Source organism: Phalacrocorax aristotelis, chromosome 7 (assembly GCF_949628215.1).
Source record: "Phalacrocorax aristotelis chromosome 7, bGulAri2.1, whole genome shotgun sequence".
Lineage (NCBI taxonomy): Eukaryota > Metazoa > Chordata > Aves > Suliformes > Phalacrocoracidae > Phalacrocorax > Phalacrocorax aristotelis.
Window position 1 is genome coordinate 29,720,623 of NC_134282.1, and position 103,256 is coordinate 29,823,878.

Below are 103,256 nucleotides of genomic sequence, written 5' to 3' on the forward strand. Positions count from 1 at the left end.
GCCTGCCTGCCTGCTTCCTGCTTCTTCCTCCTTCCTCCTCCTCCTCCTTCTTCTCCTTCTTCTCCGCCTCCTTCTCCTCCCCCTCCTTGTCCCTCCGGCGCCGGGACAGAGGACACCCACTCCCCGCCGACCCAGACCTCCTGACGCGCCGGCCCGCCGCTCCTCGCGCCGCCGGGGAGGCGGGGCCGCGCCGCCGCGCGTGCGCGGGGCGGGGAGGGGCGGGGCGTGCGGCGCCGCGGAGGAAGCGGCGACGGCGTCGGGCGCGCGCAGCCATGAGCGGCGGGGCGGGGACTGGCGGTCGCGGCGTGTGAGGGGTTCGGCGGGGCGGGGGGTCCCCTCCCTGCCTTCCCCCCCACCCCGTCCCCTCCCTCCCCGCGGAGAGATGGTGCCGGGGCGCCGGGGCGGGGGCCGAGAGCCCGGTGGGGGGCGGCAGCGGCGGGGCCGGCCCCTTTCGGCGCCGGGGGAGGCGGACGCGGGGCGGCGGCGGCCCTCGTCGTCGTCGTCGTGGTGGTGGTGGTGGTGCCGGGTGCGGGGCCCGCGCCGCCATCTCCTCCGCCTCCTACCGCTGCTGCTGCTCCTACCCGCCGGTGCCGAGGGCCAGGCCGGCCCCAGCTCTGGCCCGCACGCCGCGGGGCCCCCGGACTGGCCCCCCGCCGGCCCCGGGCCCAGTCTCAGCCTCTACCTGAGCGAGGAGGAGGTGCGGCGGCTGATCGGTGAGTGCGGGCCGGGGCCGGGGCTGCGGCAGGCCCGGCGGTGGGGCGGGGTCCGTGGGGAGACGGGGGCCTGTGAGGCCGAGGGCTGTGTGGGACTGAGGTGGCACTGGGGGATCCGGGCGCTCAGAAGGGGGTGAGGGGGCGTTCTGTGGCGTTGGGATGGCGGTTTTGGGGGTCTGGAAGCGGATGGCGGGACTCTGGGAGCGGGGCGGGGGTCATTGGGGCTGGAGGACTGGGGTGGTGTTTGTGGGACTGCTGAGAAGGTGGCAGATCTGGGGGTGCGAGGCAGGATGGAGAGGGCTGTGAGCCAGGATGAAGGACCTGGGGCTCGGGAGAGGATGAGGGGCTACGGGACTGGGGTGGGTGAATCTGAGGATTCGTATGGGGTTCTGCAGGTCTGGGGGAGCAGGAGGTCATAGGGAGAGAGGATGAGTCTGAGGACTCAGGAAAGAGTCTCTGTGCTGCCTTGCGCGTGTCTGTGTAGTTGGGTCTTTAAGGTAGGAAGAGGGTCCTGGGCTTTACTCTCATGGTGAGGGGATCCCTAGGTTCAGGTGACTCGGGATGGTTCCCCGTGGGGGTGGGGTAAGCCCTGAAAGAGGTGAGTTCAGGTCCGTGATTTAATTAGGAAGGCGAGTGACATTCAGAGGGCAGAGAGGAGACCTGGCAATAATTGGGTGCGTGTGTGAAAGGAATCTTAATTTCTAGGCAGGCTGACAATTGCTGCGCAAGTACTTGGAGACAGTTCATGAAGTCTCCCATCTGGCCTGCTGCAGAAGGCTTTTGCAGTAGTTTTGTGCTTGGAGAGTCTCTGATTTAAACAAAGATTTGCTTTCTGTAAGCTTTGGCTTGCTTAGCCTCTTGTTTAGAGTTGGTGGCTGGAGTCTCAGAGCAAATATATTTGTATCCCCAGTGATTTGTTTTTCAGCAAGTGTCCTGTATCTCTGTAAGCTGAAAAACGAGCAGTGCAAGAGTTTAGTTGCATCAAATCGACAAAATAAAAATACCTCCAGTTAATTTGGGCTCTGTAAGAATGTAGCTGACCAAAGTCAGGGGACGTGGGGAGTGAATGACACTGTAAACATTTTTTTCCCCTCATGGCTTGCTCTGGCGATTAGCGTTCTGCTGCTGTCATTTTTACATTGCATGTGCTTGCTGCCAGATGCTCTGTTATGGATAGAGGATAAAAATGTCAGGCTTGCTGTTTAGCTGAGTTTCTAAACAAGCAGTTAATCTTGGAAATACTATACAGTAGGGTTTGAGCTATCCCAAGTCTAGTGCCTGAAATCTGTATTAGTTGGATTTGCTCAGACTTCTATGGCCCACTAGCATAATTAGTCGCCATTAAGTAGCAACCAGGGAGGGAAGATCTGCTGCTGCTGTTATGTTTTTAAGTTAAATTGCATCCTGTAGCATCTTTTATGGGTGTCGGTTGCTAACGTGGCCAAAGTCACTTATTACTCAAGCTGTCTGTAGCTGTTTTATATGACTTAAATTATCTGACACTTAATGACCTGTTCTGCTTCTGCATCCCCAAAGGCTTGCATAAACTCGTGTTTAATCCAGAGATAAACTGGCACAGTTTTCAGTTAGTGGGATTCAGATTACTGGAAATCTGTTGTAGATCCTGAAAGTTTATTTTGCCTTGTGTTGTTGTCGTGAGCAGATTTCATTTTAGGGGTATCCCTTACGCATACTAGCTGTTGTAGGTAAGGTGTAATTTAATGAGGCATCTAGACATAGGCAATCCAATCTCCATTAACTTTGTGTTCCTCTGGCAGAAGAAAATCCAAAGGGACAGACAGGTTTGTTCCAGTTCTTCACGCTTCTGAAAACAAAACAAGCTCTTTTAAAATGTTCAGTTTTGTAGTATATGAACTGTGGTTACATACATTCAAGTTTATGTTTAAGTGCTCGTATCGGTCTGCATGACCTTTCAAGGAGCAGGGAGGGATCTTTCAGCTTCTGCAACCTCTTTGAGGAAGACCGTGGTTCAGTGGGTGCTAGCATAGTCATCCCCAGTGGATAGGAAAATGAGGTTGCTTGTGAAGCGAATTGTTAGATTCAGCAAAGCTGCTAATAGAAACACAGAAGCTAGTTTCTTTCACCTTTTGTTTCTAAACAAACTCTGTGTCTGCTACTGCATTGCTGTGGTTGAACAGAAAACTCTTAGACTTCCTGAAGTGCTCGTAAACCCAAATGTTACACAGAGTTGCTACAGCCTGTGGTGTGTTTTCATGCATCTTAATATCATCCCCATGCATCTTTAGATCACAAATTTGGTTTGGAACAAGTGTAAGCATGTGATTGTGAATTGTTGAATCAGCCATAGACGGTGATATAGTGCGTCCTCTGTGCAAGGCTGGAGCATCCGTGGAGTCTGGTGTGAGGTCTGCGGGGCCGTACCCATGCACGGCCTCTCCACTGGTGAGGTTCTACCAGTTCAGTGGCACACTGCAGTGCTTCTGCTCCCTCAAAACCAGAGTTTGCTGTCTCATGGAACCATGGCCTGTGTTTTTAATTAGGTTGTGGCTCTTGTAAATGAAATAGTGACTTGCTTAAGATTATTTGTGGCTGCTGTTCTTTCTGTGGTGTGGAGGCAGGACAAATACTATGGTTTATAGTGACAACTGCCCACTACTTTCCTGTATGCTTATGCCATATTTCCACCATTAGGCTGTGTGATTCTGACCATGTGTCTGCCTTAGGAGGAATTGTTTTGAAATCTTCAGAACCTTACAGAGAGGAAAACTAGAGAAAACTGGCTTGTCTTGTTGTGTGAGATGGATTTTTATTTTGAAAAGCGGCAGCGTTCTCATAGTCTGAAAGCAGGGCTTGCTATATGGCAGGCAGATGGTGTCAGAAATATCTCCTGCCATTGCTGTGGAAAACACTCACAGCCCTCTGAACTGTAAGCCTTTGGAAAAAAAATAATAATGTGGTTTTCACATACTTACATGTGCCAGATTTCACTCACACTAGGCAGGATTCAGCAATAGATAAAGGTAGAAAGAGGAGCTGGTCAAGGGGATGTGGTTGAGACGACTTCAGTGATGGCAGCAGGAGCTGGAGGTGTGTTGAGAGCAGGGGTGAGGTACAGGGTGACAGGGAGTTGGGGAGGAGAAAAAGTGCTGCTTGCTGGGGAGAGGCATCCAGGGCACCACAACCCTTTTTAGGGCTGTCTGTGAACTCTCTCAGCACCGTGATACATAGCTTTATGGAGTTGGTTCGTAGCTTTTTGGATTTGGTTTGTATGGACAATCTTTTTTGGGCCTGCACATAAACCTGAAGAAAGTAGTGGTAGTCTTGCAGAGTGGCTAACTATAGGCACGATAACGCCACCTGATCTAGTCACTGTTTTCCAGTGACCACCCTGTGATACTAAACATGCAGGGCAGATTGTCCTAAATTAGTGACGAGTTATTCAGTAAAGGGTCTGTACTTGATTTAGTGACCTTCATTCAAATTCATCTGTGAAATCAGAATGTGGTGTTTGCCTAATGTTGAAATGTTCCATCAGTCAGCTTTTCACAGGATCCTGTGACATAAAGGCACATGTATCCCTGCTTGGCAGGTAACAAACTAAGGTTTAGAGAATAAGGTAAAAAATATCCATTAATGTTAGGTAGCTAGCTTTAATAATTAAGGATTTGATGTGATCTATTTAAAGTACATAGCATTATTTAGCACTTAATGCATTCATCATATATCTCTTAGACCTTCAGCTGTGAGTTTCCAGCAGTTCTGCAGCCCAGCCTCACAGGAGACCTTGGGTTATACCTCCGAGTACAAGGACCAGAATCAATAGCTGCCTGTGAACTTGGCTTGAGCAGGTTTTTTTTGCATTGCAGGCAGTTCTTTTGCAGCACTCACGAGATAGCACCTAATTGTTCATGGCAGAAACAAGATGCTTAAGCAGTGAGGACAATCCTTTCTGTTCTTGCAGGGTTGTTTTTTGGTTTTGTGGGGGTGCGTGTGGTGGGTTTTTTTTGTAGACTATGTTCCTTTCAGCTGTGAAATTGGCTTGTGGATAGCCCTCCTCATAATATGGCTCTGACTCTTTTTAGAGGCAGGTCTAGCCTAAACGCTAAATGCAACTTAAGTCCCATGGGGAAAAACTACCATGTTATCATGTAACTAAGGGCTATCATAATGCATACATATGGGGGGCGTGGGGTGGGGGCTAAATTAGAATTACAGGAGAATCTTAAAAGTCAGAAGTCCTACAATGTTTGCACTGAGTTTGCAAACTTAGTATTCTCTGGCCTAGTTTCTTCTGACTAATGGTATTGAATGCTGTTTCTGTTGATTTTATATTTGCACTTGCTTAATTACAGAGTTTAAATTAACACTTATGTGACTTTTTCTTATGTGTTCTAGAACTTCATTTGAAGCCAGCATGTAGCTTACTGAAGTTAGATGTCTGGTTGTGAGATGCAAAGTCTGTTACAGCAGAGGGTTGGTTGGTTGTTTTTAAAATCATACTGCTGACTCAGAGCGGCTGGGGTTGGCAGGGACCTCTGGAGGTCATCTGGTCCAACCACCCCTGCTCAAGCAGGGCCACCCTGAGCCAGTTGTCCAGAAGCTTTTGAATATCTCCAAGGATAGAGACTCTACCACATCTGTGGGTAACCTCTGGCAGTGCTTGGTCACCCTCACAGTATGAGTTTTTCCTGATGTTCAGACAGACCCTCCCATGTTTCAGTTTGTGCCTGTGGCCTCTTGTCCTGTCATTGAGCATCACTGAGAAGAGCCTGGCTCAGTTCTCTTTGTGCACGCCTTCAGGTACCTATATACGTTGACAAGATGCCCCTGAGTGTTCTCCAGGCTGAACAGTCCCATCTTTCTCAGCCTTTTCCTATAGGAGAGATGCCCCAGTTCCTTTAATCATCATTGTGGTCCTTTGCTGGATTCTAGTAGCTCCATGTCTCTTGTACTGGGGAGTCCAGCACTGGACCCAGTACTTCAGGTGTGGCTTCACCAGGGCTGAGCAGGGTCCTGGTAAATTATAGGCCAAATGCAGTTATGTGTATTTTAGGCGGAGACTACACATCTGCTTATTGCAGTAGTTGATCTTAATTAAGATGTTTTAATTTTATACTGTGAAACAGCTTTCTTAAAATTGCTGTTTTGGGGAGTTAGCAACAGGGGTTCCTGTCGAAAGTGCTTTATGGTGCTTGTGCTGCATTTGTAGTGACTGGAAATCTTCTTGCTCCTCTGTCTGTTGCCTGGGTATTTGTCCCTGTTATGAAAGGGAGCTGAACATCAGTGTACTTGAATGAGCTGGATGTTTAAATTATTGAAAGGTTGAAGTATGTATTTCTTGTGATTCTTGAAATGCTTCAGGACCTGGTAAAAGCCTACTCACACCTGTCTCTGACAGCATCACAACCTAGAGCAGCACCACTGAGCTAGTGCTGCGTATAGAGTGAATTTTGTTAGTAACACCCTAGAAATCTCCATGTGAGGTGGGTAACTTACAGGTACTTGTACATGGTGCCTCTTCAGGACAGAAAAAATATAGCAGAGAGTCTCTGTGTAGCTGCAGGTGGATGAATGAGATCTCCACCAAAGAGGAGATGTTTGACTACCCTAGGGTTTTGAAGCATGTATGTGGTACGTGACCTACAGTTCAGAATCTGGTTCTGTTGTATACATGTTTGTAGATCTTTGTTTTCTAGCTTTTAATTACTTGACTCTGAAGAATGGTAGCTTTTTCCATGTTGTATGCAAAAATAAGTATTGTGTTGCAATTGTCCATGGGCCTGTCTTTGCAGAAGTGCAGAAACCTGCGTGTTAATCCTTCATTTTATCATTTGAAAAGGACTTAAAGATTACTGTAGGTGAACATAGCTGGATGGAAGGCGAGCTTCTAATCTTGACAGACACCATTCACTGTAACAAAATGGAATTGCTGCTGATGGCCTGAAAATATTCTGATATATTCCACTTAATTGGAAATGCTGTTTTTAGGATAATTATTTTATTACTTTGCCCTGTAAAGCCCTTTGGCCTAATGATAGTCTGTGTTTGGTGCTTACTAGACAGGCTTTTAGTGTTGCAGGTGAATGTCACTCAAGTCGTCTTTGGAGAAATAGGGGGCTTGAGTGTGCATGCAGCAACATCTGGCTGCTAGCAAGCTGCAGCAGGTTGTGACAAGTTACTTGCATTGCAGAGTTGAGCAATCTGTTTTCGTTTTGGAGCCTTTCAGTGTGCTTGGATGCTTGTCCATCTGATTTACTGAGTACCACGGTTTGTGTCAATACTATTTTGAGGTTTATGAGAACAAGCTGTATTTGGGGTTCCTCTGCCCTTTTCTGTTTTGTTGCCTCACTTTTAATTTGCAAAGCTCAAATAGCATGTTTCTTCTGAGATGTGTGTAGTCATATAAACCCACTGCAATATTTGTAATGCTCACAAATGGGCAGAAGAATATTCTCTTATAAGTTTGAAATAGCCTGCAGAAGGCCATCAGAAGTGGTGCCAGTGGAGGCAGCTTCTGGCCTGGGTTAGGATTGCTTTGAAATAATGTATTCCGTGTGACCAGAGGGAAGTCCAGGAAATACGTAAGTCCTCATGTGTATTGATCTACTCAGCATTGCTGAGATGGGTGGTTGACTTCTGCTTTATTTATCACACTAGCTTATGTGTTGAGATTTAAAAAATGCTGGGGTTCCATCTGAATCCTACCTGGAGAAAGCAATTTGCTTCTGCAAATTGGCCATTCAGGAGGGACTGCATGGGCAGCAGGCAGCTTGGCTTCCTCAGTGTGGCTCTTTGCCCTCAGCCCTGGGAGGAAGCAGCCATTTCAGCTCCCGAGAGGCCAAGTTCTGTCTAGTGATAAATGTTTGTGGCTCTTGTAACACTTGTGTGTTAGGGACTTGGAAGAAATCTGACCTCTGAGGCTGAAGGCTAGTCTGATGAGGGGGAGGGGAAGGAATAAAATCGCCAAGCTGCATTCCACACTGCTGTGATTTTACACCTGTGTTCTGTTTGGCAGCATCTTATTTATCACTGTTGATTGTTTGGCCTCTTTGAGTATACACTCTTTCTCCATCCAGTGGGTGGACAGAATGAGAACAAGAGAGAGGAAATTGGGACAAAAAGCTCCCTGCATGCATGAGAAAAGCCAGCAAGAAGGGCTTACGGTACTTCGAGGAAGGCAGGGGCTGAAACTGCTCCTAAATATCACCTGGGCAGAGGGAAATACAAGAGATAAGGATCATGCTCACAAGCATGAAAAATCCCAGGTGGCATCTTCCTGAGATTGGGACCTGTGGAGGCAGCTATATTGTACACTCCGGTGTGCGGGTACCTTAAAAGATTAAGTATTTGGGGAAGGCATTTGTTTTTTCTCCTACCCTTTTGCTATTTAGAGTTGTGTTTGGATACTGAAAAAGCTGAATTAATGGGATAAATAGCAACTCTATCTTGGTTCACAGTTGTTCTGAGCTCTGGCAAAATGGAATTGCTTGATGACTAATTCCTACCTGATATTATCCAGACTGAAATATCACAGAGGCACCTACTTTTCTTGCAGTGGAAGGGTCTTTAGAGGCTATTCCTAACTTAGTGTGCAGTATTAAAATCGTATTTGAGGTCTCAACTGTGAAGCAGGGAGTGCGTAAAGGGTGAAGTGCATTTAATGAGTTGTGCCTGATGAATTAATTTTTTTCTTTTTTCTCCCCCCTTGAATGGCAGCAGCACCAGCAGATCCTGTGTAAGAATGAATGCTAACACTCTGAAAATGCCTTGTGGTGGTACAAAGGGCATGGTGGTAGAGGCTTCAAACACATTATTTCTCTTCCATCTATGCCTTTGTCCTTCTTTCAAGCGGATAACTCACATACTTGCACTGACTGCTTTGGAGATCTGGGAGCAGAAGCAACAGCTTGAAACTAATGTGATGCTTTAGAATTTCACTGCCACTTACTGGGTGTTGAATAGCCATAATTAAATTAACCAGATATTGATTTCACTATGCTGCTTGGGACCGATAAGAACAGTAATGTAAGCGTTGGAACTGCTGCTTGGTAGGCTTGAAAAAGCTGCAGCCACTCAGAATGTGTAATGCCAGTGGTAGCAACGGTGAAGCTGAGCAGGTTGATAAACTGAAGATGGTTATCTTATCAAAACTGTTTTAGCCTTTAAGAAATTAGTGCATGGCCTTGTAGAGAAATGCCCAATAAAAGAAAAAATGCTAAGCTCCATGGCCTTCCTGATGGCAGAGATTGCCACAGAAGCAAATAGACGTGTTTTAGTTTGTGTAAAGCCTGGTTTTGTGTTAAACAATTAGCATCACTGTGATGGAAGCCTTCCAAAGCATCTCAACGGGTGTGAAGGGTGCGTTATCCCTTCAGCAGTCCTGTCGGTCACAGAACTGGAAGCATGAGTTTTGAGGCCAAGAGGTCTGATGCATTGAGGGAGGGGTGTGTGTGGTTATTTTTAAATTTTTTTTTTTATTTGTACTCAGTTGGGTACTTGTTACTGAAATAGTCATGGCCACTGGAAGGGAGACAAGGTGACTTATGCTGTGGTACCTTATGGTCTTGCCTACAGAGATAACTAAATCAACATGTGGGTGTGTTACTGTAACTAAAAAAAAATAAAGGTGGAATAACTTTGGGGTGGGGTTGGTGACACTTACATACTGCAAATCCCCATTATTCACGAGTCCAGATGACATCTGACATACTTTTGTTAGGTGATTGAGTCTTGCCTGGGAAAATTACAGCAGTTCCGTTCAAAAGCTCTTTGATACTAGCAAGCATTTGATCTGAAGTTATTTTGAGGTGTGTGCTCTTGGGCAGCTGCGGTTCATGTGGATGAAGACTTTATTTTTGTTTTCTATTCTCAGTGTTTATTCTCACTCTAATTCAAAAGGAGCATCAAACGTCATGCTACAATAATTGAGACATTAACCATTACTAATAAGTTAAATTTTTGTCATGAATACACCTAACTATTCCATGTGCTAAGAATAAATTTGTTTAATTTGCTCATTAAAGTCAGCTTTATATTTTTATTTTATAGAGCTCCCTTTCAGTTGCTTCCAACCCTGTACCTGCACCATTCCTATTCGCATCTGTTGCATTTTCCCTTGCCCACTGGGTAGGTCGCTGGCACTAATTTCCCTCTGCCTTCAAGTATCTGTCTTGTGCATCTCTACTGCATCTTCCCTTTGGAATCAGTCCTTCAGGTAACTTGTGTGCACTGCTCTGGCTATTAATACAAAGTGACTGCTAGTTTTGTTGGGAGTTTACTGACTTTTTTTTTTTCTTTTAAGTTTAAAACGGGCAAATTTCACTTCAAAGGTGTTCTTAGGAGCAGAGTTTACTTGTGTTCTGCTCTGAGGATACGTGCTGTTGGTTTGTGTGGGATTTTTTTTCTCCCCGTTAAGGAGAGTGTCATCTTCTAACCATTTTCACAGCTGCCTTCATTTTTCTGGTAGATAGAATATAGATTTTGTAGGTGAAGGAGAGAAGAATAAGCAGGCAGGCTGTTGAAATGTAATTGTTGCTGTTGTTCAAACACCAACAAAAGGGTAAGCGGTTGGGTCCTAGGAACAATTAACATCTGCCTCTTGGTATGGATAGAGTTAAATACCACCTTATGCTTTCACTTCAGCAAGTGCCACCTCCTGGGGAAAGCTTCTACCCCTAGAAGGGAACAGATCTACTCTGTGACTTTCACAAAGACCTTTGTGAGAAAAATCCTGTTTGCCTGTGGTGTTGAACTTGCAAATTCTATTTAACACCATCAGCAATGTGAATTGTGGGTGATCTGTCAGCAAAGATTCACGAGAATTTAATGAGCTCTCAGCTAACACTTTTTCCTCCTGTGTGCTAGATGTTGGGAAGTTTTCTACTAAGATTCCCTGCTAGGAAGTCTTGGTTGGTTTTCAAGGATGCAGTCATTGCCTTGAAGTTATGTTGAGTATTTCCTCAACATGGAAAACAGTATGTAAGGCATTCAATCTCCAGCTCATGAAAAGTTAACTGTGCGGTAGCAAAGCCCTTTGTGTAAGTAACCCCAGTCCATATGCTCTCTGCTACCGCTGGGCAGAGTTAGGTGAGCTTGCAAAGCAGCTGTGCTATTTGCAATGAGGCATCAGGCTCTGGTGGGAGAAGTTTTCCATGGAGGTGAGAATGGATTTAATTCTGGAACCTCACCAGTCAGTGTTATGTTAATGACCTAATGGTAGAGCAACTCCACAAAGCCATTGCACATTTCAGTATGCTTTGGTGGTGTCTCCAGCTGTAACTTTATTTGTAGTCTGTTTTCCATGCACTGCATACGGTCAGTTTTTTAAGGTCTGTGGTACTGGATTATGAGACGTTCATTTCTAGCAAAGCTTAGACTGAAGTTGGAAAGCTCTTTTGTGAGATAGATGCACATAGGCAATGAAGAACTTCACATAGAAGTAGGAAGTTGTGTACCAAAATGGGGTGTGATGAGCAGAAGGACATCCCTGTTCAACACTCAGGGAAGAAATGTTTCTCAGCAGAAGGTAGAAAGTGTGTTAGTGAGAACTGATGGATTTGTGCCTGCTGATTTTGTCTTTTAAGCTTGACACTGAAGAATGTCTTTTGATGTTCTCTGGGACCTACATTAGAGGGAAAAGGTGTTTCTTCATAATCTCCATGTTACTTAGATTTAACTTTTTTCTCTGTGGTATTTTTCATCAGTCGTCTTTTCCAGAGACTCATGGTCTGTAAGATGTTTAAAAGCAAGTATTTCAGACCAAATTCCTGACTGACAGCTGTAACTGGCAGACTATAGTATTGTGGAAAACTTAAGTAAAAATGCAAGTGGAAGGCTATAATCTGTTACTTGTTTTATTAAAGGAAAGTTTACTTTCATTGTTGTATATACTGGATATGTACAAATAGGCTATAAGAAGTTTGTGTGTGCATATATTCAGATGCTTAGTATTACATTTCCAATAGTTTGCTGTTTTCTAAATGAAATGGGTCCATGTGGATCAGCTTGTATTTGACTTCCTCATTTGTTAACTCCCAGTTGTAGTTTCAGCCCTGTGTAAGCTGTTTGTTGAAGTGAACTGATTAAATACATTCAAACAAAGAAGGCTTGCTCCTCTGGGAAAGTGTTCTTGCTACCCTGAAAAAAAAAATATGAGTAGTCAAGAGCTGATTTTTAATTCTTCAGCCACATTTGCTTGTGCTTAGGCTGATGGTATGAAAACAGCAGATTTGTTTCCAGTGCACATTTGCAGAACCTGTTGCAAAACCAGAAAGCTTAGGATTTAAAATGAGCATTTCAGACTTATGGTGCATTTCTAATGAAAGGAAAATGGAAGGAGGAAAGGAAAAAAAAAAAGATATCTATCTTCAAGGTAAATTGTCCAGTGCTGGGAGAATCCTGTGTGTTTATGGAGTAGGTTGCACAGACTTGGGAAGTGGCTGGAGGTGAAGGGATGTTGAAGCTTGAGGTTCATACTTTTCCATGTGGATGTTCACCCTGGAGTGGAAGCTTCTGGTCTGGGCAGAGGGCTAACCCAGACGAGCTGCTCGGGAGTGGAGGCATCATTCTCTGGAGCACGCAAACCTCTGAACAAATGGAATATTTATATAAAGATAATAACTTGCTTAAATGTGTAACTCTTCTCAATTTATTTCAGTGGCTGAATCAGGAGCGGGAGTGTTTTGCTCTGTGAGGGCTGTATTGGTTTGACGTCGCACTGCAGAGATTTCCCAGCTGCTTATGAAGAAACTCATACAAATTACAGACTAGTGTATTAAGAAAATGGATACTAATTTCAGTACATAGACAGGAATCTACCAGAGGGTTGGGTAGGCAGCTGGAAAAGCCAATTATGCCAGCTATTGTTAGCAGATTGCTATTAGACTAGGGCTAATCTTCATATTGTAGCAAGCAGTATTTCAGTAAGAGCGATCTCACTGAACTCTTATATTGCTGGCCCGTTCTTGATTTTCAGACGTGCTGGCCCGTTCTTGATTTTCAGACATAATCTTCCAGAATTATGTTATGATAACTTGAAGTCTGTTACCTGGGGTAACAGATGCCTAAATATTGTTGTCATCTTTAAGAAGAATATGTTACTGCTACTGGATGTTGTAGGATAGATTTGTTTCATAAGAATAAAATCTAATTTTTCCCATGCTGATAGTGGTGAGTTTCTTTTGTATATTGTGCTTAAAAAGAAGAAAAAAGTTGCAGCTAGACTGCATTTACACAAGGGCGTTTGAAAAGAAGAGTTTTGTTAGGCTGCTAGACTGACATGATCCAATTTTGTCATGAACACAAGGGCTGCTTAGCATCTTTCACATTTGGGAATGAAAATTGGCCTCTCCCCTTCTCTTCTGAGCTTCTTCAGATGTTTTGTTATGTTAAACAGTGCAAAGAATGACTGACTTTCTCTATGGTGCTGCTCAAATTTACCTTTTTGTTTGTGTTCAACTTTAATTTATTCTCTCAAGTTTGTGCCCAAGGGTAGGAGGTACAACGATGTGGAAGTTAATAATGAGATTTAGGGGTTGCCTGGGTAAAAGGGTGGTGTTTTCCCCTTGAAATTAAAGCAAAGCATTGGTCTTACTGTTTTCATGTGGGCTGGTGTAGGTTAGTCGAGTCCAAGTAATGAGAAACTAGATCCTTTGTGTTGTGTGTTGTCTGCATATGGACTTGTTTAAGAAGGCTTGCCAAAGCAAAACTGCAGCCTATGTTTTAAAACTCCTCATCACTGATCACCAATATGCTACTTAAATCAACAGAAGCATTTCTGAAAAGCTTCTTTCCACCTCTGCAATTTATGTAACCCAACATTTTTTTTAATTTCTTTGTAAGGTTCTCCTCCCCTTTATGTTTTACTGCTTTGCCTAGAAAATTATTGAAGAACTGCCCATTTTCTCTAGCTCTTTGTAATGCATCTGTGTTTTCCTTCTAGAGCCACCTGTTTTTTCTTTTTATCATTCCATATATGATGTAAAACATTACATACCAATTCTGGTTTGTTCCAGGATGCTGGTGTATTTGCCCTACTTGAAGTGCAAGGTGGTGAAAGCACTCAGCACCTTAGGAAGAACCCAACATCTTGCAGAATTCCATTTCCCCCACCCCCAGTCAGTAGGTTTTAGTGTAGTAGTATAGTAGTTTACTAAGCATTCTTGGAATCTGAAACAATTGGGGAAACAAACCTTCCTTCTATCTTCTTTTCCTCAGCAACCTGCTACCGGTAGGCTGATTACAGCTTATGCTGCTTCTGTGTTTGAAAGAGATTTACACATTAAAAAAAAAAGTGAAAAACTGAGGTTGCTGGTTGAGGCTGTGTATTGACAGTGTGGCTTGCTGCATTTGATACCATCTTTTGAAGCTGCCTATTCCCAAAGCATGTTTTGAAAAAAAGCCCAGACTATCTGGGTATGGTAACAGTACTATTTTAGAATAAGGCCCATCTAAGTTAGTGCTGCTGCAGTCTTGGCCTCCAGAAGGGGTGCTTCTGAGCATCCTCACTAATTCAGGAAGTTAAGCTGCCTGAGAAGTGTTCCCCACCTTTTTTTTTCTCCTCCCTGCATATTACCTGCTTGACTTCTTGAACTTGGCTTGCTGAAGGCTTAAGTAGTGAACATTGCAAGGCAGGTGTAAGTAGGTGTCTGAAGAAAAAAAGTGAAATGCAGAATTAAAGCAATTCTGAGTTAGACTTAAACTATCATGGTAATGGAGCCTAAAGTGTTCTCTGCAAACTCCTTAACCATTTTTAAAGTCTACTCCAGAGAAAGTTAATAATAGCACTTAATCAGTCTGGGAATCTAAGCAGTGAGGAGGCACCATTTCATTGTTTGTTAAAAAAAAAAAAAAAGTGTGTAGATAACAAGGAACAAAGTATCTGACTGAGTACAGGTAGCTCCCCACCAATACTCAGTGAATGTAACTGAACCTGTTTGATGTTTCACCAAGGCTGATCATTGTCCTTGTAATCTGACCTTGTGGGAAGAGAGGTGTTGGATGTGGTCTGCCCAGTGTATTGGTAGTGGTATCCTTGTCCTCTGTCTTCAGCAGCACAGGGCTGTTGGAGCCTGGCAGGCTGTGCCATGGTTTTTATTGGTAAGAATTTAACCTGTGCAACCCATGCGGCATTGAGAAGAACATACCTTATCTTGGCTAAAATCTACTAAGTGTAGAAGTCTGGAATCTACCTGACGTGGACCTCTTGAGCATGCATGGTGCCGCAGTATTGCCTGTGCAGTTTCTGTGGGTATGGGGAGGTTTTCTTTTCCTCAGAGTGGAAGACTCATGAAACAGAGGAAGCCCAGGAATGCAGCAAGCGGAGCGATGGCAGCCTGCATTGAGAATACTCATGCAACCGATCAATGAGCTATGGCTCTGGCTTTCATCACCTTTCACTGCAGTACCGTGTGTGATTCCTGGCCTCTATGTACCTTCCCAGTGCCCTCCCTTATGACTGGGATGTGGTGCAGCTCCTGGCATCGCTGGTTATTGGCACCTAGACTCCTTTGTGTTGGGCAGAACACACCTTCCTGCCTGGAGCACAGGCAGGTTGATCTATTTGACTGGCAGGTTCAACTGCAATTTTTGTGTTTTGCTGGCCTGATTGAGATAAATTATATAGGCAAAGTGCTTCAGGAATTCAGGATTGAGGTGTGGGAGGCAGCAAGGGGATGAAAAATTAGGGATGGAAGGATGGTCTGGAAGCAAAACTGCTGTGGCAGATTGGGGGTAGGAAGATGGGCGCTTGCTTGTCTGGTGTGGACACAGGTTCTTAGCTGTGCAAGGCAAATGGAATTTTGTCTGTAGTTCAGTGATGGAAGAAGATGTGCTATAGAGGAAATGTTTTCATTTTTTATAAACTTAAAAGGAAAAAATACCATACAGTATTGAAACATTGACATTTCCTAAGTATGTATCTGTCAGTTTTCAGGGTTTGAGAAAGCTTTTATCCCAATTCATAGAAGATAAAAAATATAGTGAGAAGCTGTTGGAACATACTGCCTATTGGTTTAGGAAGTTACTTTAGGAAGATCCACAAACACTAGAAGCACAGAGGATCTACTGCCAAAGTGTCACTGTGTATTTACTTTGGTTTTATATTCTTCCCTAGGCATTTTCTATAGAAACAGGATATTAAGCCAGGCAAATCTGCCTCTTTTTTATGAGTTAAGAGCTATTCTACAAAACCTCTTAAATTGTTTTTATATGTCAGTCTTTTAGAGCATAAATTTTTTAAGCAATAAAACTTGACATTGATTCTCATGCTGCTCTTACATGATGCTGTTGAAATTTTTATAATGAGCATTGCCTGTTTGTGAAGCTTTTCATGGAAGTACATGCATTAAAACATTAGTGGTCTATATAATCAAATTGCTCGGTGTTGTACCACTAGTAAAGCTAAAAGATTTGATTGATCTTATGTAGGGTAATTTGGTTTTGTACACTTTTAGCTATTATTGCACATCAAGATATTTATGCTTGACAGCTTCAATTAGGATTGCCTTTTACATTACTTTTATAAAGGCCAGTTTTTATAACAGGCTATTTTATTGCTGTATACCCATTTGATTTCTATGACCAGTTTCTCTACAAAGTTTATATTAAATCAAGGATTATCACCTTGAAAATCTCTTGGTGTTACAAATTCTGAAATGTTTTTCTTGTGAACCTCTAATTGCTGGTGTGACCATTTATCAGCAAGAGAAGGTTTTCTTTCTTCCAAAAGTAGTTTCATTGCTCCAGTTTCATAGTTTCACCTGCTAATCCTTTTATCTTCCTGTCTTTTTTTTAATAACTTGTACTTACTGGGTTTGATTTGAATACTTTGTTTAGCAAGTTTACGCCCATAAAGCTTCCCATTGTCTTGATTGGATCTAATGGCAAATGCCTGATATTTGTGAATTGTTCTATATGCTCCTTCCACGTTGTCTAAAACTGAGGTAGATTTCATGAATAAACATGTAGACATGTAAAAATTATCTGGATGAGCTATTTTGGAAGTTTGCTGTTTCTTTTATGTGTTTTAAATGTCTGTCTTTGTTTCAAGGGGTGTGTGTGTGCTTCCCTCTTGTCCCTATTTTACTGGTGGATATGCTTTTACATTTGCTGTTTATTATTGAGTGGAAATATGGACAAATTGGAGAAGAAAGGTTTAACTTTTCCTTTATATACTGTCTTGTGCTGATTACAGTCAGCACTTAAGACATCATCTGCATCTTCTGTTCAGGATCTTGTTTGAGAGCATTTGCATTTCTCCCTGGGATTACTCTGTCTTCTTGATTCCTTTCGTGCATCCAGTCTCTAGAGTTCTCCCCCTCACCAGCCCCTAGTATCTGTGATTATATACTCTTGGGTTTTGATTAAGTTTCAGGACATTAATGAGCCAGCAGGGAGTAAAAGTGGTTAACAGCAGCAAGAATGGAGAGGAACTTCTTGGCTGCATTTCTGTATCTTGTGAAAACAAGGTGGATTAAATCAAGTTCTGGAATAAGAGAATGCTTATCACTTTGCACTGATCTGTGCCCAGTTTTTCCACTAAATAGGAGGAATTAATTATCTTATGCTCATTGTCCCTTTCTTCAAATATAGCTTGTCTACACAGTTCAATAGTTATCTTTGATTTTTTTTCTTTTTGAAAAAAACCCCAAACAAACCCCCAAACCTTTCATGACTCCCTAGATTCTTGGAATAACTTCAGGATGCCTTAAATGCTGTCATCTTGGAGTCACAACCTCTCCAGTTTTCTTGACTTTCTAGCCATAATAAAAATAACTCCATTATTTATGTTCCCAATCGTACTGTGAATACTTTAATTGAACTTGGTCCCCTCTGTGTAGCTCATGCTTGGAGCATGCACCTGTGTCTGATTTGCCCAGTTTTCATAGTATGTCAATGTATTCTTGAGCCTGGATAGCATTTAACTGGGAGCAATGCAGGAATAGCTGTGTGAGACAAGACAAAATGGTACTGATTACAAATACAGTATGGTTTTGTCCTGAGGGTATGGAGCTGGGATTAATTTGACAGCTGCAGGGAAGGGGGTTAATTTGTAGGGCTTGCTTTACCACTAATTGCTAGTGACACCTAGGGCAAGCTGTAGGGTCCTATCCTGTATTCAGTGTGACTTTGGAATGTGTGCTGCAAAAGATAATGGCAGCTTCAGTACTTCTAAATATCAGAGTATGTGCCTTATTTAGGAAAATGCACCTTAGTGCTCTGTACTAAATAGTTCTCTGGGTCTTTCAACTATTGAGGTTTATTTAAAAGTCCAGAAAGCAAATGGCAGACATTAAATACTAGTATTACTTAGTGTACAAATGTCATTCCTCCTTTTGTCATGTGCTTTGTGTTATGATCTATTCCAGGGAGAATTACATGCAATTAATAAGTTAATAATCCAAAGCAGTTTGTTTTGAGCATACATGGCTGTAAGAGCAAAACTGGACCTATGATTCCCAGAAGCAGACAGGAGTATGTTCAGGACAGTCTATAATGGCTCTTTTGGAGGATTGTATGAAAAGTCATGTTTCTTTCCATTACATTCCAACTTTTACCTGTTGTTTAGGCTGCAATTTCTCTGAAATTGTTGCTTTATAAGAGTTTGAAGCACTCTTGTTAATGCTGACATGCATGACTACTGATCTCCAAACCTGCAATTGAATTTATGGACTTGAGGAAGTATTTGCATAAACATTCAAATACAAGTGGAGCTGGTGGTACTGATAGTTGTTTGTTCTGGTGTGTTACTGCTGGTCCTGTTCTTCCCCATCTTACTCTTTTCCTTCCTATTTACAGGTCTTGATGCAGAGTTGTCTTATGTGAGGAACGATGTGGTTAATCACTACGCACTGTCCTTCAATCTCTTAATACCCAGTGAGACCAACAATCTTCACTTCAGCTGGCATGCTAAATCCAAGGTAAGCAAGCATAACGTCTGTGTTTGAGTACTTGACATGTGATCTGTATCGCTTGGTGAATACCCACTATTATAATTTAATGGCTTTTATTCTTTGCAAAAATTAGCATGTGCTAGGTGGAAAAGAATTGTTTATATGGTTGCAGGCAATAAGTTAAGATGATATGTATCCAAACTGTTCTCTTCTTGTTTTAGAAAGGTTAAGCACTTCTTTTGAAGTATTTTATACTTCTTCCTTCTAGCAAGCTACATGTGTATTATGTACAAGCTACTGGCTGTGGAGTCTCTTCTGGTGGTGCACTGAACACACAGAAGGGGCAGCCATGAACTGAAGCCTCTGGAAATTAAATGTAGAGCAATTGTGCTTTAGAGATTTCTAGAAACTTATGTTTGGAGACAAGAAGAACCTATAAAAGTATCATTTAGTGTGTTCCTACCAAGCACCGATTAAATGGAAAGGGGGTTTTATTTCCCTTAATCACCATGGTTGGAGCATGCAGCAACAGCTGTCGAAGATTGCATATGCTCTTACATTTTGAAGGATTTCTAATTACTTAACCATTTACTTTTGTATATGAAAGGATCTGTTCAGTCTCTGCCAGATGTTCGTTCTTTTTTTTAAGCTTTAATGATGGTTGTTATTCTGTCCATAAGTAGAAGAAACTGCAGTAGGAACAGTAATATTTAACAACTGCACTAATGCAATTTCTGAAGATTCCTTCTGCCAGTGTTCTTCCCTTTGAGGTGTAACTTTAAGAGAGGTGAATTTTGGCCTGCAATGATATTGGGTACAGTGCAAGCCAGGCCTTCTACTTGGTTTTGCATTCTACCTTCACAGGCAGTTCAGTCACTTGCCATTTGAATAGGGCCTTTGGAAGAGTTCCCTTGTTGTTACAACTTCGGCTATGAGCATCTACATCACTGTCCCTGCCCTGAGGTTTCTTGGGCCCATCTGTGACTTCTGAAGAGGAATTTTTGAGCTTGTATAGCCCTGCTTCCATTACCGTGATTGCACGTCCTGTGCTTTTTTGAATGAATATTTGCAGAATCAGCTTAAGTGGAAATAAAATCTTGACTATAGTTGAATAAACGGTAAGCTATTTTGGCTATGCAGTTTATAAAACTGACCAGAGGAGGGGGAACCTTTTGAATTCCTATGGTTTTAACAAACTGGCTTTTGAACAAGTAAGTTTAAAAGTAACAGCAAGGGAGGTTTGTGTTGGTTGGTTTTTTTTTTAATACAGCACTTTAAATTCTGCCCCAATTTTCAAGAATCATTTCAAGAGTGGCTTCTCTTTTGTCTTTCTTAATTTGAACTGTCACAAAAATCTGATATTTAGACTTCTTATATGAAACCTTGAATTTGGGCACCTAAAATCACCAGCATTCTTTGAAAATAAGCTACAGTTTCTTAATTTCAAGAAGAACTATGAAAAGATATGTAGCAATTCTTTTTACTACTGTAGAGATTTCTTATGTGTTTTCCATCTCCTAACAATTGTTACAGGTTGGATATAAACTGGGATTTCAGGTAGATAATCCCATGGCTATGTCTATGCCCCAGGCCAACATTTCTCTACAAGGAGGAGTTCCTCGCACCCTTTCAGGTAAACTCTCCACCCCCGAAAGTGCACAGCTGGTGCTGACACTAGTAATGCTTCCTGGTGGTAATTTGTTTTTCCCGAAGTGTGTAGTGTTGCTTAAGAGCGTAATTTTTCTCTATTAAACATAATACATTTACAGTCCTTCTGCAACAGTTATGACATTGCTAAAATGGTATTATAGATTAGAATCATAGAATTGTTTAGACTGGAAAAGACCTTTAAGGTCACCAAGTCCGACTGTTAACCTAGCACTGCCAAGTCCACCACTAAACCATGTCCTTAAGCAACGCATCTGTATGTCTTTTCAATACCTCCAGGGATGGTGACTTAACCATTTTCCCAGGCAGCCTGTTCCAGTGCTTGATAATCCTTTTGGCGAAGAAATTTTTCCCAGTATCCAATCTAAAGCTCCCCTGGTGCAACTTGAGGCCATTTCCTCTTGTCCTATCACTTGTTACTTGGGAGAAGAGACTGACACCAGCTGGATTTCACTCCATTCACCACCACTCCTTAGGCCTGGCCATCCAGCCATTTTTTTTTACCCAGCAAAGAATACACCCATCCAAGCCATGAGCAGCCAGTTTCTCCAAGAGAATGCTGTGGGAAACTGTGTCAAAGGTGTTACTAAAGTCCCCGTAGACAATATCCACAGCCTTTCTTCTCTTACCCTCTAAGCAGGCTACTTTGTCATAGAAGGTGATCAAGTTAGTCAAACAGGACCTGCCTTTCCTAAAGCCATGCTGCCTGGGCCTGATCACCTGGTTGTCCTGTACATGCTGTGTAATGATGCTCAGGATGATCTGCTCATAACCTTCCCTGGCACAGAGGTCAGACTGTCAGGCATGTAGTTCCCTGGATCCTCCTGTCCCTTCTAGTAGATGGATGTCACATTTGCTAACCTCCAGTCATCTGGGACCTCCCTGATTAGCCTGGACTGCTGATAAATGATTGAAAGTGGCTTGGGGAGAACTTCCTCCAGCTCCCTCAGTACTCTTGGGTGGACACCATCCGGCCCCATAGACTTGTGTGTGTCTAAGTGGTGTAGCAGGTCACTAACCATTTCCCCTTGGATTATGGGGGCTTCATTCTGTTCCCCATCCCTGTCTTCCAGATCAGGGGGCTGGATACCAGGAGAACAACTGGTTGTTTATAGACTAGATAATAGAATAGGTTGAGATTATTAGTCTGAGAGTAATATTTTTCCCCTTGTTTAGTGGAGGATAGAGATTTTCCTGAAAAGGAAACATGATGGTTTTTTATGTGTACGCACACACACAAGGTTCCTGTTCCCTTTCAACAAAATTATTAGCAATTGCATGAATTTTAAGATCCACACCTTTTAATTTCTCTAGCCTATAGAGATGACATTTCAAGATGTGTGGGAGCTGTTAATAAATTGAAGTTTATGGTAAGTTTTAAAACTGAGAAAAACTATTTTGAATATTTGAATATTCTCCTCCATAGAATTTATACTGGAAACAATTTTATTTGTTTCTGGAAACGTGCAAGTGATCATCATTCCTTGCTCATTCAACTCTGGTTCCTTGTACTCTGTTATATTTTATTGCCCTTTGAAGATCTAGATTGTGTTTTGGTTTTGTACCACTTTTTTGTGAAAGCAGAGGCTAGGGAATTAGGCTTGTTGTGTCTGCTCTGTTGGTGTAAATAATACTGGTATGTAAGCTAGAAAGTAAACAAAAAAAAAAATGTCATATTAGTTTAACCTTTGATTCCAGTCAGATTTGCAGAGGCCAAAATGTTTAAACTTTACAGTTGTGAAAAAAGCTAGCCTTCACAGCTTTTGAAGAAGCAATGAGGAAAACAGTTTTCTGTGATAACAGAGGTTTCTCTTGTGACAGCACCTTAGCTCCAAAGGTAATGGTAATTTATCCACAGATACAATTTTTAGTAGCCTGTAAACTTTTAATATAACTCACTTAAATTTAAATAGACACTTAATAGTTGTCTGAAATTACAAGGCATGAAGGCTAAAATACCATTTCTTAAAGCAAGTTCTTTAAAAACATACATTATAAACATAATTTAAAAAGACTCATATTTAAATATTCTTTGACGACAATGTCTGAAAAGTGCTTGAACTTAACTGCAATGCCTATTTGTTGTCTTTTTGCAGTGTTTCGTGTCGAACTCTCCTGCACTGGCAGACTTGACTCTGAGGTCACAATACTAATGCAGCTCAACTTGACAATAAATTCATCGAAAAACATCACAGTTCTAAATTTCAAACGAAGGAAAATGTGCTACAGAAGTAAGACATTAAGTTTCAAATATTAAAAGGCTTCTAGTATTAAAGTATGACAGGAAGAAGGAGTGGGAAGGTATATGGTCCAGGACAGGAGTAACAGTTCCTGAGAGGGAATGTTGGAGAGGATGGGAAGAAACCACGTAAAATTTTGCCTTTCAGAGTTGAATGGAGACTTTTGGTAAAAGCAGAAGCTGATGGATGAACAAATTCCCCAAGTGTTCTGCTGCAATGACTGACCATTTTACATATATAGCAAAAACCATTTTCTCTGTAGTGCTTGGAAGGAAGAAACTAGTTCCCTCAAAACTAGTTGAACTAGAACTCTGAATGTTCAGATTGTTTTAAGAATTACCAACAAAATCTACTTAGTTTATAAATTGTGATAAATTGGCTATTTAGTGAATGTAAGCAGGTGTTAGTCTTTCTGACTTGAGTACAGAATGATATTGGCAGATAATACAAGTTTCAGAAATCCCAGACCAACTCTTCTGTGTTTTGAATTGGGAATCAGCAAGCACGGTTTATTTTGGATTGCTACTATCTCCTGTTGCTTTCTAGGTTTCTCCTGTTGTTTCCTAGAAATTTTTTCATAGATATCAGAAGAAAATTGTTTTGGAGAATCCCAAGAACTGTATGCTCCTTAAAAATGGCTGGGATATCCTTTTCTCAGGCAGCGTTTGAGGATAGCCACCTCTCTATTTGCATGCTCCTTCTAGCACTGTTCAGTTTACTTGGAGCCTTTGAGGATGGTAGTTGACTTTTTAGAGTGGAGTTTGTCACTTCTCTTGAGTATGAATGTCTAAGGATGAATTTCTGGAAGGTGTGGGTGAAAAAGCTAGCGTGGCTTTTTAGCATATAATGTTGTGATACTCATATTCCTTGTATTGATGCTATGGGAAGACCATTCCTAATTCGAAGTGTATCTCTTGTTCTAGTGAAAATGGAGGTCTGACTGATAACATTGACATTTTAACCTTTATTTCATGTTTTCCTAGCTACTTTTTCAAATGTTCTAAGTGGGGGAGGTCAGCACTGCTTATGCATTCATAGCTTATTGAGCTGCTGAATGAGCAGAGGATGTTTCTATAGGCACTGCACAGTTATCGGGGTGTGTGAGATAGGACCAATTCCTAAATGATGCAGAAGTGATTTTTACAAAGATCACATTTCGGTGGGTTCAGAAAAATGTCAATAGCTCTTTGTGTGTTGATTGGTATAGAGCATCCAGGGATTTCTGATTTAATTTAGTGTGTAAGTTGAAAATATGCAGGAACTTGCTAGCAGTTTTGTTCAAAGCATTCGTAATAGTTCCTTCTAAAGTTTGGGGGGGGGGGCGGAGAAGAAAAAAAAAATCAGATTTTTCCCTCCCCTGGATTACTTTTTCACAAGTTTATCAGGCTGAACTGGCTTGCCAAGGAGTCAGAAGGGGCTGTGCTGGGGAGGAAGCAGCTCCTCACAACTGAGAGCAGGAAGGGGGATGGGCAAGTGGGGCTGTGCCTTTACAGCCACAGGGGTCCATTATATTGCCTCAACTGTGTGCGAATCCTCAGTGAGGTTCATTTGAAGTCATCTCCACAGCCTGCGTTCCCTCAGTCTGCACTGCTCCTCTTAGTGACCAGACTCATAGTAAGCTTAATGAAAATTTATCCCCTTTCTAAAGGACCACTTTCAAACATGAACCTCAGTGTTGTCCTTCTGCCTTTTGTTCCATATTTATGAGTATTTAAATAGGCATTACCTTTGTCATCCTTCAGTTTTAAAAGACTCATGACTGTAGCATCAGCTGAGAAGGCGCAATGCCCATGGCTACATCTCTGACCTCTTCCTAGGATGAGTAGTGTTAGGCTGGAGCCAGAATTTCTTCCAGAAAGTCAGGGTAGTATTGATTGAACATTCAAGAAGTTATTTTCTATCCTGTAGTAACTGATTCTGTGGGCTCTTTGTTTAGTGTCTGTTTAGTGTCTTAGCATACGCTCACATTCTCTGCACCTCCTCTTTCTATTGTCTGCTGCTTTGGACTTTGGACAAGCTGGAGGGTTTTTTGAGGTAGGTAGATTCAGTGGGTGCAAGCATGGCCTCAATGGACATATGTATCAGTGGTGAAATATCTGACCCATGTGTCTTAAAGAAATGTTGGGTTTTTTTATTATAGAGTGGTTAGGTATTTAAAATGGAAATCTAGAGATAACTATAGTCCTTAAGTCAGCTCACCTGGTTGGAAAAGCAGATTTGTTTTTCCATAAATGAAGCAACTGACACTCTGTGAAGGACTACAATAATAAATCCATACTAAACTTAATGGTTTTCTTTTATCTGTTTAGAGCTTGAACCAGAAGTAAAATCTCCAACATCTGATAAGAACAGCAGCAAGGCTATCTGTAAGTAATTCTGAGTGTACAACTTCCTTTGAGTGTAAAAAATGAAAAACTTGTGATGTTCTTTCTGTTTCCACAGCTTTCATTATGAAAACACTCCCCGGGCAGTCGGTACTATAGCCAGTATTTTAGTGGGGTTTTTTGCAATTAATGATTTTGACTGGAAGTATATACTAGCGAAGAGGAAAAAAAACCTATTCCAAGTCTCCTAACAACTTTTTTATCACATCTTAGGGGCTCTGGTTTCCCTATATGACTGATCTTTTTCTTGACTTTAGGACCTGTCTGGTTTGCCATTTTAACTGGTCAGTATTGAATAAATAGAATGAGGTAGTTTCTCTTACTCATTCCTCTTCTAGCTGGAAATATCATCGACTGACTGTGCTCTGACTCTGTAGTACCCAAAATGTAAACATTTTTGCCAGAGTCATTTTGGAAAGCAGTGGAGTACATTGCTCAGTTTTCTCTTTACCACCTGCTGTCTCTTCCAGGGCAATTGTTCTCTGCTATGCGTGATTTAAAATTGGAGATGGCTAGGGCTACTCCACTCTTCCTGCCTCCAGTCCTCTGCTGGTGTTGCTGCTTAGCACTAGCTGAAGGCCAGCGCAGCAGACAGCCTTCTGTTGCCAAGGTGCAGAATTTTGCTGTAAAACTCACCACAGTTGAGATTCTTCTGAGAAAGAGAATTAACTGCCCTGTAACACTGCTGCCTTAAGATTCAGGACAGGGGCCATAATCCACCCACCATACCCTACAATCAGGAGGAGAAGCTGAAGTTGTGTGCTCTGGCACATTCTGTCAGTGAGTGAGCACCACTATCACAGTGTGCCTAGGTATTAGTCTCATTTGATTTGCTGTATTGCTCTGTGTCCTGGCATGCAGGTGAATCCTGCTCCTTCAGCCCCAGCTAGCAAGTCTTTGCCACTTGCTGTGTTGGGGCTCAGCTGAGCTGGAGGCTGGGTTTGTCCATGCTCCTCCTGTGCTTGCAGCACGGGAGCCATGGAGGAGGGTTGAGGGGTTGTGCAAGGTACAACCAGCAAGACCAATAAGACCATTTTAGGAGGTCCCTGGCAAGCTTTTATCCTTTGGTAGCAGCCCTTCTTTTGTCCCAGTAAATAAATGAAGGCATCAAGCGACTTGCTGGGCCCTGCCCTGCTTTGTTGTAGCAGGAACTGTGGTGCCCACTCTTCTGGAGGTTACCATGGTCTATCTTTGCAGGCTGGCTCCAGCTCCTGCCAGACGTGGGTGACAGGGCACCAGGGGCAAGTCTGGGGACAGCAGTGCCGCCTTCCTGACACGTCAGCTCGCTGGGAACTAACAAAATGTCACTTGTTGCAGGGTTTGCTTGGGGATTTTTTTTGTTGGTTTTGGGTTTTTTTTTTGAGAGGTTCACTAACTTTTCACCTTTCTATTTCAGTTGATCCTGTAAATGCAGCTCCCACCACTTCTACCCGTGTGTTTTATATCAGCGTAGGCGTGTGCTGTGCTGTTATATTCCTGGTGGCAATAATATTAGCCGTCTTGCATCTCCACAGCATGAAAAGGATAGAGTTGGATGACAGGTATACATTCAAGCTTTTCAAGTGCATTTTTGGGACACGTTTACCCAGATCTGTGGGATTTCTGGTCTCAGAATGAGTACTCTGTATAGCTTGCAATTTCTGCTCTTGATGTCAAGCTGTAACAATTACTACCTGTGCAGAGTTGTTCTAAGTGCTATACTACAGAAAGGCAGCAGTTGCAGGCGCTCAGCTGTTCACAGGATGGGAGGGTTGTGGCTGTTGGGTTTTTGCCAGAATAGTTGTGTGGAGGACACGCACTGGGGAAATTAGGACAGAATCAGACCTACACAGATTATTAGGATTGAAGGAAAATCTGATAGATACCTGGGCACGCTGAAAATATTTGGGTTTACTGAGTTCTACAGGAGTTTGAATTTCGGCTTTCTCAGTTTTGATTGATTTACCAGTATTCACTTTGGCCTTAGGGCATAGTCTGGGAATTACAACTGGTTGCTTATAGAGCTGAAAATGGGCTCACTCTCAAATGTATTTTCAATCCAGAAAAATCAAATCGGCACATGCATGTGAAAAGGACTTGTAATGTGAACCCAAGGGCAATACGGTCAGCTGAGTGGGGATTAAAAACCGAGGCAGAAGGGAGGCTGAAGAAGCAGGTGGACTGAGGCTGTGCTGAGGCTGTGTGAACAAGCTGCATCAGATACAACCGTTCAGAAGCAGGCAGTTTTGAAACTGAATACTCTGGAAAACAGTCAGGCCCGTGGGTGGTCACCCCTGTTGAAAGGATATCTCGAATTGTTTCTGTTCCTGCCTGCAGCCTCTCAGAGTAGCTCTACCTTTTCATCTTATCTATCCATTCATCTGCTTCTTTCTGGTTTTCTTTCTGTTATTTACTCCTCTGGTGTCCCCAGATCATTTGGTTTTTGGGGCATGTCAGTAAGTAGTAATGGTTTCTCGAGGCCTGATTATCTAAGCAAATGACTTCTCAGCTTTCCTCTATTCATTTGTGCCTCATTGTCTACTGAGGGTTTTTAATTGATAGAAGATGTTAAAGGATGTGGAGCTTGCTTTAATTTAGAAAGGAAAAGCATTACATTTATAGAGTATGTGAAACGTCATTTATGAGTTTTTGAGAGATTGTCTCAGCCTAGCAGTGTGATCAAATGTCCTTTCACAGAGTCATTGTACTTGATTTCTGTGGAGGTGCAAGCTAAAAATTAATACTCTGTGGCCTGCAGGTATTAAAGAACTTGCTCTAAATCAGTATATGGCCTTCTGATAATTTCTGTGAAGTTTGTGCAGATCGTGGGATTTAGTTCCTCGGAGAGCCATGTGGTGAGTTGTTTTCTGACCCCAAAGGTGCCTGACCTGATGAAACCTTGAGTAAGAGCTGTGGTCAACTAGTGTTGTAAAAAAGGCGTAATAGAGGCAAAATGTGCCTGAAAATCAGGGTCTGAGGAGTTTTGTTGTCCGAACAGGCAGCAGGCACAGGAGCCAGCAAAGAAACTGCGAGGTGATATTTCAGTGTTTGTTTGAGAAACTGGTTCAGTCTTATTATTTAACCTTAGTGTTATGCACTGGCATTACATACGATCAGTGTAGCAACTAGTGTAGCATTACACACGATCATGTAGCAACTAGTCAAGGAACTTGTGAGGGGAGAAACTACTTTTGATTTGGTTTTGAATAACAAGCTCAAAATGTTGCTGTAAAGGGGTTCTGAATGAAAGATGATAATGTCATTAGGGTTAGCAACCTCCCAGGAGCAAGAGGCTGAAAACCCACTGTCCTTGCTCTTAATCTCAAAAACTAGAACTAAATAAAAATGAGGGAGGCTGTTAAATAGAAGCTAAAACCCAACAGCTGAGTTTACAGGCTCTACAGAGATGCTTTAAGAACATTGTATTGAAAGTTCAGAGCAAATGCTTGCATACGTCCTATCAAAGGCACTTGAAAAAGTGCCAAAGAAAGTTGGCGTGGCTTAACAGCAGGGTATTAAAAGCAAGAAGGCACCATTGAAAAAGCTGATGTAGTATACAAGTGAGAAAACTAAGAAGGTTCATAAACACAAAGAAGTTAAACCTAAACACCAGGATGAATCTAATAAAAAAAAGTTGTTTTTCAAACTTGCAACAGGCATTAAAAAAAACAACTCCTTTTTCAAAATTGCCTGCAGCAGGAAGGCAGCCAAAGAAATCTGTAGGGCCGGTAGGTGATCAAGTTACAAAAGGAGTTTCCAGGGGAGATAAAGTCGTGGCAGGAAAACGAAATGCAAGTTCTGCATCACTGTTTAATGCAGTGACCGTGCCAGGACACTTCTTTATGGGAAACTGGCTGGAGAGTGGATTACACTGAAGCAGCATGTAGATGCGATAGTGTGAATAGTTAAAATAAGCAGTAATAAGTTGCCAGCATTGGAGTATATGTATTCAGAAACTCTAAAGGAAGTTAAAGCAGCGTAGCTAGATCACCAACTGTAACTCAACCTCATGCTAAAAACTACGCTGGAACCCTACACCTGGAAGACTGTAAATGTGGGAATAACTTTAAAAAGGGTTTCCAGAGAGAGATTGAGGGCCATCTATAAATAAGTAAGCCTGATGTTTGTATTGTTAGTATTAGTAAATTTTGTTCTAAAGAAAAAATTCAGCAGGTGCATCTGTGATTACGGCATAATGGGGAAGAGTTGACTTGGCTTTTTTGTTTTTTAAAGGAAGCCTTGCTTCAGAGCTAACAGTGGTCCTTGAGGGCATCACCAAGCGTGTCTAAAAATCCTACAAGGATGGCTAGCGCTGCTTTGTCAGTGCTCAGTAGCAGCCCAAGAAGCAAATGGAATGTTGATTATTTGGCAAGGCACAGGGTTATACCCCAAAACACACTCTTCTTTGTTCTCCTGATACAGTCAGCAGAAGTGGATAAGCTTTTAAGTTTCAAAAAAGAGGGGGATGTGTGTTTGGGAGGGAGATCAAAAAAGCTTCTTCTGGCCCTGCCATATGAGCTAGTAACAGGTACTGCCTTTGCCTGCAAACTTTCTCACCTGTTCTTAGGCCATTACAGCTACAACTCTTTGTAGGATTTTGACTGTAAGGATAAGATGGAAAACATTCTGCTATGGTTTAAGATGTGGTTTGCTTGTTGAATACTATGTGCAGCTATGGTCCTTCTACCCAAACAAAATATCTCAAAAGCACATCGTAGGTTGTCCTGGAAGGGGCAACAAGTATGGTTAGAGAAAGGAATGACAAAATAGGCTAGGGCAGTTTGGTCTGTAAAAGAGATGTGAGACACGTTCAGTGGAATAGGGCAAACAACCATTTGCAACAGTGAACTAGGGAATATCTTTCTGATATTTGCTCCAGCACAGGAATTAAAGGGCAGCAGATAGAGCTGGCAGCTGGCGTGCCCAGAGCAAGCAAGAGGAGATCACTCTGGCCGAAAAAGCCAGTTAAGCTTTGCAGGGTGTTATGGGTGCTGCTCTGTTTGTTTCTGACTACTGCTTTTCAAACTTCTGTAGTTGTCGTTGATTCTCAGTGGGATGTTGGTACCATAAAACAAATGCATACAAGTCTTCTCTGGAATATAACAACTTTGTTTCTGGTATGACAGGGTGATTCTTGCATTTTTGTCACCTTGGTTTTTCAAAAGTGGGGAAAAAGTACTGGGAAATAGAGCAAATTCTGCAAAACACATAGGAGGAAGTTGTTGACACTCAAAGGACAGAAGTGCTAAGATTTTTGAGTTACAAATACATTTTAATGTGTTAGAGCTTTAAAAATGCCATTCTTTCAAAATCTGGCCTGGAAAATCTTCTGGTTTTAACTTTATGTTAATTTTGAATTTACTACAGTGGCAAGCAGTGATGTTCCTGTCTGTTTTTGTTTTAAAACAGCATTAGTGACAGCAGTAGCTCACAAGGTTTATCCCAACCTTCCACGCAGACGACACAGTACTTGCGAGCTGACACGCCAAACAATGCAACGCCAGTAACCAGTAAGTGTTAATCTAATTAGACCCTTGCAACAGACCCTCTTGGACACAGCTGGAATATTTGGTGGTAGGGGTCTCACTGATTAGTCTTTTCATCTTTTTGCTGCAAAAGAAATGAATGGGGAAAAGCTTTATAAGGGTGATATATTAATGATTTTTGTTTACAGCTTTGCTTTAAAGAACATTAAATAGTTTAAGAGCAGTGAGTTAAAAGGAAGGGTGGCTGGGTTTTACATACTCTGTGGTAGACTGATATTAGCTATGTTCCATGTTAATTCTGTAATTACTGGAGGTATTTATTATCTGCAGAGTAAACACTCTGCCAGTTATTGTCTGTCTTCTCTAGTCTCCTCTATCCCATATAGCATTACTCCAGGGAAGGGACTGTTCAGACTGTAGGGAAGCTGGACACACTTGGTGTGCAGTTCCCTGGCAGTTCAGTCTCATCTAAGGTTGGACTGACCGTGAGTGTTTGCCTTTTACTCTGTGCTGGCACTTATGCCACTAGGCTGCAAGATGATTCAGGGAGCTGAGTCGGCCAAAACCTGACTTCTTTTGTGGAGTGATGGGTTTTTGGTTGACTAAGTCTCTGAGGTGGCTTGTAGCCTCACTGTGTGAGCACCAAGAGTTGGTACTTAGGGGCTACGGGTCTACATGACTGGACACTGGAGGAAGGCAGGACTTAGCCCAAACTCAGTTGGCTTATGCTACTGCTTGAGACCCTGCTTTAAAAGATCTAAAGTGAGGGAAGGGTTTATATTATGAAATGCGAAAAATGGGGGAGCCTGGCCAGAGGAACAAACTATCTCTCTGTTAAACTCAAATTGCTGTTTTTTCAGTAGACAGGAAACTGCAAAGCTGGCACTCACGACCTTTTCACAAAGTGTAAATTAAATGGCTCCTGTTTTCATCTATTGCCGCTAGTGATTCTTCTCTTCTGTAATGCTCAATAGTTTTGTATTAATTGCCTTAAGAGACTTTTTTCGGCAATCTAACGAGTAGAAATGTCAATGTAGAACTGTTATTTAGAGCTAGGTAAAAATAATGGTTAAGGACTTGATTTTTTTTTTTAAAGCAACCAGTTAAGACCTAAAAGTCTCTCCCATTTCCTTCTGGTTGCATGTAGTAATGATACAGACCATCCCAATTCATGAGGGAGCACTACACAAATGTTGTGATTACTGTTCAGCCCTACTGTGTCGTCTTGTTTCCTCCTCGTGTGGAATGTGGAAGCAGGTGTTTACCAAAGATTGAACTTGAGCAACTCTGGGAAAGTTTTGGCTTTCTTCTAAATTGTATTGTATCTCCTTTGGAAAAAAAAAAAATATTTTGCCATCTGAGTTCATATTTCACTTACAAAAAACTGCCTTTAAAATTTTAGTAGAAAAATTTATTTTAAAATAAAAATAAGTAAATACAAAAAAATATTATCTTTCCACAGAGTTTGGAAGAGATCTTAGCATACAACCAGTTATTGAGCTGGTTTTCCCTCTTGCCCTCTGAAGTCTCTCCCCAGCCTTTTTATTTTCCATCTCTTATCCCAGATCACAATCTGCTGTTGATGTCCTATCAACTTCAGGTTTTTAGGTTGGCCCTCTAAGTGACACTGTTTGGTTAATTTGAATTATGACCCCTGGAAACACATTACTGAGCCTCTGGCAAAAGGAGAGAGGAGAACTTGTCATGAAAGTGGCCTGCAAACTAAGCCCGTGGTGATGATTAAACCCTCCTCGCCTTCATTAGTGTGGTAGCTGCTACGCCTAAACGGGACCTGTTTGCTCTGTTCAGTCTGGATTGTTTCAGAATGTCTCTTACCTGTTTTGGGACACCCCTGGTGGCACAGGGAAAATGAATAAAATGAATAAAAGAAGAAAAAAGGTTGGATGCACGAAATAAACAGGAAGAACATTCTTAGTCCTATCAACCTTGTTTTCACTAATGTTCAAATAAAAAAAAATTCCCATCAAAGTAATTGTCAAGATTTTTTTCTAGTGATTCATAAACTTGTACAAAAAATATTCAGACCTTTCTGACTATATTATTCTAGATGTCTAGAAGTGCCAGAAGAGGGCACTGGTAGTTTTGGTTATGTCCTGCTGGGGTAAGGCATCTTCCTCATGACCATGATCTTTATTTCCTTGTCAGGGAAGTGCAGTGTTGTGTTAATCCTCTTCAGTACGTAAGGAGTAGTTTTATTTACTTGGTGTTAATAATGAGACTTGACTGCATGACACTATATAGAATTCCGATATGGTTTTTCTTTTTTCCTGTGGATTATTATATTCATGTGTCTTTGTGTTTGTATAATACTATAATCTTTTTAAGATTATTTACTAAACTTTTTAAGTACATGCTGCTTGCATATGTTTATACCTGTAGGTGGTGCTGCAGTGAAGCGATGTGTTTGTGTTCTCATTGTAAGGGTATTTATATTAGTTTGTTTGGCTCTGCTGGCTCCTCAGGTTATCCTACATTAAGGATAGAGAAGAATGATCTTAAAAGTGTCACTCTAATGGAAGCAAAAGCTAAAGTGAAGGACATAGCCATCTCCCGGGAGAGGATAACTCTAAAAGATGTGCTTCAAGAAGGTATTTACAGGACTTGGATACTTGTTGGCTACAACATGGTGTATATTTTTTTTTTCTTTTTCAGTAGCTAGATTTTTCTGAAATTAATCATGGATGACGTTTCTGATCTTCGTAACTTTGGTGAATGAGAAGAACGATGAATGATGTTTGCATTTGGGGTGTGACGGGTGGGGAAAGCAGTTTCCAGAATTCATTAGAATGGGGGAGCAACTAATCGTGCTCAGTAAATCATTCATCTTTCTGTCTTAATCTAGTCCTTTAAATAAAGGTAAGGGTTAGATGGCTAAGGAATGAGGTAATCAGTTGGGGCTGTAAGTGGCAAAGTAACTCACTTCTGTAAGTTACTGCAGGAGAGCTTCTCTTAAAAAAAAAAAATCAAAACAAAAAAACCCAAAGCCCACAAAACCTGCAGTCATCTAAACTCATAATCTCAATTTAATGGCTTCTGATCAGGAAATCCAATCAGCAGATGCAACATTTACAGCTCTGATATGAAAACAATTAGAGATTACCTGACTCCATCTTGCTTAACATTTACTTTGGAAGTATTCATGCACAATGTCACTTGGTTCTTGTTGCTGTTGAATTTGGGAAATGGACTTAAATATTTACAGGTTTTTGTTGTAAATCTTTACTGCTGCAACTTCAAGTCTGTGTTCCCTAAGTCCCATGAGAAATCAAACTTTCAAAAGCTAGAGATCTGAGATACTAATGCTTTGGAGGTAGAACTACTAAAATCCCTTGCTTTACTGTCTGGCAAACAATGGGAGGATGCTAACACTCCCCATTTAATTTATGCCTCTAAATCTCTAAGGAGGTAGCTTTTGTGCTCAACTCCAATGTTCGTTGGGCAAAAAGCTTCCTTCGCATGCAGAATGTCCTCTGTGTTCCTTTGTAATGTCTGTTGCCTGTAGTTGCGATGTGAGTAGTCATCCACTGACTAGAAGTGACTCAGTACAGCAGCTATGTGTCACATGTTTAGCACTGAGTGACAGAGCTGCCCTATTCTGCGAGACAGCTTAAATGGCTGTTGAATGCAATGTGTACCCAGTTAATACTGGGATGGATCTTGGTTTCTTGGCCTCCAGTTGGTATTCGAGACTGTCAGAATCTTAAAAAGTTAGTGAGACATCTAAAGACAGATCCTGATATGAAAAATCATCAATTTTAGTTCAGGACTGTAGGAGAGTTGAGCCTCTGTCATCTAAGAACAAATGAGCTTCAGAGGGGAAGAAGCAACTAACAAAAATGCCTGCACAAAATTTTCAAGAATACCTAAGTGCTGCAAATGGAACTTAAAGATATTTTACAAGTCTTCGCTACAGATTTATTATAAACTTTGAGTAGCTTCCGTAACTTAACATACTTTAACATTTTATAAATTTAGGAGGTTATGGCTCTGCTGTGGTGTAACCAGTTGGAAAATGCAAAGCACCAGAGTTTGAGAACATGCAAAGGAAGAGGGATCTGTAGGGGCCTTTTGTATCGCTGGGCTTGCGCAGCACCTGTTTCTGAACCTGCATCAGGGTCATATTGTACTAAGATGTAAGCCAAAAATGTAGGTGTCTCTTTCAAAAGTCTGAAGGACTAAAGGTCCACTTGCTATTAACATCTGTTCCGCTTTAGCAAATGGAGCAGATGTTAACTCTAAGTGGACTGTTACCATTTTCTGCTGAAGTAGAGAAACGGCATAAGATGTTCAGTCTGGAATATAAACAGCATAATCTGCAAAAAGCCCAGGGGAGGGTGAGGCTGAAGTAGTGTGTTCACAGTGTGGTCTCTGAAAGTGATAGCACACTGGTGACACACACAATTCCTGTGAAGATACAAGTCTTTCAAGGTACCATTAAAAAAAAAAAAACAAAACACCAAAACAACAAAACTCCAAAGTGTGGGCCATACAGGCATGCTGTGAGTCTTACTATGTCTAGATATTGGATTGCAGGAAATTTATTTTCTAGTCATAACTGCTTTTATATGCTTCCCCATCCTTTTGATTTCCAGCATTTAAAAATAGATAGCCTGATACCATAACATGTTTCAGTAGAAAATGCTATCTTCCCTTTGACTTTTATGTGTATTTGTGTATCAGAAATATGTATTTAAGGCACTCTTACAATGTCTTCAAGAACCAAGATAGGAGGGTTTTAGTTTACTGTTAAATAACTCATGCTATATATATATGGTTGCCTCTAGTTAAATTGCTTCTTAATAAGGTTACAATTTGAGGATCCCTGTCTTGCAGGGTTTACTTTCAGTCCCAGGGTAGATGATAGAAGTGTTGCACTGTCTCTGTTAAGTATTTAGAAAACAAACGAGAACCACACTTCATGTCAGAAGATGTACAACCAGGCTAAGGCAATCCCTGTCAAAGATTGTTCAACCTATTCACACAGGACAAGTCAATGGGAAAGGGATGCAACATATTAACAGATTGCATGAAGGTGATGCACACAGTGGTGCCATGGTAATAGCGTGACAGAAAAGCGTTGCCAACCTCAGTTGTATAAAATGTTAATTCTGTGTGTGTTACCAAGCTGCAGTTGTTCTTACTCCAGCTGTTCAATGTAGCTCCTCTTCCTCTACTAGCTTTGTTAAATTTTTGTAAATGGAAAAACATTGGAGACGCTGAAAAAATAAACCCCCAAACAAACCCAACACCTTCTAGCTGAGGTGAAATATTTGCTCAGTGTGATACTGTTTTTCAAACTGTTCCATGTGTACTGGTTGATTGAAAGCAGTATTTCCGTGTGAACGTTTCCAAAAACATTTCATCTTTGAGAAATGTTTTGCCTGGAGAATGCCAGACCTGCTGGATGAGAAAGGCGCAGAGCTGGAGTGTTTAGTGTGGACGGTTGGCAAAAACTGAATTGCCACAAATAAACCCATTGTCAGTATTGATAAGTAATTTAACTGGATTCTGTTTCTATCATTAGTTCACTCAGGCTTGTCCGCCTAAGTTTTAGTTATCTAAACTTTCAGCATTTACTGCGTATAGGTCTGAATCAAGAACTGGATTCAGTGCTGGAGAGGTTGTTAGGTTATACATTTTTGACTTACTAGGGCATTCAGGACTTACTGCTTCAGGACCATTGCTCCTAACTTTCTGCTAACTTTCCTACTTTCCTAACGTTCCTAACTTTCATGTTAAGGTAGTGTTTTCTTAATAGATATCGAATTCTGCTAATGTTATCAGTGTATTTTTACCATGTAGTACTTACTAATTGTATGTTCTCTTCACAGGCACATTTGGGCGCATTTTCCATGGGATTCTAATAGAAGAAAAAGACCCCAGTAAAGAGAAACAAGTTTTTGTCAAAACTGTTAAAGGTATGTTTATGTAAAGGAGGGGTTTTTCTTTTGTGTCCAGTTTTTGGGTTGTGGTGCTTGCTAAGTGTACCAAATCTGTCTTTAAAAACAAACCCCTCTTCCCCGAAATATGCAGAAGGCTACTGCTTAAAAAGCAAATGCAATTTGGATGCTGCCTTCAGCCAGAGAGAACTGAAATCTTATATGGAAGAAAAATGTGTGCATTCTCCGACAGTGCGTTCAGTTACTGCGTCTTGAATACTTTTGCTTCTTATTCTTCTAAGTAAAAAAATATTTGTTTTTCCCCCTATCATGTCATTGTTCTTTCAATCCACAGCCTTTTCCCCTGCAAATTGCTGAAAAAGGCACCTGCAATGCATCTTAAAATCTCTTATAAACATGTGTGGCTGTACAAAAGATAAGACATAGTTTCTGCCATCCTTAAACTTTGCTTTTGAAGCACAAGAATTATCATTTAGAACTTGAACAAAGATGCTGTATTTGTATAAATTAAGAAATATGTTGCTGGAGCAGTTTAAGATAAGAATTTTAAAGAGGAAGGTGGGATTTGGTGAAGCTGCTAAATTTTGTTGTTTAATCTTTCTGGTACCCATTTATTCTGTGCTGTTTTTAAGAAAGATATATTGCTTAAAGAAAGCAACATTCTTTTATTCTTGGTATGTTTCTCACACAATCAGATATGTGCGTGTGATCATAATAAAAGAAAAGTTGAGGTGGAAAGCCACTTAGAAAAAGATTCACACGCACTTCAAGGGGAGGAGTTTATTCCAAATCAGGTTTACTTTAAGAAAGGTAGCTGAAAAAGGGGTCCCTACTTTTTGAAATGGTCTGAAGTGGCAGTTTGGGATGGACCCTGTTGCATTCTTTAGCTGCATGTTGTTCATGATGTAAGCCTAGCAGGATGGTGTGCTTTGACAGTGAAGACAAGTCTGCCTGATACCATACCTGCTGCTCTAATAAAACAGGTTGAACTTAGAAAAGGTCCAGCTTGTCAGTACTATGAGACTATGAGGCCCAGCTGTGATTAATCAACACAGGCAGTGTGAAATTAGCCTCCTTTCCTCCCCAACAAACCCTTACCTCCTAATCAGCCTGGTATGCCTGATCTGTAAGGTCCCTCCACCTCAGTGGAAGGGGTACCAACAGTGAAGTAGTGCTTTGTGGGCAGCAGGAGGGTAACCGGTGAGTAAATCTGTTGTAGCATCAAGTCAGCCAGCAGAACTGCTTGTGTTTCTGCTAGTGGGATTCATGGAGCGCCAGTGAGGATTTTGCTGCTGTCACTTTTCCTGCTCTTTTCTCTTGCACGTCCTCATGGGCATCCCTAGATTCAGCGTGACAGCTACTCTCATAGTCACAAGATACTTCCATTATTTCCTCACGAGTGCCTCTGAGGTGGTACTTTCTGTACCTTTCTGTGCTTTCATTCTGTACCCCTTTTCCTCCCTGTTGAGTCTAGAGAGGACTTCTGAAAAGTAGATATGCTGCCCATTCGGAAGGTGTTGGGAGCTACCATTTAGCATGATAGTGGTAGCTAGAACTGTGTCTGCTGAAGTAGTCATAGCCATAACAAAAGTAATGGTCCTCTTGTAAAAAGGAAAGTATTTTCTTGTAGTGACTTCTAGCAAGAAGTAATGGAGTATTCTCAATTAAAAGGTTTCAGTATTTTGGGAACTTTTCCTGAATTCTGGCCTCTTCTATAGCCCCTCCGTGCCAAACAGTTCTGACTATCATTTAGTTTTTATTTGATATGGATAAGTCTTTTGGAAACTATATCACGTGAGCCTTGTGCTCTTCTGTGTATGACGAGGTTGTCTAACTTGGGGCATCATTCACCAGTGTTACCTTAACCTGTGATCCCCTTTGTTGTGTTGTTTGGTGGTTCTCTGCCCTGTTTCAGAGTCAGCAAATGCTATGACTCTTGTGAGCCCCAAAATTGTTGTGAGCTAGGGCAGTTTGACATCTGTACAGCACTACTTAAGCATGCTTACTTTTTATAGCATTGGATTAAATGACAGTGACGTTTGTGAGAACAGATCTTAATTTAGCTGCCTCCCATCACTGCTTGTCTAATTGCTTTACCAAAATGGGCCTTCCAATCTCCTCTTAAAGCTTCGTTTCTCCATTGCAGTGCCTTGTATCTTTGATATAGCATGCATCCTCATTTCTCTATCCCTTCCCTTTGCAGTGAAAGATTTGCTGGCTGCAGTGAACCAGAGCATAGTCTTAAGGGAGTAATGGTATTCACAATAATCATTGTCTGTAGAGAATTTCTCAGCTTTAAAAAGGATCTATATGGACAAAGTTTTTAATAGATTTTGCTGATGATTGTCTGTGAATAATACTGTTTTGGGCAGCAGAATGTTGCTAGGAAAATAACTATAAACATTCTCACTTCTCCATACAGTGGTTCATTTGCAGTGTGAATATTAAGCAGCTTCATCTTTGTACCCTGGCTGTGATATCTGTGTATGCAGCTGGGTCATGTAATAAGCTGGGAATTTGATTTGCCTGGGAAAAAAAACAACCTGCGAAAATTCTCTCTTAAGCAGACTTTTTCCTTGATCTCGTTCATTCTGTGACCACACACACACTGCTGTTTTGGCACAAGCACAGGAGTAGGACAGGAACACAAAAGCGGATGGGTATGAGAACTGTTGAACTGCCTTAAGTATCTCTGTTGCTGAAGGCAAGAAAGGAGCCTGAGGGTCATGGAGGAGAAACAAGGGGAAAAAGGCTTTATGTAGCTGAGCTATCCCCCCTCAAAAGTTATGGGCTGATCCAGAACTACCTTGGTTTACCCAGTGGTGCAGTCTGATAAAATAAAGTCCAGTGGTACACTGAATGACAGAAAATAATGGGCAAGGGGCGTGGGGTATTCCAGATCTTCTGAAAAATGTGAACTGAAATTGTTTCAGCTGGTGCTGTGAGGAAGAATAACCTTCTTAAGAGGAAAATCACCTGTTGTCAGTAGGATCAGAGCTTGAGAAACTTAAGAAACTGCATTGGCTGTTTTGATATCAAGGGTAGTTGCTATGGCTTTACATCTGGAATGTCCGATAGAAAGAACCCTTTGGAAGGAGAACACCTGGACGTGGCAGATACAATTGGTACACTTGTGCCCAAACTATACCATCATATTAGAGAATCATAATCATTTGGATTGGGACCTTTAAAGACCATCTAGTCCAACTCTGGATATCTTCCACCAGATCAGGTTACTCAAAGCCCTGTCCAACCTGACCTTGAGCACTTCCAATGATGAGGCACCCACAACTTCTCTGGATGACCTGTTCCAGTGTCTTAACCACCCTCACTGTAAAAAAAAACAAACCAAAACAACCCTAAAACCAAAGCAAGCAAAAAACCCCAAACCCCAACCAACCAACTAAAAAAATTCTTCCTTATGTCCAATCTAAATCTACTCTCTTTCAGTTTAAGACCATTGTCCCTTGTCCTGTCACTACAGGCCATGATTAAAAAATATCTCAGGCTTTCTTATAACCTCCTTTAAGTACTGAATCTCAGAATCATTAAGGTTGGAAAAGACCTCTAGGACCATCAAGTCCAACCATCAACCCAACACTACCAGGTCTCCTAAACCATGCCCTGAAGTGCCATGTCCATACATCTTTTAAACACCTCCAGGGATGGGGACTCGACCACCTCTCTGGGCAGCCTGTTCCAATGCATGACCACTCTTTCAGTGAAGAAATTTTTCCTAATATCCAATCTAAACCTTCCCTGATGCAGCTTGAGGCCATTTCCTCTTGTCCTATCACTAGTAACTTGGGAGAAGAGACCAACACCCACCTCACTACAACCCAATTTCAGGTAGCTGCAGAGAGCGATAAGGTCTCCCGTCAGCCTCCTCTTCTCCAGGCTAAACAACCCTCAGCTCCCTCAAAGTCTGCTCGTAAGACTTGTTCTCCAGACCCTTCACTAGCTGCTTTGCCCTTCTCTGGATACACTCCAGCACCTCAGTGTCGTTTTTGTAGTGAGGGGCACAAAACTGAACACAGTATTTGAGGTGCGGCCTCACCAGTGCCCAGTACAGGGGCACGATCACTTCCCTACTCCTGCTGGCCACACTATTGCTGATACAAACCAGGATGCTGTTGGCCGCCTTGGCCATCTCGGCACACTGCTGGCTCACGTTCAGGTGGCTGTCAACCAGTACCGCCAAGTCCTTTTCCTCCAGGCAGCTCTCCAGCCACTCTTCCCCAAGCCTGTAGCATTGCATGGGGTTGTTGTGACCAAAGTGCAAGACCCAGCACTTGGCCATGTTAAGCCTCATACAATTGAAAGGCCACAATAAGGTCTCCCTTGAGCATTTTCTTCTCCAGGCTGAACACCACCAACTCTCTCAGCCTTTTTTCACGGGAGAGGTGTTCCAGTCCTGGGATGATTTTTATGGTCCTTCTCTGGACCTGCTCTAACAGGTCCATGTTTTTCTTGTGCTGGGGACCCCAGAGCTGGATGCAGTAATACAGGTGGGGTTTCATGAGAGTAGAAGGGGGCAGTCGCCTCCCTCAACCCAGGAACTTTGTCTAGATATAGCCTAAGTTGGTGCAGTTGTCTACCATGTCACTGTATATAAGCCTTCACCCCTGCGAAGTAACACCATGTACTGGCATACAAGTGGCTTTGTGTTGGCTGCTGCCATTGCAAGCTATATTAATCATAGCAAGTTTGTGTTGTGCAGAGTGGTAAGTGATTATCCACCGGACATGCCTAAGAAATCCCAACAAGTAGTATGCGTGGGCTTGGAAGGCTCTTTGGGCCCTGGGCAGCTTGTGTACGTTGGCTTTTAGGAGGAGATCTCTGCTATACTAGGAAAGGTGTCAAAGAAGGGCTATTGTCCTATTCAAGTAATTTTTTCTAAATACTTCTCATTAAGAAAACTTGTGAAGAAAGGTCATGTCATAGATACAACAGCAGATGCATATCATAACGGATCTCGTCTTTCTTGTGTTCCTTCTTCATATTAGTTTATAAGATACATAACCTTTCAGGATGGGTTAATTACTAATAATGTGGACAGAGGAAAATGTGCTGTCAATTTTCTCATTTCATATCTTGGAGAAGGTGAATGTTGTGGCTGACGTGCTCATCAGACAATAGTTAGGTCTGTATTTCCCGCTCTGAGAGGGGAGTGTTTGCAGCCTTGTCAGTCTGCCTCTTTTTACCTTGCTGTGGGGTTGATCCTTTTCTACAAAGGATCAAAAAGCAAAGAAGTTGACTGGTTATGGCAGTAACTGCAGCAGCCCTTCCCACTTTCCTTCCCTGATGTTTTCTAGCCTTCTGGTAAGGTGTTGAGTATTACTACAAACCAGACGAGTGCTAACTGAAATCAAGAAACCTTGATTTTTCTGAACTTAGCACTTGGTCTCCCTTCTGAAGCGATCTGCTGTTAAAGGAATTGGTTGTACATAAAAACTGAGAAAGTCTGGACCTCCCTACCTTCGTCCTGAGAAAATCTTTAAGTGAAAGAGGCCATTCAGAGAGTGTGAGACTTGTTTCCAGCAATGTATTGTATTCCCAGTTTTCTCAAGCTGGGATTGACCTGCTAGGTCAGACTCTCAAAGGGCAAGTTTGATCCTTATAAAGCAACATCAGTGCAGGAGGCAAATAGACTGGAGTTTCCTTGTTTAGCATTATTTGACTAGCTTCTCCTATGCCACAGAGTTTGCCTTGGGTCTTTCATCTTAGCTGTTCGTTAAGTCTTTGAAGTGCTTTTCAACCGATTCAGTGACAACTCATTCTGTAGCTTGTAAACTGATATGACTGGAAATTTGGAGACACTTCTCTTGAAATCTCAATGCTGTATCTTTTATAAAGATATAATCTGAAGGCACAATTCATCCCTGAGTTCACTTGAGATCCCTTAGAAGAGGTTTTTCTTCCACCTTACTCCAGAGAAAAGTTGTAAAATGCCCTGGGTAGTGACAGAGCTTCTACCTGCATGTTCGTAAAATACATTAATTTGTAATAGGATTTTTAAATGCTATATCATCTAATACTTCAGAGTGTGTCTGGATGCCTGAGTGTGCAGTGCTCTGTGCCAAAAGAGGAGAGCTTAAAATTAAAAGTAGGTATCAGTTGGCAAAAAGAGAGGCAGCTTTTTGGGAGTACAAAGGTCACAAGCCCTGGGCAAAAGGTATCAGTTGTTCATACTTTCTTGAGATCCTTCGTGTTGGCCATCCAGTTGTTCTTTTCTATTTGCAGTTTACGGTTTCACTGTGTATTGATTTGCTAGTCACTGTCATAGAAGTTTTAGCCTCTTTCACATTTAGATTTTTCTATGGATAATTTGCCTTCGTTCATTCTTTTAAACGGACATTTATGAAGATTAAAATGTGCGTCTCATTACCAGTAAGAACAAGAATATGTTATCTGTACTATATTTGGGATATTGGAATCTGTGGATCAATAGAACCTAAATAAGTTAGAAAGATGAGAGGCTTAGCTGGCATATGCTTTCTTAATTTTGTTTCTTACTCTACAGTAGAATTTTTTAATGAGGTTGTAATGCTTCACTTTCCGATAGGAGGTTTGCTACCACTCTCAACTTTGGAAAGTGTCTCGTTTGGCATGTTTCTCACAACTGGCATTGCATCTCTTGCCAGTGGTTGACAAATCTCTTCTGCCTTTATATGGTGTGAAATAGACTTTGTTGTCAATCTTTTAGATCGTCTTAAGTCAGAAGAGGAAGAAAACACAGGGTTTTCACCTTTGATTTAAAGAACACATTGTTTAATGGTGCTTTTCCTGTGAAGGAGAAAATTCTTTGCAGAACAAATGGAATTGTGTTATTCCAGGAACATACGCAGTGAGTTTGACTTGTGCAGAGCCCTGACTCATTTAGTACATTCTGGCCAAGGTAAATTTTTGTTAAAAACAACTGATCGTGCTGTTCAAGATAACCTGACTGCTTCCATTTCATTTTCTAACCACGTAAAATTTTTCTTATGTAAAGAAAGGAGTGTTTGAAAACAAACCACCCGTGAAAAGCACTGGAAACAGAGTCATAGCGTGAATGAAGATTAACTCTTAGGGCTTCATCTTTTTACCAACCTAAGCTCAAAGCTTTGAGTTTATATTCATGTCATCATAGGTCACTAAGGGACTCTCAGCATTCTTGTCTACCTCTATGCTCTTTTTAACAAAAAATTTTTTATCTAGTTAAGAGGGGCTGCTCAAAGTGCACCCATATAGACAATATGAATCATGATGCTGTAATAGAAGCCTTGGAGAAGGACCTTGCCATTAATTCACCTGGTACGTCTCAGATGCAGCTGCCTTCCGAGTGTAGTACACCAGACTTTACTAGTACAAGTCAAAACATGCACTTAGCAGTGCAAGTTTGTGTTGAGTTGTAGATATGAGGAAACCTATTAGACGTTAAATGTTGTATGTTAAAACAAGCGGGAATTAACTGTCCTTAGTGAGGAGACCTGTTACTGCCTTCATTCATGTGATATCTGTATTGATCTGCTTATGACCTAGCCGAGTGCAAGTTGGTGACCCTTCAGGGCTTCTTCGGTACAGTTAGGAACTGTAGGAATAAAGACCCTGAGAACTTAGGCAAACCAGGGAAAGCAATAGGCATACTGATGTGACTTAAGTGTGTATAAGCAGCTTTGTGTTAACCAAGTTGAAGGGTTTCTTGTTCATATTAGACATAGAATACTGCAACCCAGAGTATACACAGTTGTTCCTAAGGTACCATTTTTAAACTGCATTGAATTTACTGTTTTGGGCAGTTCATTCTTAAAAGCACTGCCTCATGAACATATTTATAAGCTTAAGTTCATGCCTTAAATGTATGGTATTTAAGTTAATTGTTAAAAGTTTTAAACTTTCCAAAATCAGAGTACAGGGTCCTGTTTCTGTAGAAGAAAGTTTATGACAAAAAAAAAAAAAATCAGGAAAAGAGCTGCTTCTAGTCTGAGCTAAATTCTTAAGTGTCTTCATAAAGGAAAGATACCTGAATTTGAAGAATTAGGGGACAGTAGCAAATTTCTGAATGTCATCTTAAAAATGCACTATATTTGTCATTCAGTCCTAGTTCATTAAGAAAATATATTCTACTATTTTAGGTCTCAGGATACATTACAAAAAATCTGAGTAGCAGGTCTTAGAGGTTGATTTCTAAAGTACTGTGCTTCCTAATTTAAAGATTTGCTATTCCATATGCTTCTGCAGGGGAAAAAAAATCATGGTCTACAGTACACTTTCATTTACATACAGTTAAAATCACTACTTTTATTTCAGTTTTGTTAGCTGTTGCCCTTTAGCAGTTGATAGACTTTGAAACATTAAATCAGTTTTATGTCTCTCTTCCCCAGTTTCATTTCACATTTACTTATACTTTCAGCTTCACTTTAAGTTAAATGGATTACTGAGCAAAGAGCCTTTTACTTGTTGCTATTTGCTGCGGCTACTTGGATTCTAGTATTATTGTTATGTGGGGAAGTAGCACTACCCCCAAATCATATCTCTCTGCCCTTTTCTGTGGTTTAAAATTGCATGTGCGTGTTTAATGTAGGAAAACCAGAACAGCATTCCCCGTTTTAGCAGTGTCATGTTGAAGCACTTCCAGAATATATTAAAATTAGGCTTGAATTTGAAAATATGAACTGAGTTGTTTTGGAAAATAAACTTGTCTGGTTGTGCTGTGGAAACACACATTTCAATATAAATAGTCTTGATATTAAGATTGGAGGAAAAATCCTGCTCAACTGAAATTTTTACAAGACTAAGCATAGCGCCCTATGTTGTAGCATTACATTGTCATCTGTGTTTGTATGTTTTAACATATCGAAGATTTTAATTCTGTAGGATGCATGGTTGGCTTGTAAAGCAGATAGGCATGGATGTGTGAAAGTGTAGCCATTACCTGAATGCCTCTGTAGCTGTCTAGACATGCACATGCAATAGAGTAGCTAAACAGGAGCCAGGAGCAAGGTGGTTTTCCTTCACTTCTGTGGTAGGCAGAAAGCAGTTAGATGTACTACTGGCTTCCACAGTAGCTTGTCACTGTCTAACTGTTAGGGCCTCTTGAAGTTTTGAAGTGTAAATATTTTTGCGTATGTACTTCCCCTTCTACCTATAACAAAGCAGATTGGATCATGACCACTTGTGTTCCTTGAGAAGTTGATCCTTGTATTGAAGGAAAGTTCTGAAAGTGTCTGCTAGCAGCATTAAAAATGTCATGCACAACAGATGTGAATTCAGGATAGTCTTTGATTTTCTTCCAAGAAACCAAAGACTTGTGTAGGAGGGTTAAAGCATGTATTCAGGCATGTGTTCTCTTTGAACTGGGATTGAATTCTGCCTTGGGAGGAATTTTACATAATGAGTTGTTCTGCAGAAGCAGCAGTAATTAAAAAGGAGCATTTCTTACGTGAAGCTCAACATCTTGGGCAGTTCTAGTACTACTCTCATTTCCTGTGGGCACAGAGTTTGTGACCATTGCGCCTGCCTGTATGCTTTTCACCCTTCAATCACTTGAGCTTTTGGGCTTTGTCACAGTATATTTGGCAAAGGCCACAAGCTTGAAAGATAATAAGGGTAGTGGAAGCTTTGTGAGAACAGGTAGCCATAGAGAGAATGGGTCATGTAAGAGTGTTGATGTTGGAGAATATTAGCTTCCAGTATGAGACAGAAGCAAGTTCACACAGGAGCAAGACATTAAAAATGGTCCAAAGGTGAGAAAAGTTTCAGGTAAAGCATCTTTTTAAATATTCCTGTCAGGACACATGTTTATCAGAAGCCTTAGACTTCCTAGCTATAGTGTTTGTAGAGCTGCTCCTGATGGGAGTGCTGAAAGAAATAGCTGTCTCTTACTACCCACAGAAGGTTATGAAAGGGCTCTGAAATTACTTATTTCAGTTTTGAGAACTGTGGTTATATTGCTTTTAAGATTCTGCTTTGTTTTCAGTCTGAAGAAACAGATTTCAGTGACCGTGCAACAATCTAAAGTCTGTAAGTTGTAATGCTGTGCTTTGCTATTTTGAGATTCTAGGAGGTCTGACTTAAAATGTTATTCTTGAATGCCATCCAGCTAGTTGGGTAAGCCACTGCAATATCCAGGTAATTGCTGCTTTTCATGTCTGGTAAGTAATTTGAGGTGTGGAGTGACTCTTTTCCGACATACAACCACCCAGTAAATGTAGAGCATGATGCTCTGCAGCTGTTATGAGTGCCCAGTCTTGTAGCAAGTAAATTGCTGCAATGCTAATGTCATCGCAAAACTTGCCAGAGATTTTTTTTCATGTGAGTGTCATGATGATTCATGTGACTGATGAATGATGGTAAACAAAGATTTAAAATGCAGTTTTGCAGATGGCCTTTCAGAAGTTGGTAAAAATCAAATAGGTGCTCTTTCTCCCCATGAACCAGGAAGGGCCTCGGCACATATCACACTTGCCAGAATTGTGTGGAGAGATTAGCCTCTTACATAAAAATAGTAGTGCCAAGAAGCCCCATTGTGCCTGGCTATATACAAATAACATAGTAACATTGAGATAAACTTGCAGCTGTATCAAAGCTTCTTGAAATCCTAACTGTTCTTACACTGTGTGCCTTGGGGTAGAATTTCACAGCCAGGCTCTTGGTACAGAAAGGGTAAAACAAGTGCTTTAAAAAGCATCTTCCTGGTTCTGGAATGCATTTACATCTATCTCAAATAGTCTTATTTTTAAGCACCTTCTGAAAGTTGGACCTTCTTGGTCCTAAGTGAACATTTAGAATTACTACTGGGTATTAAATCTTTCTCTTAACTCACATGACCTGAAGTCCTTGCTCTTCAGTTACTCAGCTGTTGTTGTGTGATAGCCTTGTGAAAATAGATGATGCTCTTTCAGGGCACTTGACTAGGCACTGACCTAGCTATGCCTCATGATCATTAGGCTGCAGCTCTGTGAATTGTTGAGCACTGATGTATTCTTAATCACAAATAGTGTTAATATCAGAGGGAAGTTTAGATTTTTTTTTTCTTGAGGGCTTTGACGAAGTTGTGCAGCAAGCCCTTGTTGCCTTGCCTGGGAGTGTTCAGCTTAAACTCAGGGCCATTTCCTGATCCCCAAATTTAATATATGGGAGACTATGGCCTCCTCTGTCATGGCTTTGAGTTGCTATTCTAATTTAAGAGGTGTCTGGCTCTGTGGCAGGCTTTTCCTCCATCCCCTCTTCTTTAGCTGCGTGTGTGGCTGTGTTTGTATCAAATGACTTCATGGATCCGGTACAGAAAAAACGAGCTGCAAAAGCCTGTGGGCATTCTTGTGTGTTTGACAAGATCACTCCCCAGGTCTTATTTTGTGTGGCTGCACAAGCATTTCTGTGAATAAAATGCCCACGTGTGTGTGCTTACATGTAATGCTTAGAGCTTTGATATATGGTTTTGGTACAGGATTACACTTTGGCGCAGGCAGGAGAATGAAATCCGTAGTCTTCACCTTAGTATGTGCTCGTAAAAACATTTCGTCAAGCTGGAATTGCTGGGTCACGGCTGTCGCTGGCTTTGCCCTGGCACTGTGTATTTCTCTTATCAAAGCCAGAAATGCTGTAGATTTTCTGGATTGCTTTAAGGGTTTGCAGTTGCAGGATGGTCAGATTCATTAAGTCCTCTACAGCAAAATTATTATTACCAAAATCACCTTCTTCCTATCTATGAAGACCTGTCCGTTGGATGCTTGAAAGTGCTTATAATCCACTAAATGTGACAGAGTTTGTTTAAATGTACTTTTTGTTGGGTAACTAAAGAAAATGGCCTTAAAAGGAAGCCTGATTGCAATGGGGACTGTTGCAGTAGCACTATTTTGGTATTTTTTTACCCCCTTTTGACAAGAATCACTCGAAGAAGTGGAGATTTGTGTTCTGTTTTGAATTATATCTAGTATAAAACCACAATAATCAAATTGTGTGGTGGTTCTAAATTGGCACTGGTCTAAGCTAGAGGAGGGATTAGCCTTGTACTGCTATTGTTTGTTTTGAGTGTGTTGAATTTGTTGGTGTTTAAGGTTTTTTTTCCATACAGAAAACAAGGAAATAATATTGATAAGAAAACACAATACGGATGCTGGGACTGTTTCACAAGATAAGATTTAGATTTCCGTATATACTTGAATGGGAGTCAATCATCCTTTTGGGTGCTCAACGACTATAGTGTAGTCTCCACGCTGAAAGAAAACAATGAAACGTAACAGCGACCTGCTGAAAAACACCCTGTGTGATGGAAAGGGAAAGGCATTGGTGGAAGAGTGTCGCCTACTACAGTGTTAGTGCCAAGAGATGAATAGGTGAATTGTCCAAACCCGATTAACTCGTTCTGTAGATTTTAAAACCAGTCTGAAATAATCTCTGATTTAGAGCTTCAAACTATTGCATGGTGGATCTTACAATTAAAAGCAAACCAGTTAAGCAAGCACGGGGCCAAAGAGTGTGTGAGTGAGTTAATCACCTTAAACTCACACCTAGTAATCCCTTTCTTCTATCATATGCTGGGATGAAGAGGTTGTGGTCTTTGAGTTCTAGTAATTAACGCACTTAAACCTGACGCTGTCTACTAGTAGTCTGCTGGCAGTTCCTCTTAATTTCTTAAAATATGCTTTTACACCTCTGTTTTTAATGCTTCTTGCCCTTTAGAACAGTTGGATAACTCAGCCATTCATGCCTATATAACTTCATTTTAATGTAGTATCTTGGTTTTTCTTGTCGGCTTACAACCTTTGAAGTCTGTCTCTTACATATCAAATGAGTCATGTATAAAACACTTGACTGCCATTGCTGCACAGTAGGTAGGACTTCCTACTTCTCATACTTCTGTGTGTTGGGAGGTCAAACTAGAGACATTTAAATATAGCCAAGTGAGGCCTTCTGCACTACAAGAACCTGTTCATACCCTCCCCCTGCATACATACTTGTTATCAAATACAAGGAAATGCACTGTTTTAATACATCCCATAATATACCACAGCCATAATTGTCACTAATCTAATGGCACCTCTGTGTCTGGACTTCTCTAGGGTGCTGTGTCCTGGCTTTTGGAGGCCTTGGTCCTTCTAGCCTGTACAGGGTCCAGGTAGTGATGCTACTTAGGGGTTTCCAAGCATGCCCAGGGTTCAGTGCCTCTGGCTGGGACTTGTATCTGCATTTATAAACTCCATTTCCTGATCTTCTCCTTTTTTAGTGCCTGTATACTTTTGGGAAGACGTGTCTCCTTTTTAATCTCTCCTGAGCTGAGGTGGTAAAGCAGCCTTTGAAGTAGTTTGCCTTGGAATATCATTCCTTTCCCTCGCTTCAGGGAACTTTCTCAATCCACCTGATGTTTTGTGGCTCTCAGGGTCTTCAGTTGCAGGATTTCTCTGTTGATGAATCCTTCTTAGGCAGGAGCTGTGTTGTGCCTGAAGCTGTCTCTACTTCCAGCAGATCCGGAAAGCTAAATGCCAATTTGTGCATTACGGTTAGAGCCTATCTATTTAGCTTCCCATTGCCATGAAGGGAGGCCGTGTTTCTTTCCCTACCTTGTGCTCATCTGCGCTGACCATGTTCACCACTCTTAACTCAGTCAAAGGTCACGTTTTCTTCTTCAGGGTTAAAGTTCAGTTAGAAAAGGGTGTCAGAACTGGTACAGGGAGGAGAGTAAGACCATGAAGAAGGGAAAACAGCAGATGAGTTCTCCCCTCTTCTTCCTCCCAGGGCAGTAAAATGTTGGTTTGACTCATCTGTAATATGTAAATTCATCCTAATTCAGCAAGGAAAGCTGATTGGCCTTTGTTGGGTGCACCCCTGTGCTAGCTTGCTGCTTAGGCACACCAGTACTAGTTTTAGTACAGGACAGAAAATGCATCCAAGTATGAGGAGGGTGGGATTGTGAGAGCTCTGGTTTACATTGTGTTAAGCTTCCCTGTTGCTTCTTGCCACCAGACAGGGAGGGTTGGGGGAACCAAACATAAAAATATTTGTGGGCAAGGGGTTACAGGCAACACTTTGATTCTGATGAGTAGATGTTCTGACTGCTGTTATCTGGAGTTATCACAGATGCTTGAATTTTAGCTGGCAGCAGTTAATTGGTTTTTTTTGTTTGTTCATTTGTTTTTTTTTAAAGGTGGGGAAGAGAACAGCAAGCATTTTTAAGGTTACCAAGAGGCAAGTGTTTCAAGTAGAGAGTAGTAAATAAGAAAACCTAGAAATAAATGGTCTTGATTGGTATGGAAGTAATCTGCAGAAGCCTATACTGGTAATTCAGCAGTGAACCGGTGTCTTCTGAGCACTTCTGTGCTTTTGGGATACGCACAGAATTCTCACCTTCTAGCAGCATTGGCCCTGTGTGCAGGATGTGAGCCATGCTGCCTAGTGCAGGAGGTTGATGCCTGCCCAGAAGCTGTCAGGAAGTGGCAAAAGTACAGTCTGTCAGCACCTGGAGTGTGGTTTATTTCCTTTTTCAGCTTCACCCCATTTGTTTAAGAAGAAATATGCCCTAGAACTTGGCTTACTCGTTTGGGGTTTTTTTAAATTCCATTTTATAAAAGTAGGCAAACAAGTTCTGTTTGTGCTCAAATGACCTCAACTGACTTGTGAATCTGGACCAAATTTTAATTAATACATTGATTTGTTTCCAAAATCATTTGCAGTTCCTTTTTTTTTAATTAGATCAAGCCTCAGAGGTACAGGTGACAATGATGCTGACTGAAAGCTGTAAACTCAGAGGACTTCATCACAGGTAAGCTAAGCAGTGTTTATAAACAAAACTGTATCTGCGCGAGCTGAAAATACTTGTGCTTAAAGCTTCCTAGGGGGAGAGGAAATTATTTTTTCAGAGCTGAGCAACTTTTTTGTTTGAAAATTTTTTTAAGCCATAAAGAGCTGACACTATTTTTGGGTCACTTTAAAATACAAAATTCTAGATTGCAAAGGGTACTTACAACCTTTTCTTCCAGCTGTACAGTGAGTAAAGTCAAATAGCAGTGTGTGGGAAGATGGGGAAAGCCTTTGATGATCCCAGCCTTGCAGTGAAATATGGGTAGATACTCCTTTTACATATTCTTTGTTATTACTGAAAAAGGTGCTGCAGGCATATGTTCGTTTATGCTAGTTCTTGCACATTGGTAAATGTGGAGGGATCTTAGTGATGATGAGAGTAAGTACACATGCAGGTTGCTTATCAGTTTAGCTAACTTACTAGTCTGTTTTGCATTGTTTGTAATTTTCTACATGGCACAGAAGTACTGTGATTAGGTGCCCTTCCACATGGAGGCAAGGAAGTGCATTGTTAGTCTTGCACACCTGTTGTCCTGGTATGGCATCATTACATCTCTTATGGGATTTACTCCATAAGAATTACTGGCATGATCTTGTGGAGTGATGGCTTAAGTTTTTTAATTAATGCCCTAAACAGCTTGAGTTAGTGGCAGTTTTGCAGCTTAGATTAAAGGCTAAATTTGGCCTTAAAGATAGTTATTACTGGCAAGGATGCAGGCGGGAAGAAACCTGCGTTCATCATCAAGTCCCTAGACTAGCAATTAATCATTTTGCTGGTAACATGAAAGAAATGATAATAGTTCAAGCAGATTATTAGTTATGTAGTGCATTTAAAAGCTGTTTTTCTAAGAATTATTATAGTTAAGACTTTGCCTAAAATAAAGGATTCTTTAAGAGGAGTAGCACGTTCTTGGGGAAACATACTTAAAACTGAAACAAAATTAAACCACTGCCCTTTCATCATTCAAAATCAGTTCTCTTCCCTTTTACAAGTCAAACTTCTTAAATAGTCCAAAAAGCTTTTCTTCTGTACAGTGCCTATAAAGCTGGGACCTTTATCTTGATTGAAGGTAGAGCTACATGGGTACATAGAGCTCATGGGTGTGACATCTATCAGACTTCTTCAAGGAAGAACAGGAAACTTCAAAGTTCTCTTTTAAGAATCATTATAACTAGTTGAAGATTTCCTACTATGTTTTCAATAGAAAATACAATTTTTAAAAAATTGAAACTATATACAGTTTGTTTCAAGTTTCTACAAATTTATATGCTTACCCCCATGCTGCATTGTTGATACTATAGGAAGATGTTTAATCTGAGACATAAGGAAGAGTAAAACACTTGTGATGAAACTCCTGACATACTTCTGCATTTAGAGTGCAATTTAATGCTTAGCTGATTCAAAACTAAAGTTTTCTGTTCTGTCATTTTGAAGTGACTCAAACATGATGTTTTGACTTTTTTAAACCACTCTGTAATGGAGCTATACATTTTATATCTATAGTTGCATTTAGAGTGATACACTTCCAAGCTGAAGATATATTGCTTCTTAATATAAATGATAACTTGTATTCACAGAAACTTACTTCATCAAGTGAAAAAATTTGGAGGGTTCTTCCTAATGGGAAAGTACTCAAATATATTTTTTTAATCTTTTGTGGTTTTTTTTATTTTATTTTGAATGTCTAGGGCTTCAGTTATTTGGAGACCTTGTGCTCTGCAATTCATAATGCAAGATTAATGCTTTTCTTCAGTGTTGAATTACTTTCACTTACTGTGTTTAGGGATCGAGAAGTTCTTTTTTTATCAGATTTTGGGTTCATAAAATTAGGGGTTTCTTTCCCTGTCTTCCAGGAATCTGCTGCCTATCACTCATGTCTGTATAGAAGAGGGAGAGAAGCCAATGGTGCTGCTGCCATACATGAACTGGGGGAACCTTAAACTATTCTTGCGACAGTGCAAGCTGGTAGAGGCTAACAATCCACAGGTACACTCAGAAATCTGTGACTTCTTGCCCATTAAACTTAGACTTCATTTGTCATCTGTGTATGTGCCTTAAAAGAAGTAGTTGTGCTATTCACCTCTTCTGTTGTGACAATGAGAGAATTGACAAGCAGGTTCCCTAACAAGTGTTTGTCTTGATTCATGCAAGGAAAACACTCTTGGCTGTGTTTATCACAGACATTCAGAGGGCACAAAGCTGGGTTAAACTCTCATTAGGGTAGTAGCTGGTATATTAATACATCTTCAAAATATTAAAAAGATGTATGATTGTGGATTTCAGTTAGAATACATGGGGAAATTGTGTATGGAGGAATTTCAGTTTTGCTGATTTATTTTTTTATATAATAGATTATCCATTTAATTGCTGTAATTCATTACTTTAAGCATAAACCTTTGTTAAACTTTTAGGGTGCTGCTGCAGATTTGCTAGTAAGTAAAATAACTGGATTTATTTAACTTCAGATACTAAAGGAAGCAATCTGATTTTTTACTGCTGTGGGTGCTCTTTAGCATTCATAACTTCACTGTGTTTCAATGGAATCTGTTGCATATATTTCATGAGAAGTGGGAAAACATTACTGATGAGAACATATTTTGCCTATTTTTAAAACTCTGAGTAAATGTTTAGTGATGGACATACATATGTATTAAAACTATCTCTCTCATTAGGATTACCTTGTCTTTTCTTCAACTTCACCTTGGTTTGGCTTCTGTCTTTAGGCTAAATCAAGCACAAAATGAAATCTTGTTTCCTAAGGTCAGCATTTGTCCCTGTTATGTACCAGATTTCAAACTAGCAAGGCCACATACCTCTGATAAATTTACAAGCTGTGATAAACTGCTTTCAGCTTTGATTTTACTTGTTTTCCTGCTTAATCTGAGCTACAAATCCCTATGCAATGCACCAATATATCTTTCCAAGAATTTAAGCATAAATGGTATTTATAATCTGTGTTATGTCAAACAGTTGCCTCTTAGTAACTAGGTATGATTGTACTTAACAATCAAAAAATGGGGCATTTGGTGTCCTAGATATTTATTTTAAGATGGAACTTTTCTACAAATACCTAAAGCGAACTCTTGAGTTTCCTGAAATAATACATGGCTATAGTTCTTAACCTGTTAACAAAGAAGCCAGTTTATTGTTTTAATTTAGTATTTGGTTTATTTTAACCTGTCTTGCAACTTCAGTGTGTCAACCTACATACCGAGGTTCTGAAACACTGTGGAAATGGAAGAGTGAACCGGGGGTATTAATATGTGCAAGAGTTGAATTTATATAGGACTATGAAGGTGTAAAAGTAGCTAGAGCAACAGCCTTTGATACTAGTTTTCAGCAATAGATAGCAACAAGAATTTTGACTACTGGTTGTGTTCTGCTGCCTGAAAATGAGTTGGTTTTCAGAGAAACAGAAAGTGAAAAAAAGTGTGGTCAGAAGGCTAAAATTTACCATTTTTGCCTATGTTCACCACTAATTAAAGGAGAAGCTGTGTAGCAGTGAGGCAGCTGCAAATCAGAAACATTTGCCCTGGCATGTCAAAAAAAAAAAAAATAATTAAAATTTAGAATAAGGAGTCTTCATAAGTTTTCAACAGGTGGTAGTGTCTGTAATAAGCTGCTAGAAAGCATCAGCCACTAAAGAGGAGGGGAGGGGGCACTAGAATACAACAGAAATACTAACCTAGCATGCACTGGGCTTGCAGTTTTACAATGATTGTTCTTCTGTGCTCTTGCAGGCAATTTCCCAGCAGGATCTTGTACATATGGCTATTCAGATTGCCTGTGGAATGAGTTATTTGGCCAGACGGGAGGTCATTCACAAGGACCTGGCTGCTAGAAACTGTGTGTAAGTACTAAATGGGGTAGAGTTGTCGTGCAGGCAGTGTTACATCAATAGCTAGGGTTAGGATGGGCTTTCTCCAACTGGTCTGATCTCTACTTCAAAAATATACTGCTGTTTGGTTTCTTTCCAAATTTTGGGTGAATAGTCTTGTCAGTGAAGTTGTTTTCCTCTAAACATAAGGTGAACCAGAAACCATGGTTTTCAAGAAAGCAGAATGTCCTCACCTAAAATACTCTCACTAGCTTTTGTCTAGCCTTAGTTTTTCAAAGGCTTGAAAAATACTAAACTTTACCTTAAACTTTAATAAAAACTTGGAGTATCTTTGGCTGTTTAACAATGGATAGATTTTTGTATGAAGTTGGGTTTTTTTTTCTTTTTTAAAAAAAGCGCCTAATAGCCTTGATCACTGATAGATTTCTTAGTTGTCAAATGATGGGTAGATATGAATGTGCTCTGTAAATGGTAGGAATGCCAAAGTAGTGTTTGAGACCATCATCTTACTGGAGTATGTCCTCAAAGTGTAGAGATTGTTTTGAGGTGTTTAGGGCTTTGTGTAAACCAGATGACTCGGAGACCACCAACTGTGCTCATTCCCCACCCGCTTTCATACCTAATAAGCGGAAACATAGAAAATACAGGATTCTGCCTGTATGTGACTTAACTACACATATGATAATATATAAATGGGCTGTTAGTCCATGAGCTTAGTCTTATGATAACTGTAAATAACTGTGTTACTTGAATTGCGACATTACTTTTCAGAATTTGAGACCATATTTGAAACCTTGAATTAAGTTCTTTATTTGGAGATACACTTCTTTTTGCTCCTTCGCCCCTCCACCCAGGGCATGTACTGGTCTATTAATGAACTAGCAATGAAAGAAAAGGAGAAAGAAGCAACCTCTGGTTTATACCCCAGAGCTGTGTACAAATTGTCAGTTGGTGAAGTAAGTTCTAAAGAGTTAACTACTGATGAATATAAATTCTTTAACTGGGAACTGGCTATTAGAGGAGACTTTGAGATTTTATGAGCTCTGTTTTGTCCTAAATAATTTCATTTCTGAAACAGTACATCATCATTGGCTCACTTGGGATGAATTCACAGCTTGCATTCCTTCAGTTATAATGTTTTGTTTTATTTTGTTTTGCCTTTTTTTTGAAGAAAATAAAATGCCCAGTGATCTAGTAATTTGTTTGATTCTTCTTGTATCTGTTTTAATGAAAATATTATTGATAAACTATTCAGTTTCTCAGAATTGCTGCCCATATCTTCTTGATGACCTTGGTGCATGCATTACATGGAATCTAAGACGCTTTTTGCCTTAAAAATACCTACAAGGTTTTCTCACGCCCTGTATTCTGCCAGTGCAACGGTGTAAAGACTGGAGCACGCTCCCAAATCAGGTTTCTCGGTGCGTGAGCAGCAGTGACTGGGTTACTGACTCAGTTCCTGTTCTTTGGCTTCCACCTCTTTCAACTTTTTGCTACTTTTGTGAATGTGTTTTTCCTTATTTGCCAACCTGTTTTCCAGTATAGCCTTGGAAATGCCTCCTAGGATCCTCAAGGCCTCAGTCCCTCCAGTATCTTCAACTCACAGTTGTTGAACCACCTTGTTGTACCCATTTTTGATCAGGCATTTGCTTTGATTGTTCTCACGTAGTCCTTGAAGTGGAAGCCCAGTTTCTGTCTTCACACTGTTCATGGACAGTATGCCCTTCTAGTGTATGGTGTGCCTCGGGGCTGTGCCACTAATGTCTGTTAGAGAGCTCGGCATCTCTGGCCCAGCAATTAATAGGAAAATATAAGTCACGTTCCCTACAACAGATAGGTCCTGTTCCTGAAGTGTGGACTGACTTCCCTGCGTAGCCCCTCACGGTTGTCAGCGATTACTATTGCTACAACTTTCATCCCTTGTTCTTCTGTCCACAAAATGACTCAGTCCTCTCAGGTGCAGTCTTTCGCCCAGTTCTTGAAACGTCCCAACCGAGCCAACAGAGCTTCTGATGTTGCATCCAGGGGCTAAGAGGAAAAAAGCTTGTCCTATGATATTCTTGTCCTAGGATATTCTTTTATCTACTGCACCTGTTGTATGGGCACCACTGCCACCAGGCACTGTTGCTGTAGCAAATGCTGGGACAGAGGGAGCAGTGAGATCCACCCTGAAGCCATCCCTTGTGCTTTTGAATTAGTGTCACTGATTCTGCTGGACACAGAATCTTTCATGGCTTTTGCGCTGTGTGAGGATGCTCAGTTTGATAGTCCTAGATACCGTTTTCGGAATTCCTATTGCTTTTCCTCTCTGGTGAACAATTTGAGGAAGAAGTGGTACCACAGGAGACAGACATCATAAACAGTGCTCCAGGGAAATTACCTTGTGACAGCCTCTCATTTCTGAGCAGAGAATTAATTGCTTCATGCCCTTGCTGTGTGAAGGGTCGGCACTCCAGACAGTTGACTCCCTGGCCTCCTGGGGCAAAGTCCAGCTTTGCTTTAGTTGCCATACATGTGATCTGGAGTGCTGGCAATAAAAATCAATTAATAGTGCACCTGACACTTGGCAGGTTTGTTAAGCAGAAAAATACTTTTGGTCTCAAATGCCTGTGGCACAGTTGGGCCCAGTTAGAGTGGATATATGGATTACACGAGTCAGAGCTCTCTAGAAAAGGCAGCAAATGCCATTTTGTTCCAGTCCCCCTAATGCAATGTTATTTCTATATTTTTGTCATGAGATGTTAAAGCCAATATCTTGTTGCTTTTACTCATATTCTGATACTAACACCAGTATTCTGAGTCAGCTGTTTATGAGAACATTGAACTTTATTACATATTTTTTAAGGTTTAAAGAATATTAATTAACATCCCAGAGGGGGGGAAACATCAGTAGGCTCTGTGTGCTTTTTTTTGAGTCATCTTTTCACAGAATCACAATGGCAGGGGTTGGAAGGGACCTCTAGAGATCATCTCGCCCAACCCCACTGCTTGAGCAGGCACACCTAGAGCAGGATGCACTGGACCACATCCAGGCGGGTTTTGAATGTCTTCAGGGAAGGACACCCCACAACCTCCCTGGGCAGCCTGTGCCACTGCTCTGTCACCCTCACAGTAAAGAAGTTTTTTCTCATGTTTAAGTGGAACTTCCTGTGTTCCAGCTTGTGCCCATTGCCCCTTGTTCTGTCACTGGGCACCACTGAAAAGAATCTGGCGCCATCCTCTTGACACCCTCCCTTCAGATATTTGTAAGCATTGATAAGATCCCCCTCAGTCTTCTCTTTTCCAGGCTGGACAAACCCAGGTGTCTCAGCCTTTCCTCATAAGACAGATTCTCCAGTCCCCTGATCATCTTGATAGCTCTCTGCTGGACTCTCTCCAGTAGTTTCCTGTCTGTCTTGAACTGGGGAGCCCAGAACTGGACACAGTACTCCAAATGTGGCCTCACTAGGGCGGAGTAGAGCGGGGAGGATAACCTCCCTTGACCTTTTGTTGATTAAAAGTATATTTCCCTTAGCTAGTATCCTATTTCTGACAAAAGTCAGAATGTATATCTCCTCTTGAGGGGAATAAATATCTTGCCAGATTACTTGATTAGACACAAACTTTTAGGCCACAAATAATATTGGTTGCTTTAAAAAGATAGTACTAGATCTTGCTTTCTTAAATCTTTGGCTCGTTATTGCTACAGAGGTACCATAGCTAAAATTTGTTTAATTGATCTGATAGGGGTTCTCCAAGGGAGCAGGAATAATTTAAGGGAGTTGTTTGTTTGCTTTAACTGTATTTTTTTTGCACTTGTAAGTATTTGACTTTTTGATCTAAGACTGCTGATTTTCTAGTGCTTATCTGTTAATGCAGAATAAATACTTCCTTTGATAACATTTGGTAATCACAGAATAAGCATGTGTTGATCTAGAATGCTAGTCCTTTGAAATGCCAATAGTGCGATTAGTGCTCCCCAATTAAATCCTGAGTCTGAAACTTAAGGTTGAGCATAAATAATTTCTGTAAAACTATAATGCCAAATTTGCTAAATACTTTGTTCTTTTAAATTAGCATTGATGATGCACTTCAGGTTAAGATTACAGACAATGCGCTATCTCGAGACCTATTTCCTATGGACTACCATTGTCTGGGAGATAACGAAAACAGGCCAGTTCGATGGATGGCTCTTGAAAGCCTGGTTAACAATGAATTTTCCAGTGCTAGCGATGTGGTAAGTTGGTGTGTTTGGTCTTCTGGGTTTTTTTTTTTCTTTGCGGGTGGGTGTTGTTTTTTTGGTAAATGTATTTTGTGGACATTTTTCCCTTTTCTTCAGCTGGTGGAGAATCATGGCACTGAATAGATAAGTGATTTGTCCAGAACAGTATCTATACACCTGCTTCCTGCACTCGCTGCTTGTATCAGACAGTTCAGAGATCAAGCAGGCTCTTCTTGCATGGCAAAATTGTCCATTGCACACTGTTCTCCTTGGTAGCATTAGCAGGAAAGGCAATTTATTTCAGTGAGCAATTTGTACTGGGACTTGTCTGCCATTTGAATAAACGGGATCCAGAGTCCTCAGCAGAGTATTTCAGTTGCAGTCTCAACTGAAGAATTGCTTCCCTTGACCTGCTGGCTACACTCATGCTAAGACAGCACAGAATGCAGCTGGCTTCTTTTGCTTCAAGGGCATGCTGCTGATGCATTCAGCTTGTTCACCAGGACCCCAGGTCCTTCTCTGCAAAGCTGCTTTCTAGGTGGTCAGCCCCAGCCCATCCTGGTGCATGGAGCTATTCCCTACCAGATGCAGGACTTTGCATTTGCTTTCCTTGAACTTGGAGGTTCCTGTCTCTTGAGGTGCTTGAGGCTCTTGAGCCTGAACTTCAAGAATCCTGTCCTGAGCTTCTTGAGGTCCTTCTGTAGAACCCCGTCCACCAGCCTGGCAGCCACTCTGCCCAGACTGGTGTCATCCATGAACTTCCTGAGTCCAGGTTGTTAGTGAAGACAAAACAGTATTGATTCCTGAGCAATGCCACTAGTAACCAGCTGCTAGTTGGACTACTACTGCTGGTAACAGCAATTTGAGTCCAGCAGTACAGCCACTTTAATGTCAACATTCGCTAATTTGATATAAGGATCCTGTGGATTCCTTATTAAAGTCAAGGTGAACACCCATAGCTCACCTGTATCCACTAACATGGTCTTCTCAGGAAAGAACTAGTCAGGTTAGTTGGGCACAGTTTGCCCTCGATAAATCCACTCTCGTTTTTGCCAGGTGCCTTTATGCTTCACATGAATGGAAGTGACTCCCAGGATCACGTGCTCCCCATTAGCAGCAGCTGGTGTTAGACTACCTGGCCTTTAGTTCCCCAAATCCCACCTCTTCAAGAGGGTGCCCTTTTTCCAGTTGTCAGCAGCTTCCCCTGGTTGTGGTGGGAAGATTTCATTTCATTTCAAAGATGATGAGAGCAGCATTGCAATGACTTCAACCTGCTCCCTTGGCACTCTTGAATGCATCCTGCCTGGTACAGTGGTGTGGTGTGTACACACTTAACTACAATGCAGCCTAAATATTTTCCTCTATGGGTATTTCTTGATAGTTTAACTTTGAGCTTTAGTTTTCGAGACTCCATCCCAGCATGCTAATGCATTCTCACTGTATTCCTCAAGTAGCCGCCTTCTGCTTCCACCCTTTCTTTCCTTCCTTAGTGTCTGAGCTTAGTCAGTGCATCCGTGGTGGCTGTCTAACATGCTTGCTCAGCTTCCTGCATGTCAGAATGGACTGGTCTTGTGCTTACAGGAGCTTGTCCTTGAAGGCCTGTGGTAATTATAATGCTAATTAATGGTAAAACCCTTGCCCTTATGATCTGCATCTTCTTGCTGAGGTGGTATTTACTTTTGTAATGATGCTTTCCTTAACATGGCTACATCCAGGAATTGTAATCTGCATCTTAAAATGTGCTAGTTTAGAAAACTTATTAAAAGTTCCGGGTTTTTTTGCTCATTGCCATGGTCTCTGTACTAGTCCTCAAGCCAGATAAACAAAGCAAAAACAAAAAAAAGGAAGGAAAGGAAGGAGTCAGCTCTTTTGCAGAAACCTGAAGTTGCCTGTAAAACCATGTTTTTGTAATACTAAATTGGGTCAATTAAATGTTGATTATTTCCCCCCCCCCCCCAAATTCTGGGACACAAAAGCATTCACTGTTTGTGAAGACTGAACTTGGAAATAAAAGCTTATGTGGCATTGGCAGTGAAGTGCAGAATTTCATTAGGATGAAGGCACCTCAGTATCATAACCATTTCAGAAGACTCTAGAGTAATTCAGCATATAGTCCACGTGATTTTAACACAGAACTCCTCCTTGCATTATATAGGGATAAATGCAACTAGCTTCTAATACATAGTTCTTAACTTCGCATACATACGCAATCTGAATTTTGCAGTGTGCAAAAATGGACAGTTTTTCTGGGTGTAGAAAATACTATCTGCCCTAAATATAATCTTTGCATTTACCTGGATGCTTTTCACAGATATGGTGTCTGCTTGCTGGGAATAAATCTAGTTATCAGTTGCATGTAACTTATAATCAGTGATGAAATCTATTACAAATTATTTAGGTGGAGCCTGTTAAGGTGCAGTTGGCATGTGTTCTAGGCTTGCTTTTTGGATGCATTTCTTTAAAATGATTTTGCTGGCTTGAAACATTCCTAATGTGTTCCTCTGTTGCCGACAGTTATTTCAGTCAGCTAAAGCACAGAAAAATAAGACACATTTCCTGTTGAATTTTAACTCTGCATTTTTCCCCTCTATTGGACAGGAATTTCTGTGTCTCTTTATGCAATTTTTAGGCAGCTACTTAGGGAATTAGAAATAGCTGTATTCTCAAAGTATTTTTCTTGAATTGCCCTTTATTTTCAAGTTCTAGGTGCACCACTACTTGTCCCTCAGTATTTTTCTTAACTGCAAATAAAAAGGATGTTCTCCCCTGCTTTCCCACGCTGCTAATAGATAGCTGTTCAGAGCAGGCACACCTGGGCCCCTGCCATTCTCCAGCTTTGAGCTTCCCATTGGCATCTGCTGACAGCATCCATTAGTTGAGGCTTTGGTCGAGAGGGGGGCAGGGTTTCTTTTGATTAAAACCAGGAATATTTCAAGGCTCGCAGAATTCTACCCCTTTTTAATAAATCACAATGTTTGCAGCACTTGTACCTTCGGCAGTGAATCATCAGTGTGCATCATGGTGCATCAGCACCATCTGTGTTTTGTCTCTTGATACCAGCTAGTAAATCACTTTACTTGTACTGTGGTTGCACATGAATTGATTGATTGATTTTTTTCATCACCTTAAGCTCCTTTTGGCAAGTATTGTTGGCTGAATGATGTGTGGAATGCTGATCCAGCTGTCAGGTTTACTTAGATGAAATCTTCTTCTCATGAGTCCTACTTCTGAGCATATACTCAAAATATACAGACGACACTGATTTTAAAAAAACTATGGTTTCATTCAGTGTGCTCTTCTGAACCTTTGAGTTTCACAGACCTTTTTTTGGGAATTGTGTAGTGTTTTAGAGGTAAAATGTAATATAAAATTGCTACTTTTTTCAAAACAGTGAGTGTAATCTTTAACATTCCTTAGATTTGTTAAGTGTTTTAAAATGTCATACTGGAAAAATGCAGTAAATACATGATTTCTCAGCACTAAGATTTTAGTGTACTGAGATTTTAGTTCAACTTAATACTGGTTCTGTGATTCTTAATTGTCCCTATTCAAGACAAAGTATTGTCATGTTGAACTTGTGTATCTAAATGTATGGTATTTATGTAAAGCTTTCTTACTTTGTGTAGTCTTACTCATGACTGACTTTGTGGGATGTCTGAAGGAGCTCTCAAAATTCAGCATGCTCTGTTAATGCTGTGTGCTCTTTCTTTTTAGTGGGCCTTCGGAGTAACGCTGTGGGAGCTGATGACTTTAGGACAGACTCCGTATGTTGATATTGACCCCTTTGAGATGGCTGCTTATTTAAAGGATGGCTATCGAATAGCTCAGCCAATCAACTGCCCTGATGAACTGTAAGTAGATGTTTTTGGAGAGAGGATAAAATGTCCATTTTGTAACAAGCATGTTAAGCCAGCCTTATCAATGAAAGAGCCAGGTTTGCCCTACCCTGCCTGTTTAATCTGCCTTTTAAGCTGACCCTTGTGTAGGTATATATGTGGCTTCAGTGACCCACATCAAGGAACTCAGGCTAAAGTTAAATGCTTTTTTCTTGTTGTTGAGTCTCACTTAATCCTGACCCAATTCTTTTCCTTATTCTGACAGATGGGAGAAATGGGGTTGATCAGCAGGATGGGAGGAGGGAGGCAAAGGGGCTAGGGGTTTTCGGCTTAGTAGGCAAAGGGGCTAGGGGTTTTCGGCTTAGTGTTTCTAGGACTGCAGCGTAGGAAGCCACTAGGTTTGTAGGTAGACAAAATGTCCATTCTCTCAGCACGACTATGGAGAAGTACTGTGTGCAATGGAGTTAAACAGCAGTGCTCGAGGTGTTTATTCATAATTTTAATGGTATAGGAGAATGCAAGTGCCCGGGCACTACATTCTACCACATATCTTCCAAATCCCCTTCCCGTAAACCTACCACAGAAACACTTTGAACTATGCTTTTATAATAGTTGAGCAATTTCCAGTGAAATATTTATTGCTTCCTCCTGGATTGCCTATTAGTCGTATCCTAAATCAAACCAGCACTTCCAGTCACAGCATGTTTATTGATCGTTCCAGGTGTCTGTCTTCTGAAGTAGTTGTTCAGCACCGAGAGTAAGAAGATACAGGGTTCCTTTTTTCTCCCTGGTCAGCAGGATTTCTAGGGGCAAATGCTGTTTTTCATTTTCAGGCTGGGATGGTGGTTGCCTGGTTTACGTTTTCATGTCTTCCATTTGTCTGTCTTGCAGGTTTGCTGTGATGGCCTGCTGTTGGGCCCTAGATCCTGAAGAAAGACCCAAGTTTCAGCAGCTAGTGCAATGTCTAACTGAATTTCATGCAGCATTGGGAGCCTATGTCTAAAACTGCAGGAGAAGATTCAATTCACTGACTGGGAGAAGGCATGACATATGCCTGAAGCTCCTTGCATCACTCGGACTCGCACACGTGATGTGTATAAAGCAACACCAAAGGGAGAAAGCACTTCTTCCAAAACACTGTGCCTTAGAATGCTTTAGTAGTCTGAAGTATTTTTTTTTTGTAAGACCTCTTGATGTTGACTATTTTCTAGATATCACTTTTGCTAAGTTAAATTGAGACCTTTTTATTTGCCATCAGGATTTTTAAAGTGTAGAGATAGTGAACTTAAACACGAGATTTGGATGGACTTTGCACTCTTAAAACAGACAGATGATTTTTTTGAAGGGTATATGGAACTGGTAGAAGGGTGAGGACAGGGGAAATTAAGCAAAAGCCACACTGCAGAAGATTTTCCCTGCTTTTTAAAAATGTTGAAACTGAATCTTTCTGACCAGCTCTAGTGTTTGTACTTGTATGTATCTGGAATAGCTTTTTAGTATCAACTTCTATTTTGAGACAACAGCACATTGTGGTTGAATCCACAAGCGGCATCTTACTTTTTTTTAACCCATTCACTAATGTTTTCTGGAAAAGCTGGTCTTCAGGATACAATATCCCCTTTTGAAAGCAGTAAGTGATTATGTAAAAGTGATTCCAGTTTACCTCATACAGAGAGTAGTACAGATGGGGTAAAAATGGTGCCCCTCCTTACAGAGAAAAGGCTGATGTGATTTTTAAGATGGTTTTATGTGCTAAACAGAGGCCTTCAGAGAAGTGCCAAAGCAGCCCTTGTGTGGGAGTTTTTCACCTCAGACTTCCAGAATGCAGTTTCTCTTGTTCTAAAAGGTACTGGTTGGTTTTTTAACAGGCTTTTATGGCCTGAAATGGGCTTAAATATATAAATATATATTTGTAAAGACACTTGCAGAGTAAAGAATGTTTTTCTATTACATCTAATGTGAAAGTTTGGTCCCTCACATTGCCTTGTGTATTGAGCGTGCAGGCTGGTGGCTGTCGTTGGGCTGGAATCAGTATGAAGACAAGGTGGACTGCCTGCCTGCCTCCATGCAGAACTAGTCCCTGAGACTTAATATATCGTCCTGCTGCTTTCTTTAACCCAAATATCCATTCCACCCCAGGTTATTTTGAGTTGAACATTACATAAGAGGTATTTCAGGAAAATTTGTGGTGATCCATTGATTCAGCCTCAGTAATTTTCATATTCTGTATATAACAGTTATTTGTAGGATAACTTACAGTTCTCCAAATGAACTGCAGATTGCATCCTCTGCGTGGTGGCACCATGAGGCAGGTTGCCCTCTAGCACAATGTGAAAAGTTGCCTTTTGTCTCATACGGTCTTCAGAGTAAAGCACCCATAACTTCGAGTGTTTGTGCAACTGCATGGTTGGGAGCATTGCCCTGACTGGCTCCAGAGTGACTGTAGCATTTTGGGAAGCTCTGGTCTGCAAGTACAAGCAGCTGGATTTGGCTGTGTTGGGCGGCTGGATTTGGCCGCATCGTGCAAATGAGCAGCTTTTCTTTTTTTTTTCTTTCCAGAGTTCTGAACCTTGCTGAAGAAAATTAATCCTTTCTAATTAGGATCACATGAGGCAGAACTTCTTGCAGTCTGTTCTCAGTCTCGCAGGCTGTGCCTTTGCATTGCTGCACTAAAATGGAGTGTCTCTCAAAATGCAGGAGCTTTCCTATCTGCATTTAAGTTACTTATCTGTGCCTAGTGAGCAAAGTCTTGCTTTATCCTAGAGGGAAATTTTCCTGCTCATTCAAGTTTGGGCATGTTATCATAGGCTGTTATCATTTGCTTGAATTAATTGAAAGTGGATTCATTTGGTTGGCTTTGGAGTCACTGAGTTTGGGGATAGCAGTAAGGCCTTGGTTGTGTGGACTTCTGTGGTCTCTTTCCTTTCTGACCCAGGAAAACTACCCAATGTCAGTACTTGTTTACAATGACTTGGTTGTTACTATCAGTGGCTGAGTTATTCATATCCAGATCTGCGTTATGATGGAATCTGCAGAGGTCATAGCTGTAAGATTTACTTGAGATTGGGAAATCAGCCCAGGGTGGAAATGGTATGCATATTTTATGTACTTCATAGGGTAGCATATGCTTCACCAAGTGCACTGTAGTAGTCACATAAAAGATGTATATCTTGCAAGACCTCATCACATTTGATATGTATCTGAAGTGGCATCTAACCGCTGTGGCCTTGAGGTGGGCTGGGGATGTACCGCACTCCAAGCTGCTCAGCTCGATCAGCACAAGCTGTGGGAATGGTAAACTACGTCAGCTTTTCCTTTGATAGCCTATTTCTTATCTACTCCCAGATCAGTGTGCACATCAGTAGCATGAATCAGTGAGAATTGGTTTAGTGTGGTGTTAAGGTATAAATACAACCATCAATTTTGGAAATTCTACTTTCAGTTAAACACATTTCACCTACAGGGGTTAAAGCTAAGATAGGCATCTTCCTGATAGTAGAGCTACCTCAAGTAGACGCCTTGCAGGCATTTATTGTACCTAAGATTGCAAATAGCTTTCATGCTGGCATTTCTCTTCACTGCTGCATGTGATATATCTTAGCTCCATGGCCTTTTAGGGCAGCTCTTGAGGAGCAGGTCACTTGGGTAGAAGATGAAAATACAGTCTATCTGGAAGGAGGATGTTATTGGTAGCTTCTACTTTTAAGGTACACAGAAGAGTCTCAGTTTTGAAGTTTGGGTTGATCAGTACCTGTTACCTGAATGCAAATATGCATCCTCTTACCAAGGTCTGGTATTGTACCATGTTTCATGCTGGAGAGAGGCATCAAGAGCATATTGATGATAGTCCTCAGGCTTACAGGCTCCAGTGTATGGATGGAGGTTTATTTTTTGTTGACAATAAGAGGATGAAAGAAGAGTGGCTGTTCAGGCCATACTAAATATTTTTCCACATCTGACTTTGAACAGGGGGTAGCAGGGTTGGGTGGAGAGCTACAACCTTGATGTGTAGAAAAGATGTTTTTTTTATGTGGGAGAGCCAGGAGACAGGAGCTAAAGAAGAAGGAAACAGCTAAGAAAGCCCTAATCAAATTTCTGGGGAAAATAGAAGTGTGGGTGGACCGGTCCTCTCTGCACCCAACCCTCTAGAGCATGATAGCTCCTTGCGGTGGATTCTCTGTAAAATACTGTCACTGGAGGCCTCTGCAAGAGCCATTTCACTTGGAGTGCTGATGTTGAAACTGTATGGGAAGTGGTGTGGAGAAGGTGGGGGAAGCAGCTGTCAGTAACTCTCTTGATGGGCTTAGAGACAAAAATGAGGAAAAAATGTGGGATGAGAGTGAGTTTTGGAAATTATAGTGCTCCTGTATTAAGGAAAAGCCAAAGGAGAGGCTTAGTAGACTAGTAAATGACACAGTATGAAAGTGACCCTTGGGAGAGCTAGATGGAACATGGCAGATAGGTAAGTCAAGGAGATAAAAGAACAGAAAGGTATGGTTACCAGAAAGGGAGAAAATTAGGAGGATTCTGACTTCCAGGTTTTTGCCTTGGGGTGGTGATGCTGGGTGAAAGAAGTAGGCAAGAAGAGGTAAAAGGCAAGAGGTGTTGAGCATTAAGTGCAGGGTGTCACGTGACTCCCTATGGGAGCAGAGGTTGGGGTTGGTTTGGAGGACTTACAATGGAGTACGGCTGCAAAGTGAAGGAGGGGATCAAATGACGGAGAGGGGGGAAAAAGGCGATGGGGGGGGAGAAGCGATGGGGGGGGAGAGAAGAAGCGATGGGGGGGAGAGAAGAAGCGATGGAGGGGGGGGAGAAGAAGCGATGGGGGGGGGGAGAAGAAGCGATGGGGGGGGAGAAGAAGCGATGGGGGGGGGGAGAAGAAGCGAGGGGGGGGAGGGGAGAAGCGATGGAGGGGGGGGAGGAGAAGCGATGGAGGGGGGGAGGAGAAGCGATGGAGGGGGGGGAGGAGAAGCGATGGAGGGGGGGGAGGAGAAGCGATGGAGGGGGGGGAGAAGCGATGGGGGGAGAAGAAGCGATGGGGGGGGAGAAGAAGCGATGGGGGGGGAGAAGAAGCGATGGGGGGGGAGAAGAAGCGATGGGGGGGAGGGGAGAAGCGATGGGGGGGGAGGGGAGAAGCGATGGGGGGGGAGGGGAGAAGCGATGGAGGGGGGGGAGGAGAAGCGATGGAGGGGGGGAGGAGAAGCGATGGAGGGGGGGAGAAGAAGCGATGGAGGGGGGGGAGAAGAAGCGATGGAGGGGGGGGAGAAGAAGCGATGGGGGGGGGGAGAAGAAGCGATGGAGGGGGGGGAGAAGAAGCGATGGAGGGGGGGAGAAGAAGCGATGGAGGGGGGGAGAAGAAGCGATGGGGGGGGAGAAGAAGCGATGGGGGGGGAGAAGAAGCGATGGAGGGGGGGAGAAGAAGCGATGGGGGGGGAGAAGAAGCGATGGAGGGGGGGAGAAGAAGCGATGGGGGGGGGAGAAGAAGCGATGGGGGGGGAGAAGAAGCGATGGAGGGGGGAGAAGAAGCGATGGGGGGGGAGAAGAAGCGATGGAGCGGGGGGGGGGGAAGAAGCGATGGAGCGGGGGGGGGAAGAAGCGATGGAGCGGGGGGGGGAAGAAGCGATGGAGCGGGGGGGGGAAGAAGCGATGGAGGGGGGGGAAGAAGCGATGGAGAGGGGGGAGAAGGGTGAGAGCAGACAAATCATCAGCAGTGATGGATTGAGAGCTGTGGAGGTGCTAAATAAGGAAAGGCACCTGGAAAGCATTGCTCAGAGAATAGTGCTCCATGGACAGTTTTTCCATGTAACTCAAGCGATACCTTGGAGGATCAGAGCACTCTTCTTGGCTGTCTTGGCCAGCCTTCATGTTCAGGTTGTCCTCTGTTTCCCACTGGCACTAAGAATCAGCACCCCACCCCAAAGTGTTTGTCTGACAGCCTTTGTGCTGGGATTGTGAGAAGGTTTTCAACTATTTGCTCTGGAAAGACATGTGTGGTGTGCTCTAAACTACGTGCATGGAAAGGGCTTGAGTCAGCTGGTCTTTTTCAGAAGAAAGTGGAAATATTGCTGAGACTGTGGAATTTGTGCAAGGATATTGAGTTTTGAGCATTTTTGTGGTAGCTGGTGGGTATTAATAATTTTGAAGAAAAGGAAGATTGAAAAAAAAAAAGGGGGGGGAAGTCTTCTGTGAAAAGAATGGTACGAGTGCATCAACCTCATATTGCGTGAGTGTACTTGGGGCCAGGTATAAATTTGGCTGTCTTCTGCAGATCAGTCCCAAAGTCCCATGGTGCCAGCTCCAAAACACTTGCTTTTGAAAGTAGTCAAATGCATGCCGTCCCCCCCCCCACAAATGCCAGTGTTAAAAAAACCTCACTTGACACAAATGAAGGTGAACATGCATGAAGTGTGCTCATGCAAGCCTCGCTGTAGTGTTCTGCGAAGCAGCCCTTGGTGTGTTCTCTAGCTAACACATGGTGTATTTCTTCAATATGGCATGTGACTTGTAGTGCAAATGATCTGTGACCCGAGGGTTGTGTGTGTTCTGGCTGTGTTAACTCGGCGTAAGAAATCTGTTTGTCAGGTGAATCCCTCTTGGTACTGGCAGATTGTTATTGCAGGATGCAAGGGGAGTCCAGCCATAACCTTTGATCTAAGCACAGGAATTTTAGTGAGAAGGCATTGGAAGAAAAAAATATCTAATTAAAATAAGAAAAAGGGCAGGCTGCCTCCTGAGGCTAGCAGCCTGCCTAGAACTGATGTGAGTGAGATTTGATACAAATAGCTGACTGGAGCCAGAGGGTGCCCAATAAGGAGCCAATCTGGCAGCCGAAATCTGCAGTGCTTCTGCTGGGGAAGTGAGGTTTTATGACCTTGCACATCCAGGTTCTTAAAACCAGATAAGGACATTCCTGTAGCCATTTGTGTGCTCCACATGGTGATGCTCTTGGTAATTGCTGCTTCCTCCCTGGTAAGGATGTGGAGAACATATCTTCTCTCTGGGGTGCAGCATTGCAAATATCAGGCTGAAATGGCATTACAGGGAGGGACTATTTTGGGGTTTGAGGGAACATGCTTTATTTCTGATGGCTCATCTCATTCCTGTAAGGAGTGGACCTTGCCTATCCTGACCTCTAACCATATCTTGCCTTGGAGCTACAGTAGATTACTGCTAAGCACTTGCTAAGTATTGCCTATTTGATAAAAAGAAGAGGCTCGTATTACCATGCAGTAGCTCTGTAGCAGAAGGCAAGGTTTGACTGTAAGATTCAGTGTTTTGGGGGGTCAGTTATTAGACTGATTGGGGCTGAGTGTACTAGGCTTAGGACTTGGGCAAGCTTGGTACTTGTTCTCATATGCTGACTTACTATTGGTGTCCTGCAGGCCCACCAGAATCGCACCAGCTGAATGCTCCCTTGATTGCACTGCCTTGCATTTGAGCCATCTGCTGTGATGCTTCCCTTGGCTGGAAAAGGCAATAATGTTAGTTCTGTCTCCTTCCTTTCATGGTACAGAAACTGTTCTCAGTCACATAAACAAGTGTGGCTCACTAACTCGAGGACCAGCTCTCACTCCAAGTCTGATGCTCCAGATAGCAGATCCTCTTTTCAGGGCTGCAAGGCAGCTGAAGCAGCCAGACATGTCAGCTTTACAAAAGCTTCAAATCAAAACATTTTTCCACTGAAACCCAAGAAATATGGAAAGTTAAACAAAATAACCCCAAGTGTATTTCTGATTCAGCTGTTGGCTTCTGTGCATTTCTAGGGTGGGAGAGGCAGGATGCATCAAATAACCCCATCTCCTCCTCTCCCTCCCTCCTGCCCCCCAGCTTGTTCTTCAGCTCAGTCTCATCTGTAGTCTCAGGTTCCACCTTGTTTTCTCCTGCTCAAACAAGATGCACTTCATTTTAGTTTATTCCAACTCTTTTTTTGCTTAGTAAGTTTTAGATCAGCCCCTTGTGTTGTATCCTGTTGTGTTACCATCCCCTGAGCTTTTGACCTGACAAGCTGCATTGTCTGGGAGAAACTCTCCAGGATCCAAGAACTCTTCCTGTTCTGATGGCCTTGCATCCACGTGGAACCAAAACACTTCACAAGCAACCAGAAACCCTGGCACTGGCTGCAAGTAATCCCTCAATCCAGGAACTTGGGCTAGTTAGTGAGACAGAGATTAATCTTGCTGAAACTGTGGTTTGTAAGAGAAGAACCTCTGGGGTGCAGTTCAGTTCATCCTGTAGATGACAATGAAAATGGCTCCAACCTATGTCCTGGTGTATGCATGCACCTATATCCAGAGACATACCGTACCTGTGGTGGGGATACATATGGTGGCTCCCTATCCCCTTGTGTGATGGCAGTCACTTGGTCTGCAGCTATGTGCCCTGTATCCCATCCTATCCTCCAGCAGGAAAGCTTGCTTGCTTGTGATAGAATAGTATTTACACAAGAATGGCTTGCGTTCCTCCTTCAGACTGCAGTGAAAGGCCCCTTGCATTTTTGTGGCCCCTTGGCACACAAGTCGGGTTCCCTCTGATCTGGCAGGCTGAGAACTGCAGAAGCATGGTGTTGTGCGGCAGCAGGGAGACACCTGCAGCAGAGTCTGGCCGATTGGGGATCATCTCCTGGAGCTGTCCAACACCTTCAAAAGAAACATTTTCAGTATTTTTTTTGTTAACAGTTCTGTGCAGGTCTCAGCCTTGTTTGTTCAACAAAAGCTGATCACTCTCCAACGGTGAGCAGTAAGGATGAAGGTTAGGGTAGGTGGCTACAATATGTTTGTGATGCTTCAGTCTCTGGAATAGACTTGGAGAAGGCTGGAAGCTGAAGCCCTGGGTGCTCCTGAGTGCATTTCTGCTGCAAAGCTTGGGTGAAAGCAAATAGGAACCTCTTCTGGATATCCTGTGGAGAATGCAAAGTGAGTGCTGTAGCTAACCTCTAAAGGCTGTCTTCAAGCTTAACCAGTCATAGAGGTCCTGCTTAGGGCTGCTCAGCCACCTGCCCAGTCCCTCCATGTCCCACACCTCTGTCCAGGTAGTATCAGTTTGATGCTGCTGGGAGCACTTGTCCGTTCTTCAAGCCCCTTTTTCTCCAGAGAAGCTCTTCCTCAGCAATAGCCTTCCACTCAACCAAAATGGAGCTGAGTTGGTGAGACTTTAGACAAAACTGTCTTCCAGGCTTTGTTTCTGAGCTAAGAGAAACCCACAGATAGGGAAAGCTCTGTGCTGGGGAGGATTCATACTCTAGGAGGAAAAATAAACAAATTCTCTGTTCTCAGTGATGCAAATGGGACAGAAGCTGGCAACACTTCCCTAGGAAATGCTGAAGAACAGACTGAATAATAGTGTTTGATTGAAACAGGGCTTGAAGGAATAGGGAAGTGGGCTGACTTAACTTGTCTTTGCAGAAATGTCAGAAGTCTTAGGAGTAAGCCTGAAGGTGGAGAGACAGCAAGCTGGCTTTGAGTGACAATATTGATATGATGGGCATGAGAGAAGTATGGTACAAGATAAGAGAAGGATGATATGTGAGCAGTGAGATAGTCAAATACCAGCTGAGAACAGGTACACTGACCTGACAGGAAGCTTCAGTCTTTTGTGTTGGGTAAATGTCATGTTTGGACTTTCTTTTTGATGCATAAATGGTTGTTTCATGGAGCAGCTGGACAGGACACACCCCCCACCCCCAAAAAGAAGCCAATGCAACTTGATTCTGGATGATGCCCAGGACCAGCCATAAAATTGCTGGAGAGCTGCTTTGTACCAGTAACCAAACTGCAGCCCTTGCTAGTGCACTAAACACAAGAGAGCAAGGGGTTGGTGGGGGTGGGGGGAGGGAACAACCCACAAAAAAAAACCCTACAACGAAAAAAACCCAAACTAACCCAGCATTTAATTTTGAAAGGAGGAACTGTATATAAACAAAGCAGTTTAAGGACAAGAAAGCCTGTCAGAAGGGTAACATGCTTTGAGGCTGTGCCTGCAGGACTTCATTCCTGGTTTGAACGCTGGCCAGAAGGCTAAAATCCAAGCTTTAGATGTCCTCTTTCATCTGGCAGAGATTTACCTGTGAACAGATAAAGGCACATAGGTGATATTTTTGAAGTTTAGGGGCAGGTCATGCTACTGTGTGGATATTGCTGCTGGAATGCCATGAGAAGTCTTTAGTGGTGGTGTGCCATGATGTTCAGGCCATGACAGTGTGTAGGGAGGGAAGAGCACGGGCAGAGGGCACCGAAAAGTAGCAGAGCGCTTTGCCCTGAACCAGGAGCATCTGCAGCCTGGAAGCACAAGCAGGAGGGGGAGGTAAGACTGCTTCTGCCTTGGAGGAGAGCGCAGCACTTATGAGCAGCAGCCTTGTTTTGTGGTTTTGGTTTTTTTTCTTTCTCTCCACTGTTCTTGTAAAGGTGTGTGTTTGTTGCACTTCATCATGCTCAGACTGGTGATGCCAGCTTTAAGACCAAAGGGAGCGTTTCAGGCAGGTTAAACAGTGTCAGTTTTACTTGCACTAGCTTTAAAACTCTGTTTGAAGAGGAGGATTTTGAGAAGGAGCAAATTGCAGCAGCTGGTAGACAAGCTGGTCTCTGTGTTACAATATTCAGGCCCCAAGCAGCAGCAATGACTAAGGACAAGCTTGTGGTGTAAAACTGGGGAGTTTATTTTTTTAATTTTACATAATAAGAGAAAAAAAATATGTAGCTGAGGCTGCCCTGCTGAAGGATTTATAGGAGCAGGGAGGAATGGTGGGGTAGCAAGGCAGCCTAGAGCGTACAGCCAAAGTTTAAGGGCAGAGCTGACATATCAAAGTGCATCAACAATAAAATTGCTACTCAAGGAAGGGGAATGGTAGAAATCTCCATGTCTGCTATAGCAAAAGGGCAGAGGGGGACAAATTAGCTAACCTGTGATTTAGATTGTGATTTTAGATCTAGATTCATTTAGCTGCTCTGTTCCACGCTTCTGCCACATTAAGTAGCTTGCCCAAACTCTTGAGACCTTGCTTTCCCCTGCAATAGGTGGTGGCCTGAGCCACAGGGGTGTTGTGCAAAGGAAAAATAGAAGAAAACCAGTAATTGCTCCCAGCTTCTAATTAGGTAGAGCTTTCAGTTAATTGGTAATAGTGCAGGAGAAATAAAACATGTCAAGAGTGAATTGCTGACAGCTTCTTTGGGACTAGTTGGAGGAGGAAAACCTGTACTGCATCTCCAAGGAGCCTCTTCCATAGGGTGCCATCATAAATTAACTACCAAATTTTGCCTCTGAAACAAAGGAGTGAGTTGTTAAAAGGACTGAAGAGACAATACACTGGGATGATGAAAACCCATTGAAAAATTTGCTAGAAAAATATTTTCGTCCAAGTTCATCCCCTCTCCAGGCAGGATGATGCTGGCAGCTCAGTTATCGGTCCAGCTGGTCTCAGAAAATGCCATCTGTAGCATGTGTGATGGCAGTGACTTGAGTGTGAATCAAGGCCATCTCCATCAAAAAAGGTGCTTTCAGTGTCAGTATGTCCAACAGAAATCCCAGCTGCTTGTAGCTGTTGTTCTTGGGGGACAAGTTAAACTTCAGGCTACTTCAGGTCAGTCACCTTCCCTTGTCCAGTGTTCTTTTAAATGGGGATATCTCGGTCCCATCTGTGGAGACTGTTCCTAGCTTTGTTTTGGAAATGTTGGGATACAAGAATGAATGTGGGTTCTGGGAAAAGCTGTGAATTCTGGCTCTCCTCAGCATTTGGGGAAAACAATATTATTGTACGTCAGAGCCAATTTTACGTTTCTGCAGGGAGTTCTTGTGCCTCGGGGAATCTGTAGTGATGTATGCTTGACTCCTCTGTACTGATGCAGCTTGGGATGATGTTGGCTGCTACCCAGTCTCTCTCTGCAGTGCCAACTTTGCAGAACATCAGACTGCGCTCGCAACTCAAGTCTTGGCTTTTTGGTTGCGGTCTCCGAAGACTCTCAGCCAGAAAGGCGTACTTGGGAGCAAAGTGAATACTTCTTCCTAGAAATAGGAGAACTTCCCTGGGTCAGGACAAACTGCCCTCACATTAATGTCACAGATCTTAAGATGTGTGCGCACGTAGGCTAGAACCATCTCCGTAGCTGACTTCTCCATCCAGTTGTGACAGTGGCCTCCCAGTGTGATTCGTGGACCTGTAGATGAGATGCTCTGCATTAATTTAGATTTTAATTCAGCAGTGGTGCTGGTGGGCTGTATTTTTTTCCACCCTCCTAGTGTGGGGAATGCCAGCTCACCTTTTCAGGTACTTTGATGCTTTCCCTGGAATATCCTCTTCCTATGTTTTGGCTTTAGTGATCAAATTGTATCCACCCTACACAATTTCCTGCTGTGGGTGAACTGTGGATTTACCTAGCAGTGTAATGAGATTTGTATTTTTTCACACTCTGATCCTTTCTGCACACTGCACACTCAGTTAAGGAGCATGCTGACATTCTCATGGAGCACTGAAAGTACCCTAAGTCTTGAGGGATAAATTAAAATGCTGTTTCTAATACCTGGTTGCAGAGCTGCATTATGATTGCCCTTTTTCCTTGCGTAACACTCATGTAATGAGGAGTGCATCTCATCATGAACAATTATCTATACTGGAAAGCTTAAGTATGACTCCCAAACAAGTTTTAAAAAAAACCCTCCAAAACAAAAAAAAACACCAAAAAAATCCCCCACTTTTAACAATAATAATAAAAAGTTTAATGACCTTGGTTGTACATGCAAAGCTCCAAGATTTTGCTACAAGAAGGGACTTGTCTCTGAGTCTGTAGAAACACATAATTCTTTCAAAGCTCCTTTGTTCCTTTGGATAGCAAGAGCCATTCTGGGTGTGTTTCTCTAATCTTGAAATCTGTGAGCTTTAAGGAAGAAAATTAAGTTAGAACACACATTAAAAAAAAAAAAAAAATCTTTTAACTTATGCGGTGCTTCTGAGCGTGATTCCAGACTACGTGGCTGGCTACAGAATCCCCGATTTCTGTCCTTATGTAGTGAACACTAAAAAAGCAGAAATCTTTTACTGTTATACCCTCCTTGAATCTCTGCTTGGTTTGGACTAGAGCAGTCTGAAAATCATGGTGTTTAGCTTTTAGTGGATTAATATTCTATTTATCAGCGTGTCTGCTCAATAGACGCTGAATCCCAGAGAGGAAATTTGGAGCCATAGGAAGGAGAGGTGGGTGGGAGAGTGCATTAAGCAGTTGTCCCTCCCACAAATATATTTCCTCTTTGCAAGTCGTTGATGAGATGCCATGGAGTTGCAGGAAGCTTGAATGCTGCCACTTTTTTTTATCATGTTCCTATGTCCTGACAAAGTTCATCTGACATTAATTGGTGTCAGGCTTGCATTTTCCTCCAGCTCCCTGGAGCAGAAACTGTTCCTCCCCTTGCTCTGCTGGCATCAGTGAAGGTGTGTCTCCAGCTGACCTGGGTGCAACGGGAGCCTTGGTGGCTAACCTCACAGTTTAGCAATGGTGTGGAGCAGCAGCTGTACACCTTGTCTTGTGCCTGGTGCAGACCCCTGGCTCCTCGGTTTTGCTGGCCAAAAGTCCGTGGCTGGATCACGCCCAAAGCTGGTACTGGGATGGCACATGCAGACCTCCTCCTCCGTGTTCATCCTGGCTCTGCTGGCCTGGGCAGAAACCCACTGCTCATTCCTCAGCCTGGAGCAGCATCTCCTACTGCTTTAAAGGTTAATTTGGGCTTCTTTCATTTGGCACTGGTGCCTGCCAGGTCTCTGTGGTCCAGAAACCTGAGGTTTTCCTGGCTCTCCTTTCCCTGTGTGGTCAGGTCGCACCAGGGACAGAGCCCAGATTTGGTGAACTGGTGTTACTGTGTGTGACAGCCCACCACAGCATCGATGTGAGCTCTGCAAAGAGCAGAAGGGAAGCTACAAAGCATAAAACTGTCAAATGATGCTTTTTAGCATTTCTTCAAATCTGGGTTCTTAAAATCCCTGAGGTCTGGAGTCTTGTCCTTATATGAACATCTCATCAAAGTACTACAGCAAGTTTCTAGCCCTGAAGAACCAAAAACTGGAAGGCAGAAGGGCTCTAACAGGGGAGATGTCTTAATTTCACCCTGGTATAAAAAGCCTTTAATTAGGTTTTTTTTTTCCATGTTAGAGGAAAACTGTTTTTGGTCACGCGTAGAGCGGACACCGGTAACGTGTAAATCCTTTAGCATTGCCCCAGTTGCTTGGACAGTGCTAGCACAGGAAATCAGGAAATTGTTGCTACTCAGTGTTCAACTGCAAAAATACTGTGACGCTTTGACACCATTTGGTGGAGGAAGTGGTTTTAAGTGTTGATTAATTGCTCAGACTTTTTTTCTGTCTTGAACATTACTTTCCCAGTCTCAAGTTTTCATTCTTTCCTCATTCAAGATGCTTCCTCAAGTCACCCACTTTGTTCAGGCGGTGAGGCTGTCTGTTATTGCAAAAACCCACAGCCTCTCCAGGAGCTGAAAGGTGCAACTCAAAAGCTGCACCTGTGTGTCTCTGCCTGCAGCAGATGATGCTTGTCCTCGGGGGTTGCATGTCCTGGAAGGGGGCGTTGCTTGTCTTTGTGTGCTCTCCTCAGAGGATTTCTGCTGTCAGAACAGGCTTGGAGCTACTCTGGGCTGCTCCTTTGGGAAATCCACCCCTACAATGCGTCAGGCTTGCTGTGCCACTACCAATAGTGAGGAACAAGCTCCAAGGATGGGCCATGGGAAAGGGATGCCTTGCAGCAGCTCACTATCATTGTGCCTTGTAAAGCAAAGCCCTTCTGAGCCTGGGGCTGTGGGCAGGTGATGCTCCAAGTGGTCCCTAAAGGTAAATGAGATGGGGAGAAGGCTGGACAGGGTTCCCCTTTCTCCCACCCCACTGTGAAAGCACATTATCGAGCAAAGGGCACAGCGAGGAGCTGCCATGTGCGGCCCCCACGTGTGAATCCTGCTGGGCTGATGGGAATTGGTGCAAAGCAATGCCTCTTCTCTCTGACCCTGTGAATCCTCTGCAAGGTTTGGCTGTGGGCATCCCACCCACCGTAGGATTTGCTTCATCAGGGATCTTTAGGGTAAATTGTTTTGTAACTGAGCCATGCAAAGCTGTCAAATGAGTTGTAAATGCTTTTTGCTTGTGTGGTCCTTTGGTTGCCCCACCCTACCCTAAAGAAAACTAAAATTTTTCCAAACCCTTTGGCTGCGCTTTGGGGAGGGCAGCAGGCAAGAGCAGGGATGCCCAAGTCTGTGTGTATCTTGTGCTCCCATGGGGCCACACAGGGTACTTTTGTCCTGCTGGGCTGCGTCCTGGTCCTGCTGCAGAGGGTTTAGTGCACCAAAGGCATGTGAACTTCCTTGACATCTTCAAAATTTCCCTTTGCAGCTTCTTGCCAAGCAGCCATCCCTTTGGATGGCATGTGCCAGCTCGGCAGGCTCCAGCACTGCAAAGCCTCGTTGCCTTGCCTGTTAAACAAAGGCAGGTGGCGAATGTGGTTGGTGATGGAAGTGCTAGTGATGCTCAGAGGTCAACCTAAAGAAAATAAAGGCGTGGGAGCTGTAACCTTTATGTTAAAGGCCTCTAGAAACAGAACAGCTTGCTCACCAGTTTGAAACTTGGGCAGGTCCTGGAGAGAGGTCGGAGCAGCTGGTATACCTCCAGCAACTCACAGGGCAGTTCCCCCACTCCCTAAGGATGGTGCCACGTGCCCTGGCCAAACAAAGTACCCCTTGTGTGGCAGAATCTGAGATAACAGCCAGCAGGAGAGCAATGTGGGGACAAGAAGGCTTGCAGGCCGAAGGCACCTTATTTCTGTGCTCCCAAGACTGTCACTATGAGGAGCAAAGCTTGTCTCCTGCCACCCTCTGTTTGCCCCCAGCGGTGTTGTGGGAGCCTTCAGAGATGACCCAGCTTTGCTTCCTTAATGTCCCCCAGGCTGCCAGCACAGCATTGGGTAACCTGTCCCTGCTGCTGTGTCCAGGGCTGCTCCAGGACCTTCAAGACCAGAACAGTAAGGATGCAGCAGTACCTTCTGCACGTCAGGTCCTGGACCATATTGTACATCTTTTCGGAGCAGGCTGAGAGCTGGGCACGGTCCCCTACACTGCAAATACAGCTTGAGAAACCTCTGCAAGGGAGGAGGGGATGGTGGCACAGTCTGTAAGGACACAGCACGGCAGTCCCCGCTCTGCAAGGAGCATGGGAAATGCTGTGCCCTCCAGCCATCTCTCCAAGCTGCCCCACATACCCCACCATGTAGAGAGGTCATCAGCTTTCCCTCTGGCAAGGGGAAGCTCCCGCCCAGCAGCATTGAGGACAGTGAGATCTGGGCTAGGAAGAGCTGGCAGATGTCAACTGCGTTGCTGGTCCAGGCCCAGGGGATGTCCCTGATGCGTCACAGCAGCGTGATCCTGTGGAGGTACGTAGCATGCGAGATGTGTACTGAGTGCTGTGTTCTCCTGGCGTCCCTGTGGGAGGAAGATGGGCCTCACGTGAGTGGGGTGGTTTCACTCTGTACTCAAGGATAAGGGAGAGCTGGAGAACATCTTCCCCATTAAACTGTTTGGTGACTGTTTCTTTTATTTGCTGACGAAGATAAGTCTAGCACGAGCTCACCGGCATGGAGACATTTCTGTACACATGGGGTTTCTACAGCTATGTAGAGGACATCAGTACGTTGTGCAACTCCTGAGTGAATGAAAACAAAGTATTCCTTCCTCTTCCCTTCCTCTGTCTCTGTACCATTTAGGGGAAATGCTGATTTTTTAATTTTTTTTTTCTTTTGCTAAAGTCAGTGTTAGCCTAAACATTTGGTTAAGCTTTTTCCAAAGGCTGTACCCTTGGAGGAGGAGTTCCCAGTGAAGGCTTGGGATCTGCACAGGTGCTGCAGAAGTGGTATGTACTGACCAGGGCTGAAATAGGTCCATGTGCTGGGGCCAGCAGCCTAGAAGATGGAAGAGAACTTGGATGAGCACAGAACACTTTTAGTTTTTAAAGACAGCAAACCCAGTGGGGAACATGTGAGGGAAGTGCAGAGTTGGACCTGGGAAAAATTCACGTGGCACCCAGGACACATAGGGAGGACTAGGGAGCAGCAGACGTCCAACCCGAGTGACATGGCACCAGAGTTTCAGTGGCTGCCAGCCACCTGTCTGCACCACACCCCAGGATGGAGCCTGGTGTTTACTGTGTCAGAATGGGTCATCTGGTCCCTCCCTGTACCATCTTTATACAGGGAGGGTTCTCCATGCAGGAAGCTGTGTGGGCATGAAAAGCCCTCTTGGCTACAGTGGTGACAGTGGAAGATGGTCTCTGGGGGTGCTGAGGACCTTGTGATGACCCAAAGCCCAGTCAGGAGGGCAAAGCTGGGCTTCAAATGGCAGCTCTGTGGTCACAGTGGATCTTACTTGCACATCTGCCTTGGTGATGGGTTGGCATGTTCACTGAATCTTTCCTTGAAAATAATTTTGCCTTGGGCTTTTGGTGGCAGCTGCTACTCTTCCCTGCACTAGAAGTGTCATGGTCTGCAAGCTTTGTGGTCCCACATAATATTTTTTTTTTTTTGCTGTTACATATCTGTTATTGGGGCCCCAAATTATGGCTCTGTTGAATTTTCTAATTTGTTGTAGGCAATTCTGGCAGCTGCATGTCTTGCCATGCTGCTGCTGGTGATGTCCTTACTGTGCATCTCATCAGTGGGCACCTGCTACTGGTAGACTATCACCCCAGAAGATGCATGGTGCTCCTTTGCACTCCTCCTATGGCTGGAGGAGGAACTGGCAGCTATAGCTGTGTTAGCAACTCTGCTCCTCTGCTGCTGTCCTCCCCCTCCGTCTTGGCTTTTGTTGTCACCACAGCCCTGGTGACACTCCCGCAGAGAGGAGGACCTGGCTGCTGACTCATGGCATTGTCCTTCCCTATTACCATCCCACCTTCTGACGGGAACCTGATGGGACAGATCAGCTCTGACGCAGTAGCATCAGTGGGACTGAGGCCCTGGGAGAGTAGCACCACATGGTTAAAGAAGCTGGGGTTGAATATGGACACTTCATGTTGGTTGGCTCAGCAAAGCCCTCAGGATGTTCCTGGCACAGGTTGAAAATTTGTTGACTGAGAAGCACCAGACAAAAACCTGTGGTGTCAAAACCGCCATCTTAATGATCTGCAGAACAACCTTGTCGGAACCATTTCTGCAGGGAGGGTGGTGACAGCCACAGTGGGGGACCGGAGCTGGCAGAGGTTTGGCCATCTGCCTGCCTGTGCATGCTGAGATGCCACAGGCCACTGCGCGTAGGGGTGGCAAAGTTGGTGGTCATTGGGACTTTGGGTTGCTTGCTCCATCTGAGCCTCTCTGGTCAGACCTTTCTCCTTGAGTGATTGCTTTCAGCACAGCCACTTCTAATGTGAGTTGTGCTGGATGCCTTTGCTTGATGAAAATAGAACAATGACCTCAAGGGTTTTCCTTTGAGAGTGTCTTGAGGGAGAACAAATGGGAAGGATTTGAACAGGCCATCTGCTCCCTTCCCGTCCGGCTGTGCTGGGCCAGGCCCTGCAATAAGGTTGGGAGAAGGGCAAAGCATGCCAGGACATTGTGCTTGAAGGGTGTGAGAAGGTGCAGCATGCAGGGTAGGGGCCTCTTGAATCCCATCAGACCAGGGACCGGTCTTGGGGAGCTGAAGTCAATGGAGCCTGTGAGAAACTGCTGCCCCTGGAGCAGCTCCTGCCCTGGACACCTCTGCCTTCTGCTCTCAGTGGACCTCCTGAAGCCCACCCTGGCTGGGCTGAGCTGTAGGGCAGGGACTCCAGCAAACGTGGCCAGTTTGGATTGGGTCTGACCTCTCCATACTTGTCGTGGTCCCGGGAGCTGGGGAAGGCAAGCCTGGGAGAGGGGTGCATCCCCTGAGGCCCACAGATCAGCTGAGCCAATTCGTGGAGAGCAGCGAGCCACTGACTGCTGGCTCCTCCAAGGTCTGTGCGTTGTTAAACGCTGGGGCATGAGGGCACCCTGGTGTTCAGGGCTGCTTCTTTTGAAGGGCATGTCCTCCTTCCTAGGAGCTTGGGGGTCTCTGGGGAATGATGCTCTGGGTTTGGTCCAGCTGAGAGCTCTGCCCCACCTTGGGGAAGTGTGGGCCAGCCTGCGTCACTCTACAGTGTCACCATCATTAGTGGCAGGACATCATCAAAGGGTGTTCCCGTGGGTAGCATGAGTTATGGGAGCCCAGCCCAGCGCAAGCGAGGAGACACAGCAGCCTGGCTATCCTGCTGCTGCCCCAAGGTCTGGGAGTTCCCAGCCCGGTGCAGATGGGAGGGGGCAAGACCTGGACACTGGCTGTCCCGTGTCCATGGGCATGCTGTGCTCTTGTCCCCAGGCAGTGTGGTGTCTGTCTTACCTAGGTGAGCCAGGTGCTTTCCTCATGCATCTGGCGAGATGCAACTCGTCAGCAGGCTCCTGCTGCTGGAGCAGGAGCAGGCACATGTCCTGTGCTGCAGACACACCAAGCAGGGCATGAGCCCACTAGGATTTGTAGTTCGTGCTGGAACTGTCAAATCCTTGTGTGTTCCTATCTCTGGGCATTGCAGACTGTATTTTTTTTAACCTCAGGTGCCCTCCTGGGTATGCTTGTTTGGTTAGGAGTTGAGATTGGGAGGAAACCTGGTGCTCTGCTCTTTGGTTTGGGTTCAGCTTTGGTTACAGGGCTGTTTCTGCCTGTCCTCTGTTCCAGCCACTGAGGTCTCTTAGTCCAGGTCAAGCCCAGCCTGGGAGCTGAGTGGTGAGGAAAGGAGTTACTACTGGGTGATCTCTGTGTTCTCCTGCCTTTGTTTTGGCAAAAGACAGGTCCCGGCATCCCTGCCAGCAGTGGGGCTTGTGCTAGTGGTGGGAATGGGAGGGTTGGCATGCAAAGCAGGACCGTGGGACAGTCAAGCATGCTGCTTAGGAGCAGCTTCCATCCCATTTTCAAGGCTCCAGCTGCTCCCCAAAGCTGGTGTCAGCCTGGCCACGTCCCGTACCTTCTCTGATGCCCAGCTTCTTGCTGCAGGTTGGGACTGCATGTCCTGCAGATGTGCCTCTGCCCCAGAAGAAACCCTGGTCCAGGCCCTTGGGGCTGAACCTCTTGAGGTCTGGCTGGAGCAAGGACTTGGCTTGAGCCAGGCTGCACTTCTGCAAGAGGCAGCATGCCACTGCCTCCGTCCCTGTGCTGGGCAGAACAGGTAGGGATTGCGCCCCGGGCCTGTTCCTGGCACTGTATGTCTCTTGGCATGCAGGCTAACCTTTTACATGAGCTGGAGCCACAAGCAGCCAGCACTAGGGCTCTGCCTCCTCCCAGCCCTCTGCAGGGCAGGGGTGCCCTCACCCTGGGGGGGTCCTGCTGGGTGTGCACAGGGGGACCGCTGAGCCCCATCAACTGCCTGGGCATGACTTGGCCCCCACCAGGGATCAGGTTAGGTCTTGTGTCCAGGTGCAGGCAGCCCAGTTGATGTAATGTGCCTGTTGCTGCTTGGCGGGGAATGTTGCTCACCTGCCCGGGGAGGCACGCGCTCTCGCATGGCTTGGCACTGCCTGCCAAGGCTTAATCTCCATTGTTTGACAGCTGGCGCTCTGCTGACGTCAATCCCATGGCTCAGGGGGCTTTTTGGGGAGGAATGGGCAAGTCTCCGCATATGCATACTTGCAGGCTTAGCAGAAAAACATTGCATGGAAACCATAGAGGGAGAGGGGTGAGAAGAAGAAGAAAGGAAGACGGAGGCACAGCTCCAAGGGATGCTGCTCCTCTGTGGCATCGCCCAGCCCCAGGAGCTGCTGGGTGACTCAAACCTGGGTTTACCTGGTCCAGCAGAATCCCTGATAGGGGGGAAATATGTGACCTTATGCATACAGCCTGTTGGGAAGCGCTGCTCAGTTCCCCTCCCATGCTGAGGATCTATGTGTGCCCTGTAGGCATCTCACCTGCATTTCTTTCTGATACCTCCCCTACCTCCTCCAGCCAGCTGAGACTGTGGACATTGGCTGCTGGATGTTGTCTCTTATGCTGGGTGACTGCTGTTCTCCTCCCATCCTCATCTCAAGGCCTAGGGTAGAGGTGCGATTTTGTCCTTTTTTATATATCATTAATGAAGCTGTTCAGCCATGTCTGTATTGTGCCAGCTCTGGACATCACTGTCATGCCTCAAGGGACCATTTCAGGATGCTCCCTGGAAGCTATGCCCAGGCCACTTTTGGCATTGGCTGACTTATGCTCAGCTCTGCTGCCTTTCTCCCAGTGAATAAGTTATGTGAGCGACACCCTAGGTCTCCTGTGGACTGATCCCTCCTCCGTGCATCAGCAGATGTAAAGGGTGATCCGCACTGCACTCACTGCTCTGGGGAAAGCTGAGCATCCTTTGTTGCTGTTTGCACAAATGGTCCAGGTCCAGCTCCTACGTGTCTGTCTTGCAAAGCCTCCCTTAGCTTTGGAGCCTGGAAAACGCTCTCTGGGGAGTCTTGGCATGGAGACCACAGCTTCCAGGCTGAGGCACTGGCGCTTCTGCTTCCACTTCTGACCGTAACAACACATCCTGATAGCAATTGTTCTCCGAGCTGGAAATCCTGTCCACTCTGCTGTGGGACTTGTGCTCCCAAGCAGCTTGAGGTCTTTGGTCAATGCAGTCAACCCTTCCCGCAAGGGAAATGACTCTTGCCCTACTGCTCAGCGGCAGCCACCTCTCTGGCACAAGCTGCTCCACTCCTGGGCTTGGCTGCTTGGCAGGACTAGCTTTAATGTCCTTAAATATTTTTTGTTAAAAAAAAAAAAAAAAGCAAAGTGGGGAGTGAGGAGGCAAAAGAGGAAGCCAAGAGTTACCATAAATAGCTTGGAAGGGATTTTTTTTTTCTTTCCTGGCTTAGAAAGCAACTTGGTGGAAATGGTCCTGAAGCTCAACCTTGGTCATGCCTGGGAAGTGGAAACCCTGAAATCCATTTCAGGTCTGTGGATAGAGCTGAGAGCCCATGACCAGGGGGGTCAAAGGACTCTTTAAATCTGCTGCTTCAACTTTTCAAACTAAGTTGTTTTCTTTTGCCCCCCCACCCCTGGAGAGTGCAAAAGCATGTAAGTAGCCATTGGAGCGAATTGCTTAACGTGTTGACTTAGGTTGCCTTTTCGTTTTGTTTGCACCACTGGCATTGGTCTGTGTTCCTTCCTGACTACATATTTTTGAGGCCTTGGAAATGAAAGTTGGACGATACCCACCAGGCAAGACTTCTAGCACAGCATTTGAGTTTTTAGATGCCCAGGGAAATATATTGACTATTTCTTGGTCTGGAGGAGGGGAAATAAGAGGTGTTCTATGGTAAGTTTTTCTGGAGAAAGCTGGATTCCTCAGTGTGATTAGTCAAATACTATGATTCAGCCCTCCCCCAACAAATGAGGCATCCAGAAGTATGCAGGGAGTTTCTCTTGCTTGAAATTCTGGTCTGGAGGGTATGTTTGGGCTGTATAACTCGAGGTTTTCTTCACAGACAAAAACTGTGCCTGATCACCAAAATAACTCCTTTGATCACTTTTTTAAAGCAGGGAGCCATTAAGAAAAATAACATGCAAGTTCATAGCTCTAAGAAAGACAGGATGAGCCCACAGCATCCTCTTGTGTATCATATTATCTTCTTGCCCAACCCTTGTGCATCGTCTGGCACGCCAGGGGTCAGTGGCAAAACTGGTATTTTCTAGCTAATATTTGGATTTTTTTAAATAGTTTGCTGAGGCTGGGTTCATACCTCTTGTTCCCTGCCCACAAACAAGGAGCAGGGTGGTAGTTCCTGGCACACTCTAATTGTGGGTACATGAGGTGGGATAGCCCAGCAGGGTGAGTCCTGGAGATGCTGTAGGATGGAGGACAGACATTCCTAAAGGACCTATTTCCAAACTGGTGTAGACATTGCACCTCTTCTGAGACTGTAGCCAGGGAGATGATGCTGCATGCAGGACATGCTCCAGCTGCCCAGCCTAGGCTTTGGAGACCCATGACAATTCAGCATGATTAACAAATTGGAAGAAATTACAAGTGTGCCAGAAAATACTCTAGGAACTAAACTGGGAAGACTTATGGGAAGTTATGTGCACACCTTTAATAAGACAAGGCTTCAGAGGAGAGGAGAGGTGATGTTTTGTTCAGAAATATTAATAAAAGTTATTGCTTTCTTCTATAGACCTGACCTCACTGCTCTCATGACTCTTGTATTGGTAAGTGCTGTGATTTTATCCATGACTTATAAAATTTGCACTCACCTGAAGCATCAGGGAAGCTGATAAGGGAACTGAGTGATCACTCTGAATAGCTCCCTCTCCAGAACACCCCCTAGCCTGGATTTGGGCTGAGTCTGTGCCTTCCCCAGTAAGGCTGCCAGTCTTGGCTTGATGATAGCATGGGAGGAAGAATTTACCCTCCCCTTGCTAGTTACAATGATTAATCACCTTCATCATTGAATAGCAGGGTCTTAACAGGATTTGGCTTTCCCTCTGAGTCACAGTGGCAGATGCCATCTCCCCGGTGGCCAAGGACTGGTGGTCCCAAAACTGTCTTTGAAACACTGGCTGCCCAAAAACTCTCTAAGATGCCCTCAGTTCCACTTGTAAAGGAGCTCCCATCGCTTTGCTGGCCCCAGGAGCCAGGGAGTGTCTGGCTGAGAATAAGTGGGATTCAGGGTGCCAGTGTGGAGGGTGCTTGCTAGTGCAGGCAAGCTTCTGGGCCTTGCAATGCATGATGGCTGGCCAAGCCCCACCTGCCTTGGGAGAAGCTCCCTCAGCAGGTCTGCAGCTGATGCTCAGCAGTGTAGCTGATAGAGGACCTACAGTGAGGACTCGGTTCATGTTGCCTGGGAGAGATGCTGTGTTGGGCACATGGGGAGGAGCTGGGTCCCTCTTTGTAAAACCAATCCTGTTTAGGAAAGCTTGTTCCTAACAGCTGAGGTATGGTGGGAAAATGTTCTGCTTTGCTAGCTGCTAACAGATGCCTGCTTAGCCATGGAGCCCACACCCACAGATTCACCAGCTACCTGGGGCAGATCTCCACTAGGAATAAGGCACCAGTTTTGCTGAAGATCTGCTTAGATCCCAGTGGTGGGCAGAGGTGACGGACAGACTCCAAGAGGAGGTTTGGCTTAGCTATTCCCTCTGGAGCTCCCTTGCCTTTCAAGACTACAGCAGCTGGTCCAGAGAAGGGACTGAAAGCCTTTGACTTTCAGATGGAAGTTGTTGGTTTTTGTAATAGCATTAGAAACCTCATTACCTCTGTCAGTTTCACCCAGTTTTAACAGGGCTTTGTCAGGAGTAAGCCAGCCAGCATGAAAATTTTGCCAAAGCTCATCCAGCAGTTGATAAGTGCAGATATCAACGAGTCAGGTGCTTGAAAGCCCTTGGAGAAGAGCAACCAGAGGAGGAAAGGAGGCAATGCACCAAGCTTGTTGGCTCCTTCACCCTGCAGGCACACTTTGCTCTTTTGCTCCAAGCAATGGTCAAGGAAGACGAGGCTTCTCCTGTGTAGGGCTGTTGAAAAGCCTCCAGAGAAAAGGCAAGGTGGAAACTACAAGGAATCAGCCATGGTTTGCATGGTTTCTCTGGCCCAATGATGGGGAGGTTGTGCTTGGGGTGCGATCAGATGGGCAGGAGGAGGCAGTGGCAGCAAGGACAGTGGTATGGGGTAGAGGTAGACTTGGAGGGATGGGGACTAGTGAAGCTGGAGACCTCTGGAGAAGGTGGGGCTGTAGCAGGTCCTGCCCCAAATGAGCCACGGGTGTTGGAACAGTGGCAACTTTGTGCTTCTTTTGATTAAAAATTGTGTGTTTTCCATGGAAGATGGATTGTGAAAGGCCTAAGATCTGAGAATCCATGGGTTTCAGCTCTACTGCTGCTCATCCCAGTGCTGGGGGTCTCGCTGGGCAAAGCCTGTCAGGTTGTTCTCCAGTGCACTCTGCTTGCACTTTCCAGCAGTTTTGCAACCTACAGTTCCTTTTTCTTGTTATTTCAGCTCTAGGAAGAGCACGGCTGGTGCCAAGAACCCAGCCCAGCCTTTCTGCTCATGGCTTCCTCCATTTTGGGCAGCCCCAGAGTTTCCCCCCTTCTCTGCCTGAGCTTCCAGGCTTGCCAGCATCAACCCCACCATGTCACACTTGACCTTCCCAACTGGAACATGGTACGTGGCTGTCAAGAGATCCCCTTGAATGAGTTGCAAAGGGCTTGGGGGTAATTCAGCTCCTCAGGAGAGGATGACTGGAGGGAAGGGATGGAGAAGCATCCCAAGGAGAATCTCACAACTCGAAGGTGAGGAGAATCTCCTCGTCATTTGCTGCCTGAACCACCAAGTGTTGCTGGTTGCATGCTGTGTGTCACTGCTCCCAAGCCGGCCATCACAGGGTCAGAGCTTTGGGATAGCAGAGGAGGAAAGTAATGTATATAAACATAGACTCACTGGAAACCAGGCTTGTTAACTTTCCTAATAACTAATAGCTTAGCTCTGTGCTTCTCTGTTTTTCCAAACCGGGGGCTGACAGCTCCCTGGCTGCTTGCTTCTGAGAAATGGCTTTCCCTGTAAACTGAGATCATCTGATAACACTTACTGATTTAGTCAAAATTACGCCATTGTGGCTTGTTGTTTGCATGCCTGCATGGTTTTGGAGTTTTTCTAGCAGAGAATGTGTCGTGGGAGGAACTGACTTATAAATATACTCCACCCCCAAATCCAGTGGCTTTCAGGGAAAAAGCGTAAGGTGGAGATGAAGATGTGCTCCTTACTCTACCCACCTCCCTGAGTATTTCCTAAGCCCATGAAACTGGGTGGGAGGGTAGTTCCCTACCCAAAAAAATTCAAGGATCATGTTGGTTGTGCAGACTCTTTGCCACCCTGATGTTTGTAAGTAGATAGTGCATGAAAAGCCTCGATGAGAAGCTCTAGCCACCAGAGTAACCAACATGAAAACCTGCTTCTGGAAAAAATACTTTCTTCCTGCCCTTTAATAGCCAACGGCAGAGTGTTCCTGGTGGAGCACAAATATTCTCAACAGGCTAAATAATTATGTTTAATTAGTTTTCATTAAGGTGATGCTAATCCACCGCTCTATTTGGAAATTGACTTAGCTTCTGAAATGGCTTGAAATCAATGAAGCAGGGAATATATATGCTACTCACACTGCACCCGTTTCCCAAAAGAAAGGGACCATCAGACTCCCTGGGCTACACAGTGACTTCCCAGGCTTGGCAAGAGAGGCTGGAGTGAGTTTAAAATAGTCTGTCTCTGTGATATATTTTCATTTTCCCTCCCAAAGCAAAAAAATAATGCTGGGATTGCTTCCAGTCCCTCGCTTTCCAGAGGCGGCAGCAGCATCACAGCCCCAGTCCTTCGGGGATGTCTTCTCCTAGGCCAGGTTCCTGCAGTGGCCTGTGGCCACTGGGGCTACTGCCTGTGGCAGAGGGGAGGCTGTGTCTCCTGCCCTGCTAACGGCATGCAGGTATTTCTTATCACACCCCTGGGCATCTCCCCAGCCCTGACCTGTTCAATAAGCACAGGAACAATGGGGAGGTGGTCTGCCCGCAGTCTGCAATGACTGCCAGCACAGAAACCAGCCTGGCATTAGCGGGTTTGCTGCTCTTTGAGGCAGAGCTGAAGGTGTACATGAAATGTGCATTTCAAACAGCAGGGCGTAATTGCCCGGTGCGCAATGCTTAACTGAAAACACAGTGATATCCCTATCGCTCCATCTCTACATCAGGAGTGCACGCCCTCGTGCATCCCCTGTGCATTCTCCATTTGCCTGGGGTGGGACCAGCCAGGTAGGATACAGGCAGGATCAGGCCAGACCGGGTCCAGGATGATGTTTCTTCATGGGGCCACCACTGACCAACACTAGGAGGCAGGACCAGAAAGAGCTGGAGCCTCACGGCACGTAGGTGTGGGAAGTGCCCACCCTGGTCACCCTGCTCACAGACAGCCAACAGATGTCCTGCTGTGAGACAGAGCAGGCATTTCCCCTCTGGTATCTATGTTACACTGTCTGCACTGTCAAGCTGAGACAAACATGAATGTGGTGGTAGATTCTTGGTCCTTGCTTGCTCTACCTCTGTACCATTGGTTTCCATCTTCATCCTCCTGTCTTGAATGTGCGGCACTTGTTTCCAAATTAGATCCACTCACATTGGTTTTCTTAAGTTCTTCCCTTTTTTTTGTGTCTCATTTCCACAATTTTCCATTGTGCTGGAGCCTAGCATGTTCCCATTTAATTGGGGAGGTAAGCTGCCGGGGCTAAATGATGCCTCTTCAGACCTGCTTTTACCTGGGTACACCCTAGGTTTGGGGTATCTCTCTGCTGCAATCACCAACTTTAGTCCCGAGTGCTGAATCCTTACCAAGGAGCTCCCTTCTCACAAGTGTTTACTGTACACATGTATTGGTGGGAGAAAATAAAACCCAACACCCAGATGTGTGCCTCCAGCTGTGTTAACCAACCTGGCAGCGTATAGCCACCTCTTCATCTGGTCCTGGTCCAAACCGTGTCAGGGATAAGGGGAAATTCCCCAGTCAGACAAACAGAGGAAACCATACCAGCATTCCAGTCAGTCTTTCCAAAATATTTTTTCATGAAGGGCACACGCCCTGTTTTGAGCCCGACAGTGTCCTGTTTACTTTTCTTCTTGGACTTTGCAGGCTGCAGGAGAAGGTGGGAGACATCCTGGCACCATGTGGCCCAAGGAGAAGGGGAATTACCCTGGGAAGGCTTGAAGTGAGACCCTGTCCTGGCCCTTTGCTGAGCTGAGAAGATGCCAGCAGCCCAGGTGAGGCTTCCTGGGATGGGGGTTGAAAAGGAGAGTGAGAAACATCTGAGACTTGGCACTGTGTGGTGGGGAAGGCTCTACTGTAATGTGTTTCTTTCTTCTCACCCTGTATGTACAACTCTGGAAAACTGTAGTGGCCCCAAACTCTCGCTATTAACCATCTTCAGACTGTCCCAAACGTGATTGAAGCCACCAACCCTTGAGTGGGACCCCAGCCCAGCACCACGTGCCCACCAAGGCCATCTCTCCCTGCAGGAGAGCCCTGCCATGCCCAGGAGCACTCAGAGAGATGGCCACAAGGGCCTGGAAGGAAATGACCCACGTCGCTGCAGGTGAGAGAAGTGCAGCTCCCAGCTCTCACTGCTGGTGATCAGGAGATGCCCCATCACCACAGTCATAATGAGGGGTACAACCCGCTGCCCTCCACAAGGGATTTGGGTGCTGAAGATGAGGTTCCCGTGGCTGGTCCCTCCTAGAGAGATGTTGGCTGTCAGTCAGTGCTCGGTGAGTGCTCTTGATGCTCCACAGACCAGAAATGCTCTCCCCTTCTCTTTCAGCAGGGGTGTTAATCTGAGCTTGCATTCCCCATCAGCAGCCAGTGCCAGCAACCTCTGCAGGAGTTAATTTTTTTTAATTTGCGTGAGTTAGGAACCTACTTCCTGCTGCTTGGATGAACTGAGATGTGCACTGCTGTTTGTAGAAGCAGAGGGGGACTGGCTTTATCTTAATTCCTCATGGCATTTTCCCCTCCCACGACTGCTGCTTCATTTGCACCCAGACCAAGTTTGAGTTGGCGCTGTTCATCTGAGAGCAAATCTGGTGGGGCTGGAAAAGGATATGGGTCACCAGGTGCCTTCAGCTTTCTGTTGGCATCGGGAGCCATCAAAAAGGGCAGCTAGGGTCCTGGAAGACCCCAAGTACAAGGGCCCCTGGGGATGGGAGGAGGTAGTGTTACAGCCTGAGTCATGTGAGAGAGGAACTGTTACTGGGCTCCACCTATTTCAGCTATGTTATAACCCCTGCCTTGCAGGGGAGACGGCCCAAGCCCAGAGATACCGCCTATAAGTGATGAGTCAGTCATTGTCCAGAGAGTCTCCACGGGACAGACATCATATCTTCTTTCCTTGGCTGTCTTCTCAGCAACTGCATCCTACAGCTGGCCTGCCTTCTCCTGTTTTGTTTGCTTCCTCCTGGCTGTGGAGCACTGTCGCTGGAAGAGGAAGTGTCAATGGTGCCTCTCAGTCTATTCTACCTAAATTTAAATCACTATTTTTGTCTTTGTAGTCTCATTGTATCCTGTTTTAAATTAGGAACAAGTCACATGAGGAAAGGTGTTGTCCAATGTTTGGTGCAGTGGTGAGACGAGCCATCGCATGATGAAGGCCTTGTGCCATAACAGCCTCATCCCACTGTTGGTCATCCTCTCTGTCAGGGACAGGTTTTTGTTTCTTACAGCAGTTCGCCAAAGGAGCAAGGAAGAGGCAGTAGCAGGATGGGGTGACCTGCTTCTCTTCCCAGTTGAATGTTTCCAGTTAAGAGGCTCTTCCAGAAGCATGTTAGTGCACAGATAACACAGACGGATGCATTTCAGGAAGCGATTCCCAGAACCAGCTTGACATTTCCCACTGGTGTGACCTGGGCCAACGGCTGTCCTTGCAAAAGAAAGAAAAGCAAAGCCAGGGGTCAAATAACAGGAACCAGGCATTGAGGAAATGATCCCTCACTGAAATTAATGAACTTGCAAGGATAACATACTGTTTGGTGTGAGTCAAAGCTTTTTTTTTTCACAGTGCTCAAGGGAGCACAAGGGTGTGGGGCTTCTGGTGTCTCTTGGGCATCATGGAAGTGGGGGCCTGGGCTGAATGGGATGAGGACTTCAGTGGTTCCTCACTGAAAGGAGGACAGCACTCAGGGAGGGATGGCTTGATAGCCCCCACTGACATCATCCTAAAGGCTGTTTGTGGAGAGCTCAACAACTGTCCCCCAAAACTGCATTGGTGTCCATGCAGATTTCTATCATTCTTACCAGACATTGAGCAATCCTGCCAGATGAAGCTACTCCTCATTAACACCAGCTCCACAAAGAGATCTGAAGAAGGAAGGGAACTGCAGAAGGACTGTGCAACTCAAAATGCTAAGCAATCCCTCCTTGTGCAGGCCTTGACCTTTGCCATCCCACCCATATGGTGGTGATGCATGGTCCTCTTTTTGGGTGAGGAGTTCAACAGAGTTTCTTCTCTAAAGAACAGCATCTCCTGTACCTCTCCTTTTGCTCAGGGTGCAGGGAAACTATTTAAAATGCCACCTCACCTCCAAGGGAAAACAGGTGGCTTGCTCCCTGAGCTGTCAGCTCACTCTTGAAATGATTGCCTTTGGGTGATCTTCAGTGGACCGCCATTGACCACATCCTTTTTACATTGGAGCGTACCTCCCCTTCTTGTTCCTCAATCTCCCAGCTCTGTGTTGGGATGTCAGAGAGCTGGAGCAGGGTCTTTGTGCAGCCAACCAGTATGGCTCCTCTCAGTGGAATCCTGGCCATGCCTTTTGCTCTGGGATTCGAACCTAATGGCAGGTCCTTTATCTAGTGTTCAGCCACAGCTGTCAGATACAGACTAGGAACACAATGTTTCTAATTCAAAACAGTTAATTTCTAAGGTGAGAAAATTTAGCTCCATCAGGAACATGGTATTTGTCTTGGACAAAAGAGCTTTTTTAGGTAGGAGTGGTCCATCCTGGCTGTCAGAAAAAATTTACTGATTTCTCCACTAAAAAATAAATATTTGTCTTGTTTTCTAGGGTGAAGTTAAGCAGCCATGACAGAGGCATACCTGGCTGAGAAATTGATCAGTCATCTGATGGGATGGCTCTGAAGCAAGCACCAGTGAAGTGTGAAGGCATGCTGCAAGGATCATCAGAGCTGACCGCTCTTCACCAGATGTATTTATTGATGCTCTGCTTCCTTGTTTGGAAGTCAGTCAATGATGGTTACTTTTTTCAGAGCAGCTATAAATAGTCAGGTTTCTCTGCTGACATTAAATCTAAGCTCACCTGGTAGTGCTGAAATGCATGAGGTAGAGGACTGTGTTTGCTGGACTTGGTCCAAAGATGTGGTGGGTGGGTCACTCCCTCTGCCAGCCCCGACACAGTGGGGACAGTGGTCCACAAGGAAGCCCAGAAGTAAAAGTATTTTCTCCGTCACAGTGTTCTCAGAGGGATGTAAGAGCGTGATGATAGTCACCACAACTGGCGTGATCTTCAGGGAAGATTCAGGGCAGGTTCCTGTTGGAGGTACAAAGAAGTTTGGATGCTGGCCAAAACCTCAGTCTTGTGGTTAGAAAACAGAAAACAAAAGTGGGAAAAGAAACCCTGCTGTGTCGTAAATCTCTGGTTCTTCATGAGTGTGCTGGGGACAGCAGCATGCCAAGGCTCGGGTCCACCAATCCTGCAAACCGCAGCTCTGATTCTCTCTCCATGGGGTTCACACTATGCTTGGAGGACTGTATCCTGCCATCGCTGTTCACTTAGAGCATCCAGACTGAGAGATGTTGTCACTAAAGGGAGGAAAGTGCTGGCTGTGTGAACAGGCTGGTTTTGAATCTGTCACAAATAGACACCAAGCATCTCCCCAGTTTGGCAACCCCTTGGTTTGTCCTCACAAAATAAAGGAGAACTGGAATGAAAGGATCCTGTTTCCAACCTGTTTGACTGTAAAAGCTTTTTTTCTTTTGTGTTAAAAGAAGAGGCACATTCTGTTTCAAACGCAAAACTTTTCACATTCATTTAGAATGTGGAGGGAAAAAAGTTTCAGAGTCATCAGCCCATTTTTTAAAGGAAACAGAAGCAGATTGCTCTGAAATTATTCTTTAAGAATGTGAGCTAATCCCATAGTACTAAAAAAGCCATAATCAAAAGGAAGCGTTTTGAAATTGTGAAGGGGAAATGTTGCAGCCAACCTGAGATTGAAACTTTCCTCTGTTGATGAAGCTTTTCAAGAATAGGAATTTTTGCCTGGATTTGAGACGGGAGTGTTTTGCGGTTTCTCAAGCTCTCGAGGTATGAGAAATCTGAGACTACAACAAAGCAGGGCTCAGATTTCTGAATTATTATCTTTTACTTTTATCCCCCCACTTCTTTATGGAAAACTGACAGGACTCTTGACTTCTTTTCTTTCCAGTGCTCCTCTGGTACCTGCACAAAAATTCAAACAGGATCTCTTCACCTTCAGCAGCCTTACACATGTTGCCTGGACACAGGTCTGACAGCGATTTGCTCCCAACTCATCTCCTCCAGCAGCCTGTAGAGGAGATGCAAAGAGGCAACGTCCTCCTGTCAGGTAGAAATCAAGAGCTTTAAAAACTATTCCTGGGCCTGCTGTTTACTTATTTTATGAATTGAGAGGTCTTGTCACATTTTAGTACCTAGTTTTTTCTTGCTCAGAGCCCATTTAGATTTAAGGGAGATTATTTATTTGTTCACCTTCCCTCAAGGTCTTATGGCTCCTCTCATAATTCACTCATGCACCGTAAAATGGATCTCGCTGGATGTCTTCCCTTCCATTTTCTCCATTAAAAACAGTGTTTCGTGAGCTGTGCCCATGGCAATTACTTGTATTGCTCGCCATCACCCTGGATATGATGGTTGGACAGCTTTCCGTCCCTCCTGGTCCATGCCACGTGTGTGTGTGGTGTCTCCTTGGGTCCCTCCTGCTGAAGTGGGAGTGGCTAGAAGAGGATGAAAACTGTGATGGGATGATTCCGTGTGCAGAAACAAAATGTCATTTCCACTGGAAAATATTTCAAGGTGTTTCAGCCTTTCAAGATGAAACAAAATCTTTCCTTGCAAAATATCAGTTCCAGCCATTGTTCCAGTTCAACTGGCCTGTTCCAAAGAAAACAAATACATTTTGACTTGAAATGGCTAATGCTGATACCAGCTCAAAATCAGCCCTTCCCTACCGCACGTTCAGAGCTAGGAGAGGATCTTGTTGTGATCAAAAACCTCCTTGCTTTATTCCAGCTTCTCCAGACAGAAAGTTTCCAGTGCTTTTTGTACGATGGGCATCACAGCTTTCTATCCTGCCCTGGGTGACACCTGGGACCTCTTCTCGGGCCACAGCCTGAGATGGAGCTGGAGCTGTCAGCAGCAAGGTACGGCCAAGCCTCTACCTTGATTTTGGGCTTCTAGCTGCTAAATATCAATGCTGGAGAAAACCCCAATGGGAAGAGGCACACTGCAAAAGTATTTTGCATGAGGATGAAAAGGGCGTGCAGCAGCATCTCTCCTGGGAAAGCCTCTCTGGAGAAGGAGGGGAATTAAGAGATCTGAACTGCTTTGGGCACACAAAAACTGTTCTGTCAAAACCAATTTCCAGTAGAGCTCTACAAAACACATGTCAGCAGAGGTTGGTGGCTGCCAAATCTCAGTGTCTTGCTCACAACTGCCTCCTGCTTCACATCCAGTGTGAGGAGAACAGGTTTTATTGGTTTGTTTTTGGTTTGCTACTTATTGAAATTCAGGCTGTTTTATTTAGTGGGTTGACCCCTACACAGTGACAGCCAAACCACACGCATATACTCTCACAGTATCAGGGAAATTTGGAAGATTTCAAACAAAACAAGGAGGTTTTATGAAACTTCCAAGTAGCTGGAGGAAAAAAAAAAAAAAAAGATTATGCAACTCTGGCACTCCTGTTGCCATCGTCAATTAAATAAGTCAATACATAGTATAATGAAAATATTTTGCTGCATATTAGTGGAGACTGAACCATTTTCATTGCAAACACATAACTCTTATTCCATGTTTAACAGTGCCCAGAGCTACAGGACTGAGTATAGTCTTATGGAATGAGATGTGCTCAATTCACTCTCTTTTATCCTCTTTTTATTGAATTTAACCTTTTTTCCAGAAGGAAACGGACAACCATCCAAACTTTGTGGTTTAACTGTCCTTACCACAACTTCAGGAGGGATCAAATTGGAGCCACGATCACCACACATTTGGACTAGCTCCTTTCACATAATGGGGTAATAGTAATTAAAACTTTTGTCTACTGATTTTTTTTTTAACTTCCATTTGAATGGTGGCTGCCAGAGCACTCCAAGGTCTTTTAGAGGTGGCAAAATAGCTAAATAAAATAATTTCCAAGATAAAAGGTCAGTATATCCAACAAGCATCAGATCTTCAAGGAGGTGAAGATTTCCAGTAGGATGTTTCAGATGTGGGCACATGGGTCCTCCCCATCTGCAAAACAGTGAAGACCATCTCAGCCCTTCTGCCCCTTTGTGGGGCTTTTGTGGGGTGTCTGTTGTCATGATGATCCCTTGTCTGTCAGAGAGCATTACCAGGAGTGACTAAGATAAGAGCGTGCCGTGTCACTCATGGTGATGCATCTCACATCACCTGCCAGACTTTTGCAACAGGAGGAGGAGGCTGAAATGTGAGCTTTCCATCAGCTCTTTTCCTGGAGAGGCCAGTGTTTCTGGATTGCACCCAGCAGAGAGCAGTTGTTGAGGCAGGTAATGCTGAGATGTCACCTCCTCCTTCCCCGTGCTGGCATGTAACCTCCCAGCAGCCAGGGCATGGGATAATCCTTCCGGATAGGAGCTTCCTTGAGCTTCTCAGGGTCTGATTTGGTCACACACCTTCCCCTCACCCCTTAGGATGCATCTGTCTAGACCTGCTACCAGGGGTTTAACAACATACCTATGAGCAGCAGCAGGTTTTGGTGCTGCTGTTGGTGGTGTGAAATAACAGAATTGCCCTGCAACTGATTTCAAGGCACAGGAGAGCCTGGAAAAGTCTGTCTCTCTTGGGTATGTAGGTCCATGGAGGAATCAGGGTTAAGGAATTTTACAAAAATATTTTACTTTCTACCATTCTAGGCTGCAGAAGTCTTGCTTAGGGGCATTGCTCCTGAAATATTTACCGACTAAATTCTATTGGCAGTGGGCAGAGTTAAATTAGACTGTCTCATCAGGATCACTTGAAGCAATTTCAAGGAAATACAATCCTGTTTTGAATGGCACAGTCAGATTCTTGTCTGCCTCATTTAATTGCTTTTACTACAGGATACTGATGCTTTAGATTGCAAATCCTCCAAGGCAACGGCTGTCTCTTTGTTCTGGATTTGCAGAACACATCCTGCAGCGAAGGTCAGGGCTCTGGCCCAACTACGAACAGCTGGTTAGTTTGAACACTGTACTCGGACAGTGCCAGGAGAGCTTTACAGTGATGGCTGGAGGGTTGCAGGGTCCTCACTGGCACAGCCCTGCTGGGTGCTGACCCCTGGTATTCACAGCACCCATGTTGCACTGAGGGATGCACATCACCTTCCGTCCCTGTGATTGTTTATGGTGGTGCAGCATTTATTGTGCATGAAAATGTCATGCAAAGGACTAGCTGGGGAGGGTGTGGAATAAATAATCTTAATTCCAATCTCCACATCCTCCTCTTACCAACCATCAGAGTTTCTTCTCTGGAACATGCTGAGCGAAAGGCCCCATACGTGACACCTGGGGGCTGGCATCTCCAAAAGCTGTTACAGAGAGAGGAGAAGTGGAAAAGCTATTACAGAGAAAGGAGAGTTGGCTGGTCCAACGGGAACCCACCACAATAATCCATACATCAGGTCATCTCCAGTTTAATTTAAAAGCCTTTGGTGTATTATGGCAGGGATTCAACTGATGGTGAGACTCAAGTGTCCTCATCATAAACAAGACTTACTTAAAACAAAAAAGGCAGAGGAAAAGAAAGTGCCTGCTTAAAAGCCTCACCAGCACTCATTTAAAAGCATTTCTTCCACTCCCCTGTTCACTTATAGCACTCTTAAAAGTGGAGGAACTTTCTGCTTTACTCTCTGCTGTTTTTAAAGAGTCAGCCTGCCAAAATCAAAGCCTCCTATTTTCCAGGCTCTGCTATCACCCTCATGGTGCAATTACAGCCTGGCAAAGCATGCCTTCCCATTTATTCCTCCAGAATGTACCTTTCTCCTGCCATTGCCCTGCAAGAGGTTTGATTGACTGGATTTGCATATGGGATGGAGAACACAACAGAGTTGTTTAATGTATTTATTAGTCACCAGTGCAGACAAATATCCTCTGCTTCAGGTTAGCTCATTGTGGGCAGCCAACTATGGGAGGGATGGTTTAATGCTGACACACACCTCTACCATCATCTTCAGTATAAACTACCTGTTCTCCCATCCCGCTTTGACCTCACTCCTAATCTCTGGGCATGGCTGGCTTTGGCCAGAGGGTAAGCAATGCCACGTCCTGTCATGGAGCTTGGATGTTGCTTATCCCAAAAATTCCTCTATGTGTCTCTCCACCATGGGGACCATGGTACCCACTCCCCGAGGGTTGGACCACCTCCTCAGGTGCTGGTAAACCACCTTCCCCTCGCTCTCAATCCCCAGGAGCAGGTCAGGCTGTGAGCCAGCCAAGCCTGTTCTTCAGGTATGGCTGTGTACCTCCCTCTGACCAGTATTTCTGCTCCAGATCAAATATACATTACTAGTAAATTAAACCCAGCCTGTCATGGTTTGTAATTTCCATTGCAACCACAGGCATTGGCAGGAACCAGTGATGCATGCTGCCCACCCCATCTACTTTGGTCCTTGTCCCCTGCTGTGCCACACCACCAGCCCCAGGGAATAAATGGGGTTTGCAGGAGGTGGGTTTGGTGTGCAACTCAAGGCACTGGCTCTGGTAGATCTGAGGGGGTTGTTTTTGGTCCGCATTCCCAGAGCAATGTTTGTACTTGCAAGTCTGAAACCCTCCAGGAGCCCCGGGGGCTTCATGTTTGCTTCGGCACAGGCTTGTGCTGTCCTGGTACTTGTGTGCAGCAAGTAAATTTGGGGTCACCCAGCTCCAGGAAGTTTGTTTTTTAAACTGTGCAAGGTTCCAAAGTAAATACAGGGATCGCCTTTCACTCCCTTCTTAATCCTGCTTGTGACAGTGCCACCCACAAAGCCGCGGACCCAGCACATCTTGAGTAATAATCTCTAGGGCTGCTTGTTTTATGAGCTTTATGTAGGGCTCTGATCCTGCTTTTGTTCCTTTCTCTCTCTTGCAGAGCCTCCCCAGGTCTTCCCAACACGATGTGTCTCTCTCTAAGTGTATGTTCATCCTCCCATCTCCTCCCATGGCTGACATCTGTGGTAGGATCTTCATCACTGCTATGTCTGAAAAGACCAGAAGTTCACTTGAATCACATCTCACTCCCTTCTTCTGCTGAGCCAGGGGGTTATGAGGTCCAGTCCCTTCTCCAGCTTCTAGTTTATATCAGGGACTGTCCTACTCTGCTTGCATAGCAAAGCGCGAAATCATCTTCAATGCTGGGATGCAGTGGCTCTTCATCTAGTAACAAGGCCTCCCAGGGGCCAGGAAGATCTTCCCAGTTGAGTCCCAGTTGGGCTTGATGATCCTTATGGGTCCCTTCCAACGCAAGGTATTCTAAGATTCAGTGTCGCTGGGTACTCCTTGCCTTTTAAAGCCCAGTGGGCAAATAATCATTGAGAAGAACAGGTTGGCGATACTGTGGAGGAAAACTGAGATGCTTCAGTCCCTGCCAAATTGAAACCAGGTGGTAAAGCAGAGCTAGTCTCTTCCTCACCCCATGAAAGGATCAACCCACTGCTTGGTAGAAAGAAGTAAGGAGGACGATGCAGGGAAAGAGAAGACCTGTGGTCATGTTGAAAGAATTTGACCCAGTCTTCTTCCCAGCAGAAGAAAAGTGGCTTCTGAGGGTTCTGATGTTCTGCAAAGTGAGCATCCCCTGGAAGCAAAGAGGGACCCACCTCAGTTCCTGCATAACTACACCAGTGTAAGTTTGGTCTGCCCATGGGACACATGCTTGGTGGGCAGGTTTCAACTGATGGCTTGTTTTGGATGAGGGGAGATGGCAGGGTGGAAGATGAACTGGTGGTGTACATGGAGAGCTGCAGGCCTGATTCAGCTTTGCTGGTTGAAGTGGCTGGCTCTTACTCAGTTAGCAGCAGCAAGTCTTCTCCTTCCAGCCAATGTCTTGGCCAGAGGAGCATGTCTGCTGTGGGAGGAGCTCATTTCAAAGGCTGAGAATGAAATGCAGCCCCAGGAGCCATGTAAAATGAACCAAACCCTGTTGATGTGTGATCTTTCCTGCCAGGCACTTAACATGAACTGTATTGTCCTAACAAAGCATGATGAGAAGCATTTGAAACCAAACTCTCTTTCCCCTGTCAGCACCACCATAAATCACTTTCCTCCTGTGCACTCGTCTGCAGGCCGAACCATTCCTTGCCAAGGCTGTAACCCTGCAGGAATGAAAATGCAGTGAGAATTCTCAAAAAGAGGCAAGAGTCCTATTTTTTCATGTGCATCTCATTTTGTTACTTCTGTTGCACAGTTTATTGTCTAAGGTCTATAATTCAAAAGCAATGTCAGTGTAAGAAAGCTAGAGCTGAAGTCATGTCCAAGGGCTAGAATTTCTCTTCCAGTGGGATAAAAGCTTGGGAGATGTCAGTAGTGCTCTCTGGTGGTCCCATGTAGGTGGACAGAGCCTGTTCAGGACAGCTCTTTGCTTCTGCTGCAAGTCAAAGGGCCTGTGCTGGCCATGGCAAACCTCATGGAGCTGCTGTAGCACACCAGATACTGGATGCATCCTTAAATTGTGCCTGGCCTTAATAGCTGAAACCTCCATGACTGGACTTTTAAATTCAGATTTGTCAGCTTTTATTGTGCTGTTTACTATAGCTAGATAAGCTGCCAAGGCATGGGCAATGCTCCTTACTTGGGAAAAATGTTCATGAGAAGCTTATTCATGGGAGAGTAGACCAAGACACTGCATGGTGTGGGTGAGCAAGGTGTGTGGCCCTGCGGGGAGGCCTCCACTGCTGCAGGTGGCTCACAGCTGGGTGTGAAGCAGGTGTTTTCTTGCCTTACCAACTGCAAGAGGTGCAGATTGAGAAATAAAATGGCAGCATAGGTTGTCAGCATTATTTCTTACTGCCCTCCAGCAAATCAGCCCCCCTGGGGGGAACCCTCTATCTGATCTGAGATCTAGCTGGGGCTTGCTGCCGGTGGCCAGACCTCAGCAGCATAGTACTGCCTGGGGACCCAGGTCCTGTGGTTCAGAGCATGTCAGAGGCCTCCCAAACCTCTGTTCCTTCCTTGGCCAGCCAGAACTTCTGGTCAGTTCCCACCAAGGACCTGCATCCCCATGGGGCAGTGATGTCCAGCCCACGGAGGTATTTACCAGAAGCTACACGCAGAGATCCCTGATTCCCTTTTGACTTGCTGCAACCTTTTGCTTCCCCTTGGTAGGGGTTATTAACCCCACTGGCATGCGGTTTCCAACCTCATCCACGAGAGGCGGCATTGGCGCAGGGGTGTTTCTGCCCGCTGCCCGTTGCCAGACAAGGCGCTTTGGCTTTTTGGGCATCGTGCCTCTTCCCTGGTATGCTTTGCTGCATGGAGACAAATTTGTATGGAAAAGTTGAAGCAGCTTCTGCGTGGAGGTGGTTGTTATAACAAAGTGAGCGTCATGGGTCTCTGCAGAATAAACTGAAGAAACAGGGCCATTAGCAATGCTAACATCAGCATTGCCTGAAAAAATTAGCTCAGCAGCACATTGGGCTCACAGGGAGGATGGGAGACAAGCAGAGGTGTTGGCTTGATTGAACTTTTCTCTCAGTGAGGCTGAAATTGTCTTTTGCCATTGAGTGGAGGATAAAAGGGTTTGGCTAACTGATGGGGGAAAATGTCTCTTCTCATTGCATCCTGACCCCAGGTCTAGCAAATTTGGGGATAGGAGTGGAAAAAGAGAGATGGGAAAACAGGATGTCTTTTTTTTTTTGCTACCCACAGGTCACTGATAGTCACCTGTCTCTGCAGGCGGTGCTCCGGGGACAGGGTTAGGAAATCAGGAAGCTGACAGCCAAAAGTAGCTCTTTTAATCTTAGCAACATTAATTTTCACACTGCTTTCAAGCCTGGTCAGACTGATGCTGGACCCCGGAGATCCTGACCTGGGGGTCCTCTCACAGGACAGCTTGGGCGAGGCAGGAGGAAGGAAGCACCCATGGAGCCTTTCCCATGGGTGCAATGCACCCTCTTGTGGCAAGCAGCCACGGCGGGTGCTGGGGCAGGGCATGGGTGTTGGTGGGTGCCCACTGAGTGGGGCTTGGCTCCTTGGCATTATACTGGGGTGTACGTAGGGACCTGCCAGCCCTCCCATGGGGAAACTGCTCAGGGAGCTCCGATTTGGATTCTCCAGGCTCAAGGCATCCCAAGGTAGGCTCCATTGTTTCCCATGGGGTCCCCCTGCCTCCCTCCCACCTGCTTTATGCAGGGAAAAGCAATAATTTTGACAAAAATTTGAAGTTGTCTTCCTTTCAGCTGGGATCAACTTGCCCTTCTTCCTCCGACACTTTTCTTCCCTGTGAGGAGCCTGCAAAATAAATCAGTGCTTTGCATAAGCAAAGCCCTGGAGAAGTATTAGCAAAAAAACAGAGCTTCACAAATACAGTAATTTTCATGAGAGAAAAGCAGGAGAAGTTGTTTCGTTTGTTTGTTTGTTT

At 43.9% G+C, this 103,256-nt stretch overlaps 1 protein-coding gene across 2 annotated transcripts; it reads left to right on the forward strand.

Annotated features, from left to right (window-relative positions):
- The first annotated feature begins 228 nt into the window (after positions 1-228).
- On the forward strand, positions 229-64,873 carry RYK (receptor like tyrosine kinase). Of its 2 annotated transcripts, none has more exons than XM_075099569.1 (15): positions 229-713; positions 18,492-18,613; positions 20,120-20,219; positions 22,351-22,485; positions 24,804-24,860; positions 26,275-26,419; positions 30,267-30,367; positions 32,818-32,952; positions 36,196-36,282; positions 50,938-51,007; positions 52,900-53,032; positions 54,787-54,896; positions 58,941-59,100; positions 62,800-62,936; positions 63,813-64,873. In XM_075099569.1, exons 1-15 carry the CDS (start codon positions 383-385, stop codon positions 63,922-63,924), a joined length of 1,935 nt encoding a protein of 644 aa, XP_074955670.1. In that variant the 5' UTR covers positions 229-382; the 3' UTR covers positions 63,925-64,873. The 2 variants fall into 2 exon arrangements, with proteins under 2 accessions (XP_074955670.1, XP_074955669.1); XM_075099568.1 differs by having other exon boundaries at positions 254-713; positions 32,827-32,952.
- The last annotated feature ends 38,383 nt before the right edge of the window (positions 64,874-103,256 follow it).

Bases quoted from the DNA above. Each gene is read 5' to 3' on its own strand.
- RYK (XM_075099569.1), top strand. From the start codon at position 383: ATGGTGCCGGGGCGCCGGGGCGGGGGCCGAGAGCCCGGTGGGGGGCGG. The intron at 24,861-26,274 runs GTAAGTAATTCT...TTTCTATTTCAG, and splicing joins GAACAGCAGCAAGGCTATCT to TTGATCCTGTAAATGCAGCT. The intron at 36,283-50,937 runs GTATGTTTATGT...TTTTTTAATTAG, and splicing joins TTTTGTCAAAACTGTTAAAG to ATCAAGCCTCAGAGGTACAG.